This window comes from Nerophis ophidion, unplaced genomic scaffold (assembly GCF_033978795.1).
Source record: "Nerophis ophidion isolate RoL-2023_Sa unplaced genomic scaffold, RoL_Noph_v1.0 HiC_scaffold_113, whole genome shotgun sequence".
NCBI lineage: Eukaryota > Metazoa > Chordata > Actinopteri > Syngnathiformes > Syngnathidae > Nerophis > Nerophis ophidion.
In genome coordinates, this window is record NW_026907035.1 from 45,001 (window position 1) to 150,000 (window position 105,000).

A 105,000-nucleotide genomic window follows, 5' to 3' on the forward strand; every position below is an offset into this window, starting at 1 on the left:
TAACATTTGACAACCAAACATCTGATACCACCATAACATTTGACAACCAAACATCTGATACCACCATAACATTTGACAACCAAACATCTGATACCACCATAACATTTGACAACCAAACATCTGATACCACCATAACATTTGACAACCAAACATCTGATACCACCATAACATTTGACAACCAAACATCTAATACCACCATAACATTTGACAACCAAACATCTAATACCACCATAACATTTGACAACCAAACATCTAATACCACCATAACATTTGACAACCAAACATCTAATACCACTATAACATTTGACAACCAAACATCTAATACCACCATAACATTTGACAACCAAACATCTAATACCACCATAACATTTGACAACCAAACATCTAATACCACCATAACATTTGACAACCAAACATCTAATACCACCATAACATTTGACAACCAAACATCTAATACCACCATAACATTTGACAACCAAACATCTAATACCACCATAACATTTGACAACCAAACATCTAATACCACCATAACATTTGACAACCAAACATCTAATACCACCATAACATTTGACAACCAAACATCTAATACCACCATAACATTTGACAACCAAACATCTAATACCACCATAACATTTGACAACCAAACATCTAATACCACCATAACATTTGACAACCAAACATCTAATACCACCATAACATTTGACAACCAAACATCTAATACCACCATAACATTTGACAACCAAACATCTAATACCACCATAACATTTGACAACCAAACATCTAATACCACCATAACATTTGACAACCAAACATCTAATACCACCATAACATTTGACAACCAAACATCTAATACCACCATAACATTTGACAACCAAACATCTAATACCACCATAACATTTGACAACCAAACATCTAATACCACCATAACATTTGACAACCAAACATCTAATACCACCATAACATTTGACAACCAAACATCTAATACCACCATAACATTTGACAACCAAACATCTAATACCACCATAACATTTGACAACCAAACATCTAATACCACCATAACATTTGACAACCAAACATCTGATACCACCATAACATTTGACAACCAAACATCTGATACCACCATAACATTTGACAACCAAACATCTGATACCACCATAACATTTGACAACCAAACATCTGATACCACCATAACATTTGACAACCAAACATCTGATACCACCATAACATTTGACAACCAAACATCTGATACCACCATAACATTTGACAACCAAACATCTGATACCACCATAACATTTGACAACCAAACATCTGATACCACCATAACATTTGACAACCAAACATCTAATACCACCATAACATTTGACAACCAAACATCTAATACCACCATAACATTTGACAACCAAACATCTAATACCACTATAACATTTGACAACCAAACATCTAATACCACCATAACATTTGACAACCAAACATCTAATACCACCATAACATTTGACAACCAAACATCTAATACCACCATAACATTTGACAACCAAACATCTAATACCACCATAACATTTGACAACCAAACATCTAATACCACCATAACATTTGACAACCAAACATCTAATACCACCATAACATTTGACAACCAAACATCTGATACCACCATAACATTTGACAACCAAACATCTAATACCACCATAACATTTGACAACCAAACATCTAATACCACCATAACATTTGACAACCAAACATCTGATACCACCATAACATTTGACAACCAAACATCTAATACCACCATAACATTTGACAACCAAACATCTAATACCACCATAACATTTGACAACCAAACATCTAATACCACCATAACATTTGACAACCAAACATCTAATACCACCATAACATTTGACAACCAAACATCTGATACCACCATAACATTTGACAACCAAACATCTAATACCACCATAACATTTGACAACCAAACATCTGATACCACCATAACATTTGACAACCAAACATCTGATACCACCATAACATTTGACAACCAAACATCTAATACCACCATAACATTTGACAACCAAACATCTAATACCACTATAACATTTGACAACCAAACATCTAATACCACTATAACATTTGACAACCAAACATCTGATACCACCATAACATTTGACAACCAAACATCTAATACCACCATAACATTTGACAACCAAACATCTAATACCACCATAACATTTGACAACCAAACATCTAATACCACCATAACATTTGACAACCAAACATCTAATACCACCATAACATTTGACAACCAAACATCTAATACCACCATAACATTTGACAACCAAACATCTAATACCACCATAACATTTGACAACCAAACATCTGATACCACCATAACATTTGACAACCAAACATCTAATACCACCATAACATTTGACAACCAAACATCTAATACCACCATAACATTTGACAACCAAACATCTAATACCACCATAACATTTGACAACCAAACATCTAATACCACCATAACATTTGACAACCAAACATCTGATACCACCATAACATTTGACAACCAAACATCTAATACCACCATAACATTTGACAACCAAACATCTGATACCACCATAACATTTGACAACCAAACATCTGATACCACCATAACATTTGACAACCAAACATCTAATACCACCATAACATTTGACAACCAAACATCTGATACCACCATAACATTTGACAACCAAACATCTGATACCACCATAACATTTGACAACCAAACATCTGATACCACCATAACATTTGACAACCAAACATCTGATACCACCATAACATTTGACAACCAAACATCTGATACCACCATAACATTTGACAACCAAACATCTAATACCACCATAACATTTGACAACCAAACATCTAATACCACCATAACATTTGACAACCAAACATCTAATACCACCATAACATTTGACAACCAAACATCTAATACCACCATAACATTTGACAACCAAACATCTAATACCACCATAACATTTGACAACCAAACATCTAATACCACCATAACATTTGACAACCAAACATCTGATACCACCATAACATTTGACAACCAAACATCTAATACCACCATAACATTTGACAACCAAACATCTAATACCACCATAACATTTGACAACCAAACATCTAATACCACCATAACATTTGACAACCAAACATCTAATACCACCATAACATTTGACAACCAAACATCTGATACCACCATAACATTTGACAACCAAACATCTAATACCACCATAACATTTGACAACCAAACATCTGATACCACCATAACATTTGACAACCAAACATCTGATACCACCATAACATTTGACAACCAAACATCTAATACCACCATAACATTTGACAACCAAACATCTGATACCACCATAACATTTGACAACCAAACATCTGATACCACCATAACATTTGACAACCAAACATCTGATACCACCATAACATTTGACAACCAAACATCTGATACCACCATAACATTTGACAACCAAACATCTGATACCACCATAACATTTGACAACCAAACATCTAATGCCACCATAACATTTGACAACCAAACATCTAATACCACCATAACATTTGACAACCAAACATCTAATACCACCATAACATTTGACAACCAAACATCTAATACCACTATAACATTTGACAACCAAACATCTAATACCACCATAACATTTGACAACCAAACATCTAATACCACCATAACATTTGACAACCAAACATCTAATACCACCATAACATTTGACAACCAAACATCTAATACCACCATAACATTTGACAACCAAACATCTAATACCACCATAACATTTGACAACCAAACATCTAATACCACCATAACATTTGACAACCAAACATCTAATACCACCATAACATTTGACAACCAAACATCTAATACCACCATAACATTTGACAACCAAACATCTGATACCACCATAACATTTGACAACCAAACATCTAATACCACCATAACATTTGACAACCAAACATCTGATACCACCATAACATTTGACAACCAAACATCTGATACCACCATAACATTTGACAACCAAACATCTAATACCACCATAACATTTGACAACCAAACATCTAATACCACTATAACATTTGACAACCAAACATCTAATACCACTATAACATTTGACAACCAAACATCTAATACCACCATAACATTTGACAACCAAACATCTAATACCACCATAACATTTGACAACCAAACATCTAATACCACCATAACATTTGACAACCAAACATCTAATACCACCATAACATTTGACAACCAAACATCTAATACCACCATAACATTTGACAACCAAACATCTGATACCACCATAACATTTGACAACCAAACATCTAATACCACCATAACATTTGACAACCAAACATCTAATACCACCATAACATTTGACAACCAAACATCTGATACCACCATAACATTTGACAACCAAACATCTAATACCACCATAACATTTGACAACCAAACATCTAATACCACCATAACATTTGACAACCAAACATCTAATACCACCATAACATTTGACAACCAAACATCTAATACCACTATAACATTTGACAACCAAACATCTAATACCACTATAACATTTGACAACCAAACATCTAATACCACTATAACATTTGACAACCAAACATCTAATACCACTATAACATTTGACAACCAAACATCTAATACCACCATAACATTTGACAACCAAACATCTAATACCACAATAACATTTGACAACCAAACATCTAATACCACTATAACATTTGACAACCAAACATCTAATACCACCATAACATTTGACAACCAAACATCTAATACCACCATAACATTTGACAACCAAACATCTAATACCACTATAACATTTGACAACCAAACATCTAATACCACCATAACATTTGACAACCAAACATCTAATGCCACCATAACATTTGACAACCAAACATCTAATGCCACCATAACATTTGACAACCAAACATCTAATGCCACCATAACATTTGACAACCAAACATCTGATACCACCATAACATTTGACAACCTAACATCTGATACCACCATAACATTTGACAACCAAACATCTAATACCACCATAACATTTGACAACCAAACATCTAATACCACCATAACATTTGACAACCAAACATCTAATACCACCATAACATTTGACAACCAAACATCTAATACCACCATAACATTTGACAACCAAACATCTAATACCACCATAACATTTGACAACCAAACATCTAATACCACCATAACATTTGACAACCAAACATCTAATACCACCATAACATTTGACAACCAAACATCTAATACCACCATAACATTTGACAACCAAACATCTAATACCACCATAACATTTGACAACCAAACATCTAATACCACCATAACATTTGACAACCAAACATCTAATACCACCATAACATTTGACAACCAAACATCTAATACCACCATAACATTTGACAACCAAACATCTAATACCACCATAACATTTGACAACCAAACATCTAATACCACCATAACATTTGACAACCAAACATCTAATACCACCATAACATTTGACAACCAAACATCTAATACCACCATAACATTTGACAACCAAACATCTAATACCACCATAACATTTGACAACCAAACATCTAATACCACCATAACATTTGACAACCAAACATCTAATACCACCATAACATTTGACAACCAAACATCTAATACCACCATAACATTTGACAACCAAACATCTGATACCACCATAACATTTGACAACCAAACATCTGATACCACCATAACATTTGACAACCAAACATCTGATACCACCATAACATTTGACAACCAAACATCTGATACCACCATAACATTTGACAACCAAACATCTGATACCACCATAACATTTGACAACCAAACATCTGATACCACCATAACATTTGACAACCAAACATCTGATACCACCATAACATTTGACAACCAAACATCTAATGCCACCATAACATTTGACAACCAAACATCTAATACCACCATAACATTTGACAACCAAACATCTAATACCACCATAACATTTGACAACCAAACATCTAATACCACTATAACATTTGACAACCAAACATCTAATACCACCATAACATTTGACAACCAAACATCTAATACCACCATAACATTTGACAACCAAACATCTAATACCACCATAACATTTGACAACCAAACATCTAATACCACCATAACATTTGACAACCAAACATCTAATACCACCATAACATTTGACAACCAAACATCTAATACCACCATAACATTTGACAACCAAACATCTGATACCACCATAACATTTGACAACCAAACATCTAATACCACCATAACATTTGACAACCAAACATCTAATACCACCATAACATTTGACAACCAAACATCTAATACCACCATAACATTTGACAACCAAACATCTAATACCACCATAACATTTGACAACCAAACATCTAATACCACTATAACATTTGACAACCAAACATCTAATACCACCATAACATTTGACAACCAAACATCTAATACCACCATAACATTTGACAACCAAACATCTAATACCACCATAACATTTGACAACCAAACATCTAATACCACCATAACATTTGACAACCAAACATCTGATACCACCATAACATTTGACAACCAAACATCTAATACCACCATAACATTTGACAACCAAACATCTAATACCACCATAACATTTGACAACCAAACATCTAATACCACCATAACATTTGACAACCAAACATCTAATACCACTATAACATTTGACAACCAAACATCTAATACCACCATAACATTTGACAACCAAACATCTGATACCACCATAACATTTGACAACCAAACATCTGATACCACCATAACATTTGACAACCAAACATCTAATACCACTATAACATTTGACAACCAAACATCTAATACCACTATAACATTTGACAACCAAACATCTGATACCACCATAACATTTGACAACCTAACATCTGATACCACCATAACATTTGACAACCAAACATCTAATACCACCATAACATTTGACAACCAAACATCTAATACCACCATAACATTTGACAACCAAACATCTAATACCACCATAACATTTGACAACCAAACATCTAATACCACCATAACATTTGACAACCAAACATCTAATACCACCATAACATTTGACAACCAAACATCTAATACCACCATAACATTTGACAACCAAACATCTAATACCACCATAACATTTGACAACCATACAATTCCACACCCACTTAACACCACTGTAACTTTTGACAAACAATTCCACACCCATTTAATAACACCACCATAACAGTTTGACACAAAGCTACTCGATAAAGAATCTGGATATTATCTTCAACACAACTCTTTCGTTTCAGTCACATTAGGAGTGTAAAACAGCCTTCTTTCACCTCCGTAATCTCGCTGAAATATGTCCCTATTTTGTCCACTAGAGACGCTGAGATCATTATTCATGCGTTATTTACATCTCTCTACATTACTGTTATCTATTTTTTTCAGGCCTCCTTTTGTCTAGCATTAAAATATTAGTTGGTACAAAATGCAGCTGCTATACTTTTAACAAGAAAGTTTGATCATATTACACCTATACTATAGTGTTGTTGCGGTGCATGGTGTAAGAATGATAACGTGGATGAACAAATGAATGACAAAATAAGTAAGATTGTGTGACAGAACAGCGGGAAAAGAAGACTGCAGAGAGACGATGATGTTAGCTGCCAGCGTGTTTATTGACAACTCAGTATGTGAGTGCAGTGTGTGATTACCTTAAAGAGATGGAGTGAGACTATGTGTAAGTATTATCTGAGCGTGGTCACCAGAGGGTGTTGAGTGTGCGTGTTGAGATAGAGGTGGAAGTCCAAAAGAAGAAAAAGGCTTGGACGTCAGAAGGCAGGAGCGAGGTCTTGGTCCAGGGAGGCAAGAGGGAATCCAAAGTGGGTCCAGGTAGACGAAGAGGAAGCTGGAGGACGACACAACACGAAAGACCGTCAACTCGACAGGAAGGGAACACAGGGAGCAAGAAGGCTGGAGATGTGTTGGCTTACTTTACTGGTAGGAGAAACTACGTTCTGGCACCGGATCTTAAGACGCGCTGGCTTATGAAGCCTGGTTGCTCATCACGGGCAGGTGTGTTGATTGCAGATCTCTTGCAGAGGCACACCCGCAGCGGAGAGGGAACACCTGTTGATGTGCTCCGCCATGCACTCAGTCCGCACAGCAGGAGGAGAAGCAGGAACGTGACCCATAACACATTGTGTAAGACTTGTGTACTGTTGTAGCGCTGCAGGGTGTAAGAATGAGAAATGAGTCACATGAATGAATAAATGGACAACATTAGGTAAGAGTTTTGCATTGCATAGCGGAATAAACCAATTTTGACCTTATCGATATCAAAAACTGAGGAAACAAACACCATGAGGACACAAATTAAATACATATTGACTTTGTATTGTAGATAACCAGACCCCAAAATTGACCTTGTAGATATCAAAAACCATTACACAAATTAAATACATATTTAACATGTATTGTCAATGACAAGACCCCTAAAATTGACCTTGTAGATATCAAAAACCATGGTGACACAAATTAAATACATATTTACCATGTATTGTCAATGACAAGACCCCTAAAATTGACCTTGTAGATATCAAAAACCATGACACAAAATACATATTTCCCATGTATTGTCAATGACAAGACCCCTAAAATTGACCTTGTAGATGTCAAAAACCATGGTGACACAAATTAAATACATATTTACCATGTATTGTCGATGACAAGACCCCTAAAATTGACCTTGTAGATATCAAAAACCATGATGACACAAATTAACTACATATTTACCACGTATTGTCAATGACAAGACCCCTAAAATTGACCTTGTAGATATCAAAAACCATGACAAACTAAATACATATTTACCATGTATTGTCGATAAGATCCCTAAAATTGATCTTGTAGATATCAAAAACCATGATGACACAAATACATATTTACCATGTATTTTCGATGACAAGACCCCTAAAATTGACCTTGTAGATAAAAACCATGACACAAATTAAATACATATTTACCATGTATTGTCGATGACAAGACCCCCAAAATTGACCTTGTAGATATCAAAAACCACGAGGACACAAATTAAATACATATTTACCACGTATTGTCAATGACAAGACCCCTAAAATTGACCTTGTAGATATCAAAAACCATGACAAATTAAATACATATTTACCATGTATTGTCGATAAGACCCCTAAAATTGATCTTGTAGATATCAAAAACCATGACACAAATACATATTTACCATGTATTTTCGAGGACAAGACCCCTAAAATTGACCTTGTAGATATCAAAAAACAATGACAAATTAAATACATATTTACCATGTATTGTCGATAAGACCCCTAAAATTGATCTTGTAGATATCAAAAACCATGATGACACAAATACATATTTACCATGTATTTTCGAGGACAAGACCCCTAAAATTGACCTTGTAAATAAAAACCATGACACAAATTAAATACATATTTACCATGTATTGTCGATGACAAGACCCCCAAAATTGACCTTGTAGATATCAAAAACCACGAGGACACAAATTAAATACATATTTACCATGTATTGTCAATGACAAGACCCCTAAAATTGACCTTGTAGGTATCAAAAACCACGAGGACACAAATACATATTTACCAGGTATTGTCGATGACGAAACCCTTAAAATTGACCTTGTAGATATCAAAAACCATAAAACAAATTAAATACATATTTACCATGCATTGTTGATGACAAGACCCTTAAAATTGACCTTGTAGATATCAAAAACCATGATGGCACAAATTAAATACATATTTACAATGTATTGTCGATGACGAGACCCATAAAATTGACCTTGTAGATATCAAAAACCATAATGACACAAATTAAATACATATTTACCATGTATTGTCTGACAAGACCCCTAAAATTGACCTTGTAGATATTAAAAACCATGAGGACACAAATTAAATATATATTTACCATGTATTGTCAATGACAAGACCCCTAAAATTGACCTTGTCGGTATCAAAAAACCATGAGGACACAAATACATATTTACCAGGTATTGATGACGAAACCCTTATAATTGACCTTGTAGATATCAAAAACCATGATGGCACAAAATACATATTTACCATGTATTGTCGATGACGAGACTCCTAAAATTGACCTTGTAGATAACAAAAACCATGACACAAAATACATACTGACCTTGTATTGTAGATAACAAAAACCATTAACAAAAACAATGAAGACACAAATTACATACTAACCTGTATTGTAGATAACCAAACCCCCCAAAATTTCCCCTGTAGTTATTAAAAACCAGGACACAAATATACATATTTACCTTGTATTGTAGAAGACCAGAGTCCTTAAAATTGACCTTGTAGATAACAAAAACCATGACAAAAAGGAAATACATATTGACCTTGTATTGTAGATGATCAAACCCCCAAAATTAAATTGACCTTGAAGATTAAAAACAAATTAAAATACATATTGAACTTGTATTGTAGATGACCAGACCCGCAAAAGTGACCTTTAAGATAAAAAAAGGACACTATTTAAATACAAATCGAACTTTGATTGTAGATGATCAGACCCCCAAAATTGACCTTGTAGTTGATAGAAACCATGACGACACAAAATACATAGACGTAGATATCAAAAACATGAGGAAACAAAAACAAATTAAATACATACTGACCTTTTATTGTATATGACCAAAACCCCCCAAATTGACCTTGTAGACAAAATCAATGGACACTAATACAAATTTACCTTGTATTGTAGACGACCTGACTTCTTAAAATTGACCTAATAAATAACAAAAACCATGACAAATAAAATACATATTAACCTTGTATTGTAGATATCAAAAACCATGAGGAAACAAAACAAAAAGGCCCAAAATACATACCGACCTTGTAGTAACAAAAACCATGATGACAAATAAAATACAAATTTTTACCTTGTATTGTAGATGACCTGACTTTTTAAACGTGATCTAATAGATAAAAACCATTACAAATGAAATACATATTAACCTTGGATTGTAGATATCAAAAACCATGAGGAAACAAAAAAAAGGCCCAAAATACATACCAACTTTGTAGTAACAAAAACCATGAGAACAAAAAATACAAATTTACCTTGTATTGTAGATGATCAGACTCTTTAAAATTGACCTTGTAGATAACAAAAAACATGACAAATTACATATTGACCTTGTATTGCAGATGACCAAACCCCACATAATTGACCTTGAAGTTAAAAACCATGACAAAAAAAAAAAAAATACATATTGACCTTGTATTATAGATGACCAGACACCCCCCAAAATTGACGTTGTTAATAGAAACCATGACACAAATAAAATATACATTGACCTTGTATTGTAGATATCAAAAACCATGAGGAAACAAAAACAATGACACAAAACCCCCACAAATTGACCTTGTAGTTAACAAAAACTTTGGTCATCTACAATACAAGGTAAATATGTATTTTATTCGTCAAAGTTTTTGTTGACAAGGTTAATTTGTGGGGGGTTTTGTGTCATTGTTTTTGATATCTACAATACAAGGTCAATATGTATTTTATTTGTGTCCTCATGGTTTTTGTTAACTACAAGGTCAATTTTGGGGGGGGAAGGGGAGTCTGGTCATCTACAATACAAGGTAAATATGTATTTTATTCGTCAGACTCCCCTTCCCCCCCAAAATTGACCTTGTAGTTGACAAAAACCATGGACACAAAATACATATTACATATTGACCTTGTATTGTAGATATCAAAAACCATGAGGAAACAAAAACAGTGACACAAGTTAAATACATACTGACCTTGTAGTTAAAAACCATGACAAATAAAATACAAATTTACCTTGTATTGTAGATGAACAGACTCCTTAAAATTGACCTTGTAGATAACAAAAACCATGACAAATGAAATACATATTGACCTTGTATTGTAGATATCACAAACCATGAGGAAACACAGTGACACAGGTTAAATACATACTGACCTTGTAGTTAAAAACCATAACACAGGTTAAATACATACTGACCCTGTATTGTAGATGACTAGACCCCACAAAATTGACTTCTAAGATAAAAACCATTACAAAAAAATACATTTATCTTGTATTGTAGATATCAAAAACCATGAGGAAACAAAAACAGTGACACAAGTTAATTACATACTGACCTTGTAGTTAAAAACCATGACAAAATACAAATTTACCTTGCACTGTAGATGAACAGACTCCTTAAAATTGACCTTGTAGATAACAAAAACCATGACAAATGAAATACATTTTGACGTTGTATTGTAGATGACTAGACCCCCAAAATTGACCTTGAAGATAAAAAAAAAAAAGATAAAAAAAAAAGAAAATATACATAGACTTTGTATTGTAGACCAGACTCCACAAAATTGACCTTGAAGAAACAAAAAAAAGTTTAGTTATTTTCAATTATTGCACCCACACAAGGAACCATTATATAAGCCTGGGGTGCAGCCTGAGTGGAGAAACAAAAAAAAAAAACAGGGACACAAAAGGAATTTAGAACAAACATTTAAGACACATGAACACAAATCAAGTCATTTGCGGCAAAGAGGTGAGTTTTAAGCTGTGCTCTAAAAGTGTCCAGAGTGGTGGCGGACTTGACTTTCAGGGGGAGCTTATTCCATAGGCCAGGTACCATCATTGAAAATGCACAGTCTCTCTTTGTCACTAGGTTTGACTGTGGGACCTTCAAGGTCATCTGGTTGTCAGATCTGAGGCAACGACCAAGCCTGGAGCTGATAGGTTGGTCCAGGAGATGTTTGATGTAAGCTGGGGTAAGACCACGGAGCGCTTTGAAGACATACGTAAGGATCTTAAATTTCACTCTGTGCTTCACCAGGAGCCAGTGAAGGGAGGAGAGGATGGGAGAAATGTGTTCCCTCATTTTTGTGCCTGTCACCAGCATTTTGTACCAACTGCATGCTATATATGGCCTTGTCACCGACCCCAGCATAGAGGGCATTCCATTAGTCCAGTCTGCAGAAGATGAGCATGAACACGACCCTCTAAGTCACTGGGGGAGAGGACATACTTGATCTTGGCTATTGTGCACAGTTGGGGGGTTGGAGTTCCCGAACAGAAGAATTTCACTCTGTCATTGAGCTGCAGGAAATTTTAACATCCACTCTTTTATGTCCTGCAAGCAGTCCTTCAAATGGTCCAGTCCAGAGGGATCGTCTGTCTTGAGTGGAAGATAGATTTAGTATCATCAGTGTAGAAATGAAAGGAAATTTTAAGGCGATGAATGACTTGGCTGAGGGAGAGCATGTAGATGGAGAACAGGATGGAACCCAGTATTGAGCCCTAGGGACCCCTCAGGTGAGGTTGGCACAGCGGGAGGAATGTTTGGCTCTGTTCACAGAGAAGGTTCCGTTGTTGATGGAGGACGTAAACCAGCACAGGGCTATGTTAGTGATGCCAACCTCTTATTTCCCCAGATACCCAATACATCTAACATTGGCCGGCCACACACACACACACACACACACACACACACACACACACACACACACACAAGCAGCAACTATCACCCCCCCCCCCCCCCCCCCCCCGCCTCGGGTGAAGGTAATGTAACTATTGTAAACCAGACTTTCAAACCAAGGATGGCACAACATTTATTTAAACCCCAAAGTGTCAAAAGATGAACAACAACAACAAGAAACATTTATTTAAACCCCAAAATGTCAAAAGGTGAACAACAACAACAACAAGAAAGCCAGCACCAACATCTCTGCAGATGTTTGGTGATGCATGGAGAGCTAAGAACCTTTTGTAAATACATCTTACATAAAGCATCACAAGTGCAAAAATATTCACAGCGTACTTTTCAGCTTGGAGATCACAACTTTGAAATGTCCCAACACCCAGCTTTTGACAACCATAGTGGGGCCAAATCAGTGAGGGCAGGTGTGTTCACCTGTAGCAAACACTCAGCCCCACCTTCATTCATCCATCCATTTCCTACCACTTATTTCCTTTGGGGTCACGGATACCTATCTCAGCTACAATCAGGCCGGAAGGCGGTGTACACCCTGGACAAGTCACCACCTCATCACAGGACCAACTTAACATCACAAAATGAAAATGCTACGCCCACCCTTCTTTCTTTCTCTAACCCTACTTTGGTCATGTGCATTACGTTTTCATAACATGGTCACTACTGCCTACTTTGTCTTGTTATATTCTTATTTTACTGTTATCTATATATTTTTTTTTCCCCCCATTGTTGCTTTTTATTTTTTATTCTTATTTTAATATTTCTCTATTGTGTTTCCATTTAAACCCCCATTATTTACTTTTATTTAAATTGATCTCAACTCTGTACACTGCTGCTGGAATTTTAATTTTCCTGAAGGAATCAATAAAGTACTATCTATGTTGACATTCACAAGATGCCTTCATGAAATTTATCTTAATCTCAGGACAAAAATAAACACTCCTAAACATATACATATGGAGCCTATGTATTGTTAATACTCATTGACATGCTCCACACGTATGTATTATAAATGCTAATTGACAAGCTCCACACATATGTATTATAAATGCTCATTGACATGCACCACACGTATGTATTATAAATGCTCATTGACATGCTCCACACATATGTATTATAAATGCTCATTGACATGCTCCACACATATGCATTATAAATGCTCATTGACATGCTCCACACGTATGCATGTATGTATTGTTAATGCTCATTGACAGACTCCACATGCATGTATGTGTTGTTAATGCTTATTGACATGCTTGACATGACATACAAACATGTCAAGCCTGTCAATGAGCATCAACAATACATGTCAAGCATGTAAATGAGCATAAACAATACACACATTCATACATGCCGGGGCCTGTAAATGACCATAAACAATACATACATGTCAGGCCTGTAAATGACCATAAACAATACATACATGCCGCGCCTGTAAATGAACATGAATAATACATACATGCCGGGCCTGTATACGAGCATAAACAATACATACATGCCGGGCCTGTATACGAGCATAAATACATACATGTCAGGCCTGTAAAAGAGCATAAAACGCAACATACATAAACATTGGCGTCGCACACGACCAACGCCAAACCAATTAGTCCGCCCTGAGATGGGTAGGTTTTGAGTTCAAACCCCGCCTGAGTCATACCAAAGACTATAAAAATAGGAGCCATTACCTCCCTGCTTGGCACTCAGAATCAAGGCTTGTAATTGGGGGTTTAATCACCCAAATTTATTCCCGAGCTCAGCCACCACTGCTGCTCACTGCTCCCCTCACCTCCCAGGAAGTGATCCAGGGTGAGGAGTCAAATGCAGATAATTTTGCCACACCTAGTGTGTGACAATTATTGGTACTTGAACATTGGCCTCAGACTACCAACGCCAAACCAACATTAGCCTTGTCGACGACCGTCAGGAACAAGAGTGAAGCGTCTTGCTCAAGGACACAACGTACAAGACGAGGTCAATAGAAGGTGGGAATTGAACCAGGAATTAAAACTAGGGGAGACAGGACCTTCTCTGTGGTCGGCCCTAAGCTGTGGAACACTGTGGCCCTCCATACTCAAACTGCTCCCGATGTGGAGTGTTTTAAGTCTCGTCTTAAGACCCATTTTTATTCTTTGGCTTTTAACACTACGTGAGTTGTGTGGTCAAAAAATATAATCCTTTAAGTTTACAATTCAGAAAGTTTTATGAAGCATAATTGTAAGCACACTACCACAAAACACAAATTGCTAGCCTCCGATGTTATGAACATTTTTTACAGTTGCATTGTATTGAAAATGAGGACATAGCAAAACATTTATTCCTTTAGTGGGAAAATATTTACATAGAATAGAATGTACTTTATTGATCCTTGGGGGATATTCAACACCACAGTTCGCTCACAAACTATGATGATAATAATATTATATATATATATATATATATATATATATATATATATATATATATATATATATCATTGTGAGCGAACTGTGGTGTTGAATTTCCCCCAAGGATCAATAAAGTACATTCTATTCTATGTATATATTTATTATTATTCATTTTTATTTTTATTTAGTCATTGGTGGAGCTTAAGATAGTATTCGAATGTTGTTTGTAATATTGTTGTGCCGCACTTTGGAAACATTTTGTTTAAATGTGCTATATACGGTAAATAAAGTGGATTGGAGGTATCCACAGGTTGCTGGCACGGTCACTCTACCAACCACGCAGTCCACAAAATAAACCAAAAGAACATTGACTTTGGGTGTCCCACGATTCAATATCGATTTAGGGTCGCAATTCGATTATAATTCAAATTTTTCTATTCAACGCGATTCTGAATTCACAACAATATTTTTCCAATTGAAAAGGATTGTGTATTCATTCAATACATAGATTTCAGCAGGATCTACCCCAGTCTGCTGACATGCTAGCAGAGTAGTACATTTTTAAAAAAAGCTTTTATAATTGTAAAGGACAATGTTTTATCAACTGATTGCAATAATGTAAATTTGTTTGAACTGTTAAACGTACCAAAAATATGACTTATTTTATCTTTGTGCAAACATTGGACACAGTGTGTTGTCCAGCTTATGAGATGCCATGCAAGTGTAAGCCACTGTGACACTATTGTTCTTTTTGATTATTTTTATAAATGTCTAATGATAATGTCAATGAGGGATTTTTAATCACTGCTTTGCTGAAATCATAATATTGATACTGTTAATCATTTTTGTTTCACTACTTTTGTTTTGTTCTGTGTGGTGTTTGTGTCTCCTCTCAATTGTTCTGTTTATTGCAGTTCTGAGTGTTGCTGGCTCAGCTTTGCTTTTGGAATTGGATTGCATTGTTATGGTATTGCTGTGTAGTGCTTTGTTGGGTTGATTAATTTAAAAAAAAAAATTTTTTCTTTTTTTAGTAGATTTTTCTTAAAATGAGAATTGATTCTGAATGGCACAACATGAAAATCGTGATTCTAATTCGAATTGATTTTTTTTCCACACCCCTACTAATAAATATTGAAATCTATAAAGCCCACACACACACACACACCAAAAAGCAGCAACTATCACACCCCGCCCTGGGTGAAGGTCATGTAAGCATTGTAAACTGGACTTTCAAACCAACGACGGCAAAACATGCAGTTTAACACTTTAACATTTATTTAAACCCCAAAATGTCAAAGGTGAACAACAACAACAACAACAACAAGAAGAAAGCCAGCACCAACATCTCTGCAGATGTTTGGTGATGCATGGAGAGCTGACAACTTTATGTAAATACACCTTAAACAAAGCATCACAAGTGTAAAAGTATTCACAGCGTACTTTTGAGCTTGGAGATCCCAACTTTGAAATGTCCTTCTAAACACCCAGCTTTTGACAACCATAGTTGGACCAAATCAGTGAAGGCAGGTGTGTTCACCTGTAGCAAACACTAATCAGTGAGGGCAGGTGTGTTCACCTGTAGCAAACACTAATCAGTGAGGGCAGGTGTGTTCACCTGTAGCAAACACTCAGCCACACCTTGACTCTCTTAGCCAGCAGTTGAGAGCCATGGTGACTGACAGCTTGTCAGCAACTAAATGTGTCTTGTTTCTACATGTTGTGTTCCTAACATGTGCATGTTTGTCACTAAATGTGTGTTTCTACATGTTGTGTTCCTAACATGTGCATGTTTGTCACTAAATGTGTGTTTCTACATGTTGTGTTCCAAACATGTGCATGTTTGTCACTGACTAATAAATGTGTGTTTCTACATGTGTTCCCAACACGTGCATGTTTGTCACTAAATGTGTGTTTCTACATGTTGTGTTCCTAACATGTGCATGTTTGTCACTAAATGTGTTTCTACATGTTGTGTTCCTAACACATGTGCATGTTTGTCACTAAATGTGTGTTTCTACATGTTGTGTTCCTAACACATGTGCATGTTTGTCACTAAATGTGTGTTTCTACATGTTGTGTTCCTAACACATGTGCATGTTTGTCACTAAATGTGTGTTTCTACATGTTGTGTTCCTAACACATGTGCATGTTTGTCACTAAATGTGTGTTTCTACATGTTGTGTTCCTAACACATGTGCATGTTTGTCACTAAACGTGTGTTTCTACATGTTGTGTTCCTAACACATGTGCATGTTTGTCACTAAATGTGTGTTTCTACATGTTGTGTTCCTAACATATGTGCATGTTTGTCACTAAATGTGTGTTTCTACATGTTGTGTTCCTAACACATGTGCATGTTTGTCACTAAATGTGTGTTTCTACATGTTGTGTTCCTAACACATGTGCACGTGCAGTGCAAATCAAACAATTTTCAAGCAGCAATAAAGCACACAGTAGAAGCATCAAGACAAACAATAGAACGCCAGTGTAAAAGAGCAAACTGTCACAGCAACACAAACACAACTTTAAATCAGCAATAAAGCACACGGTAGAAGCATGAAGACAAACAATAGAACGCCAGTGTAAAAGAGCAAAGTATTACTCACTGCGAATAAAACCCGTCCGATCCACATCCGTCAAAAAAGAATAATGATGAAGCAGTGAAGGAGGGACTCAGGTGGAACTAAATACACCTAATTAAACGAGGAACAGGTGTGCAGACACGGAGCAGAGAGTAAAGGTGCCACAAAAGACAGAGAGCAAACAGGAAACAGTAAGAAAATAAGAGCAGCAGGACAGGAAGTGATTTGAAAGACAGGAAAAGCAAACATGATCAAAGTGTCAGTAGCACTTCTGACACATCTATATATATATTAGACCAGGGTCTCAGACACGCGAGATCTTATTTTGCGGCTCCCACGCTAATATGAAAGTTGAATGTTAGTGAGAGTTTGATATGAATGGTGCTTGACAGCGTTGTGGGCGGAGCTGAAGGAATCCACCAATCACGGTGTGCTATATGGCTCTCCAACAGTGACGTCACTTGTGTGACGCAGGCAGAGACAGGTTTGAAATAAAGTTAAAAACGATGATGCTGTGTTCCAAATTTAAGTTATTTGATTAATCTGAATGAGCCCATGGCTTTGTACTTTGTTTATTATGTATTCATTTCTTTGTATTCTATTTTTGTTATTTTGAATTTACAACGCCCTGGCGCTGTTTGGACTGTTTTTATAATGTTTTGTAATGTTTTATATTGTTGTTGGACTTACTGTTTGTAATTGTGGAAATTTATAAATAAAAAAAAAGGGTTTGAAATAAAGTTGAAAACGATGACACTGTGTTCCAAATTTAAGTTATTTAATGAATCTGAATGAGCCTATGGCTTAATTAATTTGCACTTGGTTATTATATATATATATATATTTTTGTATTCTAATTTTGTTACTTTGAATTTACAATCTCCTGGCGCTGTTTGGACTGTTTTTATAATTTTTTGTAATGTTTTATACTGTTTTTGAACTATTTTGATTATTGTTTCTCATCTGTTTGTTATTGTTGAAATTTGTAAATAAACATTTAAAAAACAAGTTTGAAATAAAGTGGTCCTCGTGTAAAACTAGAGCCTGCGTCTTTGTTATTGTAAGCGAGAATTTATATATGTCGCCTATACTGTATAAAAGTACAAAATAAGAAAGAGGGAGGCTGCAGTTTTACACTTTATTTAGGACCACTTTATTTACTTTCTTTCAAAAACCTCCGCTCCACTCAACCTGTCACCACTTCCGCTCCTTGGGCCTTCAAAATAAGACTCCAAGGCATACACTGTAGAAGAGCTTCTAACAGGAACTTAACATCACAAAGAGGCAAGCCCATAAAAATAGGTTACATACCTCCCCTCCTACAAAAAGAAACGTCCTCGTTTCAACACAAATAACAGGATAAGTGCAAAAACAACACAGGCAGTTAAAACAAAAACATATTAACCTGTCCCCCCAAAAATACAGAGCCTCACAACACACAAAACAACAACAAAAAAATGTAACCGATGGTTTATATATGTTGCCTATACTGTATAAAACCACAAAATAATGCAACCTATTTTATGGGCTTGCCCCTTTGTGATGTTAAGTTCCTGTTGTAAGCTGTAATACAGTATTTGCCTCGCGCTCTTATTTTGAAGTCACTGAGAGCGGAAGTGGTGAGAGGTTGAGTGGAGCGGAGGTTTTTGAAAGAAAGTAAATAAAGTGGTCCTCGTGTAAAACTGGAGCCTCCCTCTGTGTTTGTTATTTTGTACTTTTATACAGTATAGGCGACATATATAAACATCTCCGCTGCACTCATCGTGTCACCACTTCCGCTCTTAGGGCCTTCAAAGTAAGAGCTCAAGGCATATAATGTATAACAGCTTTTACCAGGAACTTCATTCATCCATCCATTTCCTACCGCTTATTCCCTTTGGGGTCGCGGGGGGCGCTGGTGCCTATCTCAGCTACAATCGGGCGGAAGGCGGGATACACCCTGGACAAGTGGCCATCTCATCACAGGGCCAACTTAACATCAGAAAATGAAAGAGGCTCCGCCCCCTTCCTTCTTTCTTCCTACTTTGGTCATGTTGACATTGATAAGGTGTCTTCATGAAGTTGATCTTCATCTCAGGACAAAAGTAAAGACTTCAAGTACTGCATCATCTCTTCCTTTACTAGTACTTGACAAAGTCACTTGGAAGTAGGAGTACATCAAAGTACAACACAAGTACCTTGCTGAAAATAACACTCATTATTAAATTGCACTACATTCACCTATTTGTTACCTAATGTTAATGTACAACATGTAAATTAAACATACATTTAGTAATAACATTCTCTTTTTACTGCATAATATCAACATTTATTCACATTCAGATATTTAATGGTCACACATTCTGTTACTTATTACTTTTATTATTTATTCTCTGAAATGAAGCATTCATTCATGTATTATTCTCAACATGCATATATAAGTATTCCTTTGTTTTTATTGTACACAAACATGTATTTAATATTCATACACTGAACATGTTTTTAATATTCATACACTAAACATATATTTAATATTCATACACTGAACATGTATTTAATAATACTATACTAGACATTATTAAATTTAATAATCCTATACCAGACATGGGCTTCACGGTGGAAGAGGGGTTAGTGCGTCTGCCTCACAATACAAAGGTTCTGAGTAGTCCTGGGTTCAATCCCAGGCACGGGATATTTCTGTGTGGAGTTTGCATGTTCTCCCCGTGAATGTGTGGGTTCCCTCCTGGTACTCCGGCTTCCTCCCACCTCCAAAGACATGCACCTGGGGATAGGCCCCTCCCACCTCCAAAGACATGCACCTGGGGATAGGCCCCTCCCACCTCCAAAGACATGCACCTGGGGATAAGCCCCTCTCACCTCCAAAGACATGCACCTGGGGATAGGCCCCTCCCACCTCCAAAGACAAGCACCTGGGGATAGGCCCCTCCCACCTCCAAAGACAAGCACCTGGGGATAGGCCCCTCCCACCTCCAAAGACATGCACCTGGGGATAGGTTGATTGGCAACACTAAATGGTCCCTAGTGTGTGAATGTTGTCTGTCTATCTGTGTTGGCCCTGCGATGAGATGGAGACTTGTCCAGGGTGTACCCCACCTTCCGCCCGATTGTAGCTGAGATAGGCGCCAGCGCCCCCCGCGACCCCAAAAGGGAATAAGCGGTAGAAAATGGATGGATGTACTAAACATATATTTAATTATATACTAATCTTATATTTAATATTCATACACTAAACATGCATTTAATATTTATACACTAAACATATATTTAGAATTCATACACTGCACATGTATTTAATCATATACTAAAACATATTTAATATTCATATACTAATCATATTTTTTAATATTCATACAGTAAACATGTATTTATTATTTTCTAAATAAGGCGCTCTCGGAAATAATGTTATTGTGTGCAGTTTTGGCAGAAGTCCACTGGAGGGCGCACATTCCCTCTTCATAAATCTGGTCATTCATACACTAAACATGTATTTCATATTCATACACTAAACATGTATTTCATATTCATACACTAAACATGTGTTTAATATTTATACACTAAACATGTATTTAATATTTATACACTAAACATGTATTTAATATTCATACACTAAACATGTATTTAATATTAATACACTAAACATATTTAATATTTATACACTGAAATATTCGTACACTAAACATGTATTTAATATTCATACACTGAACATGTATTTAATAATCATATACTAAACACATTTAATATTCATATACTAATCATATATTTTAACATTCATACAGTAAATATGTATTTATTATTCTTTAAATAAAGCGCATTAGGAAATAATCAATTTATTTGTGTGCAATTGCGGCAGAAGTCCACTGGAAGGTGAACATTCCCTCTTCATAAATCTGGTCATTCATACACTAAACAGGAATTTGATATTCATCCACCAAACATGTATTAAATATTTATACACTAAACATTATTCTACTATTTGTACACTATACATGTATTATTCATACACTAAACATGTATTTAATATTAATACACTGAAATATTCGTACACTGAACATGTATTTAATAATCATATACTAAAAACATATTAAATATTCATATACTAATGATATTGTTTAACATTCATACAGTAATCATGTATTTATTATTCTCTAAATAAGGCAAACTCGGAAATAATTAATTTATTTGTGTGCAGTTGCGGCAGAAGTCCACTGGAGGGCGCACATTCCCGCTTAATAAGTCTGGTCATTCATACACTAAACAGGAATTTGATATTCATCCACCAAACATGTATTAAATAATTATACACTAAACATATATTTAATTTATATGCCAAACATATATTTAATATTTATACACCAAAAACATATTTAATAAATATTTATACATTAACAAGTATTTAATATTTATACACTAAACATGTATTTAATATTTATACACTAAAAATGTATTTAATATTCATACACTAAACATGTATTTCATATTTATACACTAAACATGTATTTCATATTCATACACTAAACATGTATTTCATATTTATACACTAAACATGTATTTAATATTAATACAAAAACATGTATTTAATTTTAATAAACTAAACATATATATATTTAATATAAATACACTAAACATGTATTTAACATTTATACACTAAACATGTATTTAATATTAAAACAAAAACATGTATTTAATTTTAATAAACTAAACATATATATATTTAATATAAATACACTAAACATGTATTTAATATTCATACACTAAACATGTATTTCATATTTATACACTAAACATGTATTTCATATTCATACACTAAACATGTATTTCATATTTATACACTAAACATGTATTTAATATTCATACACTAAACATGTATTTAATATTAATACACTTAACATGTATTTAATAATCATATACTAAATGTATATGTAATCATACACTAATCATATATTTAATATTCATACAGTAAACATGTATTTATTATCCTCTAAATAAGGCAAACTTGGAAATAATGAATTTCTTTATGTGTGCAGTTGCGGCAGAAGTCCACAGGAGGGCGCACGTTCCCTCTTAATAAGTCCGGTCCTCTCCGTCTCTCTCTCTCTCTTTTTCCTTTTTTTTGTTTCTTTTAATTTTTTTTTTACATAAGTTTGGTTTCTCATACACTTATATTTATACACTAAACATGTATTTAATATTAATACACTAAACATGTATTTAATATTAATACACTAAACATGTATTTAATATTTATATACTAAACATGTATTTAATATTCATACACTAAACATGTATTTAATATTAATACACTAAACATGTACTGTATTTAATATTTATACACTAAACATGTATTTAATATTCATACACTAAACATGTATTTAATTTTAATAAACTAAACATATATTTAATATTAATACACTAAACATGTATTTAATATTTATACACTAAACATGTATTTAATATTCATACACTAAACATGTATTTAATATTCATACACTAAACATGTATTTAATATTCATACACTAAACATGTATTTAATATTAATACACAGAACATGTATTTAATAATCATATACTAAACGTATATGTAATTATATACTAATCATATATTTAATATTCATACAGTAAACATGTATTTATTATCCTCTAAATAAGGCACACTTGGAAATAATGAATTTCTTTATGTGTGCAGTTGCGGCAGAAGTCCACAGGAGGGCGCACGTTCCCTCTTAATAAGTCCGGTCCTCTCCGTCTCTCTCTCTCTCTTTTTCCTTTTTTTTGTTTCTTTTATTTTTTTTACATAAGTTTGGTTTCTCATACACTTATATTTATACACTAAACATGTATTTAATATTTATACACTAAACATGTATTTAATAAATATACACTAAACATGTATTTAGTATTCATGAAATAAACATGTATTTAACATTTATACACTGAACATGTATTTAATATTTATACACTAAACATGTATTTCATATTTATACACTAAACATGTATTTAATATTCATACACTAAACATGTATTTAATATTTATACACTAAACATGTATTTAATATTAATACACTAAACATGTATTTAATATTTATACAGTAAACATGTATTTAATATTCATACACTAAACATGTATTAAATATTTATACACTAAACATGTATTTAATATTAAAAAAAAACATGTATTTAATTTTAATAAACTAAACATATATATATTTAATATAAATACACTAAACATGTATTTAACATTCATACACTAAACATATTTTTAATATTAATACACTAAACATGTATTTAATATTAATACAAAAACATGTATTTAATTTTAATACACTAAACATGTATTTAATATTTATACACTAAACATGTATTTAATATTAATAGAATAGAATAGAATAGAGTTTTATTGTCATTATTGCAATGAACAGGTTCAAAGAACAACGAAATTGGAGCAGCTCCTCCTAAAAAATAAATAAAATAAATAAATAAATAAAAAATAAATAAATAAAAAAAAGATAGAGATGACAGATGTACACTAAACATGTATTTAATATTTTCACGCTAAACTTGTATTTAATATCCATACACTAAACATGTATTTAATATTCATACACTAAACACATAGTTATTATTCATACACTAAACATGTATTTAATATTAATACACTAAACATGTATTTAATATTCATACACTAAACATGTAGTTATTATTTATACACTAAACATGTATTTAATATTAATACAGTAAACATGTATTAAATATTTATACACTAAACATGTATTTAATATTAATACACTAAACATGTATTTAATATTAATACAAAAACATGTATTTAATTTTAGTACACTAAACATATATTTAAGATTTATACACTAAACATGTATTTAATATTAATGCACTAAACATGTGTTTAATATTAATACACTAAACATGTATTTAATATTAATACAAAAACATGTATTTAATTTTAATAAACTAAACATATATTTAATATTAATACACTAACCATGTATTTAATATTCATACACTAAACATGTAGTTATTATTTATACACTAAACATGTATTTAATATTAATACAGTAAACATGTATTAAATATTTATACACTAAACATGTATTTAATATTAATACACTAAACATGTATTTAATATTAATACAAAAACATGTATTTTATTTTAATAAACTAAACATATATTTAATATAAATACATTAAACATGTATTTAACATTTATACACTAAACATGTTTTTAATATTAATACACTAAACATGTATTTAATATTAATACAAAAACATGTATTTAATTTTAATACACTAAACATGTATTTAATATTAATACACTAAACATGTATTTAATATTAATACACTAAACATGTATTTAATATTTATACACTAAACATGTATTTAATATTTATACACTAAACATGTATTTAATATTCATACACTAAACATGTATTTAATATTTATACACTAAACATGTGTTTAATATTCATACACTAAACATGTATTTAATATTTATACACTAAACATGTATTTAATATTTATAAACTAAACATGTATTTAATATTAATACACTAAACATGTATTTAATATTCATACACTAAACATGTATTTTATATTATTACAAAAACATGTATTTAATTTTAATAAACTAAACATGTATTTAATATTAATACACTACACATGTATTAAATATTTATACACTAAACATGTATTTAATATTCATACAATAAACATGTAGTTATTATTCTTACACTTAATATGTATTTAATATTAATACAAAAACATGTATTTAATTTTAATGAACTAAACATATATTTAATATTAATACACTAAACTTGTATTTAATATTCATACACTAAACATGTATTTAATATTCATACACTAAACATGTAGTTATTATTTATACACTAAACATGTATTTAATATTCATACACTAAACATGTATTTAATATTTATACACTAAACATGTATTTAATATTCATACACGAAACATGTATTTAATATTTATACACTAAACATGTATTTAATATTCATACACTAAACATGTATTTGATATTAATACACTAAACATGTATTTAATATTAATACACTTAACATGTATTTAATATTCATACACTAAACATGTATTTAATATTCATACAGTAAACATGTATTTGATATTAATACACTGATTATGTATTTAATATTAATACACAGAACATGTATTTAATAATCATATATTAAACATATATGTAATTATATACTAATCATATATTTAATATTCATACAGTAAACATGTATTTATTATCCTCTAAATATTATTATTCTTACACTTAATATGTATTTAATATTAATACAAAAACATGTATTTAATTTTAATGAACTAAACATATATTTAATATGAATACACTAAACTTGTATTTAATATTCATACACTAAACATGTATTTAATATTCATACACTAAACATGTAGTTATTATTCATACACTAAACATGTATTTAATATTCATACACTAAACATGTATTTAATATTTATACACTAAACATGTATTTAATATTCATACACTAAACATGTATTTAATATTCATACACTAAACATGTATTTAATATTCATACACTAAACATGTATTTAATATTCATACACTAAACATGTAGTTATTATTTCTACACTAAACATGTATTTAATATTCATACACTAAACATGTATTTAATATTCATACACTAAACATGTATTTAATATTCATACACTAAACATGTATTTAATATTCATACACTAAACATGTAGTTATTATTTATACACTAAACATGTATTTAATATTCATACACTAAACATGTATTTAATATTCATACACTAAACATGTATTTAATATTCATACACTAAACATGTATTTAATATTTATACACTAAATATGTATTTAATATTCATACACTAAACATGTATTCGATATTAATACACTAAACATGTATTTAATATTAATACACTAAACATGTATTTAATATTCATACACTAAACATGTATTTAATATTTATACACTAAACATGTATTTAATATTCATACACTAAACATGTATTTAATATTAATACACAGAACATGTATTTAATAATCATATATTAAACATATATGTAATCATATACTAATCATATATTTAATATTCATACAGTAAACATGTATTTATTATCCTCTAAATAAGGCACACTTGGAAATAATGAATTTCTTTATGTGTGCAGTTGCGGCAGAAGTCCACTGGAGGGCGCACGTTCCCTCTTAATAAGTCCGGTCCTCTCCGTCTCTCTCTCTCTTTTTCCTTTTTTTTGTTTCTTTTAATTTTTTTTTTACATAAGTTTGGTTTCTCATACACTTATATTTATACACTAAACATGTATTTAATATTAATACACTAAACATGTATTTAATATTAATACACTAAACATGTATTTAATATTAATACAAAAACATTTATTTCATTGTAATAAACTAAACATATTTAATATTAATACACTAAACATGTATTTAATATTCATACACTAAACATGTATTTAATATTAATACAAAAACATGTATTTAATTGTAATAAACTAAACATATTTAATATTAATACACTAAACATGTATTTAACATTTATACACTAAACATGTATTTAATTTTAATAAACTAAACATATATTTAATATTAATACACTAAACATGTATTTAATATTTATACACTAAACATGTATCTAACATTTATACACTAAACATGTATTTAATATTAATACACTAAACATGTATTTAATATTAATACACTAAACATGTATTTAATATTCATCCACTAAACATGTATTTAATATTCATACACTAAACATGTATTTAATATTCATACACTAAACATGTATTTGATATTTATACACTAAACATGTATTTAATATTAATACAAAAACATGTATTTAATATTTATACACTAAACATGCATTTAATATTAATACACTAAATATGAATTTATTATTTATCCACTAAACATGTATTTAATATTCATACACTAAACATGTATTTGATATTAATACACTAAACATGTATTTAATATTTATACACTAAACATGTATTTAATATTCATACACTAAACATGTATTTAATATTCATACACTAAACATGTATTTAATATTCATACACTAAACATGTATTTAATATTAATACACAGAACATGTATTTAATAATCATATACTAAACGTATATGTAATTATATACTAATCATATATTTAATATTCATACAGTAAACATGTATTTATTATCCTCTAAATAAGGCACACTTGGAAATAATGAATTTCTTTATGTGTGCAGTTGCGGCAGAAGTCCACAGGAGGGCGCACGTTCCCTCTTAATAAGTCCGGTCCTCTCCGTCTCTCTCTCTCTCTTTTTCCTTTTTTTTGTTTCTTTTATTTTTTTTACATAAGTTTGGTTTGGTACACTTATATTTATACACTAAACCTGTATTTAATATTAATACCCTAAACATGTATTTAATATTTATACACTAAACATGTATTTAATATTAATACAAAAACATGTATTTAATTTTAATAAACTAAACATATATCTAATATTTATACACTAAATATGTATTTAACATTTATACACTAAAATGTATTTAATATTAATACACTAAACATGTATTTAATATTTATACACTAAACATGTATTTAATATTAATACAAAAACATGTATTTAATTTTAATAAACTAAACATGTATTTAATATTAATACACTAAACATGTATTTAATATTCATACAATAAACATGTAGTTATTATTCTTACACTTAATATGTATTTAATTTAATACAAAAACATGTATTTAATTTTAATGAACTAAACATATATTTAATATTAATACACTAAACTTGTATTTAATATTCATACATTAAACATGTATTTAATATTCATACACTAAACATGTAGTTATTATTTATACACTAAACATGTATTTAATATTCATACACTAAACATGTATTTAATATTTATACACTAAACATGTATTGAATATTCATACACTAAACATGTATTTAATATTCATACACTAAACATGTAGTTATTATTTATACACTAAACATGTATTTAATATTCATACACTAAACATGTATTTAATATTCATACACTAAACATGTATTTAATATTCATACACTAAACATGTATTTAATATTTATACACTAAACATGTATTTAATATTCATACACTAAACATGTATTTGATATTAATACACTAAACATGTATTTAATATTAATACACTTAACATGTATTTAATATTCATACACTAAACATGTATTTAATATTTATACACTAAACATGTATTTAATATTCATACACTAAACATGTATTCAATTTTAATACACTGAACATGTATTTAATAATCATATATTAAACATATATGTAATTATATACTAATCATATATTTAATATTCATACAGTAAACATGTATTTATTATCCTCTAAATAAGGCACACTTGGAAATAATGAATTTCTTTATGTGTGCAGTTGCGGCAGAAGTCCACTGGAGGGCGCACGTTCCCTCTTAATAAGTCTGGTCCTCTCCGTCTCTCTCTCTCTCTTTTTCCTTTTTTTTTTTGTTTCTTTTATTTTTTTTACACAAGTTTGGTTTCTCATACACTTATATTTATACACTAAACATGTATTCAATATTAATACACTAAACATGTATTTAATATTTATACACTAAACATGTATTTAATATTAATACAAAAACATTTATTTCATTGTAATAAACTAAACATATTTAATATTAATACACTAAACATGTATTTAATATTCATACACTAAACATGTATTTAATATTAATACAAAAACATGTATTTAATTGTAATAAACTAAACATATTTAATATTAATACACTAAACATGTATTTAATATTTATACACTAAACATGTATTTAACATTTATACACTAAACATGTATTTAATTTTAATAAACTAAACATATATTTAATATTAATACACTAAACATGTATTTAATATTCATACACTAAACATGTATCTAACATTTATACACTAAACATGTATTTAATATTAATACACTAAACATGTATTTAATATTCATCCACTAAACATGTATTTAATATTCATCCACTAAACATGTATTTAATATTCATACACTAAACATGTATTTGATATTTATACACTAAACATGTATTTAATATTAATACAAAAACATGTATTTAATATTTATACACTAAACATGTATTTAATATTCATACAGTAAACATGTATTTAATATTCATACACTAAACATGTATTTAATATTCATACACTAAACATGTATTTAATATTTATACACTAAACATGTATTTAATATTCATACACTAAACATGTATTTAATATTAATACAAAAACATGTATTTAATTTTAATAAACTAAACACTTATTTAATATTAATACACTAAACATGTATTTAATATTTATACACTAAACATGTATTTAATATTAATACACTAAACATGTATTTAATATTTATACACTAAACATGTATTTAATATTTTCACACTAAACTTGTATTTAATATTCATACACTAAACATGTATTTTATATTCATACACTAAACATGTATTTCATATTCATACACTAAACATGTATTTAATATTTATACACTAAACATGTATTTAATATTCATACACTAAACATGTATTTAATTTTAATACACTATTGATGTATTTAATATTTAAACACTAAAATTGTATTTAATATTCATACACTAAACATGTATTTAACATTTATACACTAAACATGTATTTAATATTAATACACTAAACATGTATTTAATATTTATACACTAAACATGTATTTAATATTAATACAAAAACATATAATTAATTTTAATAAACTAAACATATATTTAATATTTATACACTAAACATGTATTTAATATTAATACACTTAACATGTATTTAATATTTATACACTAAACGTGTATTTAATATTTATACACTAAAAATGCATTTAATATTAATACACTAAATATGAATTTATTATTTATCCACTAAACATGTATTTAATATTCATACACTAAACATATATTTAATATTCATACACTAAACATGTATTTAATATTAATACACAGAACATGTATTTAATAATCATATACTAAACGTATATGTAATTATACACTAATCATATATTTAATATTCATACAGTAAACATGTATTTATTATCCTCTAGATAAGGCACACTTGGAAATAATGAATTTCTTTATGTGTGCAGTTGCGACAGAACTCCACTGGAGGGCGCACATTCCCTCTTAATAAGTCCGGTCCTCTCCGTCTCTCTCTCTCTTTTTCCTTTTTTTTGTTTCTTTTAATTTTTTTTTTACACAAGTTTGGTTTCTCATACACTTATATTTATACACTAAACATGTATTTAATATTTATACACTAAACATGTATTTAATATTCATACACTAAACATGTATTTGATATTCATACACTAAACATGTATTTAATATTTACACACTAAACATGTATTTAAAATTCCTACACTAAACAAATATTTAATATTCATACACTAAACATGTCTTTCATTTTAATACACTAAACATGTATTTGTTATTTATACACTAAACATGTATTTAATATTCATACACTAAACATGTATTTAATATTTATACAGTAAACATGTATTTAATATTTATACACTAAACATGTATATAATATTTATACACCAAACATGTATTTCATATTTATACACTAAACATGTATTTAATATTTATACAATAAACATGTATATAATATTTATACAGTAAACATGTATTTAATATTTATACACTAAACATGTATTTAATATTTATACACTAAACATGTATTTCATATTTATACACTAAACATGTATTTAATATTCATACACTAAACATGTATTTAATATTCATACAGTAAACATGTATTTATTATTCTCTAAATAAGGCACACTCGGAAATAATTAATTTATTTTTGTGCAGTTGCGGCAGAAGTCCACAGGAGGGCGCATGTTCCCTCTTTATAAATCCGGTCCTCTCTCTCTCTTTTTCCTTTTGTTTTTGTTACGTTTATTTTATTTTTTTTTACATAAGTTTGGTTTCTCAATCACTTATATTTATACACTAAACATGTATTTAATATTAATACACTAAACATGTATATAATATTTATATACTAAACATGTATTTAATATTCATACACTAAACATGTATTTAATATTTACACACTAAACATGTATTTAATAATCATATACTAAACATGTATTTAATATTCATATACTAATCATATTTTTTAATATTAATACACAAAACATGTATTTAATATTCAGACACTAAACATGTATTTAATATTCATACACTAAACATGTGTTTAATATTTATACCCTAAACATGTATTTAATATTTATACACTAAATATGTATTTAATATTCGTACATTAAACATGTATTTAATATTTATTTACTAAACATGTATTTAATATTCATACACTAAACATGTATTTAATATTCATACACTGAAGATGTATTTAATAATCATATACTAAACACATATTTAATATTCATATACTAATCATATTTTTTAATATTAATACAGTAAACATGTATTTATTATTCTCTAAATAAGGCACACTCGGAAATAATTAATTTATTTTTCTGCAGTTGCGGCAGAAGTCCACAGGAGGGCGCACGTTCCCTCTTTATAAATCTGGTCCTCTCTCTCTCTTTTTCCTTTCGTTTTTGTTACGTTTATTTTTTTTTTTTTACATAAGTTTGGTTTCTCAATCACTTATATTTATACACTAAACATGTATTTAATATTTATACACTAAACATGTATTTAATATTCATACACTAAACTTGTATTTAATATTTACACACTAAACATGTATTTAATATTTTTATACTAGACATGTATTTAATATTCATACACTAAACATGTATTTAATATTTTTATACTAAACATGTATTTAATATTCATACACTAAACATGTATTTAATATTCATACACTAAATATGTATTTAATATTTATATACTAAACATGTATTTAATATTTATACACTAAACATGTATTTAATATTTATATACTAAACATGTATTTAATATTTATACACTAAACATTTATTTAATATTCATACACTAAACATGTATTTAATATTCATACACTAAATATGTATTTAATATTTATATACTAAACATGTATTTAATATTTATACACTAAATAAGGTATTTAATATTTATATACTAAACATGTATTTAATATTCATACACTAAACATGTATTTAATATTCATACACTAAATATGTATTTAATATTTATATACTAAACATGTATTTAATATTTATACACTAAATAAGGTATTTAATATTTATATACTAAACATGTATTTCCTATTTATACACTAAACATGTATTTGTGGGGCGGTTTAGCTTGGTTGGTAGAGTGGCCGTGCCAGCAACTTGAGGGTTGCAGGTTCGATTCCCGCTTCCGCCATCCTAGTCACTGCCGTTGTGTCCTTGGGCAAGACACTTTACCCACCTGCTTCCAGTGCCACCCACACTGGTTTGAATGTAACTTAGATATTGGGTTTCACTATGTAAAGCGCTTTGAGTCACTAGAGAAAAAGCGCTATATAAATATAATTCACTTCACTATTTAATATTTATATACTAAACATGTATTTAATATTTATACACTAAACATGTATTTAATATTCATACACTAAACATGTATTTAATATTCATACACTAAACATGTATTTAATATTCATACACTAAACATGTATTTAATATTTATACACTAAACATGTATTTAATATTCATACACTAAACATGTATTTAATATTAATACACTAAACATGTATTTAATATTTTTATACTAAACATGTATTTAATATTCATACACTAAACATGTATTTAATATTCATACACTAAACATGTATTTAATATTCATACACTAAACATGTATTTAATATTCATACACTAAACTTGTATTTAATATTTACACACTAAACATGTATTTAATATTCATACACTAAACATGTATTTAATATTTATACACTAAACATGTATTTAATATTTATATCCTAAACATGTATTTAATATTCATACACTAAACATGTATTTAATATTCATACACTAAACTTGTATTTAATATTTACACACTAAACATGTATTTAATATTCATACACTAAACATATATTTAATATGTATATACTAAACATGTATTTAATATTTATACACTAAACATGTATTTAATATTCATACACTAAATATGTATTTAATATTTATATACTAAACATGTATTTAATATTTATACACTAAACATGTATTTAATATTTATACACTAAACATGTATTTAATATTCATACACTAAACTTGTATTTAACATTTACACACTAAACATGTATTTAATATTTATATCCTAAACATGTATTTAATATTCATACACTAAACATATATTTAATATTTATATACTAAACATGTATTTAATATTTATACACTAAACATGTATTTAATATTCATACACTAAATATGTATTTAATATTTATATACTAAACATGTATTTAATATTTATACACTAAACATGTATTTCATATTCATACACCAAACATGTATTTAATATTTATACACTAAACATGTATTTAATATTTATACACTAAACATGTATTTCATATTCATACACCAAACATGTATTTAATATTTATATACTAAACATGTATTTAATATTTTTTATACCAAACATGTATCTAATATTCATACACTAAACATGTATTTGATATTCATACACTAAACATTTATTTAATATTTATACACTAAACATGTATTTAATATTTATATCCTAAACATGTATTTAATATTCATACACTAAATATGTATTTAATATTTATATACTAAACATGTATTTAATATTTATACACTAAACATGTATTTAATATTTATACACTAAACATGTATTTAATATTCATACACTAAACATGTATTTGATATTCATACACTAAACATTAATTTAATATTTATACACTAAACATGTATTTAATATTCATACACTAAACATGTATTTAATATTTTTTATACTAAACATGTATCTAATATTCATACACTAAACATGTATTTGATATTCATACACTAAACATGTATTTAATATTTATACACTAAACATTAATTTAATATTCATACACTAAACATGTATTTAATATTCATACACTAAACATGTATTTAATATTCATACACTAAATATGTATTTAATATTTATATACTAAACATGTATTTAATATTTATACACTAAATAAGGTATTTAATATTTATATACTAAACATGTATTTCCTATTTATACACTAAACATGTATTTGTGGGGCGGTTTAGCTTGGTTGGTAGAGTGGCCGTGCCAGCAACTTGAGGGTTGCAGGTTCGATTCCCGCTTCCGCCATCCTAGTCACTGCCGTTGTGTCCTTGGGCAAGACACTTTACCCACCTGCTTCCAGTGCCACCCACACTGGTTTGAATGTAACTTAGATATTGGGTTTCACTATGTAAAGCGCTTTGAGTCACTAGAGAAAAAGCGCTATATAAATATAATTCACTTCACTATTTAATATTTATATACTAAACATGTATTTAATATTTATACACTAAACATGTATTTAATATTCATACACTAAACATGTATTTAATATTCATACACTAAACATGTATTTAATATTTATACACTAAACATGTATTTAATATTCATACACTAAACATGTATTTAATATTAATACACTAAACATGTATTTAATATTTTTATACTAAACATGTATTTAATATTCATACACTAAACATGTATTTAATATTCATACACTAAACTTGTATTTAATATTTACACACTAAACATGTATTTAATATTCATACACTAAACATGTATTTAATATTTATACACTAAACATGTATTTAATATTTATATCCTAAACATGTATTTAATATTCATACACTAAACATGTATTTAATATTCATACACTAAACTTGTATTTAATATTTACACACTAAACATGTATTTAATATTCATACACTAAACATATATTTAATATGTATATACTAAACATGTATTTAATATTTATACACTAAACATGTATTTAATATTCATACACTAAATATGTATTTAATATTTATATACTAAACATGTATTTAATATTTATACACTAAACATGTATTTAATATTTATACACTAAACATGTATTTAATATTCATACACTAAACTTGTATTTAATATTTACACACTAAACATGTATTTAATATTTATATCCTAAACATGTATTTAATATTCATACACTAAACATATATTTAATATTTATATACTAAACATGTATTTAATATTCATACACTAAACATGTATTTAATATTCATACACTAAATATGTATTTAATATTTATATACTAAACATGTATTTAATATTTATACACTAAACATGTATTTCATATTCATACACCAAACATGTATTTAATATTTATACACTAAACATGTATTTAATATTTATACACTAAACATGTATTTCATATTCATACACCAAACATGTATTTAATATTTATATACTAAACATGTATTTCATATTTTTTATACCAAACATGTATCTAATATTCATACACTAAACATGTATTTGATATTCATACACTAAACATGTATTTAATATTTATACACTAAACATGTATTTAATATTTATATCCTAAACATGTATTTAATATTCATACACTAAATATGTATTTAATATTTATATACTAAACATGTATTTAATATTTATACACTAAACATGTATTTAATATTTATACACTAAACATGTATTTAATATTCATACACTAAACATGTATTTGATATTCATACACTAAACATTAATTTAATATTTATACACTAAACATGTATTTAATATTCATACACTAAACATGTATTTAATATTTTTTATACTAAACATGTATCTAATATTCATACACTAAACATGTATTTGATATTCATACACTAAACATGTATTTAATATTTATACACTAAACATGTATTTCATATTTATACACTAAACATTAATTTAATATTCATACACTAAACATGTATTTAATATTCATACACTAAACGTGTATTTAATATTTTTTATACTAAACATGTATCTAATATTTATACACTAAACATGTATTTCATATTTATACACTAAACATTAATTTAATATTCATACACTAAAAATGTATTTAATATTCATACACTAAACGTGTATTTAATATTTTTTATACTAAACATGTATCTAATATTTATACACTAAACATGTATTTACTAGTCATACACTAAACTTGTATTTAATATTTACACACTAAACATGTTTAAATACATGTTTAGTGTGTAAATATTAAATACATGTTTAGTGTATAAATATTAAATACATGTTTAGTATATAAATATTAAATACATGTTTAGTATATGAATATTAAATACATGTTTAGTATAAAATTATTAAATACATGTTTAGTGTTTCCACGTTAATCAATTCATGGTAAAAACGTAATGAGTGATCCATCGAGCTGGATTTGAACCAGTGCCCTAAAGAACTCAGCATAAGCTAATACAGCTTTCCACTTTATCAACTGAGCTATCGAAAGGAGTAGCTGTTACTGCACACGCAGATGTCGATGCATCAGTGTTGTCGGGTCTCCCACTAATTATCATTCAGAATAATCAGGAATTGAGATATTGCACAGGCAGCCCATGCATACTGTGCCCTCTGGGCAACAGTAGCAATGAAATGCCCAGTCACCTGGGAATCTGGCCGCATAGTCGTTATAGCTGCTCAACCAACCTTTTTAAGTTACGGTTGGGTAGTTAACATGGGCGCCTATTGCATCGAACCTTGATAGCTGTTCAGCAAAACATTTTAAGTTACAGTTTTAACAAGTACCAATCGTTGAAACCGTGAGTCAGGATGGTGTGTGGAAAAGTTTAATGCCCGTGTCAGTCTCCCTGATGATAAAATTGTGAAAGCAAACTTTTTGATGAATGCTCTATTAAAATGTGACATTCGATATTCGTTTTACCACCGACCTGTGATTTTGATATGCTGCCCAGACAGTGAAGTAGACCGTCAATGTTCTATTGATAGCAAAACCCTTGGACTCTGAATGTTGTAACATGTTGAAAACTGTGAAAAGAGTAATCGCTGCAAAGAAGGCTTTGTAGAAGCAAGAATTTTGGAAAATCCTGGACTTTCCAAAATGGTGTAATAGGTTAAAAAATGTGGAACCATTGTTTTGTTGTACCTTTATTTGTAATTATTTTCCTTTTTTATTAAACATTTAAAAGTAAATGAGGCAATTCCTGAAGGAATTGTGTACGAATGCTCCAATGCTGTAGACTGACACAGGCATTTTGCTTTTACACACACCATTCTGACCCACGGTTTCAACATTTGGTACTTCTTAAAACCGTAACTTAAAAGGGTTGGCTAAACAGCTACCAAGGTACGAGGCAATTGGCACCCATGTTAACTACCCAACCGTTACTTAAAAAGGTTGGTTGAACAGCTATAAGCACTACGCAGCCAGTCTGTGGTCGGGCAGACCTTCGCTGCTGTCGCCCGGGCTCCTTGTGTTTTCTTTCTACTTACTAAATATATCATTTCTGTTCCAAACAGCATCACTGATGTAAACGGCAACATTTGATGATCATTTGAAAAATTAAAAATCCTGCGGTATAGGCATCTTTGGCAGGAGGTGTCTTCTGCCAAGGCATTTACTCTCCTGAAGGAATAAATAAAGTAGTATCTAATCTAAATTTATTGATGTCTTGGACAATTTTTCAATCGGTGGAGAATTGTTGAAGTAATAACATGTTGAAATGACAAATGGTAATACGGAATTTCGGGAAAACAGAATTTTTCAACTTCCTATGCAGAAGAAAGCTTCGACGGTGGAACAGTTAAAACGCGTTGAAAAATGTGGAAGGTGTAGTCGCCAGAAAAAGGGTGGAAATAGGGCTTCGGAAAAGCAGGAATTCTGGAAAATCCTCAACTTTTTTTGACAAGGAAAAGGGGAAGTTTGAATTTCCAGAATGGTGCAATGAGTCGAAGGTGGAATGGTTTGAATAGGTTAAAACTTCGAAATGTTGTAATGTTGTTTCTTTTTTTGTCGTTATTTTATTTGTTATTTTTTATTAAACATTAAAAACTAGATGAGGCAATTCCTGAAGGAATTGCGTGTGATTGCTCCAATGCTGATGATGAACCGAAATCCTGAAATTATTTTAGCATTGTTGAAAACAAGCACACAATTCCTGAAGAGTCTGAAAATTTTTTAGTTGGAACAGTTGGAATCAGACGGAATAAATGGAACTTTGAAGGATGTCCCATTGATTTCAATAGGAATTTCCCCAAAACTTAGTCCATGAGTACTGTGCCTATTAGCAACATTAGCAATGACCTGCTAGTCCTTATACTTGTTCAACCAACCCTTTTAAGTTACGGTTTGGTAGTTAACATGGACTACGATTGAAACCGTGATTCAGGATGGTGTGTGGAAAAGTTAAATTCCTGTGTCAAATGTCCAGACCACAAACAACAAGATTAAATAAATGTCTGTTGAAAAGTAATACTGAATTTGTCATTTGACTGGGGGCTCTGTTTGATTGATTTGTCAAAAAGTCTTTGACAGTAAAGAAGACTGCCTATGTCCAGTGTAGATTAAAGTCTTGACATTACCTGACCTGTGTGATTGTTAGTGATGGGTTGATGAGGCGTTGCACAGCCTTTTGACACATTTATAAACTGTATTGATCCTGTGTCACTAAATACTGACATCTGCTGGACATTAAAATTCCCTACAGGAAATCTATGGACCAACTCAACTGACACTGATTTTATGACCTAGTATATCCAATAATATAAACCAAGTCATTGAATTTCATTTAGGATTATTTCATATCCTCATTTAAATAATACCATATTTTTTTAAATACTTTTTAGATACAGTCAATAAATAATGTGAACATGTATCATAACATGGAAATCTAAGAGAACGTGTTGTGAATGAGGATAGTTGTGGACTGGGAATTTTTTTTTTTTTTTTACACATGCGCTCTGATTACGCACTATTGATTGATTGATTGAAACTTTTATTAGTAGATTGCACAGTTCAGTAAATATTCTGTACAATTGACCACTAAATGGTAACACCCCAATAAGTTTTTCAACTTAAGTTTATGGATACCTTAACTGAAACTAAATCAATCAGCACAGCTGACCAAGCTGACCAACAGGTGTTATTATGTTGTACATTCCAACAGGTGTTATTATGTTGTACATTCCAACAGGTGTTATTATGTTGTACATTCCAACAGGTGTTATTATGTTGTACATTCCAACAGGTGTTATTATGTTGTACATTCCAACAGGTGTTATTATGTTGTACATTCCAACAGGTGTTATTATGTTGTACATTCCAACAGGTGTTATTATGTTGTACATTCCAACAGGTGTTATTATGTTGTACATTCCAACAGGTGTTATTATGTTGTACATTCCAACAGGTGTTATTATGTTGTACATTCCAACAGGTGTTATTATGTTGTACATTCCAACAGGTGTTATTATGTTGTACATTCCAACAGGTGTTATTATGTTGTACATTCCAACAGGTGTTATTATGTTGTGCATTCCAACAGGTGTTATTATGTTGTGCATTCCAACAGGTGTTATTATGTTGTACATTCCAACAGGTGTTATTATGTTGTACATTCCAACAGGTGTTATTATGTTGTACATTCCAACAGGTGTTATTATGTTGTACATTCCAACAGGTGTTATTATGTTGTACATTCCAACAGGTGTTATTATGTTGTACATTCCAACAGGTGTTATTATGTTGTACATTCCAACAGGTGTTATTATGTTGTACATTCCAACAGGTGTTATTATGTTGTACATTCCAACAGGTGTTATTATGTTGTACATTCCAACAGGTGTTATTATGTTGTACATTCCAACAGGTGTTATTATGTTGTGCATTCCAACAGGTGTTATTATGTTGTGCATTCCAACAGGTGTTATTATGTTGTGCATTCCAACAGGTGTTATTATGTTGTACATTCCAACAGGTGTTATTATGTTGTACATTCCAACAGGTGTTATTATGTTGTACATTCCAACAGGTGTTATTATGTTGTACATTCCAACAGGTGTTATTATGTTGTACATTCCAACAGGTGTTATTATGTTGTACATTCCAACAGGTGTTATTATGTTGTACATTCCAACAGGTGTTATTATGTTGTACATGGCTTACACACCTCCTCTTTCTGCTGTAAACATTGTGAATGATCCACTTGACACTCCCGTGGGGAAACTTTGCTTTGATCAAAAAAATAACAGAAAAATCCGCAGCTTATTCCAAAATGATTGTGTGTCTGTCTCCTATGTCATTTCCTTATGGAATAATGTTGTAAATGACATCTGTTGGACCAAAACGTGGTCCCTTCCTAACAGGTATTTACTTAGCAACAAAGTCAAAGAGATATCATTTAAAATCATCCATCGCTATTACCCTGTAAAGACTGTGATGGTTAGATACAAAAAGGACATTGATGTCACCTGCACCTTTTGTAACATGCACCCAGAGACTGTTAACCACTTGTTTTATACTTGTGAAAACACTCCATCACTATGGCAGGCATCTGTCGCTTCATCCTGGACAATATTTATGACAAATTTGTGCTTTACTTTAAAGATGTGATTTTTGGTTTTACACTGTATGAACAAAAAATTGAAAAGGAATTCTACCTTTGCAAGCTCATTATTTTATTGGCTAAGTTTTATATTCATAAATGTAAGTTTCTTAATACCCGTCCTATCTTTTGTGCCTTTAAAAAAGATCTGGAACTTTACATTAAAACGCTCTCTACCTCTAACAACAAAAAAGCTGTGAAAACGATGATGCTGTGTTCCACATTTAAGTTGTTTGATGAATCTGAATAAGCCTACGGCTTTGCATTTTGTTTATTATTTATATATATATGTTTTTATTCTTTTTTTTAATTATTTTGAACTTACAACCCCCTGGCGCTGTTTTGTACTGTTTTCATAATGTTTTATAATGTTGTATATTGTTGTTTGTCTTACTGTTTGTAATTGTTGACATTTATAAATAAACCTTTCAAAAGAACAACTAAGTGTTGGCTTTCTTCTTCTTCCTTGTTTTAGTTGAAGGTAGGCGCACTGACAACCTTCAAATGTTACGCCACCTACTGTTTCCCCGCTTCTTCTTCTTCTGACGTTAACTGATGGCAAATAACGCGTCATGTCCGCCGCCGTCTGATAGAAAGCATACATTTTCAAATCATTTGAAAATGATGTCCTAGCCAAAAAGGGCTATTTTCAGATGGACATATAAGGAGAAAATGAACTTGATGTAAATCCTGAGATCGCGAGATTTGGCACGGCACTCCATGAATCTGTCCAATCAGATTGGCTTTTCCTGAAAAACACGCATGCGCATTAAGTGGGCGGATGTAATGATTTCGATGGGAAGAAATAATATTCAGCATCGAAGGAATAACAACTGAAAGTAAGTAATACCATTTATTGTTTCTCTTTTGGTATTTATATGACTTTAACACACACCAGTTATTTGTTTTAAACTACTGGAACGTCACGCAGTTACGGAAATAGAGCTATAAATGCCGCAAGCACCTTGCTAGAAGTTGTGATAGTTACCTCCACCGAGGTAAGTATAATAACAAGAAGTGAAATAACAATGAGAGAAATAAATGTTCAGAGAACATTTGAAGTGGAACAATATACATTACTGAACACATAATATAGAGTTTTACATTTACAAGAAGTTCCAGCTATATTCCAGCAACCTTTGTCTGTATTTATCTTCCACCCAACTCTCTCCTTTGAGGCACACATTAAAAGCGTTACTAAAACGGCCTTCTTTCATCTCCGTAATATCGCTCAAATTCGCTCCATTTTGTCCACTAAAGACGCCGAGATCATTATCCATGCGTTTGTTACGTCTCGTCTCGATTACTGTAACCTATTATTTTGGGGTCTCCCCATGTCTAGCATTAAAAGATTACAGTTGGTACAAAATGCGGCTGCTAGACTTTTGACAAGAACAAGAAAGTTTGATCACATTACGCCTGTACTGTATATACCTTTATATACATATATACATACATATATACTGTATATACCTTTATATACATATATACATACATATATACTGTATATACCTTTATATACATATATACATACATATATACTGTATATACCTTTATATACATATATACATACATATATACTGTATATACCTTTATATACATATATACATACATATATACTGTATATACCTTTATATACATAAATACATACATATATACTGTATATACCTTTATATACATATATACATACATATATACTGTATATACCTTTATATACATATATACATACATATATACCTATACTGTATATACCTTTATATACATATATACATACATATATACCTATACTGGCTCACCTGCACTGGCTTCCTGTGCACTTAAGATGTGACTTTAAGGTTTTACTACTTACGTATAAAATACTACACGGTCTAGCTCCATCCTATCTTGCCGATTGTATTGTACCATATGTCCCGGCAAGAAATCTGCGTTCAAAGGACTCCGGCTTATTAGTGATCCCCAAAGCCCAAAAAAAGTCTGCGGGCTGTAGAGCTTTTTCATTTCGGGCTCCAGTACTCTGGAATGCCCTTCCGGTAACAGTTGGAGATGCCACCTCAGTAGAAGCATTTAAGTCTCACCTTAAAACTCATCTGTATACTCTAGCCTTTAAATAGACCTCCTTTTTAGACCAGTTGATCTGCCGCTTCTTTTCTTTCTCCTATGTCCCCCCCTCCCTTGTGGAGGGGGTCCGGTCCAATGACCATGGATGAAGTACTGGCTGTCCAGAGTCGAGACCCAGGATGGACCGCTCGTCGGGACCCAGGATGGACCGCTCGCCTGTATTGGTTGGGGACATCTCTACGCTGCTGATCCGCCTCCGCTTGAGATGGTTTCCGCCTCCGCTTGAGATGGTTTCCTGTGGACGGGACTCTCGCTGCTGTCTTGGATCCGCTTGAACTGAACTCTCGCGGCTGTGTTGGAGCCACTATGGATTGAACTTTCACAGTATCATGTTAGACCCGCTCCACATCCATTGCTTTCGGTCCCCTAGAGGGGGGGGGGGGTTGCCCACATCTGAGGTCCTCTCCAAGGTTTCTCATAGTCAGCATTGTCACTAGCGTCCCACTGGATGTGAATTCTCCCTGCCCACTGGGTGTGAGTTTTCCTTGCCCTTTTGTGGGTTCTTCCGAGGATGTTGTAGTCGTAATGATTTGTACAGTCCTTTGAGACATTTGTGATTTGGGGCTATATAAAGAAACATTGATTGATTGATTGATTTATATAGTATTGGAGTGTCGAAATGACAAAAGGAAAAGCTGGAAAAGGATGAAGAAGAACTGGTAAAGAAGTGGAATCAAATAAAAGATCAAGAAGGACTGTAAAGTTGCTGAGTAGACTGGTATAGTGGTGGTGCATTAAACTGGCAGCAGATATAATATGTGATACTTTCTTTTTCTTCCTGCAGTCATCCCGTCCTGCAGCATGCACCTATGTGAATGTGGAGAATGACCAGCAATGTCCAAGTAAGTTATATGTATATGCCTGTTCTTTCTTGAAGTCAATTAGTTCTGATTGAGATTTACAGATAAAAAGCTGTCCACAGTTTGTCAGGAACAAACATGAAAATATTGCTTTCTTTGACCCTGATTACATTAGCACATATGAAGAATGAAACTTCAAATAGGAGTTATCTCAGCATGTGTAATTCATGTTTTTGGAACCTTTCACCTCCAAGTTAAAGCTGGTAGGTAACATCAGGTCATGACTAAGGATGTAACAATATCAACATTTCACGGTATGATATCGTCATAGTGTTAAAGCCAGGGTAAGATATTGTTACAAAAATGTCAAAGTGTGTTAAATGACGTGGGAGGAATGTTTAGGATAAACACACTTACTGTAATTGAACACAAACATCATTTTCATATGTTGTAATCATATTTATCATTAAAAACAGGTATTTTAGGTGCAAAGGAATGGTGCAGAATTTCAAGTAACACACAAAAACCAACATTTTCAAATAAGTGTCTTTAAACTGACATAAACAGTAAACATCCAGTGTAACTAATGTAGAACAATAATGTTTCTTTTGCCAAGAAACTATACTGTGTGTCCGGTATGTTTTTTTTTCAATACAACTTGGTATTATTGTGGGTTTGATGACCTTTTTAGCACATTCAACAATACTGCCATTATAATGCAAACAGTGATCATTTTGGTCACAGTAACGGTGATATGACATTTTGATATTGTTACATCACTGCTGTTTAGTTGAGTGTTTTTAAACTTTGAACTTCCTAAGAAACTGCCCTTTGCAGTCCAAATTGTATTAGTTTGTAGAATACTGATTCTTAAGAGTTAACTAATAATTTGACTTTTAATCATGTAAATACCTCACAAATGCATATTGTCCCTTGCTGACATCTTGGTTTCACATGAACGATATTTTCCAAATAACGGTTCTAACATATAACTCATTCTAATATATTACTCCTATTCCCTAACTTATTGTAGACATTGTGGTGTGTAGTGTCAGCAAATGTCTTATTTTGTGCATGTCCACATTTCCTCTGGTGAGCTGCAAGGGCTCTGGGTCGATTTGGAAATGGTCTGGATGAACGTGGCATGCTTTACCTTGCAGTATGCAGACTTTGTTTAAGGTTCAACTAACACGACAGTTATAGGCACAGAAATATTTCACAGCAACAATTCCTCGGCTAACCTAAGCACAAACGTTCCCATCACTCCTGCACACTTCCACTTTTTCGCCCTTCTATAATGTCCCGTTTGAACCTTGTTTTCCCACACGGCGGGTTTTCATGGGAGAACCAGTTTACTTCTCAGATGAGCCCACTTAATATTGTCAGAAAAAAACACAGCGACTGGTGTTCTCGTTTGATAGCGTCACACATCACGGCATTATTGTGACAATTTTGAAATCAAAATAAGGTTATATTTACAATAATGTTGCATCCCTCGTCAAGATCCTTTCTCATAGGTTTGGTTTGCTGTTGTGTATTTACTAATGATTGGCATTAGCATCCACAACTTTCTTTTTATAGTGTGTGTTGTATTGTGATGAGTTACATTTAACACTGTGGATGATGTGTTACCACAAACACAGAAGATACGTAAACATGAACTACAATGCGCTCAAGATGTGGGGAAAAAGGAAATGCATTCCATTAGCTGGATTTGTATAATGTGTTCAATTTATGTCAACTTCCTTCTTGTTTTGTCTGTTTTTTTTTTCAATGATTTGAATCTTTAGAGTTTTTTGGTTCCTCTTCTTTGTGTCAGGGGGTAGCAGCAGGGTAACACTGCATGAGGCGGTGCCCCCTGAAGGAGCCCAAAACACTGCTCTTCAAATGGAACACATCCAACCTTCAGGTGACCGTGCAGGATGTACCACTCTGGAACATCAAGCCTCTCCCCACCTGCCAGGTACACCCACCGTCTTCTGTGGCTGAATAATGTTTTGCTGTGAATTTTGTCTCAAAGCAAATCCTGCTCAAATGTGACAAACTTTGGAGTGTAAGAATGTGAGCGATATGCTGAGATGTTATACGTTTTGCCTTGTGACAAAATGTTATCAAAAACCTTTAGTGATTTGTATTCTATTTTACTTTCAGCACATGAAAATATTTCTACTTCTGACCATCGAAGAGAATGGAAAACCATTTTCCAGATCAGCCCTCATACATCCTCCTGATGGCCTAACAACTGAATGACATGTCGATGCTGAGTATGATCCATTTCAATCATTTGAGGAAGCTCTCCCTGATATAGGGGATTGGATGTACAATGACGGACATACGTTTAATGAAGGATTTGAAGATGGTTTGAGTGAGGAGTGTGCAGAAGAGTCCAATTTCAAGGACACAACAGACAAACCAATACATGACAATGCATCAGAAACCATGGCAGAGTGCCTTCTGATCAGCATGGGTTATGTAAACTGTCCTAAAGTCACAGGTAAGGCCCTAAGCCATATGCTCAAAATGTTCAAGTTGCTTTATCCCGATAGTCTGAACACAGACTGCTTAAACAGTGTGCAGAAGTTCCAAAACTTTTTTTTATCCCACTCTGCATCATCGCCTACTATATTACATAAATCCTCCAAGAATTGTTTTGGGCCAATAGAAAGTAAACAAATAAAATGCCTGCTTTGTGGTACCAGTGTGTCAGAAGAAAGATTCTCATCCTTTTTTTAAAGTATGTACAGATTGATTTCTTGTTTACCACAGCACATTCATGTGCCAAATGGGCCCTCGTTGGTGAATATAAACATGCAGGTTTTTCTTTGCTGCAAGATAGTGTAACATATGAGACATGCAGTCATGTTATTCCCCTATTGGAAACCTCTGCAGTACAGTAGTATTCTTGGATGACATATTGGGTAAAGTTGTTTTCCTTGACTTCACATCTATGCCTGGCATAGGGATTGCAGTTCATTTCCCCAACACACTTGAAAAGTTTGAAATAATGAAGAACTGAACTGGCCTAAGAAGCCACAAATCAAATCTTTAATCATTGTTATAAATGCTCTGAAAATACACACTGATGTGATGTTGCCGTGGATTCTGTAAATATGTACTGTATATGGAGTATCATTGTTGATGATGTTTTTGCATTGTGTGTAATATTTCAGTGGCAAATATATTACATTTACTTGTTTAATAAAGCCACTGTCCTTTTTAATGAATACATAGGCCTACTATGCTACTGTATTTTAATATTAGTCCTTATGATGGTGGTTGGAGAGCCAAATATCTTCTGAAGTGGTACTTTGTTAAAAGAGTTTGAGAACCACTGCTCTAGAAAGTTCACAAATGTTAAAAGCTCTTAAAAAGTGTCTTGTGATCATATCAGTATTGTTTGGGTTCAGTTTTAAATCTCACAATTGTAGTCACTGAGTTACTGTACATGACGTGTGGATAAGAAATCAACAAATTAAGTCCAACTTTATTTAAATAAACCATTTAGATTACAGACCATATATCCATATTGTCTGAATTCATTATTTTCTCCCAATGTTGGCATGAGATCAACTGGAATATGATTGAGGTATAACTAAATTGAGCCCATTAAAATGCATTTTTTTAGAAAACGGGTATATCTAACAACTCAAATAGTGAGCAGTGAGAGACAAAACCAAGTATATCTCTCACTGAGACATCATTGAGACATATTGAAACCAATACTCATCAATTGTCTTTTTGCCGAAATAGAAAAGAGACATCTGAGAACTCAAACAGTGAGTAGTGAGAAACAAAACCAGGTGTTTCTCTCACTGAGTCATAATTGAGATATATTGGAGACCAGCTCATTCATCTCTCATTTTGGTCTTAGTTGAAATGGGGAAAAGAGATAACTATTAGACAACTATGAGATCTCTCATAGTGCTCACTGTGAGCCTTATTTCTCAGGAGATACATTTGAGAAGAATGAGAAAACTACTTTGGTCTCCATTAGTGCTCTTTTATGTCTAGGAGATAGATATAAGACATACATGAGATCTCATCTTCAATTTTGCTTTGCTATGGGAAACAAGAGTTTGATGAGCATTCCTCAACTTTTTCGGTCTTTTTTGACACTCGTGCCAGCTTTTTTAAAGCATGTTGCAGGCATCAAATTCCAAAATGAGCTAATATTTGCAAAAAAAAAAGTTTCTCAGATCCAACATCAAATATCTTGTCTTTGCAGTCTATTCAATTGAATATAAGTTAAAAAGGATTTACAAATCATTGTATTCTGTTTTTATTTACCATTTACACAACGTGCTACTTCACTGGTTTGGGGTTTTGTACATGTTGACAGTACATTGCAGTGTTATTTTGTTACAGCCGTGCCCACTGTGTGAAGTACTTTTGCAAGACTCCTAGCAATAATATTACACTTCACCAAAGAGCCTGCTGTAAAAGAAATGACCATTGAATGAAGATACATACTCAGGTCACCGTGATCTGAAAAGGAGAGTGAAGAATGTTTTTGTATTCCCCAGATTCTAATCATCTTGGATGAATAAACAAGCAATTCCTAATTTCACTTGGAAATGTGTTTACTATAAAAGTGTAGCACTGTTTCCACACAAAATACCTTCTGTTTTTGAAAAGATGCCCATGTGTGTCTTCCAGGTTGAACATTCCACCCTTTGTGCCTGCCCGGACTGTGCTGGAAGGCCTCGAGTCAGAGGATGCGTGTGAAGACAAGAAAGCTGTAAAAAAGGAGATCCATAGCAAAAAGGTCAAATAAGTACAAACAAGTATTTTACCTCGATTATTAACAGTTTATTTTGCCCAAAAATGTTAAGGGAGCCAAAAAGGACAAAATGGAAGAGGAGAATACAGACCTGCTCAGACTTTGCCACACAGTACCGCTGGAGGTGGTGAACTTAGGTAAGAATCCATGTTTCAAGGTTGATCGGGGTGGGGGGAAGACAACGACACAAAGGTGCTCCTCTTATTTAGACTTTTTGTTTATGGAGGTGGGAAAGGTTACGATCCAGAGAAGAAAGACTACTCAGGTTTTGAGGCCTGGTTGCAGTGTTACTATGTGGATGGAATGAAGTCTGTACGCGACCACAATGGCAGGACTATGTGGTTCAAAGTATGCAAACACATTTTCATACGTAACAACTATATTTGTAGCATGTATTGACTAATAGAAAATGGTGTCATTTCAGGGCGATCCAGGTCCTATGGCTCCTAAAGGTAAACGCCAGAAAAAATAGTTGAGATACCATTACACATAAGAGAAAGCTTAGTGTGTCTTTATCTTTTCTCACACACCAGAATCAAAGTCTCCAAAGGCCAAAAAGAGAAAAGATACAGATGCAGACCATGATTACCCCCGCAAGAAAAAGGTATATTCAGTAGGTAATCACCACCAGCACATAGAAATCTAACCCCATTGTGGCTGTACTTCAGGTGTCCAGGAAACACAACTCTGACAGCACAGTGAAGAAAAAAGCAGTCAAAAAGCCCACAAAAGCAGCAAAGGAAGAAGAAAATGGACCTCAAGAAGAAGCCACACCCAGAAGAAGATCAGCAAACACACCTCAGCAAGAACCGAATCCACGTCAGGCAGGAGGAAAAAGAACAATACAGAGCCAGCTGCAGGTCTGATTCTAATAATACTCCCATTTTCTGAAAATATTAAGAGCCTGATCTTTGAGGATCCAATTCCCACACACTTATCTGTGTGCGCAAACTATAAAATTGCATGTACTGTTGGTGGACGTGTTGTATGTGATCTACTTTGTGCAATTGATAGCAGCAAAAGTGGCACAGATCACCCTATTTTTGTGTACTAGAAGCATTATGTGCCCTTGGAAACACTTCTTTCCCTCTACATTCATGTTATTATGCTCTCCACACTGGAGGGGGGCTTATATTAGATTATGGCACATATCGATCATCTAACACCTTTTCTGCAATATAGAATCACAGTATGTATACTATTTGCAGCAGGAATGATCAAACTGCATATTGCAAGACATTTTTTTTAGGAGTTATACTAAATACAAAAAAAAAAACGCAACGCTTTTGTTCTTGTTCCCAATTTAAATGAACTCAAAGATCGAAAACTTTGACTATAAACACAAAATACCTGTTCCTCTCAAATATTGTTCACAAATCTGTATACATTTGTTAATGAGCATTTTTTCTTTGCCAAGATAATCCATCCCACCTGACAGGTGTGCCTTGAGCTGTCCAAAATAAAAGGCCACTGTGAAATGTGCAGTTTTATCACACAACACAATGCTTCAGATGTCGCAAGTTTTGAGGGAGCGTGCAGTAGGCATGCTGACTGCAGCAATGTCCACCAGAGCTGTTGCCCGTCAATTAAATGTTTATTTCTCCGCCATAAGAATAGAATAGAATAGAAAGTACTTTATTGATCCCTGGGGGAAATTCAGCACCACAGTTCGCTCACAATAAACAATGATAATAATAAATAATATAATATATATGAATAATATAAATATATTCTACATTTAAGTGCAGTCAAGGAACATATGCATTATACAGTCGGATGGCTGTCGGTGTGAAGGACCTCCTGTGTCGTTCCGTGTTGCATTTTGGGAGTCTGAGCCTTCCACTGAATGTGCTCATTCTCTCTGCAAGGTCCGAGTGTAGTGGGTGGGAGGTGTTGTCCATAATGGCTAGGAGTTTTGCTAGACTTCTCTCTGACACCACCGCCAGAGAGTCCAGCTCCACTCCCATCTTGTTACTGGCCTTCTCTACCAACTTGTCCAGTCTGTATGTGTCCCTCACTCTCAGCCCACTGCCCCAGCAGGCCACGGTGTACAAGAGGGCGCCTGCCACCAGCGACTCGTAGAACATCTTCAACATCTTTGTACAGACGTTGAAGGATCCTAGCCTCCAAAGGAAATATAGATTCGGCTCTGTCCCTTCTTGTAGAGGGCCTCAGCGTGTTTTGACCCATTCAGCTTGTTGTCCATGTGTACTCCGAGGTATTTATAATCCTCTACCATGTACACATCCACCCCTTTGATGGAAACAGGGGTCGCCAGAGTACTCCTCCTCCTTCCCAGGTCCACAACCAGCTCCTTGGTCTCCGTAACATTGAGCTGGAGGTGGTTCTTTCCACACCATGTGACAAAGTCCTCCACCAGTGTCCTGTATTCCTCGTCATCACCTTCCTCAATACACCCCACTATCGCAGAGTCATCAGAAAACTTCTGAAGGTGGCAGGACTCTGACTGATAGTGGAAATGGGTGGTGTAAATGGTGTAGAGGAAGGGGGAAGAGTACTGTAGCCTCCGGGGCCCCGGTGTTGCTGACCAGCCTGTCAGACACACAGTCCTGCAGTGGCATATACTGTGGTCTGTCAGTCAGGTAATCTACAACCCAGGACACCAAGGTGGCCTCCACCTGCATCTTCTCCAACTTCCCACCCAGTAGCCCAGGCCGTTTAGTATAAGCCGCCTCCAAAGGTGTTTCAGAGAATTTGGCAATACATCCAACTGGCCTCACAGCCGCAGACCATATTGATTGGCTGAGACCTGCCACCCGGACAGCTGCTACAACAATTGGTTTGCTTAACCATAGCATTTCTGCACAAACTGTAAGAAACTAACATGAATTGATTAACGTGGACCCCGACTTAAACAAGTTGAAAAACGTATTGGGGTGTTACCAATTAGTGGTCAATTGTACGGAATATGTACTGAACTGTGCAATCTACTAATAAAAGTATCAATCAATCAATCTGTCTCAAGAAAGCTCATCTGCATGCTCGTGGTCCTCATCGGGGTCTCGACCTAACTGCAGTTTGTCTTCTTAACCAACTTGAGTGGGCAAATGCTCACACTCAATGGCGTCTGGCACAATACAGAGGTTTTGGTATGTTATTATTGACAGCGAAACCACGTGCATTTTATTGATGGCATTTTCCATGCGCAGAGATACCGTCACGAGACCCTGAGCCCCATTGTTGTACTAATCACCCGAGGCCATCACCTTTATAAATAACATTTACTAACTCATGTTGCAAGGATCTGGAAGCTAAAAACATCCCAGTTCTTGCATGACCAGCATACTCACCGGACATGTCACCCAGTAAGTAATTTTTGAGAGGAATATATATTTTGTGTATGGTAAAAGTTTCAGATCTTTAAGTTCAATTCATGATAAATGGGAGCAAAAACAAAAGTGTTGCGTTTATATATTTGTTCAATACCATATTTTTCGGAGTATAAGTCGCACCTGCCGAAAATGCATAATAAAGAAGGAAAAAAAACATACAAGTCGCACTGGAGTATAAGTCGCATTTTTGGGGGGAAATTTATTTGATAAAACCAGACGGCAAGAATAGACATTTGAAAGGCAATTTAAAATAAATCAAGAATAGTGAAGAACAGGCTGAATAAGTGTAGGTTATATGAGGCATAAATAAGCAACTGCTATGTTAAGCTAACATATTATGGTAAGAGTCATTCAAATAACTAGAACATATAGAACATGTTATACCTTTAACAAACTATCTCTCACTCCTAATCCATAAATCCCATAAAATCTTATACGTCTAGTCTCTTACGTCAATGAGATAAATAATATTGATATTTTACGGTAATGTGTTAATAATTTCACACATAAGTCGCTCCTGAGTATAAGTCGCACCCCCGGCCAAACTATGAAAAAAAAACTGCTACTTATAGTCCGAAAAATACGGTGCATATTTTCTAAATCAAAAAAGGAATACCATTAAAAAACAACATAAATTAATAGACTTTGGTTTAATCGGCCCTTTAAGTTGTCCAGCAGCTATAAAATGATATTGCTGAATATATATCTTCTTCTTTTTATTTCTAACAGTCCAAATATGACATGCACACGTAGAACAAAGGCTTCTCTGTTCAGTTGTCTTTGCAGCATGATGGCCTCCTTTCTCACAGCCCTGTGTGCAACTATGTCAGTTGTCTTTGCAGCGTGATGGCCTCCTTTCTCACAGCCCTGTGTGCAACTATGTCAGTTGTCTTTGCAGCGTGATGGCCTCCTTTCTCACAGCCCTGTGTGCAACTATGTCAGTTGTCTTTGCAGCGTGATGGCCTCCTTTCTCACAGCCCTGTGTGCAACTATGTCAGTTGTCTTTGCAGCGTGATGGCCTCCTTTCTCACAGCCCTGTGTGCAACTATGTCAGTTGTCTTTGCAGCGTGATGGCCTCCTTTCTCACAGCCCTGTGTGCAACTATGTCAGTTGTCTTTGCAGCGTGATGGCCTCCTTTCTCACAGCCCTGTGTGCAACTATGTCAGTTGTCTTTGCAGCGTGATGGCCTCCTTTCTCACAGCCCTGTGTGCAACTATGTCAGTTGTCTTTGCAGCGTGATGGCCTCCTTTCTCACAGCCCTGTGTGCAACTATGTCAGTTGTCTTTGCAGCGTGATGGCCTCCTTTCTCACAGCCCTGTGTGCAACTATGTCAGTTGTCTTTGCAGCGTGATGGCCTCCTTTCTCACAGCCCTGTGTGCAACTATGTCAGTTGTCTTTGCAGCGTGATGGCCTCCTTTCTCACAGCCCTGTGTGCAACTATGTCAGTTGTCTTTGCAGCGTGATGGCCTCCTTTCTCACAGCCCTGTGTGCAACTATGTCAGTTGTCTTTGCAGCGTGATGGCCTCCTTTCTCACAGCCCTGTGTGCAACTATGTCAGTTGTCTTTGCAGCGTGATGGCCTCCTTTCTCACAGCCCTGTGTGCAACTATGTCAGTTGTCTTTGCAGCGTGATGGCCTTCTTTCTCACAGCCCTGTGTGCAACTATGTCAGTTGTCTTTGCAGCGTGATGGCCTCCTTTCTCACAGCCCTGTGTGCAACTATGTCAGTTGTCTTTGCAGCGTGATGGCCTCCTTTCTCACAGCCCTGTGTGCAACTATGTCAGTTGTCTTTGCAGCGTGATGGCCTCCTTTCTCACAGCCCTGTGTGCAACTATGTCAGTTGTCTTTGCAGCGTGATGGCCTCCTTTCTCACAGCCCTGTGTGCAACTATGTCAGTTGTCTTTGCAGCGTGATGGCCTCCTTTCTCACAGCCCTGTGTGCAACTATGTCAGTTGTCTTTGCAGCGTGATGGCCTCCTTTCTCACAGCCCTGTGTGCAACTATGCCAGTTTGCACGCAGATTTCAGACTTTTTAAGAGGCACGATACTGCCTGCAGGACACTTTCAGCATTGATAAATCTCACTGTTCATGTTGAGTGATTTGTATTTGCATTTTCTCCTCCCAGTATTGTGGGCATTCTGATAATCAACATATATTCTGCATACATCATTAAGACAAATATGTTAAATGGAGGGAATAAGCGATAGAAAATGGATGGATGGGATGGATTGCACTCCTTATTTTGCTCATTAATCGACAAATATTTAGATCAGCTTTGCGTGTGCTAACAAGTTTGCATGTGTTTTGATACACATAAACCTTTTGTAGATTATACTGTAAGTGTGGTAAACTTACTTTTTGTTGCAGGCTTCAAGACACGTAGCGGGAGACTGACAAGACAGAATGTCAAGTAAAGGACATCTATTGGAAAATACTGTTTTTATTCCATGATACATATTTTTAATAAACATTCCACACGTTTATTCTTGGCATACTTTTCAATCACAATTCACAATACAGTAAATTATTTGATTTAATGTGAAGTTAATTATATTTATATAGCGCTTTTCTCTTGTGACTCGAAGCGCTTTACATTGTGTAGCCCGATATCTAAGTTACATTTTGAAACCAGTGTGGGTGGCACTGGGAGCAGGTGGGTAAAGTGTCTTGCCCGAGGACACAACAGCAGTGACTAGGTTGGCAGAAGCGGGGATCGAACCTGGAACCCTCAGGTTGCTGGCACGGCCACTCTACCAACCGAGCAGAAATGATGGCTACCGAGCTCTACTCTTTCCTCTCTCCCTCTTGAGTACAGGTAAAAAAACCTTCTTTATGGTGACGGCCACCTATGTCACGTGACACATGCTTCTGTTCCTTGTGTACACATCCACAAACACCACGTGACATACACACATGATCTGGCTCCTACAATGACTAACATGGCTCATTTGCATAATACACTAAAAACTACTTGGGTCTCTGAGGCAGACGATGAGAGTCCTGTAAAATGTATACATACAGTGGGGCAAAAAAGTATTTAGTCAGCAAGTTCTCCCACTTCAAATGATGACAGAGGTCTGTCATTTTCATCATAGGTACACTTCAACTGTGAGAGACGGAATGTGGAAAAAAAATCCAGGAATTCACATTGTAGGAATTTTAAATAATTTATTTGTAAATTACGGTAGAAAATAAGTATTTGTTCAACCATTCAAAGCTCTCACTGATGGAAGGAGGTTTTGGCTCCAAATCTCACGATACATGGCCCCATTCATTCTTTCCTTAACACGGATCAATCGTCCTGTCCCCTTAGCAGAAAAACAGCCCCAAAGCATGATGTTTTCACCCCCATGCTTCACAGTAGGTATGGTGTTCTTGGGATGCAACTTAGTATTCTCCAAATACGACGAGTTGAGTTTATAACAAAATGGATACATGGATGATACAGCAGAGGATTGGGAGAATGTCATGTGGTCAGATGAAACCAAGATAGAACTTTTTGGTACACCAACAACAGGTATGTCACACCTGAGAGACATGGCACACACCAACAACAGGTATGTCAGACCTGAGAGACGTGGCACACACCAACAACAGGTATGTCACACCTGAGAGACATGGCACACACCAACAACAGGTATGTCAGACCTGAGAGACATGGCACACACCAACAACAGGTATGTCACACCTGAGAGACGTGGCACACACCAACAACAGGTATGTCACACCTGAGAGACATGGCACACACCAACTACTCAACAACAGGTATGTAACATTGGTATATTGATCCAGATCAGGAAGTAGTAGAACCCAAAATGCTCAATGGTAAAGGCTGCTGCCTCTCACACGGTACTACTGGGTTCAAATCCACAAGATCTTGTTTTTTGTTTCATCTCTATCATTGTTAAATGATTGCATTTGTATATTAGTGAAAATCCTGTCTTGATGGAACCCAGGATACCTCAATGGTCAACACTGTGATCTTCAAATATGGGGGTACTGGGTTTGAATCCCAATTGGTTTGATATGTAACTTCAGTTCAAAATTGAGCTCCACCTCAATCGTAGTTTACTGGGACAGATGTCACGATTCCATTAATGAATGAGCCAGACTACACTTCCAACAAGACTCAGGATAGCTCAATGGTTAAGACTGCTGCCTCTCATGCAGAACTACTGGGTTCAAATCCATTGTTAGGAGGCGTTAGTTTATTATTTTGCCTTGATCATAGTTCACTGAGAACATTTGTATATGAGCGAGAACCAAACTTTGTTGGGACCCAGGATAGCTCAATGGTCAACACTGTGGGCTCCTAATACAGGAGTAGTGAGTTCAAATCCCATACATGGAGTCAGTAATTTGGCAGTATGGCGTCAAGACGACATACATTGTGGGCTGCTTCTTCTCCCCCACACAGAGTAATGTTATGTGCTACTTCTTTCACTAACATATAGTTGAAAAATTAAGTCAACACTAAAGCTAATAATAATCCAAAATAAAATGTCAAATAGTCAATGATGACACCTCAGGGGTTACCTGTGTGTGTGTGTGTGTGTGAGAATGAGTGCGTGTGTTTGTGTGTGTGTAGGAGTGTGTGCGAGTGAGTGTAACTCCTGAGGTGGGTGGGAATAGGATAAATAAAGAGCGTTGACCAATGAGCTCTCCTGGGTACAAATAAAATAAAATTGGTTAATTGTAATTGGATAAAAAAAAAAGTAAATTAAATTATTATTTTAACATTACATGGGAGAAATGACACAGTTACAATATTTGTCAACTTGCAGCCTCCAGCTGATCTTTTAAATTACACATCGACCCAAGCAGGAGTCGAACCCCACACTCTTCAACCTGAGTCAACAGTCTTAACCACTGGGCTATCCTGGGTCTTGATGACACAATTTTTTTTCATACACAAATGTAATCGAGGACTGTGGCCCAGTAAAGTTTGATGAGGTAGAACAAAAGACACACAACCTGAGTGAGATTTGAACCCAGTACTTTTCATTCCAAGTCAGATGTCTTAACCCCTGGTCTATCCTGGGTCTTGTGAAGAGAAGATTGTGTTCTATACACAAGTGTAATCGAGGACTCCTGGCTCAGTAAAGTATGACAAGCTTAAACAAAATTTTGTCAACATGAGTGGGATTCGAACCAAGTACCTGTCATTCAGAGTCAGCAGTCTTAACCACTGGGCTATCCTGGGTCTTGATGAGATATTTTTTTTTCATACACAAATGTAATCGAGGACTGATGGCCCAGTAAAGTTTGATGATGTAGAACAAAATACAGTTAACCTGAGTGGGACTTGAGCCCAGTACTTTTCATTCCGAGTCAGATGTCTTAACCCCTGGTCTATCCTGGGTCTTGTGAAGAGAAGATTGTGTTCTATACACAAATGTAATCGAGGACTCCTGGCTCAGTAAAGTATGACAAGCTTAAACAAAATTTTGTCAACATGAGTGGGATTTGAACCCAGTACCTGTCATTCAGAGTCAGCAGTCTTAACCACTGAGCTATCCTGGGTCTTGATGAGATATTTTTTTTTTCATACACAAATGTAATCGAGGACTGATGGCCCAGTAAAGTTTGATGAGGTAGAACAAAATACAGCCAACCTGAGTGTGACTTGAACCCAGTACTTTTCATTCCGAGTCAGATGTCTTAACCCCTGGTCTATCCTGGGTCTTGTGAAGTGAAGATTGTGTTCTATACACAAATGTAATCGAGGACTCCTGGCTCAGTAAAGTATGACAAGCTTAAACTAAATTTTGTCAACTTGAGTGGGATTCGAACCCAGTACCTGTCATTCAGAGTCAGCAGTCTTAACCACCGAGCTATCCCTGGTCCTGTGAAGAATGGATTTCTTTCCATACACAAATGTTATCTACGACCCCTGACTCACTGGGGTAAGATGAGGTGGAAAAAATACTGCTGACCGGAGTGGGGTTTGAACTGTGTACAGTTTGTTCTCATGCAACAGTCTTAACCACCGGGCTACTTTCAGTCTTGTAAAGGTAGGATTTTAGTCCATACACAAATGTAATCGATGACTCCCGGCCTTCGTAAAGTATGATGAGGTAAAAAAAAAATACTATCAACCAGAGTGAGGTTTGAACTCAGCACTTTTCATTCAAAGTCAGCAGACTCAACCCCTAGTCTACCCTGGGTCTTGTGACAATAAGATTGTGTTCCATACATAAATGTAATCGAGGACTCCTGGCTCTGTAAAGTATAATGAGGTTGGGAATGGGTGAAAAAAAAAGAAGATTAAAATAAAATATACTAAAATAAAAATGGTCTAAACCTGGGCCCTGGAGAAGGGGTCCAGACTGAGGCCAAGGGAAAAAACAACAACAACTCATAGCCATAGTACACATCCCTCTCACATGTGTGTAAGAGGTAAACATCAAAGAAGACAAAGGACATGAAAGACATTAAAGCAGCGGATACAAGCAGACACTTCTACATCCAGCTATGAATAACAACTAAAAGAAACATAGACACTGTGGTGGTCTCTGCGCTGTTCCACGCCATCGTCCACTGGGGTGGAGGGAGCGTGGCCAGAAACAGGAGCAGACCCAACAAAGCAACCAAGAGAACTGACTCCACTCTAAGCCGCCAACCAACTCTCGGCCAGTGTCCAGTCCGCATGGATGAGCGAGGATACGTCCAAGGAGACTGAGGTGTACGACACCTGCTCACCCAGCCAAGACACCGCCAAGCCTCTCCGTCCCAGCGCTCAGAGCTTGCTCCGCAGACCTGTCCCTTCATCCGCATCTCCTCCAGTCCCTCCAAAGCGACTCCGGTGTGGCAGACACCCAGCAGCTGGTCTCCATGGTCAAAAGGCTCCCGGGAGGAAGATCCAGAAGTCCACAAAAAGCACCACAGAGGTCACGAAAGTGCCACCCCTTGTCACACAGTCCCAAAGGGTCCCGGACCAAAAGGCAAAAAAATATAATAAGACATGAAAACAAGAGGGAAACACAAAATGATGACACAAGAGCACGGAGCTCCTGCCAACAGCAGCCACTACAGCAGCGCCATCTTGGGGGAAAAAAAAAAAAAAAATCAATTAGAGCTGGATTTGAACCCAGTGCGCTTAATTCCAAGTGAGAAGTCTTAACCACTGGACTGTCCTGGGTCTTGTGAAGCTATGATTGTGTTCCATACACAAATGTAATTGAGGACTCCTGGCTCAGTAAAGTATGATGAGTTTGAACAAAATGATGTCAACTAGATTGGCATTCGAAACCAGTACCTCTCATTCAGAGTCCGCAGTCTTAACCACTGAGCTATCCTTGGTCTTGTAAAGAATAGATTTCTTTCCATACACAAATGTTATCTATGCAGTGATTTCCCCCCCAGAAAATGTGTTAGTCGTCACCATCACATCTCCATCTCATCTTTGCCTGGGGGGGGGGGGGCAATAGACCACAGACTGTGGTGAAGTAGGCCGGCTACGTCGCATGAAGAAACTTTGAATTTTGGGTTGTGTTTTCCGCTCCATATATACGATATATATCTCAATAGATTTTAGGTTCAAAGAACTATGAAGTTGTTGCAGGTATGACCACATGGTGGCGATAGTTTCAAAGAACTATGAAGTTGTTGCAGGTATGACCACATGGTGGCGATAGTTTCAAAGAACTATGAAATTGATGCAGGTATGACCACATGGTGGTGATAGTTTCAAAGAACTATGAAGTTGTTGCAGGTATGACCACATGGTGGCGATAGTTTCAAAGAACTATGAAATTGATGCAGGTATGACCACATGGTGGCGATAGTTTCAAAGAACTATGAAGTTGTTGCAGGTATGACCACATGGTGGCGATAGAGTGCAGTGGGCGAACTGCAGATGGGAACTACTTCAACATGAGAGGAATAAACATCAAACATGTTGTGGACTCAATTGATGACTTGTTTATTGCTGCAGACAAGCTGGCAGGTATGACAACAACAGGTATGTCACACCTGAGAGACATGGCACACACCAACAACAGGTATGTCACACCTGAGAGACATGGCACACACCAACAACAGGTATGTCACACCTGAGAGACATGGCACACACCAACAACAGGTATGTCACACCTGAGAGACATGGTACACACCAACAACAGGTATGTCACACCTGAGAGACATGGCACACACCAACAACAGGTATGTCACACCTGAGAGACATGGCACACACCAACAACAGGTATGTCACACCTGAGAGACATGGCACACACCAACAACAGGTATGTCACACTTGAGAGACATGGCACAAACCAACAACAGGTATGTCACACCTGAGAGACATGGCACACACCAACTACTCAACAACAGGTATGTAACATTGGTATATTGATCCAGATCATGAAGTAGTAGAACCCAAAATGCTCAATGGTTAAGGCTGCTGCCTCTCACACGGTACTACTGGGTTCAAATCCACAAGATGGGAGGTCTTGTTTTTTGTTTCATCTCTATCATTGTTAAATGATTGCATTTGTATATGAGTGAAAATCATGTCTTGATGGAACCCAGGATACCTCAATGGTCAACACTGTGAGCTTCAAATATGGGGGTACTGGGTTTGAATCCCAATTGGTTTGATATGTAACTTCAGTTCAAAATTGAGCTCCACCTCAATCGTAGTTTACTGGGACAGATGTCACGATTCCATTAATGAATGAGCCAGACTACACGTCCAACAAGACTCAGGATAGCTCAATGGTTAACACTGCTGCCTCTCATGCAGAACTACTGGGTTCAAATCCATTTGTAGGAAGAGCTAGTTTTTTGTTTTGCCTTGATCATAGTTCACTGATTACATTTGTATATGAGTGAAAAACAATACTTAGTGGGACCTGTGATAGCTCAATGGTTAACACTGCTGCCTCACACGCAGTACTACTGGGTTCAAATCCACATCCGGAAGTTCTTGTTCTTTGTTTTGCCTTGATCATAGTTCACTGATAACATTTGTATATGAGCGAGAACTAATCTTTGTTGGGACCCAGGATAGCTCAATGGTCAACACTGTGGGCTCCTAATACAGGGGTAGTGAGTTCAAATCCCATACATGGAGTCAGTAATTTGGCAGTATGGCGTCAAGACGACATACATTGTGGGCTGCTTCTTCTCCCCCACACAGACTAATGTTATGTGCTACTTCTTTGACTAACATATAGTTGAAAAATTAAGTCAACACTAAAGCTAATAATAATCCAAAATAAAATGTCAAATAGTCAATGATGACACCTCAGGGGTTACCTGTGTGTGTGTGTGTGTGTGTGTGTGTGTATGAGAATGAGTGCGCGTGTGTGTGTGTGTGCGAGTGAGTGTAACTCCTGAGGTGGGTGGGAATAGGATAAATAAAGAGCGTTGACCAATGAGCTCTCCTGGGTACAAATAAAATAAAATAGGTTAATTGTAATTGGATAAAAGTAAATTAAATTATTATTTTAACATTACATGAGAGAAATGACACAGTTACAATATTTGTCAACTTGCAGCCTCCAGCTGATCTTTTAAATTTCACATCGACCCAAGCAGGAGTCGAACCCCACACTCTTCAACCTGAGTCAACAGTCTTAACCACTGGGCTATCCTGGGTCTAGATGAGACAATTTTTTTTCGTACACAAATGTAATCGAGGACTGTGGCCCAGTAAAGTTTGATGAGGTAGAACAAAATACACTCAACCTGAGTGGGATTTGAACCCAGTACTTTTCATTCCGAGTCAGATGTCTTAACCCCTGGTCTATCCTGGGTCTTGTGAAGATAAGATTGTGTTCTATACACAAATGTAATCGAGGACTCCTGGCTCAGTAAAGTATGACAAGCTTAAACAAAATTTTGTCAACATGAGTGGGATTCGAACCCAGTACCTGTCATTCAGAGTCAGCAGTCTTAACCACTGGGCTATCCTGGGTCTTGATGCGATATATTTTTTCATACACAAATGTAATCGAGGACTGATGGCCCAGTAAAGTTTGATGAGGTAGAACAAAATACACTCAACCTGAGTGGGATTTGAACCCAGTACTTTTCATTCCGAGTCAGATGTCTTAACCCCTGGTCTATCCTGGGTCTTGTGAAGAGAAGATTGTGTTCTATACACAAATGTAATCGAGGACTCCTGGCTCAGTAAAGTATGACAAGCTTAAACAAAATTTTGTCCACATGAGTGGGATTCGAACCCAGTACCTGTCATTCAGAGTCAGCAGTCTTAACCACTGGGCTATCCTGCGTCTTGATGAGATGTTTTTTTTTCATACACAAATCTAATCGAGGACTGATGGCCCAGTAAAGTTTGATGAAGTAGAACAAAATACAGTCAACCTGAGTGGGATTTGAACCCAGTACTTTTCATTCCGAGTCAGATGTCGTAACCCCTGGTCTATTCTGGGTCTTGTGAAGAGAAGATTGTGTTCTATACACAAATGTAATCGAGGACTCCTGGCTCAGTAAAGTATGACAAGCTTAAACAAAATTTTGTCAACATGAGTGGGATTCGAACCCAGTACCTGTCATTCAGAGTCAGCAGTCTTAACCACTGGGCTATCCTGGGTCTAGATGAGACAATTTTTTTTCGTACACAAATGTAATCGAGGACTGTGGCCCAGTAAAGTTTGATGAGGTAGAACAAAATACACTCAACCTGAGTGGGATTTGAACCCAGTACTTTTCATTCCGAGTCAGATGTCTTAACCCCTGGTCTATCCTGGGTCTTGTGAAGATAAGATTGTGTTCTATACACAAATGTAATCGAGGACTCCTGGCTCAGTAAAGTATGACAAGCTTAAACAAAATTTTGTCAACATGAGTGGGATTCGAACCCAGTACCTGTCATTCAGAGTCAGCAGTCTTAACCACTGGGCTATCCTGGGTCTTGATGCGATATATTTTTTCATACACAAATGTAATCGAGGACTGATGGCCCAGTAAAGTTTGATGAGGTAGAACAAAATACACTCAACCTGAGTGGGATTTGAACCCAGTACTTTTCATTCCGAGTCAGATGTCTTAACCCCTGGTCTATCCTGGGTCTTGTGAAGAGAAGATTGTGTTCTATACACAAATGTAATCGAGGACTCCTGGCTCAGTAAAGTATGACAAGCTTAAACAAAATTTTGTCCACATGAGTGGGATTCGAACCCAGTACCTGTCATTCAGAGTCAGCAGTCTTAACCACTGGGCTATCCTGCGTCTTGATGAGATGTTTTTTTTTCATACACAAATCTAATCGAGGACTGATGGCCCAGTAAAGTTTGATGAAGTAGAACAAAATACAGTCAACCTGAGTGGGATTTGAACCCAGTACTTTTCATTCCGAGTCAGATGTCGTAACCCCTGGTCTATTCTGGGTCTTGTGAAGAGAAGATTGTGTTCTATACACAAATGTAATCGAGGACTCCTGGCTCAGTAAAGTATGACAAGCTTAAACTCAATTTTGTCAACATGAGTGGGATTCGAACCCAGTACCTGTCTTAAGCACTGAGCTATCCCTGGTCCTGTGAAGAGAGGATTTCTTTCCATACACAAATGTTATCTACGACCCCTGACTCACTGGAGTAAGATGAGGTGGAAAAAATACTGCTGACCGGAGTGGGGTTTGAACGCTGTACAGTTTATTCTCATGCAACAATCTTAACCACTGGGCTACTTTCAGTCTTGTAAAGCACGGATTTTAGTCCATACACAAATGTAATCGATGACTCCCGGCCTTAGTAAAGTATGATGAGGTACATGATGTGTGATACACATCATGTATCACACATCATGTATCACACATCATGTATCACACATCATGTATCACACGTCATGTATCAAACATCATGTATCACACATCATGTATCACACATCATGTATCACACATCATGTATCACACGTCATGTATCAAACATCATATATCACACATCATGTATCACACATCATGTATCACACGTCATGTATCACACATCATGTATCACACATCTTGTATCACACATCATGTATCACACATCATGTATCACACATCATGTGTCACACATCATGTATCACACATCATGTATCACACATCATGTATCACATTTCATGTATCACACATCATGTATCACACATCATGTATCACACATCATGTATCACACATCATGTATCACACGTCATGTATCACAAATCATGTATCACACGTCATGTATCACACATCATCTATCACACATCATGTATCACACGTCATGTATCACACATGTATCACACGTCATGTATCACACATCATATATCACACATCATGTATCACACATCATGTATCACACGTCATGTATCAAACATCATGTATCACACATCACGTATCACACATCATGTAAAACACGTCATGTATCACACATCATGTATCACACATCATGTATCACACATCATGTATCACACGTCATGTATCACACATCATGTATCACACGTCATGTATCACACATCATGTATCACACGTCATGTATCACACATCATGTATCACACATCATGTATCACACGTCATGTATCACACATCATGTATCACACGTCATGTATCACACATCATGTATCACACGTCATGTATCACACATCATGTATCACACGTCATGTATCACACATCATGTATCACACATCATGTGTCACACATCATATATCACACATCATGTATCACACATCATGTACCAAACATCATGTATCACACATCATGTATCACACATCATATATCACACATCATGTATCACACATCATGTATCAAACATCCTGTATCACACATCATGTATCAAACATCATGTATCACACGTCATGTATCACACATCATGTATCACACATCATGTATCACACATCATGTATCACACATCATATATCACACATCATGTATCACACATCATGTATCAAACATCATGTATCACACATCATGTATCAAACATCATGTATCACACGTCATGTATCACACATCATGTATCACACATCATGTATCACACATCATGTGTCACACATCATGTATCACACATCATGTATCACACATCATGTATCACACATCATATATCACACATCATGTATCACACATCATGTATCAAACATCATGTGTCACACATCATGTATCACACATCATATATCACACATCATGTATCACACATCATGTGTCACACATCATGTATCACACATCATGTATCACACATCATGTGTCACACATCATGTATCACACATCATGTATCACACATCATGTATCACACATTATGTATCACACATCATATATCACACATCATGTATCACACATCATGTATCACACATCATGTATAAAACATCATGTATCACACATCATGTATCAAACATCATGTATCACACGTCATGTATCACACATCATGTATCACACATCATGTGTCACACATCATGTATCACACATCATGTATCAAACATCATGTATCACACGTCATGTATCACACATCATGTATCACACATCATGTATCAAACATCATGTATCACACGTCATGTATCACACATCATGTATCACACATCATGTATCAAACATCATGTATCACACGTCATGTATCACACATCATGTATCACACATCATGTGTCACACATCATGTATCACACATCATGTATCAAACATCATGTATCACACATCATGTATCACACATCATGTATCACACATCATGTATCAAACATCATGTATCACACATCATGTATCACACATCATGTATCACACATCATGTGTCACACATCATGTATCACACATCATGTATCACACATCATGTATCACACATCATGTATCACACATCATGTATCAAACATCATGTATCACACATAATGTATCACACATCATGTATCACACATCATGTATCAAACATCATGTATCACACATCATATATCACACATCATGTATCACACATCATGTATCACACATCATGTATCACACATCATATATCACACATCATGTATCACACATCATGTATCACACATCATATATCACACATTATGTATCACACATCATGTATCACACATCATGTATCACACATCATGTATCACACATCATATATCACACATCATGCATCACACATCATGTATCGCACATCATGTATCACACATCATGCATCACACATCATGTATCACACATCATGTATCACACATCATATATCACACATCATGTATCACACATCATGTATCACACATCATGTATCACACATTATGTATCACACATCATGTATCACACATCATGTATCACACATCATGTATCACACATCATATATCGAACGTCATGTATCAAACATCATGTATCACACATCATGTATCACACATCATGTATCACACGTCATGTATCACACGTCATGTATCACACATCATGTATCACACATCATATATCACACATCATATACAACACATCATGTATCACACATCATGTATCACACATCATGTATCACACATCATGTATCAAACATCATGTATCACACATCATGTATCACACATCATTTATCACACATCATATATCACACATCATGTATCACACATCATGTATCACACGTCATGTATCAAATATCATGTATCACACATCATGTATCACACGTCATGTATCACACATCATGTATCACACATCACGTATCACACATCATGTATCACACGTCATGTATCACACATCATGTATCACATATCATGTATCACACATCATGTATCACACATCATGTATCACACATCATGTATCACACATCATGTATCACATGTCATGTATCACACATCATGTATCACACGTCATGTATCACACATCATATATCAAACATCATGTGTACCACATCATATATCACACATCATGTATCACACATCATGTATCACACATCATGTATCACACATCATGTATCACACATCATGTATCACACGTCATGTATCAAACATCATGTATAACACATCATGTATCACACATCATGTATCACACGTCATGTATCACACATCATGTATCACACATCATGTATCACACATCATGTATCACACGTCATGTATCACACATCATGTATCACACATCATATATCACACATCATATATCACACATCATGTATCACACGTCATGTATCACACATCATGTATCACACGTCATGTATCACACATCATGTATCACACATCATGTATCACACATCATGTATCAAACATCATGTATCACACATCATGTATCACACATCATGTATCACACGTCATGTATCACACATCATATATCACACATCATGTATCACACATCATATATCACACATCATGTATCACACATCATGTATCAAACATCATGCATCACACATCATGTGTCAAACATCATGTATCACACATCATGTATGACACATCATGTATCACAAATCATGTATCACACATCATGTATCACACATCATGTATCACACATCATTTATCACACATCATGTATCACACATCATGTATCACACATCACGTATCACAGATCATGTATCACACATCATGTATCACACATCATGTGTCACACATCATGTATCACACATCATGTATGACACATCATGTATCACACATCATGTATCACACATCATGTATCAAACATCATGTATCACACGTCATGTATCACACATCATGTATCACACATCATGTATCACACATCATGTATCACACATCATGTATCAAACATCATGTATCACACGTCATGTATCACACATCATGTATCAAACATCATGTATCACACATCATGTATCACACATCATGTATCACACATCATGTATCAAACATCATGTATCACACATCATGTATCACACATCATGTATCACACATCATATATCACACATCATGTATCACACATGATGTATCACACATCATGTATCACACATCATGTATCACACATCATGTATCACACATCATGTGTCACACATCATGTATCACACATCATGTATCACACATCATGTACCAAACATCATGTATCACACATCATGTATCACACATCATGTATCACACATCATATATCACACATCATGTATCACACATGATGTATCACACATCATGTATCACACATCATGTATCACACATCATGTGTCACACATCATGTATCACACATCATGTATCACACATCATGTATCACACATCATGTATCACACATCATGTATCAAACATCATGTATCACACATCATGTATCATACATCATGTATCACACATCATGTATCACACGTCATGTATCACACATCATGTATCACACATCATGTATCACACATCATATATCACACATCATGTATCACACATCATGTATCACACATCATGTATCACACATCATGTATCACACATCATATATCACACATCATGTATCACACATCATGTATCACACATCATATATCACACATTATGTATCACACATCATGTATCACACATCATTTATCACACATCATGTATCACACATCATGTATCACACATCACGTATCACAGATCATGTATCACACATCATGTATCACACATCATGTGTCACACATCATGTATCACACATCATGTATGACACATCATGTATCACACATCATGTATCACATTTCATGTATCAAACATCATGTATCACACATCATGTATCACACATCATATATCACACATCATGTATCACACATCATGTATCAAACATCATGTATCACACATCATGTATCAAACATCATGTATCACACGTCATGTATCACACATCATGTATCACACATCATGTGTCACACATCATGTATCACACATCATGTATCACACATCATGTATCACACATCATGTATCAAACATCATGTATCACACATCATGTGTCACACATCATGTATCACACATCATGTATCACACATCATGTATCACACATCATGTATCACACATCATGTATCGCACATCATGTATCACACATCATATATCACACATCATGTATCACACATCATGTATCACATATCATGTATCAAACATCATGTATCACACATCATGTATCACACATCATGTATCACACATCATGTATCACACATCATGTATCAAACATCATGTATCACACGTCATGTATCACACATCATGTATCACACATCATGTATCAAACATCATGTATCACACATCATGTATCAAACATCATGTATCACACATCATGTATCAAACATCATGTATCACACATCATGTATCAAACATCATGTATCACACGTCATGTATCACACATCATGTATCACACATCATGTATCACACATCATATATCACACATCATGTATCACACATGATGTATCACACATCATGTATCACACATCATGTATCACTTATCATGTATCACACATCATGTGTCACACATCATGTATCACACATCATGTATCACACATCATGTATCACACATCATGTATCACACATCATGTGTCACACATCATGTATCACACATCATGTATCACACATCATGTATCAAACATCATGTATCACACATCATGTATCACACATCATGTATCACACATCATGTATCACACATCATGTACCAAACATCATGTATCACACATCATGTATCACACATCATGTATCACACATGATGTATCACACATCATGTATCACACATCATGTATCACACATCATGTATCACACATCATGTGTCACACATCATGTATCACACATCATGTATCACACATCATGTATCACACATCATGTATCACACATCATGTATCAAACATCATGTATCACACATCATGTATCACACATCATGTATCACACATCATGTATCACACGTCATGTATCACACATCATGTATCACACATCATGTATCACACATCATGTATCACACATCATGTATCACACATCATGTATCACACATCATGTATCACACATCATATATCACACATCATGTATCACACATCATGTATCACACATCATATATCACACATTATGTATCACACATCATGTATCACACATCATGTATCACACATCATGTATCACACATCATGTATCACACATCATGTATCACACATCATGCATCACACATCATGTATCACACATCATGTATCACACATCATGTATCACACATCATGCATCACACATCATGTATCACACATCTTGTATCACACATCATATATCACACATCATGTATCACACATCATTTTTTCACACATCATGTATCACACTTCATGTATCACACATCATGTATCACACATCATGTATCACACATCATGTATCACACATCATGTGTCACACATCATGTATCACACATCATGTATCACACATCATGTATCAAACATCATGTATCACACATCATGTATCACACATCATGTATCACACATCATGTATCACACATCATGTATCACACATCATGTATCAAACATCATGTATCACACATCATGTATCACACATCATGTATCACACATCATGTATCACACATCATGTGTCACACATCATGTATCACACATCATGTATCACACATCATGTATCAAACATCATGTATCACACATCATGTATCACACATCATGTATCACACATCATGTATCACACATCATGTATCAAACATCATGTATCACACATCATGTATCACACATCATGTATCACACATCATGTGTCACACATCATGTATCACACATCATGTATCACACATCATGTATCACACATCATGTATCACACATCATGTATCAAACATCATGTATCACACATCATGTATCACACATCATGTATCACACGTCATGTATCACACATCATGTATCAAACATCATGCATCACACATCATGTGTCAAACATCATGTATCACACATCATGTATGACACATCATGTATCACACGTCATGTATCACACATCATGTATCACACATCATGTATCACACATAATTTATCACACATCATGTATCACACATCATGTATCACACATCATGTATCACACGTCATGTATCACACATCATGTATCACACATCATGTATCACACATCATTTATCACACATCATGTATCACACATCATGTATCACACATCACGTATCACAGATCATGTATCACACATCATGTATCACACATCATGTGTCACACATCATGTATCACACATCATGTATGACACATCATGTATCACACATCATGTATCAAACATCATGTATCACACATCATGTATCACACATCATATATCACACATCATGTATCACACATCATGTATCAAACATCCTGTATCACACATCATGTATCAAACATCATGTATCACACGTCATGTATCACACATCATGTATCACACATCATATATCACACATCATGTATCACACATCATGTATCAAACATCCTGTATCACACATCATGTATCAAACATCATGTATCACACGTCATGTATCACACATCATGTATCACACATCATATATCACACATCATGTATCACACATCATGTATCAAACATCATGTATCACACATCATGTATCAAACATCATGTATCACACGTCATGTATCACACATCATGTATCACACATCATGTGTCACACATCATGTATCACACATCATGTATCACACATCATGTATCACACATCATATATCACACATCATGTATCACACATCATGTATCAAACATCATGTATCACACATCATGTGTCACACATCATGTATCACACATCATGTATCACACATCATGTATCACACATCATGTATCACACATCATATATCACACATCATGTATCACACATCATGTATCACACATCATGTATCAAACATCATGTATCACACATCATGTATCAAACATCATGTATCACACGTCATGTATCACACATCATGTATCACACATCATGTATCACACATCATGTATCACACATCATGTATCAAACATCATGTATCACACGTCATGTATCACACATCATGTATCACACATCATGTATCACACGTCATGTATCACACATCATGTATCACACATCATGTATCAAACATCATGTATCACACATCATGTATCAAACATCATGTATCACACATCATGTATCACACGTCATGTATCACACATCATGTATCAAACATCATGTATCACACGTCATGTATCACACATCATGTATCACACATCATGTATCACACATCATGTATCACACATCATGTATCACACATCATATATCACACATCATGTATCACACATCATGTATCACACATCATGTATCAAACATCATGTATCACACATCATGTATCAAACATCATGTATCACACGTCATGTATCACACATCATGTATCACACATCATGTATCACACATCATGTATCACACATCATGTATCAAACATCATGTATCACACGTCATGTATCACACATCATGTATCACACATCATGTATCACACGTCATGTATCACACATCATGTATCACACATCATGTATCAAACATCATGTATCACACATCATGTATCAAACATCATGTATCACACATCATGTATCACACGTCATGTATCACACATCATGTATCAAACATCATGTATCACACGTCATGTATCACACATCATGTATCACACATCATGTATCACACATCATGTATCACACATCATGTATCACACATCATGTGTCACACATCATGTATCACACATCATGTATCACACATCATGTATCAAACATCATGTATCACACATCATGTATCACACATCATGTATCACACATCATGTATCACACATCATGTATCAAACATCATGTATCACACATCATGTATCACACATCATGTATCACACATCATGTATCACACATCATGTATCACACATCATGTATCACACATCATGTATCAAACATCATGTATCACACATCATGTATCACACATCATGTATCACACATCATGTATCACACATCATGTATCACACATCATGTATCACACATCATGTATCACACATCATATATCAGACATTATGTATCACACATCATGTATCAAACATCATGTATCACACATCATGTATCAAACATCATGTATCACACATCATGTATCACACGTCATGTATCACACATCATGTATCAAACATCATGTATCACACGTCATGTATCACACATCATGTATCACACGTCATGTATCACACATCATGTATCACACATCATGTATCACACATCATGTATCACACATCATGTATCACACATCATGTATCAGAAATCATGTATCACACATCATGTATCACACATCATGTATCACACATCATGTATCACACATCATGTATCACACATGATGTATCACACATCATGTATCACACATCATGTATCACACATGATGTATCACACATCATGTATCACACATCATGTGTCACACATCATGTATCACACATCATGTATCACACATCATGTATCACACATCATGCATCACACATCATGTATCAAACATCATGTATCACACATCATGTATCACACATCATGTATCACACATCATGTATCACACATCATGTATCACACATGATGTATCACACATCATGTATCACACATCATGTGTCACACATCATGTATCACACATCATGTATCACACATCATGTATCACACATCATGTATCAAACATCATGTATCACACATCACGTATCACACATCATGTATCACACGTCATGTATCACACATCATGTATCACACATCATATATCACACATCATGTATCACACATCATGTATCACACGTCATGTATCAAACATCATGTATCACACATCACGTATCACACATCATGTATCACACGTCATGTATCACACATCATGTATGACACATCATGTATCACAAATCATGTATCACACATCATGTATCACACATCACGTATCACACATCACGTATCACACATCATGTATCACACATCATGTGTCACACATCATGTATCACACATCATGTATGACACATCATGTATCACAAATCATGTATCACACATCATGTATCACACATCATGTGTCACACATCATGTATCACACATCATAAATCACACATCATATATCACACATCATTTATCACACATCATGTATCACACATCATGTGTCACGCATCATATATCACACATCATGTATCACACATCATGTATCAAACATCATGTATCACACATCATGTATCACACGTCATGTATCAAACATCATGTATCACACATCATGTATCACACATCATGTATCACACATCATATATCACACATCATATATCACAAATCATTTATCACACATCATGTATCACACATCATGTGTCACGCATCATATATCACACATCATGTATCACACATCATGTATCAAACATCATGTATCACACATCACGTATCACACATCATGTATCACACATCATGTGTCACACATCATATATCACACATCATGTATCACACATCATGTATCAAACATCATGTATCACACATCATGTATAAACATCATGTATCACACATCATGTATCACACATCATGTATCAAACATCATGTATCACACATCACGTATCACACATCATGTATCACACATCATGTGTCACACATCATGTATCACACATCATGTATCACACATCATGTATCACACATCATATATCACACATCATGTATCACACATCATGTATCACACATCATGTGTCACACATCATATATCACACATCATGTATCACACATCATGTATGACACATCATGTGTCACACATCATATATCACACATCATGTATCACACATCATTTATCACACATCATGTATCACACGTCATGTATCACACATCATATATCACACATCATGTATCACACATCATGTATCACACATCAAGTGTCACACATCATATATCACACATCATGTATCACACATCATGTATCAAACATCATGTATCACACATCATATATCACACATCATGTATCACACATCATTTATCACACATCATGTATCAAACATCATGTGTCACACATCATATATCTCACGTCATGTATCACACATCATGTGTCACACATCATGTATCACACATCATATATCACACATCATGTTTCACACATCATGTATCACACATCATGTATCACACGTCATGTATCACACATCATGTATCACACGTCATGTATCACACATCATGTATCACACATCATGTATCACACGTCATGTATCACACATCATGTATCACACATCATGTATCACACATCATGTATCACTCATCATATATCACACATCATATATCACACATCATGTATCACACATCATATATCACATATTATGTATCACACATCATGTATCACACATCATGTATCACACATCATGTATCACACATCATATATCACACATCATGCATCACACATCATGTATCACACATCATGTATCACACGTTATGTATCAAACATCATGTATCACACATCACGTATCACACATCATGTATCACACGTCATGTATTACACATCATGTGTCACACATCATGTATCACACATCATGTATCACACATCATGTATCAAACATCATGTATCACACATCATGTATCACACATCATGTATCACACGTCATGTATCAGACATCATATATCACACATCATGTATCACACATCATATATCACACATCATGTATCACACATCATGTATCAAACATCATGCATCACACATCATGTGTCAAACATCATGTATCACACATCATGTATCACACATCATGTATCACACGTCATGTATCACACATCATGTATCACACGTCATGTATCACACATCATATATCACACATCATGTATCACACATCATTTATCACACATCATGTATCACACATCATGTGTCACACATCATGTATCACACATCATGTATCACACATCATATATCACACATCATGTATCACAAATCATGTATCAAACATCATGTATCACACATCATGTGTCACACATCATGTATCACACATCATGTATCAAACATCATGTATCACACATCATGTATCACACATCATGTATCAAACATCATGTATCACACATCATGTATCACACATCATGTATCAAACATCATGTATCACACGTCATGTATCACACATCATGTATCACACATCATGTATCACACATCATATATCACACATCATGTATCACACATCATGTATCAAACATCATGTATCACACATCATGTGTCACACATCATGTATCACACATCATGTATCACACATCATGTATCACACATCATGTATCACACGTCATGTATCACACATCATCTATCACACATCATGTATCACACATCATGTATCACACGTCTTGTATCACAAATCATGTATCACACGTCATGTATCACACATCATGTATCAAAAATCATGTATCACACATCATATATCACACGTCATGTATCACACATCATGTATCGAAAATCATGTATCACACATCATATATCACACGTCATGTATCACACATCATGTATCACACATCATGTATCACACATCATGTGTCACACATCATGTGTCACACATCATGTATCACACATCATGTATCACACATCATGTATCACACATCATGTATCACACATCATGTGTCACACATCATGTATCACACATCATGTATCACACATCATTTATCACACATCATGTATCACACATCATGCATCACACATCATGTATCACTCATCATGTATCACACATCATGTATCACACATCATGTATCACACGTCATGTATCACACATCATGTATCACACATCATGTATCACACATCATGTATCACACATCATGTATCACACGTCATGTATCACACATCATGTATCACACATCATGTATCACACATCTTGTATCACACATCATGTATCACACGTCATGTATCACACATCATGTATCACACATCATGTATCACACATCATGTATCACACGTCATGTATCACACATCATGTATCACACATCATGTATCAAACATCATGTATCACACATCATGTATCACACATCATGTATCACACATCATGTATCAAACATCATGTATCACACATCATGTATCACACATCATGTATCACACATCATGTATCACACATCATGTATCACAAGTCATGTATCACACATCATGTATCACACATCATGTATCACACATCATGTATCACACATCATGTATCACACATCATGTATCACACGTCATGTATCACACATCATGTATCACACATCATGTATCACACATCATGTATCACACATCATGTATCAAACATCATGTATCAAACATCATGTATCACACATCATGTATCACACATCATGTATCACACATCATGTATCACACGTCATGTATCACACATCATGTATCACACGTCATGTATCACACATCATGTATCACACATCATGTATCACACATCATGTATCACACATCATGTATCACACATCATGTATCACACATCATGTATCACACATCATGTATCAAACATCATGTATCACACATCATGTATCACACGTCATGTATCACACATCATGTATCACACGTCATGTATCACACATCATGTATCACACGTCATGTATCACACATCATGTATCACACATCATGTATCACACATCATGTATCACACATCATGTATCACACATCATGTATCACACGTCATGTATCACACGTCATGTATCACACATCATGTATCACACGTCATGTATCACACGTCATGTATCACACATCATGTATCACACATCATGTATCACACATCATGTATCACACGTCATGTATCACACATCATGTATCACACGTCATGTATCACACATCATGTATCACACATCATGTATCACACATCATGTATCACACATCATGTATCACACATCATGTATCACACATCATGTATCACACATCATGTGTCACACGTCATGTATCACACATCATGTATCACACGTCATGTATCACACGTCATGTATCACACATCATGTATCACACATCATGTATCACACATCATGTATCACACATCATGTATCACACATCATGTATCACACATCATGTATCAAACATCATGTATCACACATCATGTATCACACATCATGTATCACACATCATGTATCATACATCATGTATCACAAATCATGTATCACACGTCATGTATCACACATCATGTATCAAACATCATGTATCACACATCATATATCACACATCATGTATCACACATCATTTATCACACATCATGTATCAAACATCATGTGTCACACATCATATATCTCACGTCATGTATCACACATCATGTGTCACACATCATGTATCACACATCATATATCACACATCATGTTTCACACATCATGTATCACACATCATGTATCACACGTCATGTATCACACATCATGTATCACACATCATGTGTCACACATCATGTATCACACATCATGTATCACACATCATGTATCACACATCATATATCACACATCATGTATCACACATCATGTATCAAACATCATGTATCACACATCATGTGTCACACATCATGTATCACACATCATGTATCACACATCATGTATCACACATCATGTATCACACATCATATATCACACATCATGTATCACACATCATGTATCACACATCATGTATCAAACATCATGTATCACACATCATGTATCAAACATCATGTATCACACGTCATGTATCACACATCATGTATCACACATCATGTATCACACATCATGTATCACACATCATGTATCAAACATCATGTATCACACGTCATGTATCACACATCATGTATCACACATCATGTATCACACGTCATGTATCACACATCATGTATCACACATCATGTATCAAACATCATGTATCACACATCATGTATCAAACATCATGTATCACACATCATGTATCACACGTCATGTATCACACATCATGTATCAAACATCATGTATCACACGTCATGTATCACACATCATGTATCACACATCATGTATCACACATCATGTATCACACATCATGTATCACACATCATGTGTCACACATCATGTATCACACATCATGTATCACACATCATGTATCAAACATCATGTATCACACATCATGTATCACACATCATGTATCACACATCATGTATCACACATCATGTATCAAACATCATGTATCACACATCATGTATCACACATCATGTATCACACATCATGTATCACACATCATGTATCACACATCATGTATCACACATCATGTATCAAACATCATGTATCACACATCATGTATCACACATCATGTATCACACATCATGTATCACACATCATGTATCACACATCATGTATCACACATCATGTATCACACATCATGTATCACACATCATGTATCACACATCATATATCAGACATTATGTATCACACATCATGTATCACACATCATGTATCAAACATCATGTATCACACATCATGTATCAAACATCATGTATCACACATCATGTATCACACGTCATGTATCACACATCATGTATCAAACATCATGTATCACACGTCATGTATCACACATCATGTATCACACGTCATGTATCACACATCATGTATCACACATCATGTATCACACATCATGTATCACACATCATGTATCACACATCATGTATCAGAAATCATGTATCACACATCATGTATCACACATCATGTATCACACATCATGTATCACACATCATGTATCACACATGATGTATCACACATCATGTATCACACATCATGTATCACACATGATGTATCACACATCATGTATCACACATCATGTGTCACACATCATGTATCACACATCATGTATCACACATCATGTATCACACATCATGTATCACACATCATGTATCAAACATCATGTATCACACATCATGTATCACACATCATGTATCACACATCATGTATCACACATGATGTATCACACATCATGTATCACACATCATGTGTCACACATCATGTATCACACATCATGTATCACACATCATGTATCACACATCATGTATCAAACATCATGTATCACACATCACGTATCACACATCATGTATCACACGTCATGTATCACACATCATGTATCACACATCATATATCACACATCATGTATCACACATCATGTATCACACGTCATGTATCAAACATCATGTATCACACATCACGTATCACACATCATGTATCACACGTCATGTATCACACATCATGTATGACACATCATGTATCACAAATCATGTATCACACATCATGTATCACACATCACGTATCACACATCATGTATCACACATCATGTGTCACACATCATGTATCACACATCATGTATGACACATCATGTATCACAAATCATGTATCACACATCATGTATCACACATCATGTGTCACACATCATGTATCACACATCATAAATCACACATCATATATCACACATCATTTATCACACATCATGTATCACACATCATGTGTCACGCATCATATATCACACATCATGTATCACACATCATGTATCAAACATCATGTATCACACATCATGTATCACACGTCATGTATCAAACATCATGTATCACACATCATGTATCACACATCATGTATCACACATCATATATCACACATCATATATCACAAATCATTTATCACACATCATGTATCACACATCATGTGTCACGCATCATATATCACACATCATGTATCACACATCATGTATCAAACATCATGTATCACACATCACGTATCACACATCATGTATCACACATCATGTGTCACACATCATATATCACACATCATGTATCACACATCATGTATCAAACATCATGTATCACACATCATGTATAAACATCATGTATCACACATCATGTATCACACATCATGTATCAAACATCATGTATCACACATCACGTATCACACATCATGTATCACACATCATGTGTCACACATCATGTATCACACATCATGTATCACACATCATGTGTCACACATCATATATCACACATCATGTATCACACATCATGTATCACACATCATGTATCACACATCATGTGTCACACATCATATATCACACATCATGTATCACACATCATTTATCACACATCATGTATCACACGTCATGTATCACACATCATATATCACACATCATGTATCACACATCATGTATGACACATCAAGTGTCACACATCATATATCACACATCATGTATCACACATCATGTATCAAACATCATGTATCACACATCATATATCACACATCATGTATCACACATCATTTATCACACATCATGTATCAAACATCATGTGTCACACATCATATATCTCACGTCATGTATCACACATCATGTGTCACACATCATGTATCACACATCATATATCACACATCATGTTTCACACATCATGTATCACACATCATGTATCACACGTCATGTATCACACATCATGTATCACACGTCATGTATCACACATCATGTATCACACATCATGTATCACACGTCATGTATCACACATCATGTATCACACATCATGTATCACACATCATGTATCACTCATCATATATCACACATCATATATCACACATCATGTATCACACATCATATATCACATATTATGTATCACACATCATGTATCACACATCATGTATCACACATCATGTATCACACATCATATATCACACATCATGCATCACACATCATGTATCACACATCATGTATCACACGTTATGTATCAAACATCATGTATCACACATCACGTATCACACATCATGTATCACACGTCATGTATTACACATCATGTATCACACATCATGTATCACACATCATGTATCACACATCATGTATCAAACATCATGTATCACACATCATGTATCACACATCATGTATCACACGTCATGTATCACACATCATATATCACACATCATGTATCACACATCATATATCACACATCATGTATCACACATCATGTATCAAACATCATGCATCACACATCATGTGTCAAACATCATGTATCACACATCATGTATCACACATCATGTATCACACGTCATGTATCACACATCATGTATCACACGTCATGTATCACACATCATATATCACACATCATGTATCACACATCATTTATCACACATCATGTATCACACATCATGTGTCACACATCATGTATCACACATCATGTATCACACATCATATATCACACATCATGTATCACAAATCATGTATCAAACATCATGTATCACACATCATGTGTCACACATCATGTATCACACATCATGTATCAAACATCATGTATCACACATCATGTATCACACATCATGTATCAAACATCATGTATCACACATCATGTATCACACATCATGTATCAAACATCATGTGTCACACGTCATGTATCACACATCATGTATCACACATCATGTATCACACATCATATATCACACATCATGTATCACACATCATGTATCAAACATCATGTATCACACATCATGTGTCACACATCATGTATCACACATCATGTATCACACATCATGTATCACACATCATGTATCACACGTCATGTATCACACATCATCTATCACACATCATGTATCACACATCATGTATCACACGTCATGTATCACACATCATGTATCACACGTCATGTATCACACATCATGTATCAAAAATCATGTATCACACATCATATATCACACGTCATGTATCACACATCATGTATCGAAAATCATGTATCACACATCATATATCACACGTCATGTATCACACATCATGTATCACACATCATGTATCACACATCATGTGTCACACATCATGTGTCACACATCATGTATCACACATCATGTATCACACATCATGTATCACACATCATGTATCACACATCATGTGTCACACATCATGTATCACACATCATGTATCACACATCATTTATCACACATCATGTATCACACATCATGCATCACACATCATGTATCACACATCATGTATCACACATCATGTATCACACATCATGTATCACACGTCATGTATCACACATCATGTATCACACATCATGTATCACACATCATGTATCACACATCATGTATCACACGTCATGTATCACACATCATGTATCACACATCATGTATCACACATCTTGTATCACACATCATGTATCACACGTCATGTATCACACATCATGTATCACACATCATGTATCACACATCATGTATCACACGTCATGTATCACACATCATGTATCACACATCATGTATCAAACATCATGTATCACACATCATGTATCACACATCATGTATCACACATCATGTATCAAACATCATGTATCACACATCATGTATCACACATCATGTATCACACATCATGTATCACACATCATGTATCACACATCATGTATCACAAGTCATGTATCACACATCATGTATCACACATCATGTATCACACATCATGTATCACACATCATGTATCACACATCATGTATCACACGTCATGTATCACACATCATGTATCACACATCATGTATCACACATCATGTATCACACATCATGTATCAAACATCATGTATCAAACATCATGTATCACACATCATGTATCACACATCATGTATCACACATCATGTATCACACGTCATGTATCACACATCATGTATCACACGTCATGTATCACACATCATGTATCACACATCATGTATCACACATCATGTATCACACATCATGTATCACACATCATGTATCACACATCATGTATCACACATCATGTATCACACATCATGTATCACACATCATGTATCAAACATCATGTATCACACATCATGTATCACACATCATGTATCACACATCATGTGTCACACGTCATGTATCACACATCATGTATCACACGTCATGTATCACACATCATGTATCACACATCATGTATCACACATCATGTATCACACATCATGTATCACACATCATGTATCACACGTCATGTATCACACATCATGTATCACACATCATGTATCACACGTCATGTATCACACGTCATGTATCACACATCATGTATCACACATCATGTATAACACATCATGTATCACACATCATGTATCACACGTCATGTATCACACATCATGTATCACACATCATGTATCACACATCATGTATCACACATCATGTATCACACATCATGTATCACACATCATGTATCACACATCATGTATCACACATCATGTATCACACGTCATGTGTCAGACGTCATGTATCACACATCATGTATCACACGTCATGTATCACACATCATGTATCACACATCATGTATCACACATCATGTATCACACATCATGTATCACACATCATGTATCACACATCATGTATCAAACATCATGTATCACACATCATGTATCACACATCATGTATCACACATCATGTGTCACACGTCATGTATCACACATCATGTATCACACGTCATGTATCACACATCATGTATCACACATCATGTATCACACATCATGTATCACACATCATGTATCACACATCATGTATCACACGTCATGTATCACACATCATGTATCACACATCATGTATCACACGTCATGTATCACACGTCATGTATCACACGTCATGTATCACACATCATGTATCACACATCATGTATCACACGTCATGTATCACACATCATGTATCACACATCATGTATCACACATCATGTATCACACATCATGTATCACACATCATGTATCACACATCATGTATCACACATCATGTATCACACATCATGTATCACACATCATGTATCACACATCATGTATCAAACATCATGTATCACACATCATGTATCATACATCATGTATCACAAATCATGTATCACACATCATGTATCACACATCATGTATCAAACATCATGTATCACACATCATATATCACACATCATGTATCACACATCATTTATCACACATCATGTATCAAACATCATGTGTCACACATCATATATCTCACGTCATGTATCACACATCATGTGTCACACATCATGTATCACACATCATATATCACACATCATGTTTCACACATCATGTATCACACATCATGTATCACACGTCATGTATCACACATCATGTATCACACGTCATGTATCACACATCATGTATCACACATCATGTATCACACGTCATGTATCACACATCATGTATCACACATCATGTATCACACATCATGTATCACTCATCATATATCACACATCATATATCACACATCATGTATCACACATCATATATCACATATTATGTATCACACATCATGTATCACACATCATGTATCACACATCATGTATCACACATCATATATCACACATCATGCATCACACATCATGTATCACACATCATGTATCACACGTTATGTATCAAACATCATGTATCACACATCACGTATCACACATCATGTATCACACGTCATGTATTACACATCATGTATCACACATCATGTATCACACATCATGTATCACACATCATGTATCAAACATCATGTATCACACATCATGTATCACACATCATGTATCACACATCATGTATCACACATCATGTATCAAACATCATGTATCACACGTCATGTATCACACATCATGTATCACACATCATGTATCACACATCATATATCACACATCATGTATCACACATCATGTATCAAACATCATGTATCACACATCATGTGTCACACATCATGTATCACACATCATGTATCACACATCATGTATCACACATCATGTATCACACGTCATGTATCACACATCATCTATCACACATCATGTATCACACATCATGTATCACACGTCATGTATCACACATCATGTATCACACGTCATGTATCACACATCATGTATCAAAAATCATGTATCACACATCATATATCACACGTCATGTATCACACATCATGTATCGAAAATCATGTATCACACATCATATATCACACGTCATGTATCACACATCATGTATCACACATCATGTATCACACATCATGTGTCACACATCATGTGTCACACATCATGTATCACACATCATGTATCACACATCATGTATCACACATCATGTATCACACATCATGTGTCACACATCATGTATCACACATCATGTATCACACATCATTTATCACACATCATGTATCACACATCATGCATCACACATCATGTATCACACATCATGTATCACACATCATGTATCACACATCTTGTATCACACATCATGTATCACACGTCATGTATCACACATCATGTATCACACATCATGTATCACACATCATGTATCACACATCATGTATCACACGTCATGTATCACACATCATCTATCACACATCATGTATCACACATCATGTATCACACGTCATGTATCACACATCATGTATCACACGTCATGTATCACACATCATGTATCAAAAATCATGTATCACACATCATATATCACACGTCATGTATCACACATCATGTATCGAAAATCATGTATCACACATCATATATCACACGTCATGTATCACACATCATGTATCACACATCATGTATCACACATCATGTGTCACACATCATGTGTCACACATCATGTATCACACATCATGTATCACACATCATGTATCACACATCATGTATCACACATCATGTGTCACACATCATGTATCACACATCATGTATCACACATCATTTATCACACATCATGTATCACACATCATGCATCACACATCATGTATCACACATCATGTATCACACATCATGTATCACACATCTTGTATCACACATCATGTATCACACGTCATGTATCACACATCATGTATCACACATCATGTATCACACATCATGTATCACACGTCATGTATCACACATCATGTATCACACATCATGTATCAAACATCATGTATCACACATCATGTATCACACATCATGTATCACACATCATGTATCAAACATCATGTATCACACATCATGTATCACACATCATGTATCACACATCATGTATCACACATCATGTATCACAAGTCATGTATCACACATCATGTATCACACATCATGTATCACACATCATGTATCACACGTCATGTATCACACATCATGTATCACACATCATGTATCACACATCATGTATCAAACATCATGTATCACACATCATGTATCACACGTCATGTATCACACGTCATGTATCACACGTCATGTATCACACGTCATGTATCACACGTCATGTATCACACATCATGTATCACACATCATGTATCACACATCATGTATCACACATCATGTATCACACATCATGTATCACACATCATGTATCACACATCATGTATCACACATCATATATCACATATTATGTATCACACATCATGTATCACACATCATGTATCACACATCATGTATCACACATCATATATCACACATCATGCATCACACATCATGTATCACACATCATGTATCACACGTTATGTATCAAACATCATGTATCACACATCACGTATCACACATCATGTATCACACGTCATGTATTACACATCATGTATCACACATCATGTATCACACATCATGTATCACACATCATGTATCAAACATCATGTATCACACATCATGTATCACACATCATGTATCACACGTCATGTATCACACATCATATATCACACATCATGTATCACACATCATATATCACACATCATGTATCACACATCATGTATCAAACATCATGCATCACACATCATGTGTCAAACATCATGTATCACACATCATGTATCACACATCATGTATCACACGTCATGTATCACACATCATGTATCACACGTCATGTATCACACATCATATATCACACATCATGTATCACACATCATTTATCACACATCATGTATCACACATCATGTGTCACACATCATGTATCACACGTCATGTATCACACATCATGTATCACACATCATGTATCACACACCAACTACTCAACAACAGGTATGTAACATTGGTATATTGATCCAGATCAGGAAGTAGTAGAACCCAAAATGCTCAATGGTTAAGGCTGCTGCCTCTCACACGGTACTACTGGGTTCAAATCCACAAGATCTTGTTTTTTGTTTCATCTCTATCATTGTTAAATGATTGCATTTGTATATTCGTGAAAATCCTGTCTTGATGGAACCCAGGATACCTCAATGGTCAACACTGTGATCTTCAAATATGGGGGTACTGGGTTTGAATCCCAATTGGTTTGATATGTAACTTCAGTTCAAAATTGAGCTCCACCTCAATCGTAGTTTACTGGGACAGATGTCACGATTCCATTAATGAATGAGCCAGACTACACTTCCAACAAGACTCAGGATAGCTCAATGGTTAAGACTGCTGCCTCTCATGCAGAACTACTGGGTTCAAATCCATTTGTAGGAAGAGCTAGTTTTTTGTTTTGCCTTGATCATAGTTCACTGAGAACATTTGTATATGAGCGAAAACCAATCTTTGTTGGGACCCAGGATAGCTCAATGGTCAACACTGTGGGCTCCTAATACAGGGGTAGTGAGTTCAAATCCCATACATGGAGTCAGTAATTTGGCAGTATGGCGTCAAGACGACATACATTGTGGGCTGCTTCTTCTCCCCCACACAGACTAATGTTATGTGCTACTTCTTTGACTAACATATAGTTGAAAAATTAAGTCAACACTAAAGCTAATAATAATCCAAAATAAAATGTCAAATAGTCAATGATGACACCTCAGGGGTTACCTGTGTGTGTGTGTGTGTGTGAGAATGAGTGCGCGTGTGTGTGTGTGTGCGAGTGAGTGTAACTCCTGAGGTGGGTGGGAATAGGATAAATAAAGAGCGTTGACCAATGAGCTCTCCTGGGTACAAATAAAATAAAATAGGTTAATTGTAATTGGATAAAAAAAAAGTAAATTAAATTATTATTTTAACATTACATGAGAGAAATGACACAGTTACAATATTTGTCAACTTGCAGCCTCCAGCTGATCTTTTAAATTACACATCGACCCAAGCAGGAGTCGAACCCCACACTCTTCAACCTGAGTCAACAGTCTTAACCACTGGGCTATCCTGGGTCTAGATGAGACAATTTTTTTTCGTACACAAATGTAATCGAGGACTGTGGCCCAGTAAAGTTTGATGAGGTAGAACAAAATACACTCAACCAGAGTGGGATTTGAACCCAGTACTTTTCATTCCGAGTCAGACGTCTTAACCCCTGGTCTATCCTGGGTCTTGTGAAGAGAAGATTGTGTTCTATACACAAATGTAATCGAGGACTCCTGGTTCAGTAAAGTATGACAAGCTTAAACTAAATTTTGTCAACATGAGTGGGATTCGAACCCAGTACCTGTCATTCAGAGTCAGCAGTCTTAACCACTGGGCTATCCTGGGTCTTGATGAGACAATTTATTTTCATACACAAATGTAATCGAGGACTGTGGCCCAGTAAAGTTTGATGAGGTAGAACAAAATGCAGTCAACCTGAGTGGGACTTGAACCCAGTACTTTTCATTCCGAGTCGGATGTCTTAACCCATGGTCTATCCTGGGTCTTGTGGAGAGAAGATTGTGTTCTATACACAAATGTAATCGAGGACTCCTGGCTCAGTAAAGTATGACAAGCTTAAACTAAATTTTGTCAACATGAGTGGGATTCGAACCCAGTACCTGTCATTCAGAGTCAGCAGTCTTAACCACTGGGCTATCCTGGGTCTTGATGAGGCAATTTATTTTCATACACAAATGTAATTGAGGACTGTGGCCCAGTAAAGTTTGATGAGGTAGAACAAAATACAGTCAACCTGAGTGGGACTTGAACCCAGTACGTTTCATTCCGAGTCAGATGTCTTAACCCCTGGTCTATCCTGGGTCTTGTGGAGAGAAGATTGTGTTCTATACACAAATGTAATCGAGGACTCCTGGCTCAGTAAAGTATGACAAGCTTAAACTAAATTTTGTCAACATGAGTGGGATTCGAACCCAGTACCTGTCATTCAGAGTCAGCAGTCTTAACCACTGGGCTATCCTGGGTCTTGATGAGGCAATTTATTTTCATACACAAATGTAATTGAGGACTGTGGCCCAGTAAAGTTTGATGAGGTAGAACAAAATACAGTCAACCTGAGTGGGACTTGAACCCAGTACGTTTCATTCCGAGTCAGATGTCTTAACCCCTGGTCTATCCTGGGTCTTGTGGAGAGAAGATTGTGTTCTATACACAAATGTAATCGAGGACTCCTGGCTCAGTAAAGTATGACAAGCTTAAACTAAATTTTGTCAACATAAGTGGGATTCGAACCCAGTACCTGTCATTCAGAGTCAGCAGTATTAACCACTGGGCTATCCTGGGTCTTGATGAGACAATTTATTTTCATATACAAATGTAATCGAGGACTGATGGCCCAGTAAAGTTTGATGAGGTAGAACAAAATACAGTCAACCTGAGTGGGATTTGAACCCAGTACCTTTCATTCCGAGTCAGATGTCTTAACCCCTGGTCTATCCTGGGTCTTGTGAAGACAAGATTGTGTTCTATACACAAATGTAATCGAGGACTCCTGGCTCAGTAAAGCATGACAAGCTTAAACAATATTTTGTCAACATGAGTGGGATTCGAACCCAGTACCTGTCATTCAGAGTCAGCAGTCTTAACCACTGGGCTATCCTGGGTCTTGATGAGACAATTTATTTTCATACACAAATGTAATCGAGGACTGTGGCCCAGTAAAGTTTGATGAGGTAGAACAAAATACAGTCAACCTGAGTGGGACTTGAACCCAGTACTTTTCATTCCGAGTCAGATGTCTTAACCCCTGGTCTAACCTGGGTCTCTTGAAGAGAAGATTGTGTTCTATACACAAATGTAATCGAGGACTCCTGGCTCAGTAAAGTATGACAAGCTTAAACAAAATTTGGTCAACATGAGTGGGATTCGAACCCAGTACCTGTCATTCAGAGTCAGCGGTCTTAACCACTGCGCTATCCTGGGTCTTGATGAGATATTTTTTTTTTCATACACAAATGTAATCGAGGACTGATGGCCCAGTAAAGTTTGATGAGGTAGAACAAAATGCAGTCAACCTGAGTGGGACTTGAACCCAGTACTTTTCATTCCGAGTCAGATGTCTTAACACCTGGTCTATCCTGGGTCTCGTGAAGAGGAGATTGTGTTCTATACACAAATGTAATCGAGGACTCCTGGCTCAGTAAAGTATGACAAGCTTAAACTAAATTTTGTCAACATGAGTGGGATTCGAACCCAGTACCTGTCATTCAGAGTCAGCAGTCTTAAACACTGGTCCTGTGAAGAGAGGATTTCTTTCCATACACAAATGTTATCTACGACCCCTGACTCACTGGAGTAAGATGAGGTGGAAAAAATACTGCTGACCGGAGTGGGGTTTGAACTCTGTACAGTTTGTTCTCATGCAACAGTCTTAACCACTGGGCTACTTTCAGTCTTGTAAAGGTAGGATTTTAGTCCATACACAAATGTAATCGACGACTCCCGGCCTTAGTAAAGTATGATGAGGTAAAAAAAAAAATACTATCAACCAGAGTGAGGTTTGAACTCGGTACTTTTCATTCAAAATCAGCAGACTCAACCCCTAGTCTACCCTGGGTCTTGTGACAATAAGATTGTGTTCCATACATACATGTAATCGAGGACTCCTGGCTCTGTAAAGTATAATGAGGTTGGGAATGGGTGAAAAAAATAGAAGATTAATATAAAATAAAATATACTAAAACAAAAATGGTTTAAACCTGGGCCCTGGAGAAGGGGTCCAGACTGAGGCCAAGGGAAAAAACAACAACAACTCATAGCCATAGTACACATCCCTCTCACATGTGTGTAAGAGGTAAACATCAAAGAAGACAAAGGACAAAAAAGACATTAAAGCAGCGGATACAAGCAGACACTTCTACATCCAGCTATGAATAACAACTAAAAGAAACATAGACACTGTGGTGGTCTCTGCGCTGTTCCACACCATCGTCCACTGGGGTGGAGGGAGCGTGGCCACAGCAAAAATGTGCTTGCTCATCTGTTGCTTAATCTCGTATCTTGAGAACATTTTGAGCTTCTCATATCTGTCTCATTTTGTGATCAATTGCTTCTCCTTTATTGCTCCTAAGGGACCCTTAGGAGCAATAAAGAAGCTAAAAAGAGACAAGACGTCACTGAGACAAAGGAGGTTGATTTGAGACAACCCTTTGAGCAATATTTGAGAAGTGGGATACACTGACGAGAGCTCCATTGTTCTCAATCATGTCTCATTTATTTGGAAGGATGATCAAAAGAGAAAGAAATGAGATGTGTGAGCAATAAAAGAGATCTTATGTATGTCTTTTTCATGTCTTGATTATTTCTCTTCAATTTATTATCATATCTCAAATTTGAGAATCATGAGAACAAATTGAGAGTGCAATTTAAATATTCATCTGACTTCATTAGAAATAGCACTAAACAAATACTCAAATATTGAAAGGTGTATCACTTTATTTTAAAATATAATTTAAAAATAGATGAAATAACAAAATGTAAATGTAGTAAATTAGTACATACATCATGTACATATTGTCATTTACAATACTTAAGACAACATAGAAAACAATATACAGAAAAGAAAACAAATACAAAAATAAATGAATTTGACCTGAAGTACTCACTTTGTTATTGTGAAAAAGTCAGGTGTAGTTTTTTGAACTCCTTGTTGAGCAAAGCAGGTACCTTAGTTCAAAAAACACTTGACTTCATCTCAGTAAGAAGGTGAATAAATGACAACATTTCCATTTTTGAAATATTCCAAGCAAAAACTGAAATACATTTATAAAATTGTAACCGTGCTGTCTGGAACTGGTCTACATACCAAAAAATAATCACACATTGAAAAGCAGGGATTCTTAACATTTTTAACCTTGGGGCACGACCAACTTTTCCACCACAGAGGGGTCTCAGAATGTTCCACTACAGAGGGGTCTGGGGCCAAATGAAATATAAACACTGAATGAGTCCTTCTACACTAAAGTGGATTACAAGCGAGTACCATTGCGGCCCATATGGACGGACCACAGCTAAGAAACAGATATTTATTGGCGGCTTCCAAGGGGTACTCGCAGCCAAACAGTGGGCCCCAGCCCTAGGATTAAGAAACACTGTTGTAAACAATAGAACAGCCTCCTGCCATAACAATAGAACATTTGCTACACAAATGATCATTGAAACATGTTGAAATTGGTTACAAAAGCTACTAATATACCTGATTATGTAAGCAGTAACGTACTGCGTCATTTTTGGGGGGATTTGGAAACAACTTTGAACTGTAAAAGGATATTAGCCGCTAGCTTGTTAGTGAGGTTGCATCACTGCCAAATTTGCTTGGCACAGCACAGCTCAATATGCATTATCACAGTATAACCTGGTACTAAAAGCTACATCATAGGGCCATTTTTGACAACATATACTGCGCAAACCTAGACCAAAATATTGAACATCCTACCATAGAATGAACTTGACAGGTACAAGGGCCTACTTCAAACCCTCTCTGGCCTGACTTTTGTTTACCAAAGCTTTCTTGAGCTTGACCTCCTCAATATCGTCCCAATCAGGAAGGGTACTGCATCTCAGGACATACGCTGCAAGGCAAGAACATAATCATCAGCCATTCGTCATTTTGCCACATCAGTTTCTACAGCTATCAATCAATCAATGTTTATTTATATAGCCCCAAATCACAAATGTCTCAAAGGACTGCACAAATCATTACGACTACAACATCCTCGGAAGAACCCACAAAAGGGCAAGGAAAACTCACACCCAGTGGGCAGGGAGAATTCACATCCAGTGGGACGCCAGTGACAATGCTGACTAGGAGAAACCTTGGAGAGGACCGAAAGCAATGGATGTGGAGCGGGTCTAACATGATACTGTGAAAGTTCAATCCATAGTGGCTCCAACACAGCCGCGAGAGTCCCGTCCACAGGAAACCATCTCAAGCGGATCAGCAGCGTAGAGATGTCCCCAACCGATACAGGCGAGCGGTCCATCCTGGGTCTCGACTCTGGACAGCCAGTACTTCATCCATGGTCATCGGACCGGACCCCCTGTGGAGGGGGGGACATAGGAGAAAGAAAAGAAGCGGCAGATCAACTGGTCCAAAAAGGAGGTCTATTTAAAGGCTAGAGTATATAGATGAGTTTTAAGGTGAGACTTAAATGCTTCTACTGTATCAGATCTATGCAATGCAATAACAATAATAATGCAAATCAAATGTAATGCTTTTTAATGCCATTTTGTTGCTACTTCAAAAAATGTAATGCCCATGTGCGACTGCATTTAGTTGTTTTTTTTACATCATCAAAAGCTTCCAATGATCTGTATACACACAGTTGCAAGCATTAGACAAGTAAATGAGTTGAAAAGTTGACATGAACTGTTACTATCTAGTGTATTAGAATTGGATTACAAAGCTGTTTCATTGGAGAATGTATTTTTATTGATTTATTTTTGTGGAGTAGCATCTGGTGTTTTGACTGTGTGCGTGGCCGTAGACAATCGCTCATTAAAAGGTTGGACTATCCAAAATATTAAAGGAGAACTGCACTTAAAGCCTCTAAACAAACATCCCATTCTGCATCAGATGATCAATATAATATACCCATTAGCCATTTATTTAGTTGTGTCTGTTTGAAACATGCTGTAAGTATATATATATATATATATATATATATTCTCTGAAATGATGACTTATAACAGCCACAAAGCATTTTTAATCAGGATACAATTTGTTTTCAAATAGTTCAAAGGTTTTATGGAAAAATAAATGAACATCATACTAGGATTGCAAATGATGCATGTGTTTGGAAATGGATGATGGATTTAAACATTTGAGAAAAATACAGAATAATATTGGTAAAAATGCATTTGAAAAAAGCTATAGCAATGAAACATATTGCATTTCTTGTATTTACACCCTCTCTGTTGTTTCAAATGTTTACAGTAAACAGCAAGTATGTATCAAGTGTCCGGCAGCTGAAGGAACTTGTATTCATTTATTGTGGGAATGTCAGAGAATGAAATAGTTGTGGTCTGCTGTGAAAATGGCCTCTTTTGTCCATCCTAGGCTAGCGTAGATCACTTGAGGGAATTGCGTCACAACAGTTGCTAATGTTAGGCAAGTTAGCTCATATGTGTTGAAGTGGAGATGATTGAAATAAACGACTCCGTGTCGGCTCAGCTTCTCCATTATCCTGACATGGTGTCACAGTTAAGGACTACACGCCTACAGTGACCAAAGAATGGAAAAGTTGATGTTTCATTTTGCTTGATTGAAGCAGTGCTTTTGTCGTGTTCCCACCTTACAATACCTCTTGTATGCAGTTCAAAAAAGAAACGACTGTAACCTTCTTAAGTTCATTTTCCTTTACCGTTTGACATATTGACTGTCCGCCATGTCCTACAATCCTATTCCCTTTTTTAAATGCCTCATTTAATGCTTTTTTATTGCCCTTTAAAGCCTTCATTTACGCACAACCACACTTCAAGTTGATGGACATCAGACTATATTGCTCATCATAACGCTAGTTTGGAGTGGATAACAAATTGTAATGATGTAACATTCAGTTATGCTTCCAGTCTGCTGTAATCGAAAAGGGATCAACATTTCTCATATTGAACTTCTATTTCATTATTGTGACCCAATTTTGGCCTGAAAACACCCTCTGTTTGGGAAAACTTACTAAGGATTCCTTCCACTTTTTTCCGGTTTGTTTCCAGGGCGTCAAAAAGGGACAGCATTTTGACAGGTAGAAAAAAGAGGTCCAAATAAAGGCCTACATTTGGGCTCTGCAGCATGTCTCATGGCAGCAAGGCGGAACAATGATATGAATACGCCGCTCTCAGGAAAGAGCTCTTGCTGGCCCGATTGTTGAGGAGGGCCGTCGCTGTATTTGTCTCCAACCAAGTCGCAGAGAGTTTGAAGTACTCTGACTTGGACCGGATCTGAAAGGGAAAAAAGAGCACAAACAATAGCAGAAGGAGAAAATGTGTTCAAAGTTGAAGTCAACAAAACAATGACATCATGAATGCTACTTACCTATTTTCAAGAGGACTTCTTCAATTCCTTCTTTTTCTGCCCACATTTTTTCCATCACATGGCGTCCATGATTTTTCTGCCTGTGGTTGATAACAGATAGTGTCCTCAATAGATGGGTTGCCTGCATCTCTCCTGTCTGGTGCCAGGAAAGCTGCCTTTTTATTCTCAGGTGGATTCAGGTAGCAAGCTATTGTGTACGCCGGGTGAAGGACCATAGGTGTGGACATTTGGTGATGGGCCAGCGGTGTGGGGATGGGAGGGGTGTACAGCCTCCATAGAGTGATCAAACTTGGCTGCTGAGGCCATTGGTTGATGGGCAGGATGCATGGTCTTCGTAGGGAAATGGACCTTTGATGTGGAGACCATATGGCAGGGGTGTCCAAACTTTTTCCACTGAAAAATCAAAGCAAGCGGGGGCCATTTTCATATTTTTGATTTGAAAAACCAATACAATATATGTATCAAAAATATACATTTAGGCCTCCACTCAGTTAGGGTTTTGGTCCAAAAAATAAATTAAAAATGTGTCATTATTCAGTATTATTAGTATTGTTTTCATTATTATTCATGTTTTAAATCTCTAGATCAACATTAGGGAAAAAATGGAAAAAACAGAAAATATGCAATATTTTCATCCAATAACTTTTTGAGGTGGAATATTTGAGATGATATAATAATTGAAGCCTTCATTTTGGATTTTGATTCATTATTATTTTTGGAGCAATGACACTTCAAAACAAATCACACTAAAATAATTGGGGATCGAAAAGTGTCCTACTCATTAAAGTGTTAAAAAATAAATCATACATTTTTTTACTGTTTACTGTCGATGCATCAGTGTTGTCGGGTCTCCCACTAATTATCGTTCAGAATAGCCAGGATTTGAGATATTGCACAGGCAGCCCATGCATACTGTGCCCTCTGGGCAACAGTAGCAATGAAATGCCCAGTCACCTGGGAGTCTGGCCGCATAGTCGTTATAGCTGTTCAACCAACCTTTTTAAGTTACGGTTGGGTAGTTAACATGGGCGCCGATTGCATCGAACCTTGATAGCAGTTCAGCAAACCATTTTAAGTTACAGTTTTAACAAGTACCAAACGTTGAAACCGTGAGTCAGGATGGTGTGTGGAAAAGCTAAATGGCCGTGTCAGTCTCCCTGATAATAAAATTGTGAAAGCAAACTTTTTGATGAATGCTCTATTAAAATGTGACATTCAATATTGGTTTTACCACCGACCGGTGATTTTGATATGCTGCCCAGACAGTTAAGTAGACCGTCAATGTTCTATTAATAGCAAAACCCTTGGACTCTGAAAGTTGTAACATGTTGAAAAGAGTAGTCGCTGCAAAGAAGGCTTTGTAGAAGCAAGAATTTTGGAAAATCCTGGACTTTCCAAAATGGTGTAATAGGTTAAAAAATGTGGAAACATTGTATTGTTGTACCTTTATTTGTAGTTATTCTCCTTTTTTATTAAACATTTAAAAGTAAATGAGGCCATTCCTGAAGGAATTGTGAACGAATGCTCCAATGCTGGGAGACTGACAAAGGCATTTTGATTTTACACACACCATTCTGACCCACGGTTTCAACACTTGGTACTTCTTAAAACCGTAACTTAAAAGGGTTGGCTAAACAGCTACTAAGGTACGAGGCAATTGGCACCCATGTTAACTACCCAACCGTAACTTAAAAAGGTTGGTAGAACAGCTATAAGGACTACGCAGCCAGTCTGCGGCCGGGCAGCCCTTCGCTGCTGTCGCCCGGAGGGCACAGCATGCATGGGCTGCCCGGCGGCCGGGCAGCCCTTCGCTGCTGTCGCCCGGAGGGCACAGCATGCATGGGCTGCTGTCGCCCGGAGGGCACAGCATGCATGGGCTGCCCGGCGGCCGGGCAGCCCTTCGCTGCTGTCGCCCGGAGGGCACAGCATGCATGGGCTGCCCGGCGGCCGGGCAGCCCTTCGCTGCTGTCGCCCGGGCTCCTTGTGTTTTCTTTCTACTTACTAAATATATAATTTCTGTTCCAAACAGCATCACTGATGTCAACGGCAACATTTGATGATCATTTGAACAATTAAAAATCCTGCGGTATAGGCATCTTTGGCAGGAGGTGTCTTCTGCCAAGGCATTTACTCTCCTGAAGGAATAAATAAAGTACTATCTAATCTAAATTTATTGATGTCTTGGACAATTTTTCAATCGGTGGAGAATTATTGAAGTAATAACATGTTGAAATGACAAGTTGTAATACGGAATTTTGGGAAAACAGAGAATTTTTCCACTTCCTATGCAGAAGAAAGCTTCGACGGTGGAAGAGTTAAAACGCGTTTAAAAATGTGGAAGGAGTAGTCGCCAGAAAAAGCTATAGCACAAGTATTGTGCGGCTGAATCAAGTTCGTTTTTGGGAATTTTTGCGTAAGGCCCCCCCCTTACGACATTCTCGAGAATTTCTTTTTTCCAAAATTATGCATTTTCTGCCCTTTTTGGGTTTTATCGGCACTTCTGAAGAGGTTTTGAGACATTTCCTACAACTATAGCACAAGTATTGTGCGACGGAAGAAAGTTCGTTTTTGTGAATTTTTGCGTAAGGCCCCCCCCCCCTTACGACATTTTCGAGAAAAAAAGTTTTCCAAAAATATGCATTTTCTGCCCTTCTTGGATTTTGTCGGCACTTCTGAAGATGTTTTGAGACATTTCCTACAACTATAGAACAAGTATTGTGCGGCTGAAGAAAGTTCGAAGGTGGAATGGTTTGAATAGGTTAAAACTTCGAAATGTTGTATTGTTGTTTCTTTTTTTGTCGTTATTTTATTTTTTATTAAACATTAAAAACTAGATGAGGCAATTCCTGAAGGAATTGCGTGTGATTGCTCCAATGCTGATGATGGACTGAAATCTCAGAATTATTTTAGCATTGTTGAAATCAAGTACACAATTCCTGAAGAGTCTGAAAATTTTGAAGTTGGAACAGTTGGAATCAGACGGAATAAGTGGAACTTTGAAGGATGTCCCATTGATTTCAATAGGAATTTCCCCAAAACTTAGTCCATGAGTACTGTGCCTATTAGCAACATTAGCAATGACCTGCTAGTCCTTATAGTTGTTCAACCAACCCTTTTAAGTTACGGTTTGGTAGTTAACATGGACTACGATTGAAACCGTGATTCAGGATGGTGTGTGGAAAAGTTAAATTCCTGTGTCAAATGTCCAGACCACAAACAACAAGATTAAATAAATGTCTGTTGAAAAGTAATACTGAATTTGTCATTTGACTGGGGGCTCTGTTTGATTGATTTGTCAAAAAGTCTTTGACAGTAAAGAAGACTGCCTATGTCCAGTGTAGATTAAAGTCTTGACAGTACCTGACCTGTGTGATTGTTAGTGATGGGTTGATGAGGCGTTGCACAGCCTTTTGACACATTTATAAACTGTATTGATCCTGTGTCACTAAATACTGACATCTGCTGGACATTAAAATTCCCTACAGGAAATCTATGGACCAACTCAACTGACACTGATTTTATGACCTAGTATATCCAATAATATAAACCAAGTCATTGAATTTCATTTAGGATTATTTCATATCTTCATTTAAATAATACTATATTTTTTTTAATACTTTTTAGATACAGTCAATAAATAATGTGAACATGTATCATAACATGGAAATCTAAGAGAACGTGTTGTGAATGAGGATAGTTGTGGACTGGGAATGTTTTTTTTTTAATTTATTTTTTTTACACATGCGCTCTGAATACGCACTATTGATTGATTGATTGAAACTTTTATTAGTAGATTGCACAGTTCAGTACATATTCTGTACAATTGACCACTAAATGGTAACACCCGAATAAGTTTTTCAACTTAAGTCGGGGTCGGATTCCACGTTAATCAATTCATGGTAAAAACGTAATGAGTGATCCATCGAGCTGGATTTGAACCAGTGCCCTAAAGAACTCAGCATAAGCTAATACAGCTTTCCACTTTATCAACTGAGCTATCGAAAGGATTAGCTGTTACTGCACACCGACACAGTGTTTGGTTCATTGAGCTCGACGCAGATGTCGATGCATCAGTGTTGTCGGGTCTCCCACTAATTATCGTTCAGAATAACCAGGAATTGAGATATTGCACAGGCAGCCCATGCATACTGTGCCCTCTGGGCAACAGTAGCAATGAAATGCCCAGTCACCTGGGAGTCTAGCCGCATAGTCGTTATACCTGCTCAACCAACCTTTTTAAGTTACGGTTGGGTAGTTAACATGGGCGCCTATTGCATCGAACCTTGATAGCTGTTCAGCAAACCATTTTAAGTTACAGTTTTAACAAGTACCAATCGTTGAAACCGTGAGTCAGGATGGTGTGTGGAAAAGCTAAATGCCCTTGTCAGTCTCCCTGATAGTAAAATTGTGAAAGCAAACTTTTTGACAAATGCTCTATTAAAATGTGACATTCGATATTGGTTTTACCATCTACTGGTGATTTTGATGTGCTGCCCAAACAGTGAAGTAGACCGTCAATGTTCGATTATTAGCAAAACCTCAGACTCTGAAAGTTGTAACATGTTGAAAACTGTGAAAAGAGTAATCGCTGCAAAGAAGACTTTGTAGAAGCAAAAATTTTGGAAAATCCTGGACTTTCCAAAATGGTGTAATAGGTTAAAAAATGTGGAACCATTGTATTGTTGTATCTTTATTTATAGTTATTTTCCTTTTTAATTAAACATTTAAAAGTAAATGAGGCCATTCCTGAAGGAATTGTATACGAACGCTCCAATGCTGGGAGACTGACACAGGCATTTTGCTTTTACACACACCATTCTGACCCACGGTTTCAACACTTGGTACTTCTTAAAACCGTAACTTAAAAGGGTTGGCTAAACAGCTACTAAGGTACGAGGCAATTGGCACCCATGTTAACTACCCAACCGTTACTTAAAAAGGTTGGTAGAACAGCTATAAGGACTACACAGCCAGTCTGCGGCCGGGCAGACCTTCGCTGCTGTTGCCCGGAGGGCACAGCATGCATGGGCTGCCCGGCCGCAGACTGGCTGTGTAGTCCTTATAGCTGTTCTACCAATAAGTGCTTTTTGGATATTCTGCGTTTTTTACATCCCCACACAAAATCTAGAACTAAAGATTCAAGTTTTTGGAAAAAATCTACAGGAATTACAATTGGTCAATTTTGAAAAAGATAAATACATTTTGGCAAGGTGATCATTTTGATAGCATTCACCTTGCCTAACATAGAGAGAGGTAGGGTCTTCCAATACTCAATACACACTTTCAGTCTCTCAAAGGCTTCAATAAAGTTCAACTTTAGTAATGATTCATCATTTGGAGATATTTTTAAGCCAAGATAGGATATGTAATTTTCTGCGACTTTAACTGGATTTTGACTGATCTCAACATGATCTCCTAGGAACATAAGCTCACTTTTGGACCAGTTTATTTTATAACCAGATATTCTAGCAAAAGAGTCTACATATTCTAAAAGAAGTGGTAGTGCAACTTCTGGCTCAGTAAGTGTAACAAGTACATCATCTGCATAAAGTGAGATGAGCCCACTGAAAATCCTTTAATATTAGACTTCATTCTTAAACCAATAGCCAGTGGTTCGAGGGCCAAATTGAAGAGTGAGGGCGAAAGGCAGTCACCCTGTCTCACTCCGCGGTGTAATTCAAAACTATCCCATATTACATTATTAGTTATGACATATGATTTTGGTGCAGAATAAATGATTTGAACCCATTTTATGAAATGTTCTCCCAATCCAAATAATTTGGGAACATGAAAAAGATAAGCCCACTCAATTGAATCAAAAGCTTTATGAGCATCCAGAGTCAGGACGGCAGCCTTTTTGTTTCCTGTGCAGTCAGAGTACAATACGTTCAGTAATCTCCGTACATTGCCAAAAGAAGGTCTGTCCGGGATGAAACCCACCTGATCTGGATGAATCATTTCTGTTATGTGGTTGCGAGTACCTTAGTTAGAATCTTATGGTCTAAATTGAGCAGGGAGATAGGTCTATAATTGGCTGGATCAAGTGGATTTTTTCCCTTTTTTGGTATTATACATATATGGGCTTCATACAAAGAACTTGGAAGTTTGTTGTTCACAAAAGAATCATTTAACATTCTAAGTATTATAGGGGATAGTATTTCACTGAAAGCTTGATAAAACTCCGCACCAAATCCATCTGGACCAGGGCTTTTATTCAAGGAGAAAGATTTCAGTGCTTTTTGCAGTTCTTCAGTTGAAATAGTGTTGTCTAAAGAATTCTGATGATTTGGACTCAGTTGAGGTAAGTTTAATGTGGTAAAAAAAATCATTGAAATCATTAACCGATATAGCTGAATTAGATTGATATCATTCTGAATAAAAGTCTTTGAAGACATTATTGATATCCTTTAGATCTGTACATGTTTCACCTGTTTTTGAGCATATTTTGTGAATAGCAGCTTTGGCTTGATCTCCTTTGAGCTGTCTAGATAGAAGTTTTTGTGGTTTATCGGATATTTCAAAATGTTTTGGTTTATTTTTCAGCAGGAGTTTAGATACTTCCCCATGAAGAAGAAGAGAGTTGTATTCATTTTTCAGTTCCAGCATCTTATTGTAATCAGACTGCAAAAGAGAATTTATATGAATTTTTTCCATTTCTTTTTCTAATTCTCTCTGCCTTTTTCTTGTTTCTCTTTGTTTTGAGATTTCAAATGAAATGATATATCCTCTCACAGTAGCTTTAAGAGCTTCCCACAATGTGGAGTCTGAGACCTCTCCGTTATCATTCACCTCAATAAAATCTTGGATAATCTTGTTTATATACTCTTTAAAATCTTCCGATAATAATAGTTGTGGATTAAATCTCCATTTTTGTTTGATTTTAAGGAGATCAATTTGAATCTGCAAACTCCCAGGACTGTGATCTGAGATGATTCTACTATGGTACTCAGGATTACTGACATTGGAGAGGGCAGAGGCTTCCACTAAAAAGTCATCAATTCTCGTGTAGGAATTGTGTACAGCGGAGTAAAATGAATACTCCCTTTTATTAGGGTGTTTTACTCTCCATATGTCTATGATATTTCTTGATCTCATAAGATTATTAATAGTTTTAGTTGAGTTAGCAATGACATGAGATTTAGTTGACAATCTATCTAAAGTGGGGTCCAAAAGGCCACCACCAATGTAGATATGAGAGGAGCTATCATCAGGAAGTAGACCAAAGACTCCATGATAAAAGTTGGAGTCATCAGTGTTTGGTCCATAGATATTCCAAAAAGTTACTGGCTAGGATGTAATATGACCATTCAATAAAATAAATCTTCCATTAGGGTCAATTATTTTTGATGTAAGTATGAAAGGCACATTTTTATGAAATAAAATAGCTCCACCTCTAGCTTGTGAAGTAAAGGGTGCGTGATAAACCTGAGATATGCAGCTTGTTTGAAGTTTGTGTTGGTTGTCTTTACAGAGATGTGTTTCTTGTAAGAATACAACATCTGCTTTTAATGAATTTAAATGGGAAAAAACCTTCCCTGTCAAGCTATATTTCTAACAAAGACAAATCATTATTTCTTCGAGATTTTCCAGAACAACATTTTTAAAAAAGAAATTCAAGACTTTGAAATAAGATTTAAATTGGATTCTACAGATTTTCTAGATTTGCCAGAATAATTTTTGGGGAATTTCAATCATAATAAGTGTGAAGAAATATTTCACAAATATTTTTCCTTGTAAAAAACAGAAGCTAAAATGGAGAATTAAATGAAAATGTATTTATTATTATTTACAATAAAAAATAATACATTTATTTGAACATTGATTTCAATTTTCAGGAAAGAATTTAAAAGGTATATGTGTTTAAAAATCCTAAAATCATTTTTAAGGTTGTATTTTTTCTCTAAAATCGTCTTTCAGAAAGTTATAAGAAGCAAAGTAAAAAAAAATAAATGAATTTATTTAAAAGCAAAGTAAAAAAATAAATGAATTTATAAACAAGTGAAGACCA

The 105,000-nt window shown here is 35.0% G+C and overlaps 1 protein-coding gene and 1 long non-coding RNA gene across 3 annotated transcripts; one reads left to right on the forward strand and one right to left on the reverse strand.

Moving 5' to 3' along the window:
* Positions 1 to 7,785: 7,785 nt before the first annotated feature.
* Positions 7,786 to 18,877, reverse strand: LOC133547446 (uncharacterized). Of its 2 annotated transcripts, XR_009805497.1 has the most exons (3): positions 18,671 to 18,856; positions 8,107 to 8,342; positions 7,786 to 8,021 (listed from the first exon to the last, which is right to left on the reverse strand). It is a non-coding gene; the product is annotated as an uncharacterized LOC133547446 (long non-coding RNA). The 2 variants fall into 2 exon arrangements; XR_009805496.1 differs by lacking the exons at positions 7,786 to 8,021; positions 8,107 to 8,342 and adding an exon at positions 12,676 to 13,535 and having other exon boundaries at positions 18,671 to 18,877.
* A 28,476-nt stretch (positions 18,878 to 47,353) lies between these two features.
* On the forward strand, positions 47,354 to 55,850 carry LOC133547450 (endonuclease 8-like 1). The gene is made up of 6 exons (XM_061893131.1): positions 47,354 to 50,153; positions 50,243 to 50,364; positions 50,441 to 50,468; positions 50,550 to 50,620; positions 50,685 to 50,876; positions 55,735 to 55,850. Exons 1-6 carry the CDS (start codon positions 50,087 to 50,089, stop codon positions 55,759 to 55,761), a joined length of 507 nt encoding a protein of 168 aa, XP_061749115.1. The 5' UTR covers positions 47,354 to 50,086; the 3' UTR covers positions 55,762 to 55,850.
* The last annotated feature ends 49,150 nt before the right edge of the window (positions 55,851 to 105,000 follow it).

Bases quoted from the DNA above. Each gene is read 5' to 3' on its own strand.
- LOC133547450 (XM_061893131.1), top strand. From the start codon at position 50,087: ATGGAAGAGGAGAATACAGACCTGCTCAGACTTTGCCACACAGTACCG. The intron at 50,469-50,549 runs GTAAACGCCAGA...CTCACACACCAG, and splicing joins AGGTCCTATGGCTCCTAAAG to AATCAAAGTCTCCAAAGGCC. The intron at 50,877-55,734 runs GTCTGATTCTAA...TTTTTGTTGCAG, and splicing joins CAATACAGAGCCAGCTGCAG to GCTTCAAGACACGTAGCGGG.